The 121,414-nt window shown below is 37.2% G+C and overlaps 2 protein-coding genes across 2 annotated transcripts; both read right to left on the minus strand.

The window, feature by feature from the left end:
- Window positions 1-5,528: 5,528 nt before the first annotated feature.
- Window positions 5,529-29,185, minus strand: slc45a2 (solute carrier family 45 member 2). Its single transcript, XM_038274905.1, has 7 exons — window positions 28,482-29,185; window positions 25,140-25,316; window positions 12,316-12,740; window positions 10,660-10,803; window positions 7,451-7,574; window positions 6,668-6,873; window positions 5,529-6,120 (listed from the first exon to the last, which is right to left on the minus strand). The coding sequence occupies exons 1-7, from the start codon at window positions 28,951-28,953 to the stop codon at window positions 5,899-5,901; spliced, it is 1,770 nt and encodes a 589-aa protein (XP_038130833.1). The 5' UTR covers window positions 28,954-29,185; the 3' UTR covers window positions 5,529-5,898.
- A 13,162-nt stretch (window positions 29,186-42,347) lies between these two features.
- On the minus strand, window positions 42,348-87,594 carry amacr (alpha-methylacyl-CoA racemase). The gene is made up of 6 exons (XM_038275096.1): window positions 87,444-87,594; window positions 84,469-84,725; window positions 84,198-84,341; window positions 81,285-81,445; window positions 50,376-50,562; window positions 42,348-43,465 (listed from the first exon to the last, which is right to left on the minus strand). The coding sequence occupies exons 2-6, from the start codon at window positions 84,713-84,715 to the stop codon at window positions 43,056-43,058; spliced, it is 1,149 nt and encodes a 382-aa protein (XP_038131024.1). The 5' UTR covers window positions 84,716-84,725; window positions 87,444-87,594; the 3' UTR covers window positions 42,348-43,055.
- Window positions 87,595-121,414: the final 33,820 nt, after the last annotated feature.

Genomic DNA, 121,414 nt, shown 5'->3' on the forward strand with positions numbered 1-121,414 from the left:
ACATCTTCCTGGGCAAACACAGGGAGGCTCATCAATGCGGATCACCTCACTTCGGAGAACCCAGCGTCCAACCAAAGGGTCAATGAAATACACATTCAAACAAGCAGTATCCGCAGTAGTTATTTTTATTGCTGCTCGGAAACAGCTAAATCTTTTTTTAATCGCAGGACTCATGCACACATGATGTATCTGGAGTCAGTGATAAACCCAACATCTTGGTCTGCTGTAGCAAAAAATAACTAAACACGTGAGATGAACATGCAAACTCAATAAGTCTGCAAAGTTGTTGTCATTGGTGCAGACTTTCATTGAAATGGAAATAATCTGAATTATTAGATACAGCCAGTTCTTTGCATGTTTTATTATCACTGTTGCGTCACATGGCACATGTTACCTACTGTACCATGTCAATTATACTTGGCTTCAGTTTGTTTGAAGTTCACAAACCTGACTCTCATCCGTGTAAATTATACAGTGAGCTAAATAAACATCCAAACCTCCAACAATTAGGTGGAAATTCAGGTTTATTGGGCTGGTAGCTGCTGATACAGGAGTCCGGATGGAGACCCCTACCAAGAACTGTTTATCTCCTGAGGTGCAGCAGAGGAGAGCTTTTCCTAAGCTGGAAAAAAAGGGAGAAAGAAAAGCAGCAGGTGTTTGGTCTGCAGCATTAGACAAAAGGGGAGGTGGTTTTAAAACAAAGAAATATTTCTTAGGAAACTATGAAGCTTAAATGAGACAGACGAGTTTGTCCATCAACAGATGGATAGTGGAAGTTGGAGACTAGTCTTTAATGCCAATGGGGACCAGAGATGATTAAATACTACTCCCTGAGATCAAACATAGAGAGGAGAAGGAGAGATGTGGCTCAGAGAATGAACGGATTCTAGTCCAAACTGAGTGTTTGTAGCAATTTGAACAAATCACTGCTTTTTGGTCCCCTCTCCTCCATTGAATATCAACACAACCCTAAATCTGAACTGAAGTTTAACTCAGTCATTTTGTTCCTTCTCAGCAGGTAAAGGTGAAAACACTCCTCTAAAGGCAAACTCCACATACTCAGGCATTGATTATCCCACTATAAAGTGACAGTTGTTCACCAAAATTACATATTTAGGACATACGCAATTAGTTTTTTTCTCACAAATTTTTAAAAAGAAAAAAAATAGCTTTACGTCTGTGTAAAACTATAACCCTGTGTATTCTACCTCAATCATCTTACCACAGCTTAACTAGAGAAGTACTCACCTCTAACTCAGCTTGAAACACTCTATGAGTCACACATATTGTAAATCAGAGATGTTATAAAAAGAAACGCAGGCATAGAGCCTCATTACCTGGTAACGTACCACAAATAAAATCAAACTTCATATTTGCTTGGAAGGTACTGCCAGGTTGTGCAAATGTCAGACAGACGGATTGTCTTTCTAAAGATAAATGTGAGCGACAAAGGTATTTCAACTTTGGTTTGGGGATATCTGATGAAATGTCTGAAAGCTTGAATTCAGAACTCAAACCTATAAACCCAGAGGGAGACAACAGGTTAAGAGGTAAGTAGGTATTAAAAATGTGAATAAGGTTTCCTTGTTCTCTGAAAGACTTGTGACTTTACTCAGCAGTACAGGGAATGAATCATGATAAATACTATTTGCCGCAGAATGGTTACCAACCCGTAGGGAGTACATTTAATAAGAATCGGTTTCCTCCAAAGGTTGGCCTATATGCAGCTGATGTTAAGGCAAGACAGCTTAAGCTGAGGTAATAATTAGACCCAGCAGCGAGCTTGCATGATGAGAGGTTTGATTTTAGTCTCAAGGGGAAAAAATCAGGACCGGGAAATTTCCCCAAAATTCAAAGAATGACTGAATGAAAGCTTTTGGTAAGTTTCATGAAGGTTACTTGCAATCAAGATGAACAATCTGCAACAGCTGGATACTCTGCTCACATAAGCCCTATTAACGCTACCCCGCTGAAAACCGATCTGTGCCGAGTACCTGCCGAGCTCGGATCAGTTAACATTCAGGAAGTTTGGTTATAATTGTGATATTTTGCTGTTTGCTGAGAGTCAGGCAAAGAAGGCAGCCTTTGGTGAATTTACTTGACAGAGTCGGCTTTTGGGAAGTGGATACAACAAAAGAGAGTTTAATCAGGGCTCACAGACACAGGAAACAATGACAGACATTGATGTTAATCACACTGCTAAGCCGAATCATCACTGGAAATAGTTTGGCAAGGTTGGGAAGCCAGAATTTTTATAAATGTCTTAAATTTCATGATTACAGAGGCCGACTGTAAGGAGGTGACGCGGTCTGCTCATGCACTCTTTGTTATCTGAGAACCGAGCCTGAATTAAACCATGCCGAGCCCTGCTGATGAACTTTTACCAGTTTAGCACGGTTCAGTTGTGTCTGGTGCGATCCGGTTCAGTTTTTCATGCCATTTACACTCAACAGTTATTTTGTTTACTGAATTCGGACTGATCTTGGCACGGTTTCAAAAGGGTAGTGTAAATGAGGCTAAAGAAACCACTTTTTTTGTTTGCAGATTTTTCTATTTCAACACATCTTTAAAGGGTAATAAGTATGCCAAACCAAATATTTCAGAATATTGTCCTTTTAAAGATATCATGTCTCCGCTATGTTAGACATCCAAACTCTGTACATGTGAAATAGCAGATATTTCCATTGAACATAACAAAAAAGTCAGCCCAAGAATGAGTTTTATATCCACATAGCTCTCTGTCATCACTTTTCTGTTTTTCTTTGCTTTGTTGCAATTATATGATATGATATTTTAAAAATCCATTGTGCTCCCTTGAAACACAAAAGAAAACTTGGCATATCCTATTCTGTACAGTGTGTTTCACTTTTGAAACCCTGTCTGCCAAACCTTGATGCCTGTGATTCATCCACCGTCTGTGGAAGATGGATGCCGCCATAGTGTCTAAAAGCTGCAGTTTTTCTTTTGACAGAGTAGTAATCTTTACTGTCACTTGTGCTAGCTGCTTCGGCTCAAGAAATCAACAACAAAAAAAGAGGAACCTTGAAGCACTTCTCCTGTTAAAATGTTCTGCCCAAGGTGGCTCTCAATGGGTTCAAATCCAGATTAACAGTTTTTTTCCTTTGGATTAAAAAAAAAACTATTAATGTGACCTAGCTTCTTTACAATTGAAATAAAATTCAAATCAGTCAACAGGTTGAAAAAATGTAAAAAGGTCCCATAGTCAGTTCAAATGATATCTAATTAAATTAATTTAATTAAATTCCTGTATTTAGTCTTGAGTTCACACCTTCTATCAGTTGATATTTATTGGTGATATTTTAGGGGTTTTTCTGACATTTTTTATTTTCATCCTTAAGCTCAATCCAGATAATTTTAACAAATCATTATTTTCAAAGTTTAAGTAAACTCTTAACTTTTTAAGGGCTGAAATAAAAATATTTAACATTTAACAACTACCGTACCTCGGAATCGATGTAGCTTTATATCACAAACCTGTATTGTTTATTCTCAGGCCTTAATTACAGATAAACATGTAATAACTATATGTTATTGACAGTCCTTTCTAACTACAAAATTCAGCATAGATATATTCAAGTCTCACCAAAACAGCTGGCAAACAACACATTAAACTGAATTTAGACTTTCTAACATTTTCAGACAGTCTGATAATGCAGCAATCCATCTAACCCCATCCCAGTGAACACAGAATTAGCTTTAGGGCATAAATGTTAACCCCATTACTGATCAAGCTGCAGAGAAATAACTTTTCTGCCAGATTTAATTGTAATCACAGATTAATTTGCTGACACCCTCACCATGTATGACCCAGTCACAGAAAAGGCAGCATGTAAGAGGTACAGCAGAGCAGCGGACACAGAGCTGAGGATTGCATAATCTTTTAATCAGCAGTACATAAACAGGGCTGTTAAGTTTTAAAAGGGGAAGTTCAACTTTCTGCTCTTCGCTAATCACCAGCAAAGGAAAAAAGCATAATATTTTTGGATCCTCATCTGTCTGCAACATGACTTTGGGAGCAAACACCTCTGCTGAAAGTAAATTGATCGCCTCGCTTCCAACTAGAAAATTAAAGGAAGAAATTTAATAAAAACATTTCCACCACTCTGAACATTTATTTTTTATTCATCAATTTATGTTCTGTAAAAATAAATCATTTTGTAAGATTAAAAAGAACAAATTGAATTAACCAAACTATGATTTGTGCCCATTCAAATCTGTTTAAATCAATGTTTGATTATTGAAAAACACTAAGTGAAGCTACTTCAGGCTGCTTTGTTTTTATTGAATATTTTTGCATTTAAATAATAGCTATCAAAACAAATGTTCTCCAAATAATATGAATAACGAAGAGAGGTTTTCTTATTTATCAGTCAACAGAAAAGATAAACAAATAAATTAACAAAGAAAGGGGTTAACACTGCAGCTGCTGTTCTATTAACTACATGACTATCAGTGTAATTGAGTAAGGACTGTAAAAACAGAAACTCTTAATTGGTCACCGTAAGACCATCTGCTTTTCCTGCAGCTTGTCATTATAAAGTGTTCACAATCATCCTCTCATAGCTTCAATAAGACCATGCTTTCACCCATCAGTGAAAAAAAAACAAAGATAAACTGTGTATTATAGGTTGTCATACACCAAGGTGTTTGTTTGAAAGGTAGGCAATGTTAAACAGAGGCTGGTGTATTAATTTTTTTTAACATTCTTCTGAAATTTTCCTTTATTCTCATTAAATGGACATAAAAAGAAGGGAAGACAGCAAAGATCCCAATGTATATATGGGAGCATCTAAAAATGATGACCTTTCTATAGGGGAACCTCTTCCTTTATTACAGAGGCTAACATGGTCCTCCATGGTGGCAACAATAATATCACCCAACAATACTTATTGAAGGTTTAAAGCAAGTAAAATATGATTTGGACAGAAAGGAGCAAAATAACCCTTCAGTTGCCCTTAAATATTATCAGTTTGAATAAAAAATGTACAATATAATTTTAATTTATATTAAACTGAATACCCCCGCGATAGACTGGCCACCTGTTCAAGTTGAACCCCGCCTCGCTCGTAGACAGCTGAAGAAAGTCACAAGCGATTAATAGATAGCCCTGTTTAGTTACCTCTGTTTTTTTTTTTTTATCTATTTAGTAGATAATTAAATACCCAATCTTTATATTTTTCACAGTTCTCTACCAAAAAGGCAACTAATTATAATGAGAAATAGCCATTTCTCTTTATCTCCCAAGGTTCTTAAGAGCTACAGTAAAAGCAAAGAGGTTAAAAGTTCAGCTGTTTGTCCTGGAAGAATATAAAACATGTCGCATGCAGGCAATTCGGTGTTAGGCAGTGTCAGAATGCAAAATAGTACCTTTACTGTAATGGTTTGGTTCTACTTTTAAGAATCACATACTTTCTTGAAGCATGCCCCCTTATATGATAGTTGCACCCTAATTGCTTATGTGTAAAATGGAGGGAATAGAGAGGGAATGATATGATTGTGACGGCAAGTGAAAGGAACTCTTTGTATTTTGCAAAACAATGTCTTCAAGGCTGGCTCCTTTAGTGGTGTATACCATTTAGATCAAGTTAGCTCAGTGTATGAATTCAGACTAAAGGCAGCATGTCAAGCTTTCAGCTTCATTGTACATGGCATTAAAGAGAACAGACACATCAGTAAGAAACATTGACTCTTCACACATTTGCCAGCACAGTAAAAATGAAAAAGATGAACAAGAGATCTATTTATGTTGATTTCATTCATCATGTTGGGAAACAATCAAATATAATATATTATTCATAGAAGAAACAGACTAACGATATAAGAAAGAGGCTTTACTTTTTATTTATTAAAACAGCACCATTAATATTTAAAGCAGTATTATTCCACATATCTGATAAAGAGAGCAATAAAGATGCAGCCTATTAAAGACATAGCTGAGGCTGACAGGACAACCACAATTACACTTCCTGCTGCGTTGACCAAACCTCCGAGCCCCGCTCCCACAATGATCTGAGCCAGCTGGACCATACAGGTGAGTGCAGCGCAGTCCATGCCGGTGCCTCTGGGACTTTTATTGCTCCCTAGAAGCTTTTGTTGTTCCTGGAAGAACAGCAGGGAGAAATTTTCTGATTAGTGGGTAGAAGGTAGATAAAAATATAACTTTCTTTGTTTGGTATTAATCATAATCATGTACTGTTTTGGGTATTACAAAGTTTTCATTAAAGGTTAAAACATAATTATGTGTATATTCTACTGAAGTCAAGAGTTCATTTGTTAATGGTCATAAATATTCCTACTTTTGTAAGAAGCTAGTTTAAATGTTATAAATAAATTTGTCCTTGTTACCAGAGCTCCATTAGAAGACATTAGCTGATAAGTGGTTTACCCTGTCTTTAACTTATACACCTTTATGCACACAAAAAATAACAAAACAAGCAAAAAGAAACATTTATTGTAATTAAAGTTCTTTCTTTATATAAATCTCTCTGTAAATGAAGCTTACAAACTAGGAAGGAATAAAACACCAGAGGACGTACTGGAAATCCTGCACTATTAAAAAAAATTCTGTGGTTGAAGCAGAAAAGTTTGTGTCTTCTAATTTAAAATATCCCTGCTGATAAGACGTCAACTAGAGACATCCCCATACCTCCTCTTCTCGCTGGTATTCTGCTATCAGGTTGAATGGGATTGTGTAGAGCGTGCTGGACATGACGCCGAACACACTGCAGAGGATGAGCGTGGCAATGACATCCGGAAAGAGGCCAATTAGGCTGGTTCCCATGCCGAACACAAAGTACCCCATGAAATACAACCCTTTTAGTCCGATGTATGGAAGCAGGAAACGTTGCACGTCTGAAAAACACCCAACCACACGTGTCACAAATAGGTACTTTTAATAAGTAAACAGCTCAGGCACATGAGGTTTGTTGTTCAGAGGAAATGGTGGATTATGTGAAAAATCATTTTACTGCACAGAAATGCATTCAGTATCTATGCATTGTGAAATAAGGGTGACTAAGACTCTTTATTCTATCCATAAAAACAACCAATTTTCATTGTTACATGGCAATAACATCATTATATGGTTCTACCAGATTTCAGATCAAGGACATTATCTCCCCTTCCTTTTGTAGTTGTTATTTTACATGGATACTTCCTTCCTCACACCTACTTTTTGATTCTAATACACATAGTTCTCAGCTTGCCTCTGGGAAAGCATCAATGGTGCAGAGCCTGTTAATGAGAGGCTTCAACCTGCAAACCCCTTCTAAAGTACAGGAAAAGTCTGATTGCCCTCTACTATCTGTTTCAGTGCATGACCTAGTCTGTCTCTCATGTGTCTGGATGGTAATAGATGGTGATTTCATTAATTATGGTTCAGAAAAAAAAAACAGACTTTGGCACAAAGACACCCAGCGCATCCACTTACATGAATAAAGAGCAGAAGACACCGCATTAATACACAGTCCCCAGCAGCCAATTTCTACACCTCTCTCGTAGGTGGCATACGCTGTAGAGTTGTGTTCTGCATAAGGATTTCCTTTATAAACAATCTGAAAAAAAGGAATGGAATAATCTGTTTAGAATAATTGTCTAGATGCTCTCTGAGGAGAGAACTACTATCAATAAATAGCCTAATTTAAACCATTTTCCTTCTGCGATATGTTTGAGATGACTGCTTAATGTTATGTAAAATGGGTTACATATATATAAAAAAAGCTGAAATGTTGGAACTGTAACTACTGTATACAGTCATATGTTTACATCACTTTTTTTCATCACAATGTTTTTATCACTGCTGCTTACCTACAGTACACTTTAAAATAGGAAATTGTCTAGAGAGCTGTATTTAACGAAATTTATTTGTTGACACTTATGTGTACAAAATGACAAAATAAAATATGTTTGCGAATTGCTAATATCAGCTGCAACAAAGTCTGCCACTCTGGGTCCCTTAACCCCACGCTGCTCCCTGGGTGCTGCACAATTGCAGCCCACTGCTCCCCAAGGGGTTGGGTCAAATGCAGAGCTGAATTTCTCCAGTGTGAGATTCATAAAGTTAAATTATTATTATTATATAATTATTATAAGAAAAATGTAAATTAATAAAAAAAATTTAAGCAAGTCATGCTTATGCAAAAAATGAGATCCAAATTGGCCATAGAGCTCAGTGAACCTTACTCAGGAAAAAGCCCATCATTTCCCAACCTATTCTATCCGATGTTAGACATGCACTACATCAGATGGATCCACAAGTAGAAGTGGACACAGAGCATTTATTGTTCATATCATACGACATAATGCAACCAATCTATGCAACCAACACTACTTACTCTAAAATACAAGTGTGAGCTATGGAGGTAAGTCTGTATACCCAGAGGAAACTACCTTAGAATACACTTTTGAAAACCAAATAGAACGGTGCAAACTGACATCTAAATTAAACACCTTGAGCCAATAGAACAATTACACCACATTTTTTAATCTTTTTTTTCCTCCACTGTCTGAAGTTTATTACAATAGATTATCCACACATCACTACATTTCTAAAGTCCTGAGTCAGTGGGGGTTAAATTAGAAACAGCAGCCATTTAGATTTACAATGGCTGTAAATAAGCTGTGCTCAAATGCATTCACTTAATTTTGGACATCCTATGTATTTATTTATTTTCTTACTTTCTTTTTCACTTCATCTGCTCAATTAAACAAAGAATTAAACTGTGCATCTTTTGTTCGCAGTGAAAGCAGGCTCTGCGAGAGGCTGCCAAAAAAAATATAACAGCCTGGCTCTCCAGTGTCTTTCAGTTGTTGCAGAGGACAGTTTGGAAAAGAGCCAGGTGGTGGAGATCATTCATTATCTAATCAATCTGTCTAATGATGTGTCAACTGGTTGCTCAGTGTTTTTACAACTTTTTAACAAGCTGTTCTCTGACTATAGTTGTGGAGTGTTGGCTTCTCCCAAAATTAATCCTATTTAGAATGAGCTCTACAAACTAAATGGGGTATGAGATCATTAACATCACCCTTTAATCCACTGAAATCTGTGAGATTATTCACCCTATTTAAGATTTGCTGTGCCTCCTTTACTCTTTTGTCTTAAAAAAAAACAATCCCTCCATAAAATTTTGAATATAAAAGCTTTAAAAAAGTGTATCATTGCAATTTGACATAAAATGTTGTTTGGCATATTTAACACAGCAAGGTACCAGTCATTGCATATATCTACACAACTTAAAGAAACAACAAAGTTTTTAAACGTCCCGTTGATTAAGTAGTAGAGAGGGTTGTTTATTATTATCAGCTGCTTGGTTGTTTATGAATTTAACAGTAGTTGAAATAAAGGGGCAGTAATAAGATGGTCCCACTAATGAAGGTTTTGCTGATGAAGTCCATTTTTTATGCTCTTAAGTAGTTTAGCAGGCTGTGTGCAGACAGACCGTGGAACAAAACTGTAGATAAGCATGACAAGAAGGGAGAAGAATTGCAGTTATAAATATCTGCAGAGAAGTGCATTGATTTGGAAAAACACACTGTTCAGTTTAGTGATGCATGAAATAGGTTCAATTACTTATTATATTGAATATTAAATGTGTAAGAAAAGTTGACAACTGAGCGCATGATATCGCTTTAAATGTTTTGGCTAGAGAAAAAAATATCAAATGCAACTTTTTATTTTCTCTCTACTGTAAAGGTTAACTTTAAAACTATTTCAATAGCATCTGTGTATAAGTTTTTATGTCTTATGTCCACTTGTTTTGTCACACTCTAATTTTTCTTATGTTGAACAATACAGGAATTTGTATTTATTTAATTTTTGAAACAGAAATAAATTCCAAATTTTGGTGGTAATCAGTCTTTGAAATTCCATTTGTATATATAGATATAGGAAGATTTTTGGTAAATATTCTAATAAAATAAAAATTGTACTTTATTGATATTACATTGGAGACATTTACCTCTGCATTCAACCCATCTCCTTGGCGAGCAGTGGGCTGCCATTGTGCGGCACCCGGGGAGCAGTGCGGAGTTAAGGGTCTTGCTTAGGGAGCCAGAGTGGCAGTCTGTGGGAGTGGGGTTCGACCTGAGAACCTCAGGATTCTAAGCTCTATGCCCTAACCACTACGCCGCCACTCCCCAAACACAAAATATAAAAGCTATAAAAAAGAGTAACATTGTAATTTGACATAAACTGTTTTTTGGCATATTTAACACAGTGATGTATCTGTGATTGAATATATCTACACAACTTAAAGAAGCAAAATCTGAAGCTCTTAAACATTTGTTTTATTAAGTAGTAGAGAGGGTTGCTTATCATTGTCAGCTGTTTGGTTATTAATGAATTTAGCAGCTTTTAAAATAAAGGGGCAGCAATGAGATGTTTTGCTGAAGAAGTCCATTTATTTATGCTCTTAATTAGTTTAGCAGCCTGTGTGCAGACAGATCATTATACCCTAATTATTGATAATAATAATAAAAAAAGTAAAATGCATTTGGAATAACATTAACCAAAAATGTCCATGCTATGAACACTTTTTTGCTAACTGCCACACTTTTCCTGGACTTTCTTCATAAAGCGGTTTTGATTTTCTTTCTCCAAAATAGCTGCCTTAAAAAGTACAGATATTGACTCAAACTAACCTGTCCCATGAAATCAGTAAAGAAGAGCATGTTGCAGAGAAAGGCTGCCCATCCCAGCAGGTGACTGATGCACAGGCAACGATAGTGGCTTGGCATGTTGATGAAAGCTTTCATCAGGGACCTGAAAGTCATCTTCTTCTGCTCCTGCACAAACAATGATCCAAGATCAATACTAACCTCTTCCAAGTCTCTCAGCCACAACTGACTCCTTTTGGCAAGTTTTCAAGAAACAGAATAGTGTGTGATTTTAGAATCAATGCCAAGAACCAATATATAAAGGTTAGAGGGGTGAGATGTGTGGTCACTGGAAATGTTCTGCAACATCCTGTTATTTCAGGGTAGTTTGTTGCCTTTTAGTGCATTAGCTTGGATCAAAAACAGCTATAAAAAATATGAGATTTTTAAAGTGAAGTTTTTTTCTTTATCTCATAAATCATAACAATCTAGTGTTAAGATGTTTGTCAAAAACAGTTAACGTTAATATATATATAGGATTGATGTTCTTAGTAAAATAATTGGCAGCAAACTGCATGTTTCAGATCCAATAAGAAAGAGCACAAATAGATTTGGCAGATCATGTTCAAATTTCACCTGTTAAGGAATAACCAATGGATCATTATCTATATCTAAAAATAATACGTCGGCAGTGATTTCATGAATTTAGTGTTAATTACTAAAAAAATCAAAACTATATATTTCGTCATGACTGAGTCACTGAGTCCGGAAATGGCAATTTTTGCCCAAATATAGTAACACCTCACTCCTGACATATTCCACCAGTAATGTCACGGTGCGGCAAGACTGGTGTCATTCTCTCCGCTTTACAAGCAAAATCAATTGGAATTACTAGATATATCTGTAATCATTATTTAAGATTATGAGAAGACTTCACCATTGACATTCACGAGAGCTATAGTTAAACACTGACAGTGCCCACATGCATGGCAGTTGGATGTTGTAATACATCAGTTAAAAGGGAGTTTTTCCTCTCCACTGTCGCTACAAGCATGCTTGGTGTGAGGGATTGTATTTGAGTTATTGCAATCAACTGGTTTTCTTTAGATAGAAAACTTTGAATCAATTTGACTGTATTATTTGGTTGAACTGTAAAGTGCCTTGAGATGACTTGTGTTGTGAATTGGCGCTATATAAATAAACTGAATTGAATTGAAAAGTGAAAAAGAAATTTGTTATTTCAAGTTTCTGATTCATGATGCAGCACGGGTATTAATCTGTAACTGTCTGATTCGCATAGTGCACTGGTTGTCGCCATCATGGATAATAGTGCGTTGTGACAAACACCAGATACAGCATTGGGACTTGCTCAACAGCCAATACCGCACCATGAAGTTACAAACCAGTAGGTGGCAGTAGTGCACTTTGAATTATTCTTAATTAAAAACACTTATCATTTATTGAAAAGTATGTAATGATTTCATACTTAAAGTGCTTTCAGAAGTTTCTATTCTGAATGTGAACAGACTTTTCCTTTAAAGCAAAAACCAGAACAGACCAGTAATTATTTAAATCTTAGATGTTATCGACACACATGAAACACTTTTTGGGGACTCAGTTTTCTTAGCATATCAAATAAAATGGACTCTTAAAAAAGTAAAACTCAGTTGTGACCTTAGCTGGAACTAAGCAATCACCTACCTTGTTTGGCTGCTTGGCGCTTGATGTCACAGAATTAGCTTCTCCCAGAGCTGAGAAGGATCTCGGCCTTTCGCCCAGAGCTGAATAAGATCTCGGCCTTTCGCCCAAAGTTGAAAAGGATCTTGGCCTGAGGTCTGAGGCAGATATTTGGACAGCAGGAGAGGTTGGCTCTTTACCAAGGGCTCCGTAACCATTGCTATGGGAGCCCAGTAAACGGAGAGCACTTGGAGACGAGGAATCAGACACTGAAGGCTCCTTGGAAAGAGGTGTCTCTGGAATGCTAAACAGGTGCACGGTGAGGAAAAAGCCCCAGGTGATTGCAGAGAAGAAGAAGATGACTTGGTACTCGGAGCCCAACAGACGACCTAAGGCTGAGTGGCCCCAGTCCATAGCTCCAACCAAATAACCACACGCTCCACCCAGTCCTGAATACAGACAGATGGAGATAAGAAAAAGAAATGCTCTGCATGAGATGTGAGTTCGCTAAAAATAAAATCTCCAGCAGCACTAATACACACAAAAGAAACTCCTTCATGCAAATGATCACTAGTTATAGTCATGTCAGTTGGAGTGGCAGCAATTTTTGGCGCCAAGCAGAGAGTCGTGTACTCACCACGGCATACACAGGTCAAAAGCAAGGTTAAGTGCACCATTAACCTGGAGGAACATTTTAATGCTTGTGTTTTATTCTGATGCCTTCCAGCTGGCTTTATCTCATGCCTCTCACAAACCGTTAATCTAAATGTGGGATTTATATAACACTTTAGCTGCACCTCTACTGATTTCATTGCTTTTATCACTAGTTTGTTATGGGGAGCATGTTGTACTCTCCATTACTGCAGGCCTCATTTAAACTGTTTCACTACTTAATGATCATTGTATATCATAAAGGGTTTGTATCTGTATGTCTCTTTTTAGTGCATTAGCGTAAATGATGTCAAATGAATGATTCTTTATAATTCATAGTGTGCAGCTTCTTAAAGTGTATTCTTAAAATAAGTTATAGTACACATTCTTTCAGAGGAGTTTCAACACTGGTAATTTGTATTCCTGTTGGGCAACATCTTCAGTATTAAACAAGTAAGCATCTAAAGATCTTTCATCCAGGAACTTGTTTGCAATTCTCAGATTAACAACTTAAAGAAAAAGTGGCACATGACCTGAGTTCTTCTAAACAGGTTTTCTTTTCTGTGAAGTCTTTCTAGGTAGAGAAGGCAGTGAAGCTTTGTCATTCCCAACTTGAGCAGGACAGTTATCCTATTTCAAAACCTTTTTTTTCTTAAACTGATGTTTTTCTTTCAGGCTACTGAAACTGTAGTGGTTTATGTGCGTCAGTAGGAGGTAGGCCTGGGCAAAAATAATGGATCCAATGAAATAATTCTTTGTTGCAGGTGATTTAAAAAAATGTAAATTGTTGTTTTTGTTTTTATAACGCCGCATTTTTGGCTCCTCTGTGTTTCTGTAGATGCATTATTACTCTGGGGGTTGGGGGGTGAATCATAAATCGAAGGAAAAAAAAAATCTTTAGGCCATATCATCCAGCCCTAGAAGGAGGTGATAATATTAAACATTTTCTTAGAATAAAAAAAAAAGCATATGCTGAGCATTTCAAGAAAACAATGGCAGTCCTTTTTTTTCTTAAACTGTTTACCTAATTCCTGAAACATGCATTTTAACTCTGAAGAGTAAAGACAAAAAGAGGCACTACTTTTGTTGATTCTAATCAAAAAATCACATCTGGTATGTAATAGGTATTTTGTGCTATTGTTTTTTTGTTTGTTTGTTTTTGGTGTATACCACAAACAGGCTAAATACAATCTGCACTCTAGAAAATGTTTTCCAAAGTCTTATTGCTAAACTGCTCTCTGATGTTGACCTCTAATGGATTAATTCAACAAACTACTAATATGGACCCTTATTTCCTTCGCAAATGTTATTTTACCCTTGACTTACTTTTTTCTTAACACTACATACATAAACCCTTTTTAAAAATTGTATATATTAAAACCATGTTGTTTCAGAGATTGATTTCATAGACTACGGATACATAATCATAAAATGATCAAATCTCACATATTTCAACCCATTTCCATGTATCGTAGATCTGATCATTATCTTGGCTATTTTTTTCTGTAATGGGACAGGTTCAAAGGAAACTAAAATACATATCCAACAGATATTATTTACTGTCATAAATCCACATTTCTCTATCATAGAAAATTGCTTTAAATCACCAGCTGTCACAGTGGGTACAATTTCACATATGTCAGGTACAAAATGCCCCTTTGTGGAAGACTGCCACTTTTTACTGGAGATGGAAAAAAAAATACAGAGAAAACTAAGTATGAAATGTTCTTTATTTTTTGTGAATTTGCATAGCCATCATGCCATTTGACTTCTAACTGCTTCAGGGCATGAGATTAGACAGAGCTGAGGAAACTCCAGTAATACTTCAATTAGAAAACTTCTGAGTTGTAAGTTCTTGGAATAGAAAAAGTTTTTCCATGTGTAAAATCAGCATAAAGGGCAGATGAAGCTAGAACAACTTGCTGCAGTTTTGCTAATGAATGCACAGTTTTTCAATCAAAGCCTGGTGTCTCTTCACAGGCTCCAAGGCATTTGAAAGAACCATCATTATAGAAAGAAACTAATACCACCAAAGGGGAAAATGGCAAAGCTGTAAAATGACCTGGTATCTAATACATACAGGGTCTCAAAGCATCAGCTGTCCTTAAGCTTCATTGGAAATGAAAACATTTGGAGAGAAAGAAGTGCAGATTATGGTTAATTCTCTTAATAGAATATAGAATTAGAGGAAACGGTAATGAAAACAAAATAACATTTTTGTGTGGTTGCACTCAGTTTAATTTAAGATAGCATACAGTTGGATCATATAACCCCTTTCAACATTTTGCACTTTGGTCATTTTCTTTCTTTCTTTTCTTTCCTTTTTTTTTTTTTTTTTGCCTGAAATGGAACAATTTGTATCCATGAGGAGGTTGTTTTGTACTTTTAGAAAGTACATTTATAGCAACTAATTTTCTATATTCTGCTCAGCCTTTTACTCTCATGACTCTCATGACTCAGATGAATATTATCTACCAGCAAAAGGTTATTTTAAAGTTTACTTTAAAAAAAAGAACGTTGCTCAGAACACAAGCAAATGGAAATAGTTGAATAAACCAATATTTTACTGCTAGGTTATATAATACGTGACATTTAAGCCTTTTAGAGCCATTTTTGTAACAAAACATTTACTTTAACCTAAAATAAACTAGCATCATGCTGGCATACATGAGCTCTCTGATTATATAATAGAAAAATTTTGGATTTTTGTCAATTTGACGACAGATTAGTGTGTTTGTGGGTTTTTTCCCAGTTTTTTTTTTTTTATTCATTTATTGACAAACTAGTTTTGAGAAATTTTTATCAGAAAAAACGCAAATTTGTTTACTGCCAGTGTTGCAGCTGCTGGAATATAGCTACAAAAACAGACATTTGAGTTTAAAGAAAAAAAAAAAACCTTCAGGAATTTTTTTTTTTTTTTTTTTTTTTAGACGTCATCTAATTGTAATTAACAAGAATACATAAAGAGACTGCTATGAAAATAACACATATGGTATGTATTTTCTTAAATGTCACATCTGTCGCTACGTCAACGCTTTCATTATTTATTCTTCCTGCAGTCTTTCCTGTAGAGATGAAGTTAAATAAATGTCTGACAGCTAATTTAATGGGCATTTCAGAAGAAAACAGTTGAACTTTTATGGGTTGAACAGGAAGCCTTGATCGTGGTAATTAGCTATTGCGCTGTAAAGTCGACACCTTTTGTTGTTTTCTTAATGCATGTTGGTTTGCAGAGAGAAAATGCAGTTTTCTGAGGCAAAGCTGGAAAAAAAGACTTTTCACTTGATCACATACTTGCATCACTCAGACTGGATCACATACAATAGTTTACGATGATCAGATGTCTGATTTATTAAGTGCAGTTCTCTCTTTAGCCAGTTCAGGGAAGATAAAGCCATTTTTCTACATTTAAATAACTGCAGCTTCAAAATCAGCCACTTACGATTAACACTTTAGTTGCTTCTTCTTTACTGATCTCCTCCCAATTTTATGATCTCCCTCAATTTTCTGTATCATCAATACAAATTTCAATAGTTTCACTTTCAGGTGTTACTGTGAGCTTTTTCCCCCCCTAATCGCCCCACCATAGAGCATATTGGAAAAGGTAAAAAAAGCAGCAAAAAAAAAAGGGAAATATTTAAAACTGTCCAGAGGAAACTTCATAAAAAGCTATCAAAAAGCAATCCCAAGACTAAATGAAACTATGATTGAGTTCTGATTTATAATAAAACAGAAATAAGGATAAGAAATAAGTTAAATAACATGCTGGAGAATTCGTGCGAGGGATCTTTTTACAGGTAATGTCCATTTTATAATTTCTTTTTAAAGCTTTTCCCATAGCCAGTGTGCAGTACAAAAATCTGGGTCATTCAGTAAAACATGATTTATAATGCAACAGAAGCGAACAAGAAAAGATAAAAAAATATTTAAATATTCATTCTATGAATGGGAAATTTCTTTCTGGGATAAATCATTAAAAAGCAACTAGATAAAGTGAAAAATTCAAAAAAATGCCTGAGCAATTACAGGTGCTGGTCATAAAATTAGAATATCATGAAAAAGTAGATTGATTTCAGTAATTCCATTTAAAAAGTGAAACTTGTATATTATATTCATACATTACATACAAACTCATATATTTCAGATGTTTATTTTGTTTAATTTTGATGATTACAAATGACAACAAATGAAAATCTCAAATTCATCATATCAGAAAATTAGAATATTGTGAAAAGGTTCAAAATTGATGGCCCCTGGTGCAACACTCTAATCAGCTAATTAACTCAAACCACCTGCAAAAGCCTTTAAATGGTCTTTCAGTCTAGTTCTATAGGCTACACAATCATGGGGAAGACTGCTGACTTGACAGTTGTCCAAAAGACGACCATCGACACCTTGCACAAGGAGGGCAAGACACAAAAGGTCATCGCTAAAGAGGCTGGCTGTTCACAGAGCTCAGTGTCCAAGCACATTAATAGAGAGGCGAAGGGAAGGAAAAGATGTGGTCGAAAAAAGTGTACAAGCAAGAGAGATAACCGCACCCTGGAGAGGATTGTGAAACAAAACCCCTTCAAAAATGTGGGGGAGATTCACAAAGAGTGGACTGCAGCTGGAGTGAGTGCTTCAAGAACCACCACACACAGACGTATGAAAGACATGGGTTTCTGCTGTCGCATTCCTTGTGTCAAGCCACTCTTGAACCACAGACAGCGTCAGAAGCGTCTTGCCTGGGCTAAAGAGAAACAGGACTGGACTGCTGGTGAGTGGTCCAAAGTCATGTTCTCTGATGAAAGTAAATTTTGCATTTCCTTTGGAAATCAAGGTCCCAGAGTCTGGAGGAAAAGAAGAGAGGCACTTCATCCACGTTGCTTGAAGTCCAGTGTAAAGTTTCCACAGTCAGTGATGGTTTGGGGTGCCATGTCATCTGCTGGTGTTGGTCCATTGTGTTTTCTGAGGTCCAGGGTCAACGCAGCCACATACCAGGAAGTTTTAGAGCACTTCATGCTTCCTGCAGCTGACCAACTTTTTGGAGATGCAGATTTCATTTTCCAACAGGACTTGGCACCTGCACACAGTGCCAAAGCTACCAGTACCTGGTTGAAGGACCATGGTATTCCTGTTCTTAATTGGCCAGCAAACTCTCCTGACCTTAACCCCATAGATTTTCTATGGGGTTTTGTGAAGAAGAAGATGCAATACACCAGACCCAACAATTCAGAAGAGCTAAAAGCCACTATTAGAGCAACCTGGGCTATCATAACACCTGAGCAGTGCCACAGACTGATCGACTCCATGCCACGCCGCATTGCTGCAGTAATACAGGCCAAAGGAGGCCCAACTAAATACTGAGTGCTGTACATGCTCATACTTTTCATGTTCATACTTTTCAGTTGGCCAACATTTCTATAAATCCTTTGTTTTTATTGGTCTTCAGTAATATTCTAATTTTCTGATATGATGAATTTGAGATTTTCATTTGTTGTCATTTGTAATCATCAAAATTAAACAAAATAAACATCTGAAATATATGAGTTTGTATGTAATGTATGAATATAATATACAAGTTTCACTTTTTAAATGGAATTACTGAAATCAATCTATTTTTTCATGATATTCTAATTTTATGACCAGCACCTGTATAGTCAGAGTGGATCACCACCAGGACTTGGACCAAAGCTATTGCTCTTGTTTTTCAGCAAGGTAGGATTATAGAGGTGAACACTGTGGAAAATAAGGTAAATAAACCCTCGCTCATTCTATTTTTATCTTAAAATATGACAGTTTAATTACATAATGTGTTCTTGATCTGTCAAGTGAGTTGCTTAAGCGTATAAATTACTTTTTTGTTTAGAGGAAACGTGTTACATCGATTTAACACAGAAAAGCATTTTACCTTTTTAATATGTGTTCTATCAAGCTTGTAAATTAAATCACCAAACTTGGATTAAGAAGACCATATTAATGAGATCTGCTGCATTACTCTGCACACATGTTCTGATATTTTACCAAATGTAAGCAGAGAGGAAGCTTCTTTTTGTTGCCCACTTCAGGAGCTTTCTCCTGTTTAATTAGACGCACCTGTTTGCCATTACAGCCCCCCTCCTCTGTGTGTATTTAGCTGATGTGTTCCACTCCTTCCCTGTCAGCTCATATCCTCCTCTGACACCTTCCCTTTTTATGGTCCGCTTCATATTTTGCTCTGCCTCATTTATTTTTTCTTGTTAGAGTTGAACCGTATGTGTCAAAGAAGTATTTGAAAACTGATTTGCTGCACTACAGATATTTTTTGTCACACTTAAATGTCTCAGATAATCAAACTGGATTTGGAAAAGATAACCTCAGTAAACACAAAAAGTAATTTCAAAGATAGTTTTGTTTATTTAGCGAAGAAGGCTATCCAAATCCAAATTACCCTGGTCTAAAGATATTATAGATGTGAAGAGATGAGTAAACCTGTGTTCAACTATAAATCGACTATGATTATCTACATTCCTTTGGTTCAATGTCACCAGGCAAACATATAAGAACTTAAACAGAACCTGTTGGATGAGGTCAAATTGGGTCAAATTTCTCTAAAAGCAGCTTATAACACCTTTTCTAAGTGATGCAAGCATCAATGCTATCCTTTCACATCAGTTAGTCTGAAAACTGTATCCCACAATAATTTCTAAGGCATCTCCAAAAAATGTTATTCTCCTTGCTATCTTTCTGACTAAAAGTAACTTGTAAATGTTGAACTATTCATCAGATTATAAGGCTGAGTTTGGCATTCTCATCCTCAATGCTACTTGTCCATATGGGTCAATGTGTCATGAAAGGAGGAGCATTTTCACCAGCTGGACATGCCTTCCAACAAGCCAAGCCAAAGCATGAGGAAACAACCTCTGACCTTAGAGACCATAATTGGATGCTGGCTATGGAAGGTTCTGAACAGAGGCAGTTTCAAGCAGGCGGCGGTATATGCTGAAAGGGAATAGGGGAGCTGTGTTTTGTATCTTTAAAAAAGGCCTAGGTCAAACCGACTGCCTGAATGAAATTGGCAATGCATAAAACTCCCCCCAATATTATTCCTACTCTTGGAAGATTTAAATTCAAAGTAAAATTTAAATTCTAGAAACATGTGTTTCTTTTCCTGAGTGTAATTATAAGCAATATTTCCCAAATTAATTATGATGGTTAAAGATTTGATCTTCCCACTTAAAATATTTAGAGCTTATCATCAAATTGTTTAAACATCAAAAACATTCCAATGCTGGTCAACACTTATATAATAATAATATATAATGTCAACATAGATTTTTTTGTTGTTGTTTTCTAAGAAGATTATACATGTTTGTTATGACAGTATTAAAGGTATGCCAAACATAATATATATAATACTAATAATACCAATTAATAAGAAGAAAATCATGTAAGGATATAATTTAAAATTTTTAGTAAATTCTCATTTAGTAAATTAATTACAGTGATATTTTGTTAATTAGAACTAAAACTAATTTCAATTTAAAAATCAATTCTCTATGTGGAAAATGTTATCTAAATTAATTACAAACAGTGAAGTTTTAAAGTCTTTATTTCTGTAAATGATACTGATTTACTTAAAATACATCTAATGAAAAAACCAAATCATTATATTAGATCAGGAAACATGTTCAATCCAGAAATGTTGCCTAAATATGTTCAAAACCTGTTTAAGAGTTTTGTTTTGTAAAAACGTTTTGGGTTTAAAAACCAGCCTTGTCTAAGCAAGTTAGAAGTTTATAAGCATTCATCCAAAATATGGCTATGTTGAAAACTCTAAAAAAGTGAAGCATTTCTTCTCAAGCAAAGATGATAACCAAGAAGGAAAATGTATTTTAAGTAGCTATATTTAACTTCACACTTACTGTGTCTTGCGTATGTATTCGGTCCACCTTGCACTTTTCTACCTTTTGCCACATTTCAAGCTTTAAACATAAAGATATAAAATAATAATTTTAGGAATCCAGTTTGTGTGGGTTGTGTTTTTGGTTTTCTTCTCTCCCCCCACCACCAGGTGGTACCCTGTCCTCGTTGGTCCTCCTGCACACCTGCAGCTGGTTGGCTCATCAATGAGGAGTATTTGAGCGGCGGACTGTCACTACCTCGACCCCAGAGTGTTTGCCAGTTTGGGGTACTCTAGCCAAGCTGAGTTTAGCTGAGTCTTACTGAGTCTTTGTTTCGCTGAGTTCTAACGTTGTTTTTGTCTTTTGTCTTTCGGCAGGAAGTCATCCTACATACTGGATTTTTTGGCCTTCTCCCCCATGGAAGGATTTGTTTTAACTTCACACTGAGCAGGGGATTTATCTCCACAGGTCCCGTTCAAGTACTCCTGGAAATCTAAGTGGCAGTCCGCTCCATTGCTCCTCAGTAACCAACCTAACCAAAACCTGTCTGCCCTCCAACAAGCCCCTCTTTCTCTGGAAAAACCCACACTGACTGGATTCTGGGAAGAAAACTTTCTCTGCATAATTTGAGTCCCGTTTATCTCTGTTTTGCAAGACATCGTTCAAAGTTCCCACGGACCCTGAACTAACCTCTGTGAACTTCCCTTCTTACTTCCAGTTCCAGTTCACCAGCTCTCTGAGTTCACCTGAATCCTACCCATCTTGGACCTCTAATAACCTATTAATAATAACCTGTTAAACATTTACTCTGGTTTCTATGAGTGGTTTGCTGCATGTGGGTCAGATCCCTTAAAAACATCATGACAAGTAATTTGTGTGAAGAATCAGCAACAAGTTGGAAACAATCATGAGGTGGAACAAAATTGATTGGATATTTCAAACTTTATAACCAATAAAATGAAGAATTGCGTGTGGGAAATGATTCAGCCCTCAGCAGTTAATACTTTGTAGCGCAACTTTTTGCTGCGATTACAGCTGCAAGTTGCTTGGGGTATGTCTCTATCAGTTTTGCACATTGAGAGACTGAATTTTTTTTTCCCATTCTTACTTGCAAAACTACTGGAGCTCAGAGAGGTTGGATGGAGAGCGTTTGTGAAAAGCAGTTTTCATGTCTTTCCACAGATTCCCGATTGGATTCAGGTCTGGACTTTGACTTGGCCATTCTAACATCCGGATATATATTCATTTATGAACTATTCCATTGTGGATTTTGCTTTATGTTTTGGATCATCGTCTTGTTGAAGATAAATCTCTGTCCCAGTCTCAGGTCTTTTGCAGACTTCCCATCAATGTGAACAATCTTCCATGTCCCTGCTGAAGAAAAGCAAGCCCAAACCATGATGCTGCCACCACCACTTTTGACAGTGGAGACGGCGTGTTCAGGGTGATGAGCTGCTTTTACACCAAACATAACATTTTGCATTTTTGCCAAAAAGTTCGATTCTGGTTTCATCTGACCAGAGCACCTTCATCCATATGTTTGTGTGGCGCTAACATCGTGGTGTTTACAGTTCATAATCCGTTGACGTTCCTGTCTTCCCTGAAATGTCCAAATCAGCTTTTGATTCGCTGGTCATTGTTCCTGCAGTCCTACAATCTGGATATTCATTACATTAAAGGAAAAGACAACGTCATAGTTGATGCGTTATCTCGCGCTCCACTTTTTTAGCATGTGGTGTTTTTTTGTGCTTGTTTTGTCCCTGTTTCTTTTCTATGTGCCTTTAAGAAGCTTCTGAGTACACCAGTTGCTGGCCTAGAGAGCGAGCAGAGGAAGAAATCTGTACATTAAACGAATCCGAATACATTGTGGGTAAGAGAAATACGTTAAGGGTGGCCGGGTTTACTACACGGTTGGTGAATTTGGAGCAGGGTTCCATATAGAACCTGCTTTTTTTATGGGCGGGGGTGTGACAGCCCTGCTGTGCTGTCGGGTGAGCATATGTGTTAACTGCCTAAATTAACACTATCAATTAAGGTCTTCTAGGTGGGAGGCGCTTCCATTATGCGGCCACCTGGTTGATACTTAAGGAGCGCCGTTCCATTTAGAGCATGTGTGTTCCCTGCTTGAGAGGCGCGTCTCCTGGTTGAAGCAAGCACGCCGCAGACAGCAGTCCAGTTTGGACCAGGTTGGGGTCCCGACTTCCTGGTGTGGAGGGACCAGGCGTGATCGCCCCATCCGAGCTGCCGTCTGATGCCTACATTTAGTTCATTCTTTTGATTCTGCTAAATAAATGCCTTTTATAGGCTTAAAGTACTGCCTGTTTCCGTGTCCCCTCAGTTTTTGTTGCGACCAGTCAAGCCGGGTCGTAACAGTTTGTGTCTCAAGAATGAAGGGGCCGATTCATTTTGCGCGCCGCACTCTTCAGTTTTTTTTCTATTTGTTAAAAAAACAAATATCCAAAAACTTTCGTTCCATGTCATAATTGTGTCCCACTTCTTCTTGATTCTTCACAAAGAATTAAAATTCTTATCTTAATGTTTAAAACCTGAAATTTGACAAAAGGTCAAAAAGTTCAAGGGGGCTGAATACTTTTGCAAGGCACTTTATATATTTATGATACCACTCTAAAAAAAAAAAAAATAAATAAAAACAAACATGTTATTTAAATGTGTCTTGAATTCTTGATTCTTGATGAATTGATGAATTGATTCTAGGGTGTTTTTCCAAAACAAATTGATCATTATTTCTACATATTTTCTATTTCAGTTCCACTTCAAGCATTACAACAAGACTTTACAGACATTTTTCATGCTTATTCCCAACGCAATGTGTTTTATTGAGTATCTTAAAATAACTACATTTTGTGATAATTTCTCACTGCTGTAATGATGGAAACTAATTACTGTTTAACCCATCCCAGTATTGTGTCTCATTCGAAGCGACTTTGTCTGGAGCTTTTGGTAACACCCAGCTTGTGCCAGTAATCATTTATCTGCTTTGATTAATGTGGTCTTTAGAACCCCAGCTTTAAAGATAATTAAAAGATGTCTGCCCACTTCTGCACAAGGGCAATAATAGAAGTGTGGCACTCCTGAATATGGAAATGAAATCAAACTAAACATAAAAAAATCATCATTTTGCCCTTTCTTCCTCAAATCTTACATTCCAGCAGTGGCAACGCAGGGTCTCGAGAGTCATGTGCTTGGCCTGTGTTCCTCCCAGCTTATACCCATGACTCTAGCACATGACGAGCTCAGGGCCAGATTACTGCCTGACTCGCATGCTCACACCAGCCGGTGCCTGCTGGCAGCTGAACGCTTCACTGACGCTCACACCAAACACATCATTTTACCCCCTGGCATTTAGAGCATGGCTATTTTCTTGATCATGTTTTATTTTTCCCTTTTTTTTTTTTTTAGGTTTCTTTTGGAATGTTTTGGCGCTTCCCAGATTTAGTGTGAAAACAAGTCCAGGTTCTACAATGTATGCGAGAATGAATTATCCCACTTTAAGATTTGTGATCGTATCCAAATATTTATCTCTTATTTCAACCAAACTTCACTCTATTGTTCAATAGTTTATACAAAAATTTAACACAATTCATATAAGGATACTTCTTACTATTTGTTTAAACAATTCAAATTATTTCAGTTTTTACAGTATTATGCTTTTCCTTAATTCTTAACAAGTTTATTTAAATTTATGTAATTAATAATTAAATTGTTCTGAAGTGGAAGCAAAAAAAGAAAAAAGTCCTAAAAGATATATGGGCAGTAAATATAGACAAGCTACTTTGGTAGCGCAAAATAAAATTTGAATTTTTGCTTTAACAGTCAAAGATAGCAAATTCACAGACACTGTTTCCTTAAAAAAGCTGTTATATTGTCCTTCAACACAAAATGTACTTTACTCGATGTCAATTTAATCGCTTTAGCCATTTGCTTTCCATGAAATCAGCTGGACAGCTCACCCACAGTTTGACTTGCCATTTTATGTGTTTACATGTTAGCTCCATTTGTTGGAAAAAAAAAATCTTATAAATATTCATCAGTCACTTCTGCTCCACCTACTCAGTCACAGCACAGATCCAAAGCAAATTCTCCTGAATCGCTGCCATGAATGCTCAAACGGCTCAATTCACCACCGGAGTTGCATGAGTAATGCAGGAGGCTAAAATAACCCAAGAAGGTATCACAGAACACACTTCCATAACAGTGAAGGTAAAAAAGCAGATGCCACAACTTACCTTGTTGGATAATATGTAGGTAACATTGAAATCTCCAAAGTAGTGAGTGACAAAGTAAAGCTCTGTGTGTCTACATGAGGCATACCTGTAAACAGAGCATGATAGTGCAGACCCCTCTCCTTGTCAGAATGAGAGCACACGTCAAACAGGTAGGCCTTGATGGGCCCGTCGATGAAATCTGCAGCAAAGTCAAACAACACCACCCCGAACATCACCACGACGATGGCCCAAATGCTCCTTAATGACCTGTTGCTGACCAGTGCTGAAAGAAACACAGGAAGCAGCTCATCACTCAAAATTGAACAGTTTACTAAGTTGTTTAATGTTTGGTTATCTTTTTCACACAAAAACTTATATCAACAAAGTTCTAAGAGTTAAGGATTGGCATTTTTCTTTGTATTTATTGTGAAGACAACAAAATGACAATATTAAGCATCAAAATCTATATCATAGCCTTTATAATACTTATTAAGATCATAAATACCATATTTAAAGAATATAAAACACCTTCAGAAGCAAAATATAAAATATCACACACCCTTAGAGGAAAAGTTGAATATTAAACTTAAAGAAGAAAAATGGACGGCTTTTATAGAAGATATAAATTAGAAAATATGTACATGAGATGCAGTTGGGATCTGTCAATGAATGCAGTCTGAGTCTATAAAGGGAAATAATAGACTATAATATAATAGACTAAACTATAACTTTAACTAATTTGCTACAATACATTTCCGAAAAAATGTTGACTAAAAGAAAAGATGGACACTCAGTGGCTGCTAGTCTGTAGTATTTGATTGCAGCAGGTCCCAATGACTCCCCATAACAGTGTGTAAAACTAGGACAGAATGACAACACAAACAGCCCCAGTAGCCATGTAACAAGCATTGTCTGCTTCTTTTAGAACATGTACAACTGTGTCTAAAGCTATTTCCCCTGTTGTTGTGACTCTGCAGAACCTTCTGTTGTTCTCTGGTTAAACAGCTTTTGATAACACGTGTAAGGACTGGCTATAGTGTTTAATCTCAGCCAAGTTTAATATTTTCATCCTTTTGAACTCTCAGGTTTCCTCAGCACTGCTTATGACAAAGCAAACTCCGATGGCTTTTCACCTTTGAGACGCCTCGTTAAAAATGTTTGTCCAAATGTCTGAGTAAATGCAGCACGCATTTGCATTCTTGCATGTTTGCTGTGAAAAACTTTTTGGGAATCACAAAAGGGTGCATGACGGTTAATTAAACGTTAGCTAAACGTTTTATATAAGCAACCCCAGAGTACATTTCACATATAAAACTTTTTTTAAGTATATTTGGAACCATTTTGCAATAAAATGATTGATACAGACAAGATCCAACTACTTGTAAGCGCCATGAGAATACATCCACTGGTGAACCTTTAGCTGATAATTATGCTAAAGTTAGAATCTGCTGTTACAGTTAGATTAAAGAACATTTTCATCGCTGTTTTCTTTGTTTTTTTATTTTTTATTTAATTAAATCTAGGCTACATTTCATTATCTACTTTTAAAAATATCTGAACTAAATACAATGACCTGAGTATATCTAAACATAGGTTTTAAGATGTATGACACCTTCATTCTCTTTGTGAAAACATTTATGCTTATGAGAAGTTGGGAAAAACATACCGCATATTTTATGAACATATCTGGACTGGGAATTAATTCTGCACAAGATTTGGGAAATCTTTGGGCAAATTTCACAAAAAACAAGCAATAGGGAAACCTAATTTTTCAACATAACTTCCTAAAAAGAACCAGCTAACAACTGGCCTATTATTCTTACAGAAATCTGTATCTGATGTATAGTTACCAACCTCAAACTTTTTGTCATTTTAGCAAAGAGGGAACTCAGAGTGCTCAGTTAATTTGCTTGTCTTTGCTCTACACTCCCCATTAACTTCTTAATCCCTTAAAGTCACCTGTAAACCCAATCCAAGGCCTTAAAGAACAAGATGTGTTTAAAAAAAAGGAAAACTGGGTTTTTAAGATTACTCTGCGCAGATACAATTAAGAGAACAACATTGTGACTGAAAGGAATTTTGACCATGTTGTGAACTAAATCAATACAACACTCTAAGAGTGTCTGAAAGGCAACAAAAAATACATTTCTTTTTTAGAAAACAGATCAAAACAAATCTGAATTCCCACCCTTTTAATCAAAATACTTTTTAGTGAAAAAAATAAAGCTCATTAGTGTAAACAAATAAAGACTCAAGTTTCAAATGGTTCTCCAGTCTTTAAATAAATGGAAGAAGTAAGATTAAAACCCGAAAATAACAAACCAGCAAACCACATTTCAAATGTTTTTTTGTTTTTTTTCTCCCGCAACAGTAAGAACAAAACACACAGAAGTAAAACATGATGGTAGGCAATTAGAGAGGCATTTACTATAAGCCTGAGTGAAATGCTGGTTTAATTAGTTTATCCAAACAACATCAGTAAAGGTTCATATCAGGAACTGGATAATTTAATGGAAATTAATGAACGATGATATTTCATCACTTAGTTTATATGACTATAAAAGTTTTTCAAATCTACTCTATTCTATATTTGTATAACTCAATTATACATTTATGCTTGGGGATAATTAAGACATGTTTTGGGGAGGTTATAAATCTTGAAAAAAAGGGAAAAAAATAGGATAAGATAAATTGAAACTTATTTATATTTATCACTACCATTACTTAAAAAAAATAAAGTAGAACTAAACTGAGGAGCGATGTCTTAGATAGATAGGTATACAATGGCTTGTTTATGTATATAGGGTCAAAACAAGAAGGGTAGAAGTAGCAATGTGGGTTTATGACATGGGGATTGAAAAAGGTGAAGTGGTAAATTGACTCTGACCCCTTGTTTTTAACCCCTGAGGCAATTTTTCTCTGGTACTGAATCAATGTTTGAGCTGTAAAGGTAAACCCTCAATGATCTTGGAAAAAGCAGGAAAGAAGAGCTGTCAGACTCGGCAACTTGAGAAACTTTCTCAGAAAAAAAGCTCAAGTGGGCTGTCTTAAAATAAATAAAATCAATTTCTTTTTAAAGGAAAAGTAAGGTCACCAGTTCTATGAAACTGAACTGGAGCCTGACTGATTCTAATCAAAACAAAGTCTCTATCTCTATTCAAATTAGATGACATTCTCTCTACTCTGCCTCATAATATATCTGATTTAGGGGACATCGGCTCAGGTCACCTTACGGTTGTAAAACATCCACCTTCAATCACAACTTTAAAACAGAAGTGTATGTTTTTTTTGTTTTGTTTTTTGTTTAGACTTAAGCTAAAAAATCTCCCAGCAGGAAAGATAGGAGTTGGACTGGTTAAAAAATATCAGCTATGATTAACAGCAGGTGTTGGTGTGTTCTCTGTACTCAGGAGACAAATCAAATCCACCATACATCCGCATCCCTCACCTGAAATGAAAGCATCTCCATTCAGGAACATGCTCATCCCTATCAGCATCATGATGCCAAGGACCAGGATGTAAGGCCTCCGCCGTCCCCAGGGCGAGCGACAGTAGTCGCTGGCCGAGCCGATAATGGGTTGCAGCAGAAACCCAAGGATGGGGCTGATCAACCACACGAGGCTGTACAAACTGCGAGGTAGACCCACACTCAGCAGCACCGGTGTCACAAAAGCTGCTTCAACAGCATAGCAGAACTCCCGACCAAACATCACCAGGCTGTGGAGGATAAGACGACCTAGAGAGCGTCTGGGCGGCTCAACAACTCCAAATACATCACTGTCGCCACTGTTTATGTAGTCTTCTTTGGAACAGGGGTAGTCCGTTGTAGACTCTTGCACAGACGTGGTAATATGTTTACCCGGTTCTGAGAGCATACAGGGCTGGGGCCTTGCAGACTGGTCCTCTGATAACAAGGTCATGCTGAAGAGTAGTTACACAAAAAACAGATATAGAAAAATTGTTTAAAAGGATGAAAGAGCTTAGTTTCTCTCTGTCAGTCAGGCCGGTGAATGAAGAAAGTAGAATTCCAGATCTTTGTTGTAGTGCTTGGATAATCCTCTGCTCTATTGCATAGCTGAGCAATAAGTCCAAGATCCAGTCAGCATGACTTAACAAGTGGAAGGCTGTTTGGTGGACTAAGTGCAGAAAAGAGGACCTCAGAGAAGAAGGAGGGGAGAATGAAGTGGGTGTTCTTGTGCATTACAGCATCTCTCTTCCCCATTTTCAGTTTAATAGTAGTAAATTCAACAGTCATGTGAGTGTGTGTGTTTGAGTGTGCAGAAAATACTGGCTCTAGAAGTGAATGGCCTTAATTTGACTGCAACTCGAAGAAACCACCAATTTGTTATGGACACGTTTCACTCTAAGCTCTGTTTATTTTCTTGTTTAACTTTGACTGAAAAGATTAAAATGGGTCAAAATTTTTACAAATGAAGCCCAAAACACCAGAAATCCCCAAATAGAAATATAGCAATTTCCTGTATGGACCAATCCACCAAAGAACAGCATAAACCTGGAATAGCAACAGCAAAATGCTTCTAATGACAAAATATAAAAAATAGGGATATATTTGCAACCTGAATGAACATTACCACTATGTAGTGGCACTAAGTTTGGACTGGGTTCAGCCTCCAGGAAAAAAAGTGCTTTTTAAAACGGTCTCCATCCATCCTTCTTTTTTCTTCTGCTTTATCCGGGGCCAGGTCGCGGAGGCAGCAGTCTAAGCAGAGATTCCCAGACTTCCTGATCCACACACAACTCCTCCAGCTGCTCTAGGGGGGCCCCGAGGGGACGCCAGGCCAGCTTGGACACATAGTCCCTCAAGCTTGTCCTGGGCCTTCCACATGTCCTCCCGTAGGACATGCCTGGAACACCTCCGGAGGGAGGCGACCAGGAGGCATCTGGAACAGATGATCAACCACTGCAGCTGGCTCCTTCCGACGTGGAGGAGAAACGACTCTACTCTGAGCTCCTCACCCAATCTCGAAGGGTGTGCCCAGCCATCCTGCAAAGGAAACTCATTGTAACCAGCATTGTGGTACAAATTACGTACTTTAATTATTTGTTATTTAAACATCAATGCAGCAAGCAAAAAATGCTGTATTACCAAATATGTGTAAAACTCTTGATTTTGTCAAAATCTCTACATTTAAATAAATAAAAAATAATACAAATATATTTTAAAATTTAATTATCAATTTGAAAACATTTAGGGTTTTATCAAAAACTAATGTTTTGGCTTTAAACACTTGAATTTACAATTTCCTTTTAAAAGAGTTTGTGTAAAAGCAATGATTACAACAAATGATGAGTCTTTTACTCTACATAAATGATACTATAAAAAATATATGACCTATGCAAAGGAGGGACTGATCATACTAATAAAAGCTCTACAAAAAAGAGAAAAAACATGTTTAATCAGGGAATTCTGCATAGAAATTAAAGGACTGTAAAGGGGTGAAAGGAAATAGAGTTTCATTACTAATTACTAATAATGAATAATGGCTTTAAACTTATCTGTTTTTTCCCAACTTACAGGGTCAGTTAGCTGTGCTGAGGTGTCAGTGAACTTCTGAAAACAGTAGGAAAAGATAATTTAACAGACTGCCACTGTTACAGTGGAACCATGTAGACAAAAGCATAATCATTTGTGGCAAATATTAAGATTTAAACACAACTCAGGAGTAAGATACAAATAAAGTACACAAGAACACAGAGGATAATATATTTGCAAAAAGCAAATACATAAATTGCTAAATAAATGTATAAGACATTAAACATATGGTCGGATCTTTTGATTTTATGTAGGTAAAAGCTTTGCTGCAGAGTTTTGTTTCAGCTCAAGTTTATTGAGGGACTGTTGGGATGTTCTAGCACAGAGTGCATTACAGTAAACTAATCTACTAGAAATAAATGCATTAATCAATTTTTCCACATCAGGTTGTGACTGAGGGGATTTGATTTTTGATATGATTCTCAGGTGAGAAAATGCAGACAGTGACGTATTATGGATGTGATTCTAAAAGCAAAGGCCACAATCTAAAAACAAAGCTAGATTATTTACCGCACTTTGGATTCATGCAGTAAAGAATAGTGAAAGGAATAAATCATCCCTCCATTTCTCTCCTGGTTCATTTCTTCTTTCTGACTAATACAAATAAAGATGTCTGCAGAGAATACTGTAGACTTGTTTGCAACAGATCTTTAAGATGGAAAATTAATAACTGATACATCTGTCTCTGTCTAAAAGTGAGAGAAAGATTTCTTGCATATTGGCTTTTAGAGCAACTGCTGTTAATGTGATCAATGCATCGATGGTGTATTAAATCAAAGCCACAACAAAGCAGTTACATTTCCATTTTTAAATATCAAGTCATTTGTCATCAGATTAGGGGCTTCGATAAGCCTCATTTATTAAAGCCGTAAACTGATGTAGTCATGCAAATCGGATTGTTGATAAAGTATTTGAAAACACTTTTAATTGCATTTATCAAGCAGATGCTGATACCAAATCAAATTAGCCTTCATTAGATCAAAGGAAGAATAACTGATTCTTGGAGCAGAAAAACATGTTAAAAGAAATAATAAAAAATCTGTAACACAAATAATCTATTTGTCACAGAAGAAGATGCTGTAACATATACAGTTACTTGATGGCATTTACTTTATTAATTCTACCCTTTAAAGTATTAAATGTCATTTAAAGCAGAACTGTGGTGCTTGCCTGGAAGTGAAAAATCCGAATGCCTGTTGAAGACGTGACATTAAGGAGGACTACCTCCAATAATAAAAGAGCTGTCTTATTCCTGCAGGAGATCTTCAGTCAGTACTGAATCTGCGGTCAGACAAAAGCAATTTAAAGCCTGGAAGGTATTTAATGACAGTGTTGTGGAGGTGGGCGGATAAAGGTGAAAGCAAACTGAGATCAGTGAATTTATTATTCTGGGCAGTTATTGACTATCAAGGGTTAAAAAAATCCTCAGACTGTTGTTATTTTAGCAATAACTTCAGCTAAGGTGCACATCAGGAGGCCATCTGTTGGATATACCAATCAAATATTCCTTCGTCTCTCATACTGTATGTAAGAAATGGGCAATGTAAAAAAAAACATAAATAAGTAAAGAGTGAAACTCTGGGAATGCTACTTTAAAGATTATAAAAATTATGCAGTCTTCCAGGAAGTTGCTGCTTTACCTGATCTATTGGGAATGTTTTTATTTCTTAATAACTGAAAAGGTTTAAAGTTATTTCAATGCACTTGATAGAGCATTTTACTGTTATTATGCTATGGTCATAAACAAGATTTTACATTGTAACTAACCAAAGCCAGTAAAACTAGAGCTGCAGACAACAAATCACATATTTAGTCACACAAAAGCTAAAAAGGGAAAATAGTTGTTTTTAATTTATCTGTTAGATATTTTTTTGTGAAAATGCAAATCTATAATTTTTACCAAATTTATCAAATGGCTAATGTTTAAGGTTCTTCCATCTTTCACACCTTACAGTATATGACTTCTGTGTTTACATAAAGACCAGTGAGATTTATCAATTTACAAATGACTATCAGGAGTAGGAGCCAAAGTGAGGAGAAACACAGCTGCAAATATTTTGTGGGAGTGGAAAGTTTCAACACTGAAGAGTGTTGCTGACATTCAGGTTGTAAATGAAGTAACTTCATCTTGTCCTGCTTAGAACATCTAACCTTTTCTAGAACCGAATTCTCAGAGTATTTATAAAAATGTGAAAAGTCATGTTGTCCGGCTTCTGTTTTAACCCCTCCAGACCAAACCCAAACGGGGTTGGCCAATCACGTTTTAGTATTAAGGTGGGACATTACAATAGCTTCGTCTGGATTCCTGATTTCCTCTTTGAAAGTGAAACAGCAAGAGAGTAAAAGCTTCAACTGTTATACTTTCTCATACAGTCTGCAGTTTCTTAATTTGTTACTCTGATTGATTAAAACCCAACTTTAGCTGGTTTGCACTAGGTGCCGTAGGAACCTTCTGAGCCATTGAGCTCAGAAGGTTCTGATAAACGATCGTTTTTATCATATTTATCATATTTATCTATGGGCACTTTTTATTATTGTACCAAAACAGTAATGTGTATATCTATCTATCTATCTATCTATCTATCTATCTATCTATCTATCTATCTATCTATCTATCTATCTATCTATCTATCTATCTATCTATCTATCTATCTATCTATCTATCTATCTATCTATCTATCTATCTATATATATATATATATATATATATATATATATATATATATATATATATATATATATATATATATATATATATATATATATATACACGTATGTATATGTACTGAATGTATGTATATACAAAAAAAATCCTAAGTCTAGGCTGAAGAATGTAACACAGAGTTGCTGATTTCTGATGTTGTATTTTATGGGACAAGAGTAACCTACTAGAAAAACTCTTTCATTTCTCTTTTTTCGGTATTCTCCTCAGGGTATTTCAATGTCAGATGTCCTCTCTGACATTAACAAATGTTCTGACGGCTGGAAAACCTCAATTCTCTGACTCCCTGAAACCTGCCAGCAGGTGAGCCCCATTTATGCTGTCTTTTAGTTTGATGAAATCCTAAACCAGTGTCAAGAGGCACTGACTGATTGAAGGCTTATATTAACCAACAGATGGACCAGAAACTTTTTATATGGATGTGCCAACACCTACATTTAGCACAAGACAGAATTAAAAAAAGAAACACCTATAATGGGAGAAATCAAACAAATAACCTACAAACTAGGAGATGTTAATATGTTTTTTTTTTTGACATATGAAGTAACAGCAAACAGATGTTAAAGTTTAAAGAAACTCGGTTTACTTGCCAAATGCTTATGTTGCATAGAATACAAAGCCCGGGGGGAAGATTAGAGAGCTATTTCAAGGTTAACACACACACATTACAGAACATATATTTTGATGGAGCTCTAGGGATTCCATCTGTCAGAAATTCACAGACATTTTTTTCATCTCTGTTATTTATGCTGATCTTTTTATATCCAAATAAAGCCTGATCCAAAAATTGGTTGCTAAATTCTCAGCTGTGACTGAGCTCTATCATCTCTCAGACTTCTTGAAACTTTTTGCTACCCAGATTTTATGTTTGCCAGATATATTCTGGCAGCCAGAGGGCCTGGGTGAAATTACCTGAATTTATCGAAAGAAAAAAGTCAAGGAGAATTCCACGTTCTAATATTTCAAACAAACCCAGTTAAGGCAACTTTTTGAGCTCTAGTAGTTAAGACATCCTTTCTCTGGGAACCACAATATATGGCTTCATATTTTTTATATTGGAATAAGAAACTTCAGTGCATTTTACTATGAAGTAATTTGAAAACCCAAAAGAAGTATCCAAAAATTATGTGAAGGAAAGAAATCTGCTTCCATTTTTGTCCTAAGATTCATGAATCATTATTCTCAACCCACTGTAGCCTCCCTGTCCATGGTGAAGAAAAAAAATAAAAAATCCCATAACATGATCCTTATGTTTAATTACTGGAATGGTGTGCCACAGATTCTGCTTGGCACACCGGCCAAAGGTCTTTGTCTCATCTGATGAGATTGTCCTTCCCATGTGTTTCCTCTACATAGCTAACGGCAAAGTGAACTGCAAATATACCGTACCTTTTAGGGCTTTCTTTCAACAATAGCTTTCTTCTACACGCTATTGCATTCATAAAGGCTTATAGTTTATTGTTGAGTATAGCTGGAACATCTATGCTCAGAGTTATGCATGTATAATACTCCCCTTAAGTTAAAATGGCCAGCCAGGATGCTTCTGTAATCATAGATTGAACTGTTATTCTTGAGATGTCCAACATTAAATACTGAATTACAACTTTATTCCTTCATTCCTGACTTGTCTGGGGAATTCTAAAGACAACAGGTCATACTTAATTTTATTTAAGGGTTGCAGCATACAGGGGTGTGATTACTTCTTCGGTAAAAAAAAAAAAATGCAAAAATTAGTTTTCTCAGTCAGAGAAAGTTTGGATGTAACATTACAACTGTTTAATTACTGTTTAAAAATGGGTTTGAGTGGATTTTGATGGTGCTGGAAATTTAAAAAAAAACATGTATGAAGTGGACTCCAATGTATGTCTAGTACTGGAAAATCTTTCAGTTATTCTACTGTATGTTAGATGCAAAACAACCCCAGCCAGGTCACACAATGTGCAAGCAATATTAACTGTTTATGATGGCTGGGTTCAAAGTGCTGCTGTGTTTACAAAGCTCTCTTTGCTTCTCGTTGACTTTAATCCTCTGGTGCTCATAAAAATGTTTAACAAGTCACAATATCTAACTAATCATTCCTGTATCATTAATTAAAATAAAAGGGAAAGACATTCATCTGTCCCCACAGAAAAATGAAACACAAAAATGTCAAATTAACTGTGTATTAAGGGCAAATTTGCAATACATGAAGAAAATAAATTGAATTTTCACCTAACAAACATCCCTTTAATGACAAACATTGGTAATAAAAAGTTGCAGCAATAAAATCCATACTATCGCTATTTCGATTTACTCTTCATGAAAACATTTAGTCATTAATATCTGTCATTTAAAGCTTTACATTTTAATATTTAAGTCATCATATGAAGCACATGATTCTGACATAAATGTGTGTGGCAAATAACAAAAAGGTCTTTCCAACATTTCCAGGGAAAAGTGCAAAGACCTTTCAACCGGTGAATGAATCACAAGGGTTCCTCTGTAGTGGCTGGCTCCTCAAAGCTAATCAAGTGATGCGTGTGATCCCCGAGGGAGGGATAGAGATCCGGAGAAGGAGAGGAGGGAGCAGTCAGAGAGTTGCTTGAAGAAAAAACATACCGAAGGCAGGCTAGAAAGTCTTCATATGAAAGACTAGAAAGGCACAAGATATCACCTGCTTTCTCTGACATGCACACACAGCCGCGTCAAATGTTAGGGCCCACTGATAGCTCCCACATGCTCATTCATGTGCTGGCATCTGGTAGAACCAAATGTGTTTGTATTCCTCCTTCTGGAATGACTATTCAAGTGTGAGAAACTTACTTAGAATAAAAACAAGACAATATTACACATTTAACAATTTGGAGACACAAAATTCCACTTTTTAGTACACAGTTATTGTTTATATCTATACGTTGCAACTGATAACCTCAAGCCCAAAACATTTTGCTCCTTTAAAATGTCACATAAGATCAAAAATAAGAATTTTAAATTGTTATGAAAAACTTCTTACCTTAAATTCATCCAATAGGCAGCCATTGCTTAACAAGCTGCCATTTTTACAGAAAGCTGTATGGATGCATATGGTTGGGAGATAGAGTTGAAGGAGAGATGTGGCTCAATTCAATTCAGTTTATTTTTATTGTCCAAATTCACAACACATGTCATCTCAAGGCACTTTAAAGAGACAATTTAACCAGATGAAGAAGATACACATGCAACAGGGATAGTTCAAACCTTGAAAGGATTCTGATGCATGCCGTTTCAGGAATTTGGGCCAAAGAACTAAACCAAGACCAAATCTGGATCCATATCCTGAATTAAAACAGATTTGTTTCTTCCTCCAAGGCACTTCTAAACCAGAGACAATGTCTGAAACATCTAAGTAAGCTAAGTAAGTGACCAGGGCAGCATTGGACACCCCAGGTGTCACGCAAGTTGTATGACAAGTCACTTCACGTGATTTTAGCGAAATATTAGAACAGACATCATGTTTGGTTGTCATTTCTGTGCTTGGTAAGTAAACACCTGACTTTGTTTTTATTTTGTGGCATAGTTGGGATCTTAATTGGTCTCAAGTCAACCCATTTGTGTAAAAGTTTTCACATGGCACTCCCCAAACATTAAGACCAATGGAGTAAAGTGTTCTATGAGCAAAAAGTCTAAACAACAAAGAGGCTTCTTATTGCCAAATATTTCTTAGACTTGTAAAAATGAATTAAAGCTGCACTTGTGAGGCCAATATTTACTCAAAGAGATGTGTTACCACTTGTTGAATACAGACTGAAGTTATCTGCAGTAACAACTATTATTAAAGGCATAGTGTTGCACTAATTTGGCTTTTTGTTGAAAACACAAAAATAAGTACATAGTTTGCCAAAGTCTATAACAACCACACCAAATCATTACCGGTGATGCATAAATAAAAGTGGAAAGAGACATAATTAAAAGAAAATACAAGAACAAATGAAAATAACAGTAATTGCAGACATTTTCTTGCCAAGACAAAGCATTTCAAAGACCTTTCACCAAGCATTTTTATATGTCATTATGTGTTGCATAATGCTTTAATTACATCATTTAAAAACTAAATAGAAAAACCATTTATATTTAACAATGCTAGACATCCAATGACAGGAAAAATAAAGCAGCATGAAGAACGAGCAACATGACTTAATTTAATCGTTCCATGAAGGCTGCTTCTTAATTCATCCATGTTTCTGTTGCATATTGAAAAATAATTAATTCACCAGAATGTGAAATGCATAATAGATGTTGTTTTGAAATAATGCATGTAAAATAAGCAGATTTCTTTAAAATTGAAGGAAGCTTCAATGATGAAGCAGCAGTCAACATCGCAGAGATGATTGCACATGCTGACCTTTAAGCAAGCAAATCAAAAAATGATCTCTCTAAAAGAAAACAAAAAAAATCAGCTATTGTGTGCTCATTTAACTGAGGCCCAGTGTAAGGTCCATCTCATGCTTTAGTATTTATCACAGCAAACACACCATAATCCTTTGTGTTTGATCCCACATGATGCAAGTTAGATGTTGTGATTCATGAAAGAAATTCCTCACATAACTCGTATGTTTTGCCCTGGTGTTACAACAGAGTCTGTAAGAAACTATGTTTTTAGTCAAGGACAGGAAGGTAGAGAAAAGCAAATAATTGTAGTAATGTATAACGGAGTCTTTTATTGGGTGATGCTGCTCGGGTGGAAACTTTTTCTCCTCCTTATTACAAGGTGGCAGATAATGTGAGGAATGGCCCATGGCCACAAGGTACGCCATGATCATGGTTGGAATACCACCAGAACCTGAAAACTTGGCTCTTAATGAACCCAGGCACAAAATATCTAGCTTTTTTCTTCAGTAGAAGTCTGGTTTGTAAATCCAGACTTGTGCAATAACACAAGTTTTCCTCAGACATTATTAATCACTCCATTTCTTATCTAAACACAAATGTAACCTTTTCATCTCAGCAACAGAAGCCTCACATATTGCAGAAGAAAAATATGTCTGCCTATCTGGCTGTATCCTGCCCCCCACCGTTTGTTCATCTTATCAGATCGACTGCTGAAAACGTCAAAAGAGGGAAATTTTAGATACATGACACCCTTTTAATATTTTGATCTTGTCGTTAATATATGTCCTTCCTTGGGATGCCATCACCTTAAACACAAAGACTAACACCATTTTTTATTTTTTATTTATAAGGCTCGCAGCCTCAGCTCACAGCCGAGCCATAGCATCAGTGTAAAGTCGTGCCAGCAAATAGTTTGTTTCGCATCAAAGGCATCATTAAAGCTGGAACCCCCAATGTTTTCTCACATAACCTCCAACAAAACCGAAAATTATTAACTAGATCGAATCTGTTTAATGTTTTTAAGCTAACAGCATGCAAAGGGATCCAAGAGAGGCTGGAACAAAAGAGTCCTGTTAACATAGCAGACCAAAGTGGCACTGCTTTATAATCTATGCCCACTAATCTTCATACTGGGAGCAAAATATACATTTACATCATGTATATCTATATATTAACATGGGCGCTTTATAATGTTGATCATTTATATTTCTTTAGGACCTTAACTGGAAAGCAGTATATGGGCTTTTCCTATAATCCTCTTTCATTATACAAACGTGACTTTGCCACTCGCTTCAAATAAGATTATAAGCCATAGAAACCAATTGCTACATATTATATTTCATTCTTGAATAAAGATATTGACTCTGGGAATCAAGCTTACCATGAGACACACTGACACCTACAGCTAAACAAATTTTTTTCTGCAGCTGACCGTATCTGGTTATCTGTCACCCATCAGCTTAAATCCATTGGTCAAACCCATCTCACACCATCCTGCTGAGCCACTGCCCTGGAGAGCAAAAGAAAGGGTGAGGAAGAGTAAAGTGAGTCTCTAAGAAGCGGCATGTGAAACTACATATTTGCCATGCATAAAATTTGGACATTAAGAACTCAAAGCAAAAACTCTAAACTAAGGAGTTTCTAATGCTGCTTTCGATCAATCGAGGGAACAGAAAAGCTCAATAAGGAGAAAAAAAAACAAGCAAATTGTTTTAAAAAGTAATTTCTACACACTTGAATTTAATTTAGAGTAATATAGTGTTGCAATGTCTGAGTGAGGACTTGAAACCCATTTCAAAGATCATCCTCTGTGCATTTTTTTAACCCATTAAGAGCCGTGTTGTTTACCATCATATAGATTGCTTTTCCAGATCTGCAGTTTGTTGATATTACAAACACAATTAGTCAGCTGCTAAGAACAAAATAAATTGAAATTAAAACTTAGACGTAAACCCTGCAGTAGTTTATTAAATTCTGATGGGAGCTTTAAAAGTATAACCTTATATACAAATAATTGTGGAACTTTCCCTTCTTCATTCTTCATTCTTTATGATTCCTTATCTGATCATTATTTCTTGCTTATATTACTTCTTTAACCTTGTCTAAGTATTTATACCTGAACCTTAAGGCAGATTTTTCTGTCGCAATCTCTTAAGTCACATTCCTTTTTCTTCTTTATCTTTCGCAAGCTTTTGTGTTGGATCTTTGTTTCCTGACAATATCTCTAAAAACATGAAAATAACTGAGATTTTTCTAAAGCTAACATGACAGCTTTTATTCATCTTTGTAGAAAAAAAAAACAAAAAACAAAAACTAAAAAACTTGCATGCATTGAAAAATAAGCAGCAGACAATAAAACTGCCCGACAGCCATAATTTGACCTCTGACAGTCTGCCGGTTGGCTGCTTTCTACCAACCAGCTATCATTAGATGAAACCAAAAACATGAAATGTCCCTCACTCTATTCCTGAACGGTTTTTGCACTTGTTTATCAGCAGTATTCAAAAAGGTCATGCCTGGGTCAATCTCATATTTTAGATTTTTGGGCAAATAATTCAACAGCTGTTAAGTTTAATACCCCTGCTACATCATACCATCTTTTAGGCACACATACTGTGCACCGCTGAGCTGATCCGTAACAAACATTTGGCAGGAAAATCTTAAAAATCTGTGGAAGCGACAAAATAAGCAGGTTTTTTCACAGAATTATATACAATTCACTTAAGAGGATAAAGTAGTGAAATTATACCAGGATATACCATATTTATTCTCTAAACCACTGTTTATTGAATAACTATTACATGAGTAATGCAGTTTTTAGAGACATCTGACTGATGCAGTGGCTCACTTAGATAATGGATCCTAAAAGGTTAGACTTTCTATAAATAGAAAATGCTATATGTTTTTTTAAGGTCCTATATAAATCAGCTTGGTTATATGCAGGTAATACATTCAAATATTTCCTGAAATGTTGACTGAACCAAACCTACCGTTATCCAAGGTGTACGTCTTTCTAGTTTTTGTTATGATTTTCATGCTGATGACTGGCTTGATTTCTCATTTCATTCACCTGTCTAGCTCTGCCCTGTTCCTCATCACTGTTCATCTGATCCACCTGCTACTATTTAAACTACCTGGTCCCAGCAATCAGTGCCAGATTATTCTTGAGCCTTTGATGTAAAGAGTTTTTCTAGCATTACTAATATTATTGTGTTTGCCTGATCCTGACCTGTTTCTGTATTCTGACTTTTGATCCTGCCTGTCCCTTTCTGATCTGTTTGCCTGGCCTGTCTTTGGACTCCTGTTTTATTCTTCTGTGGACTGAACCTTGATCTGCCTCTTGACTTCACCCTGTGAAATATCCTGCCTTCCTTCGTCAGCTCGGATCTGATCTCCTGTTCGTTCTGCAGCATTCTATGCTTCCGCATCTGGAACTCTCGTGCAGCATCTGCTGCGTCTTGTCAGTCGACTGGCTGGAATCATCCTTGTTCTCTGGACATGGACTGAACTGTCAAACTAGGTTAGTTACTTGCACGTTCATAATCATCCTCCATCAGTATTATTGTGGTCACTAACATGTTGTTTCTCTCCTGTAGACGTTCCTGTCTTATACGCCCTAGCTGCTGCTACTGCAGATTTGCAACCTGTTTTTAAATAAATGCTTTAAGTTATCCCACTGTCTGTCTTGAATGAATACTGGGTCCCTCTGTTCTGAGTCATTACAGAAGTTTGCATACTGAAGTTTAAATTATTAAAATTTCATTCATTGCTTCAAAATACTTCACACAAAATGTTCATTTCCCACCTTTTTCACAACTGCTTGGATTAACTCTCAACTGTTGGCTGTCGCTGTTACACATTTGAATTTCCCCATTGTGGGTCAGTAGAAGGTGTTTTGTTTTTTTCCAATTCTGAAACAGTGAAAATGTGCATTAGACCAAAGCATCTGGAAGTTACTGCTGTCATAATGTTAATCACTCATACCCCATTATTGCCCATAGAAACATCTTTCTTAAGTGTTTCTTCATCCCAGCTGCTTAGCTCTGATCAAACAGTGCAACCAACATGGTTTCATTTTGTGTTGAATAATTTCTAACAGAAGGCCTTTTAGCACCTAAGTTAAAAAACATATACAACGCTACTCCAAACCCAAACAGATGCTCGGGTTCACATCGATACAAACAGTAAATCATAGTATTCTGTTATATTTTGTTAATAACCATTTAGAAAAAAGTGCATTCTCACATTTTATTCACATTATAGATCTTTATTTGCCATTTCTTGTTTTCTTTTCATTATATGATCTTTAATTTCTGGTCTTGAATAATAAATAAAAAGTAGATTTTTTGCATCTAAGCTTTAGTTTTAGTGAGAATCATTAAATCAAGCAATCATAATAACAGTCAATCATTGGAAACAAATGATTGTTTGGCAAACATGAGTGATGCAGAATATACAATCTAAATAACAGAACTTTCTAAACTAACAATTAATAATCAATTAAGTTTGAATCCAAATGACACTGGATGATAAATGTGCATAAAAGAGGACAATTTAAACCTTTAATGAAATGGAATGAAACATATTATCAGTTTTTATTATGTATGTCAAGTCATATTTAGTCATTATAAGGTTCAAATAAACCTATGAAAAGAAACTCTAATGTATACAAGTAAAACAAATAATCAAAATATTTCCTAGAAAGGTTTATTAGTCATAACAGATGCTACAGCTGATGCTACATTTTGTGTACAGATCAGAAAAATACAACAGTAGCTCCTTTAATGGGATGAATCATCCAAATGACAGCAAAAAATGCTGTAATATGGACCCTATTTCACAGCTGCTGTATCTGAATTGGTTTTAAAAAGACATTAAATCTGCAACACATCTGAAACCCAGACTTACTGCACAAGGCACAGAGACATCAGACTTTAGGATGAAAAACCTATAACCTCAGAGAGATAAAAAAAAAAAAAAAATGTTTCTATTTATTTGTACTGTCGCTGCTCTGCACTCTTTCAGGCTGGGCCCACAAATCTATTTTGTCATGTTTTGACCCTGAGCTAGGTAATATATCACCCATCACCATGGTTGGATTTCAGTGGAGGTTGTGCTTTCTACCAGGCTTTAAGACTGACTCATTCAGAAGGCAGGAGATGCAATAAAGAGTTAGGTATAGCTGTTGCATAAAGTATTCATGATCAACTGTAGAACCTAAAAGATATCTGCGTACCCTGTGGGAGCAAAGAATTCTCTCAACACTATCAAGTCAAGATAAACCACACAACATCCCCTTTTTAAATTTAGCTGGTCTCAAACACAGATTTATTTATTTTTTACTGCAATCTGTAAAAGCTTTTTTCAGTCTGCTCATCAGAGAGCAAAAATTTATTTTTTTACAGCTTTGCTTTGACAGCATTACACTGCACAATGCCGGCAGCTAACATCTTATCAATCTCTGCTGAAGTATAGCCGTATTCCAACAAGACATCAACTGTGTGTTCTCCAACTTCTGGGTTGGAAGCGAGACAGGGCTCAGCAGGAGTCCGAGACAGAACCGGAGCTGGCCGGGGGAACTCTTCCCCGCTGGAGTCCTTCATGAAAGAGCCTCTCTCTCGGTTGTGAGGGTGAGAGCTCACCTGGTCGAAAGACAACACGGGCGTAACGCACGCATCGGTTCCATCAAAAATCCTCGACCAGTCCGCCTGGGTCTTTGAAGCGAAGCGCTCTGTGAAGAGATGCCTGAGCTTCGGCCAGTCGTTAAAGCTCATCTGAGGAGGCAACTCTTCAGGGTCTAATTCTAAGCCTGAGGGAAGATAAAAAAATATACAAAACAAAATAGAAAAACTGATTTAACTCCATAAACAAAAGAAACAAAAATCCAACAGCAAAGTTATGTCAAATCAATCTGAGGGACCTTTGCAATGCATTACCATTTACTTTCTTTCAGACTTATCAATCAAATTCACTGATAAGACACTTATATTTTGTACTTTTTGTAACGTGTATTTGCAGTTTTTTAATTACCAAATATACCTCAAAAGTGCATAAAGCATGGCAGATTTTCTACTGTTCCAATCTGGATTATAAACCATAAACACATCCTCTTCCAGCTCTATGCTTCACAAAAAATAAACGAAAGATAGTCATGAGTAAAAAGGGATACAAACTTTTTCATACTCTTTCTTAATACATCTTCTACCCCTGTATTTTACAGTCCGCTTTCATGCTTGGGCATGTTGGCATTCGCTTTGAAAATTCTCGACTTTTAACCATTCTCTGGAAAGAGCAATGCATCATTTGTTTTTGTTCTTTTGTGATCTTTTTAAATCCATTACAAGACTTATAAGATCTTCTTTCAGACAGCTGTTATGATCTAACTATGGTGTTCACTCTAACAAGGTCAGGAAGTTTTAAACAGTAAAAACATCAAAGAAAATGTGGCAACTCGTAAAAACCCAGATAGAGGCTGTTGGTTTGGTTGTGCAAACAAAAGAAATTGCATATGCAATCAGTAGACTTTTTGAAGGTTATCTACTAAGATCGCTTTAGTTGCTAGCAGGTGCAAAACTGGTTCAAAGCAAAACCTTTAAAGAGGAAATTGCACATCCTGATGGAAGTTTGAGAGAGCAGAGTGGCAGTAAAATAACATATGAAGCAACAGAGTTGGATGCAGTGATGAGAATTATAATAAAAAAAGGACAATATTAGTAACAATCTTATTTATAATATACTTTCCATAAGGTGCATCTAGAAAGTATTGCCAGCATTTTACGGAAAATTCTGCCAAAATACCACATGTGTAATAAATACTCATATGAGCAGTTTTATTTAAAACAAGTATGTAAACTACTCTCCATGCACATTTTGGATGTTTTATGAGTGCAGATTTAATACTATTAGGTCCCAAATATATCACAACCATAATTGCATGCTCCTTTTCTGTGCTTGCTGTTTGCTTTTTATTAGTGTTGCGCCGATGCCATTTTTTGGCCTCAATACACGATACCTGGCTGTGCAGCATTGGTCGATGCCGATACCATCTGTTTTAAATTGATGCGTGTGTGTGTATATATGAAGAACTGCACACTACGTGGATGTAAAATAATTACTATCATACTTTGTCAAGCTGCTGCCTACCAGGGGCGTCTCTAGGTTTAAGACACAAGGGTGGCTCAGCCCCTAGAAGCATAGCGCGCGCCGAATTTTTTCAGTGCACCTGCTAAGGCGTTGTCTAAGACAAGGGTGTAACTTTGTGTTGAAAGTTGGTGGGGACGGCTCATAAGGAAAGGGAGCTACCTGCGCGACGCCTTTTTTTTTTTGTTGGAAAGGATAAAGCCAAAAAAATGCGAATAACATTTATCAATTTAATGCTTACAGTTGAAAACATAACTGTTACAATATTCACTTATATATTTTGTGCAAAAAATATCACATAAATCTAAACAGACAGTACAAATCAAATAAATATATCAATTTTGTAGAACATTTATTGACAGTCAATTTTGGGTCACTTTTTAAAATTAATTTACTTTTAAACCAGGACTCGGACAAGATCTTATGGGACCTTAAGCAGAATATGATTAAGCAACTCCGTCTTTCTGTCAAGAACATCCACTAGCAGGGTATCCAGGGGGGGATTTACCATTAGGCAATACTAGGCAGTTGCCCAGGGCCCCAAGTTCTGGGGGCCCCATAAAACTCTGTTTCCATGTATGGTTAATACAACTAATCCTTATTTGTGCACATTAATTATGTTTTTGATAAAAATCCTTTGGCTAAAATGCCATCAGAACGCTGATAAATAGAGAGAAAAAAGGGACAAGAAGAGAGGGACAAAACCTAGAACAGATAATGGATGTCTATTCTATTAACATTTCTCTATCTGTAGAATGGGTCTGTTTTATGGGTTTTCTTCTCAGGGGGCCCCCTGCCTGTCTTTGCCTAGGGCCCCAAATTTCCTAAATCCGCCCCTGAGGGTATCAATACTGATTTGATAGAATCTGGGAGAGCGGACTATGTTCAACCATCCATTTTCTTTAACCTTATCCCTCAGTGGGATCAGGAGGTGCTGGTGCATATCTCTAGCCACGTTCTGGGTGAGAGGTGGGATCACCCTGGACAGGTCACCAGTCTGTCGCAGTATGTTCAACCAGCTTAAAAGTAATCGGTAATCAGATTTATTATTTGCACTTTTACTAAGTGAACTTTCTAACTCCCTTAAATCTGAAATTCCAATTCCAAAATTGTTTAAATCTTTTATCTTTGGACCCCCTGCAGAGTGACGTCACACCTGCAAGATCCTATCCTTACCTTCCTGCTAGATTGCAAAAAGCAGCTTGCTCATGAGTTGTCAACTTAACACGCTAAATCTTAAATGTACGTGTACATATAAAAGAAAAAGGGGCGCAGTGCTTGCTACTGAATGGCAACACTATCAAAGTCAGGAAAAAGTTTTAAGTAAAGCCGGGATTAAAACAGTAGCTACAAGAAGCTTCAAATAAAAGGTGTTCTTTATGTTCAACCTAAACACCAACTCCGATAGACCATCAGTAGAGCAGGTGTTTAAATTTATCAATCACTGCTGCGAAAGCTTATAGCAGTGAAAGCTAATATACCACAGCCATCACTTAATAAACGCAAAATAAACAACCCTCTAAAAACGGAAAACTGTAATGGACTGAAAGTCCTGTTTTTTATGTGGGAAATTATTTGCGTGTGTTTTAGTATAATTCTGATATATTGGCGCTGTTGTCTGTTTCTATGGCAACGATACTGAATGTAGTGTAGCTTAGAGACCTGCATGGGTCGAGTTTTACCAACCCGCACCCGCCCGAACCCGTTAGGATGACTACCGAACCCGACCCGTCACCCGCGGATATCTTCAATTCAAATGTTATGGGGAGAGGGCGGAGGGGGGTGATGGGGAGAAAGCGAGAGGCAACAGATTCTTTTTTCTGAGTTTTTTTGTCGGGGTTTGTGGATGGTGAGCAGCGGGGAGATCTTTTTTTATTTTCTTTCTGAGGAGCGGCATGAATGGGGTTTTAATCAGATATACACAGCACCGAAAGCAAAATACGTGTACAAAATATTGGTGGGGACATGTCCACACCAGTTCTTAAGGAAGTTACGCCTATGATTGTTCAGATTAACTTGTCTTCTTTATGGCTTTTATTCGGTGCTTTACTGCATTTGTTTTGGGAAAATATGAGGAAAAAATAAATACAGAAAAAAAAAATATATTTTTTAAAATCGCAAAATAATTATAGGGTGGCTAATGCCAAAGAAAGGGTGGCTGAAGCCACCCTTAAATAGGTCTAACGACGCTTATGCTGCCTACCTTTGTGAAGCAAGAAAAAGAATGACACAAAGTGAATCAAATAGAAGTAGAAATAGACCTGTTTCTACTTGCTAATGTCTACTTTTGTCACTTTGAAGGGCTACCCACTACATGTGGGCATGTAACACATTAAACATTTGTGTGAAGAGTAGTTTATGAGTGTTAGTATGAAATAAAGCTGCTGGTATTTAGTAAAGCGGACTATTTATTGTGTGTGCACTTTTAGCAGTATCCTGGTGCTATATAAATGGTATTAATCTCTTTTCATAAAATTATACACACAAAACTACATTATATCAATGTTATATGCTTTTTGAGATTCTTGCAAGTTTAGAAAATTTGATTTACTGACCTATTCACAGCTTTTACTTAACACGTTCTTGATCCTTTTTTAGCAGCAATTACTTCATCAAGTCTTTTCCAATGTGATGCCACAAGCTTAGCACACCTATTTTCGCAGTAAAATATTCACCCATTTATCAGCTCAAGCTCAATCAGGTTGGATTAAATAGGTCTATTCACAGCCATGTTCTCTCTTTAGATATATTCAATCAGATTCAAGTCTGGACATTAATAGAGTGGTTCTGAAGCCACTCCTTTAGGCTCTTGTCTCTGTATTTTGGGTCATTATTACACTATGAGGTTAAAAACTCTGGAGCCGGTTTTTATTCTGGATTTTTCAGGATTCTGCCATTACTTATCACTGATGAAGGCCACTGTGCTTGTGGCACTGTGTCATTAAACCATTATGCTACAATGGGCGCAGACATTTTTGAGAATGGGTTTACATGTGACTTTTAGATGGTCAAATTATGGACAAAAAATAGCATCCAGTCTATTTCAGATTTGAACAATCGCTTTGCAGGTCTATCAGGAACTACAATTATTCCCAGTATTTTGCATGTTATGTTGATCAACATACACTCACCGGCCACTTTATTAGGTACCCCATGCTAGTAACGGGTTGGACCCCCTTTTGCCTTCAGAACTGCCTCAATTCTTCGTGGCATAGATTCAACAAGGTGCTGAAAGCATTCCTCAGGGAGTTTGGTCCATATTGACATGATGGCATCACACAGTTGCCGCAGATTTGTCGGCTGCACATCCATGATGCGAATCTCCCGTTCCACCACAATTGTCCAATTTCGATGAGCTTGTGCAAATTGTAGCCTCAGTTTCCTGTTCTTAGCTGAAAGGAGTGGCACTCAGTGTGGTCTTCTGCTGCTGTTGCCCATCTGCCTCAAAGTTCGACTGTGCATTCAGAGATGCTCTTCTGCCCACCTTGGTTGTAACGGGTGGTTATTTGAGTCACTGTTGCCCTTCTATCAGCTCGAACCAGTCTGGCCATTCTCCTCTGACCTCTGGCATCAACAAGGCATTTCCGCCCACAGAACTGCCGCGCACTGGATGTTTTTTCTTTTTCGGACCATTCTCTGTAAACCCTAAAGATGGTTGTGCGTGAAAATCCCAGTAGATCAGCAGTTTCTAAAATACTCAGACCAGCCGTTCTGGCACCAACAATCATGCCACGTTCAAAGTCACTCAAATCACCTTTCTTCCCCATACCGATGCTCGGTTTGAACTGCAGGAGATTGTCTTGACCATGTCTACATGCCTAAATGCACTGAGTTGCCGCCATGTGATTGGCTGCTTAGAAATTAAGTGTTAACGAGCAGTTGGACAGGTGTACCTAATAAAGTGGCCCGTGAGTGTATGTTCTGCATATTATAGCCGACAGAATAAAAAGTTTGTGCCTTCTGCTAATTTTATTTTAGACATGGAATCCACTTTGCAACTGGTTCGTAGATCAGCTTTGCAGAATCTATCAAATTTGCATGCATTTATATACAAGCAACCTTTAGAAGATCACAGCCTTAGTCTTAATCAAAGCCTTTAGGAGGTACACGAAATACACTTCTATTAGATTATTGTGTATTTGTCAGTCAATAATCTTACTAAAAAGCTTGACCTTTTCACATCTTAATTTTTGTTCCATAATAATAAGGTCACTACATAATTGCATTATTACTGTATCATAATCACAAGAGATGATGTCAAAGAATGTAGCCAACACTACTTATTTTAATAAACATGGGCAAAAAATATACCAACTGTAAACAATGGTTTTTTGCAAAGAAAGGTGTAAAGCCATCAACACTTTGGATCAAATGTGAGAAGATACTGCCATGAAAGCAGGCAATAAAATAGAATTCGAATTATGAAAGAGGTATGGAGCACTGTGTCTGATAAAAGAGCATTGGGAAATCCAAGAGTGTAAAGCAAGTGTCAGTGTGATCACCTTCTGTGTGTTAGAGGATAATTCTTTCAGCAGTTCAGAGCTTGCTCATCACCGCAGGCAGCAGGTGGGTAAAAAAGAATCCCCAAACACACTAAGATAAGAATCTTTGTGCAGTAACATGGTAACAAGAAAGGCATGAAAGAAGTAACTTCTTTTCAAGTCAACTTCAAGGAAAAGTGAAACTTAGCAAAAAAGTAAAAGGATGGACAAAATTACACACATTTTTTAGATTAAAAAGCTTCAAATAAAAAAAAATATATAATTCCCAAATATTACAAAATAAACTAGAATAAATTATGTTAATTTATATTGATATCAGGTAATGAGTGATGATTTAGAATCAATACAAAACATTCCAGTTTGATTTTTCTCATAAACAGAAACAATAAAAACAGATAAACATATAAAAAATGTTTTAAGGGAACAGAATGAATCATAATAAGGTCATGAGCTTTGAGTGAGCCTTTCTCCTAAGAAAGCTGTTTAAACTGTCTAGACAGTACATGTATGGAGCTACTTCTCATCTCAAAGAGAAGATTCAGATTGACAGCAGATTGACAGACCATCTCAAGAACACCAAGAAAAATATATAATAATATATATATAATATTCCATAATAACACTGCTGTTCTGGTTTATAATAAATAGTAATTCTGTTCGTTATATCCTTTAAACACCAATAAAAAATGACCACACTACTGAAACAATTTGCTGATGATGTGTGTATACTCAAACATCATAGAGGTCCTATGCCTTAAATGACAAAGTCAGCAGGAAATAACAAAAGACATTTTAAACCTGTTGCCTAGGAAACTCTAAAGAACTCATTCCTACTGAAGACCTGCGGTGCATTCTCAAAATTACAAGACAAGTGGATATTCTGCATAGCAGAGTCACAAATACAGTAAAAACACTGCATGTTGATTTTTCATTGTCATTAAAATGTATTTTATCAGTTAATATTCCAAAAAAAACAAGCTTAAAGACCATCTACAGCTTTAATGCAGCAGAGCAGCAATTATTTCATCTTTTTTATCTTTACTGTAGAATAAATCAAATTGAAATGTTTGAACAAACCTTTAAGCAGCTGATCATGGAACTCTGGTTCTATGGCACCCACAGCCATGTATTTTCCATCCAGGGTCTTGTAGGTATCATAGAAAGGGGCTCCGCTGTCCAGCATATTTTCTCCTCTGGGACGACTCCAGATACCAAGACTACGAGACTTCCATAAAAAGGAACCTGTAAATGCTGCTCCCTCCACCTAAGGACGACCACACAGAAAAGCATCAGTTATCTTATTGTTTACTTACAAATACAGTCATATAGGGATTAATGTTAAAATAATTTAGCACTATTCACATGACCTTTAAACAAGTACCAAACATTTACATAAAGATCTGATATCTGTAAAGTTATTCTTGATTTATTTATATAGATATAAATATTTTCAGCAGAATGAAAAATCATTTGAGCTTGAAAGGTTAAATCGTTGTCTCACTTTAATACCTGTTAATACCTTTGTCAGTACACCTCAGTCTGATGTTAAAAATGTTAATACAGTCTGTTCTCCAGACTAAGGAACACTGAAGACCCCTGCTCCTAACAAAAAAAAAGTAAAAAATTAATATTTATCTCCATCCACTTTTCCACATACTTTGACCAACTTCCTTATTCTGCTAAAGAGAATCATGAGGCTGGCCCCACCATGCTGATGCTACTTATCAGTAAACAAACTCAAACTAGCATTTATTTGTTAAACTGTGAGGTGTACATGTTTTCAAATGTTTGGGGCCTTTGGTGGTATGTCTCCATAAGCTTTGTAGATCTAACGATGGACAATTTTAGATATTCTAAATAAATAGCTGACACTAAGTAGCACTGCCAGACAAATGTCCATGATGTACAATTTAGTTAAAAATGCTCACCTGCAACTGAAATAAGTAACTCTAATTTAATGCTTTTTAATGATCCTTCAATGCTCTTAGAAATTATTTCAAGGGGCCTGGCTGGCCAAAGCAGACAAAATTATTTTCATCCACCCTTCTCAATGGCACCTGTTCGGAGCTAAATGGAAGTCTCTGTTCTACTTTGCTGTCCGTCTCACCTTCCGCTGCAGGAGCAGTCCTTGTCTGTTTGACAAATCTCAGAAGCTCTGTGTTGGATTCTCCTTAATGTTACTCATTTGCCATGCGTTCTTCATCTCAGGATGGTTTCCTACGCATAGATCCTCCCTCCATCAGCCCAGTTCGTCACTCCTTAAACTAAAAGCTCTTAACCACTTGGTGTTCCCCTGTCCGAAGAAAAACCATCGGCCCTGTTACTAAATTGTGTTTCTAGGCATAGCTCTCGATTCAGTGGCCATGATGGCATCCCTGCCCGCAGACAAGCTGTCTCAGATTCGTGAGATTTCTCAGTCTTATAGCTCTGCATCAATTATTTCCAAACGTCAGTTGCTTCTTTGCTTGGTCACCTTAATTTTGCTGTGCGCATCATGGTTGTTCCTTCATTTCCCGACTGCTTGACCTAGCTAACTCTGTTCCCTCTCTCTTAGATTAGGTTTCTCTGGACGAAGGTTGCCGTTCTGATCCTTCCTCCTGGGCTAGACTTCTTGTAAATGGAAGGGCAAATAATTTTCGATGACATCATTCAAACGCTGACACGCTCCAATTTTTCACGGATGCTGCCCCATCCGTAGGTTTTGGGGGGTTTCTTTCAGGACAGGTGTTTGCTGGTTCTGTGGGGCCGTCTGTTTGCCGTCTGTGGGGCCCGCTTTGGAGGAGAATGCGCAAATCCGCTTCTGCGACAACATGGCAGTCGTTGAAGCCATCTCTAAGGTCGCTCCTCCTCTCAATCTCTCATGCCATTCATTAGAGGCATAACTTGGCAAGCAGTCTCTTACAACTCCATCATCTCTGCTCGACACGTTCCTGGTCTTTCTAACCATGCTGCTGATGCTCTTTCTCGCTTTAAATTTCAGACCTTCCACATCTTCGTCCTTCTGCTGATCTCCTTCCGACCCCGTTCCTCCGCTAGAAGAACTCATCCTTAACTAACCCACTCTCTTCGTTCGTACTTACTTCCTCCGGTTTTTACATAAATCAGGTTTAGCTTCACTTCAACTAATTGTCGTTTCGATCCTTCCCGACATTTGTCTCTTTCGGATCTTCGTTTCCACATCGATCTTACAAATATCTTGAATCATTCTAAAGGAAAGGCCCTTGTTTTATTTCTATCTTACGTACAGATGGCCCCTTTTGCCCGTTTATCACCATGTTTAATCTGTTCAAAAGCGCCAAAAGTTTTTCCCTCATTTCAAAGCCACTTCGTCACGCGCAAGGGTTCTCCCGCGTCACCACGCTGGTTCCAAGACCATCTCAGAATACTATTAGAATCCTGTGGCTTTTCATCCAGTCATTATTCCAGCCACTCATTTAAAAAAAAAAAGGCACTCATTTCAAACAATAGGTCCCCCCATTTCAACAAATGAGGTTTTTTTTACTAGAAGAGTTCTGCCTTTTAAGACAGGAAAGTATAGCAGTTAAAGTTGCTACTTGAGAAAATACTGAACCATAGAGATAAAAATAGCCCTGTGATTCAAATTATAAATTGTATTTGGAATAAAAATGAGAGAACTAGGGGTGCTAAAAAACACATCCTCCAAAGACAGATATTTACATGGGAATGTGGCATATAATTAATTGACATATTACTGATCTTGCTGGATTTTATTCTGCTTTACTTCCATAAATTGCAGGATCTTTACTTTATTTTTGCCAGAAGATTTAAACTTTAAAAGCCTTGCCCTCATAATTTGCAAGTTAATTTATTTATAAAGTAAATGTAAACGCTGCTTAAGCTAATTCAAATGAAATTAAAAGTAAAATAAGTAGCCAACCTTATCACTGTCTGTAACCTACTAACACGGTAAGGAAAGCATCAGATGAGCTACCTGAGATACTAAGGTTACGTTTCCCCACTTTAAAACGAAACAAACATGGTGGTTCCGTGCCATGTTAATTTGTTTTTACAAAAGTTGCATGTTACGACTTTTTTCACTTTACAAAGCGCAGGCTATTTTAATTATTGTGATCAATTTGCGCCGTCAATCCCGGTGCATGCGCGCTTCATTTGCAGTCTGGACGCTGAGGGTAAACATCCTGCAGCTCTGACTGAAGCACTGAGAGGGACTCCTGCGGGAGCGGGGGGAGGCGCCCCACGGAGTAGGAATGATACATGCTTTCACGTAAGAGTCTCCAAAAGCCGCCATTGACACCGTAAAAAGTCGCCAGATTTGTCGCTAGTCGCTTTTTTGAAAAATAGTCGCTGGAGGGGTCTGAAAAGTCGCACCTGCGGCGCTGGCTCGCTCTGCCGTATTTTTTCTTCTTCTCCCGCTTCAGTCAAGTGGATGTGATGACAGCGGCGGCGGATGACGCATTAATCGCGCGACACAACTAATCGATGATGAAATCCGTTGCCAACGCTTTTAAAAGTGGATTTTTATCGATTTTATCGATTCGTTGTTGCAGCCCTAATATGTATATATATATATATATATATATATATATATATATATATATATATATATATATATATACATATATATATATATATGTGAGTGTGTGTGTGTGTGTAAATTGAGCTAGCTCTCACTGAATTGACATTATAATTAATCTACTGACTTTTGCAATCTTTAACTGGATCAAGTCTAGTCTAGTCTAAACAATGAGCTGGAGATGGAAAGCTTGTCTTGCTACTACAGAATATGAGCCTGATCAAACAGTAACAAATGACAACTCTGTCCTTTTTGAAGAAGTTGTGAAACAGAAAAATAAAAAGAAAACAAGAATTCGTCTCTACTGTTGAAAAGCTTTTCTTGATTTTCTAAACTAAAGTGGCAAAAACCTGCGTTTGCTTTGTGTGAACTGAAAGTAAGAAAAGAAAAAAAAAAAGAAAAAAAAATATTGAAAGGAAACTGAAAAAAGAAAAAAAAATATGAAAGCTACTTTAAACTTGAGAATGTAATGTGTTTTCAGACAGTGGTGCTGCTTTATGAAAAGAACATCCCTGTGGAGTAGAAGGGCCCTGCGACATTGGCCAAGCTTTAGAAGCATTCACTATTATTCTGTTCCAAAAGAAACAAGATTTGTGCATTAAATGTTGGCTCTGTGCAAGAGATGGCTAACCCTCGGAATACAGATCTTTTGTTTGATATTCATCATGAAAAAGATATGTCTGAATAAGTAAAAGGTTGCATTCAACAGTATGGGTATGAGAAGAATTCTGTTAACCTATTAATTCTGTTTGGATTTAAACCTTCCCCTCATCCAACATACAGATACCCTCACACCCTCCATTCAATTTCCTTTCATTTATATGGCCAGGACAGGCTTGAAAGCATCATTTGTAACTAATGATGAGATAATGAATGTTTGAATGTCTCCCTTTTCTCAACTTATTTCATGACTCGCTGCACTGCATTCTCTTTTAATTCCTCGTTCCTTGGTGCGCACACTGTAATATGTTCTTGATGGAGGCTCTGTCAAGGTTTTTACAATAAAACCCTCACCCGCAGACTAAATTCACCCTTTTACAAACAGAAGGTGCAAGCTAATTCATTCTCATTTCAATAATATTTAAAGTGATTCTGGAGAAAAAGCCACTGCACCCGAGTCCTCATAGTGTCCACCGGGTTAACCTCTCTCCTGGTTCAGTTTCTTGGGAAAAACATCAGGCTTTTAGCACCTAAATGAACGACTAAGTTGAAAGTCACGTACTGCCTACGTCTGCTAGCTGAACACAGGAGATATTTCCTAAGCATACGTTTGTTGAGAACAGTGATTTGTACAACAAAGTCACGTTTTCCATAAACCATATGGAGTCGACAATGTTGTATTCTGTTAGGATTATTTTAATTATTAATGTATGTGCTTGTTAAACCTTAATATGACCTGCCTGTTAATTGTCAAGACTAATGTTTTCACAAGCAGTTTATATAATTAGGACAGCTCTTCTGTCAGGATAAAAACAAATCATATTGATTATGTATGTTTCAAAGATTTGGGAACAAAAAGGGAGTATACAGAGTGGATTATTCTTAACATATAGCTCTGTTAGTGTACAATGGTTTTCCTTGATCTAAGAACCCTGAGTAACATTTTGATATGGCTGGAGCCAGTGATGTCTACTCATGTCTATGATGTAATGATGTAAGGATGTGGCAGGCTGTGTGTATAAAATGCTTCTTTGACCGGTATTCCTGACCGACTTTCCATACAAACAAGTTTGGTGGTTCTGACAAAATCGTTTGTCATGTCTCATTGTAATTTATTTCATAAACTTTATAAAATGTTATTAAAGCGTTTGTTCTGAGTGATATTCAATTCAATTCAATTCAGTTTATTTATATAGCGCCAAATTCACAACACATGTCATCTCAAGGCACTTTACAGTTCAACCAGATCATACAGTCAAATTGATACAAAGTTTTCTATCTAAGGAAAACCAGTTGATTGCATTGACTCATTGACTCAAATACAATCCCCCACACTAAGCATGCTTGTAGCGACAGTGGAGAGGAAAAACTCCCTTTTAACAGGAAGAAACCTCCAGCAGAACCAGGCTCAGTGTGAGCGGCCATCTGCCGAGGCCGACTGGGGTTCAAGGAGACAGAAGCAGAGATACAAAAAGCAGCTGTAAAAGGCGGCCCCGTCCAGGAAACACACAGCCAGGCAGACGAGCTCCAAGGCAGCTCCCATGCCAGAGGACGAAGAGAGCACATCCACTCAGTCACGGTCAGAGAAACAGGACCACACTGGAAAACAGGCCGATCTCCAACATCTATTAACAAGGGTGTTGATAGAAGCAGCACAGCTGATGTTTTTTTCCAGGATGACGTCACAGCCAAACAGGAACAGACGAGGCAAAGCTACTCTGAGGAAAAGCAGAGAGAGCAGAAGGTTAGAGATTGAACTAACAGATTCTGCAGAATAGGAGAACAGAGAGAGAATGAAGCAGAATGATGAAATGGGGGTCCCTATGTCCTCCAAAAGTCTAAGCCTATAGCCACCCTAACTATAAGCTTTATCAAAAATGAAAGTTTTAAGCCTAGCCTTAAAAGTAGACAGGGTGTCTGCCTCACGGACTAAAACTGGTAGTTGGTTCCACAGGAGAGGAGCCTGATAACTAAAAGATCTGCCTCCCATTCTACTTTTCGAAATTCTAGGAACCACTAGTAAACCTGCAGATTGAGAGCGAAGTGCTCTGTTAGGAACATAAGGAACAATCAGATCTCTGATATAAGATGGAGCTTGGCCATTTAAGGCTTTATATGTGAGAAGGAGGATTTTAAATTCTATTCTTGATTTAACAGGAAGCCAATGAAGAGAAGCCAGGATAGGAGAGATATGATCTCTCTTTTTCATTTTCATTAGAACTCTGGCTGCAGCATTTTGGATCAGCTGAAGGCTTTTAACTACAGTTTGTGGACTTCCTGATAGTAAAGAATTACAATAGTCCAGCCTTGAAGTAACAAATGCATGGACTAGTTTCTCAGCATCACCCCTGGACAGGATATTTCTAATTTTTGCAATGTTCCTCAGATGAAAGAAGGAAATTCTAGAAACCTCTTTGATATGGGATTTAAATGACAGGTCCTGATCAAAAATAACACCAAGATTTTTTACTTTATTATCTGAAATCAGTTTAATCCCATCCAAATGAAGTGACTGGCTAATCAGTTTCTTTTTCAGAGACTCTGGTCCAAAGACTATAACTTCTGTTTTGTCTGCATTCAGAAGCAGAAAATTAAGAGTCATCCAGGTTTTTATGTCTTCAAGACATGCCTGTAATCTATGTAATGGGTTAGCTTCATCTGGATTTATAGACAGATATAGCTGGGTATCATCAGCATAACAGTGGAAATTAATCCCATGCTGTCTAATAATTCTACCAATTGGGAGCATGTATAAAGTAAAGAGAATTGGTCCTAGCACTGATCCCTGTGGTACTCCACAGGTAACCTTTGAGCGTGTTGAAGATCTATCATTAACATGAACAAACTGAATTCGATCAGATAGATAAGATTTAAACCAGTCTAGTGCTGTTCCTTTAATTCCAACAAAATATTCAAGTCTTTCTAAAAGAATATTATGGTCAACTGTATCAAATGCAGCACTAAGATCCAACAGGACGAGCACAGATACAAGTCCATTATCTGAGGCCATGAGAATATCATTAGTGACTTTCAGCAGAGCTGTTTCAGTGCTATGATGAGCTCTAAAGCCAGACTGAAACTCTTCAAAAAGTTCATTATGGTGGAAGTGATCGCAAACTTGTTTGGCAACTACTTTCTCAAGAATTTTGGATAAGAAAGGAAGATTGGATATAGGTCTATAATTGACCAAGTCATCTGGGTCAAGAGACGGTTTCTTAAGCAGAGGTTTAATTACAGCAATCTTAAAAGCTTTAGGTACATATCCCTGTAACAGAGATAGATTAATCACATCTAAAATGGAGGAGGAGATCAAAGGGAATACCTCCTTAAATAACCTGGTTGGAACTGGATCTAACATACAAGTTGAAGGCTTAGATGAAGACAATAATTTTGCTAATTCAGAGAGTTCAACTGGATCAAAGCAGTCTAAACCCGGTTCAGATTCCATGACTACCTCAGGTACAATCGCGGATAGAGGAGTGCTTATGATCTTATTTTTAATAAGATCAATCTTATTTATAAAGAATCCCATAAAATCATTGCTGCTAAGAGCAGGTGGAATGGACGGTTCAACAGAGCTATGGCTCTGGGTGAGTTTGGCAACTGTATTAAAAAGAAATCTAGGATTATTCTTATTCTCCTCTATTAATGAGGAGAAGTATGCTGCTCTTGCTTTACAAAGGGTCCTCTTATACAGCAGTAAACCATTTTTCCAGACTAGGAAGGACTCTCGCAGGCCTGTGGAGCGATATTTTCTCTCCAGTTTCCTAGCATTTTGCTTCAAAGTACGCAGCTCTGCATTAAACCAAGGAGCAAGCTTTCTATTTTTAACGGTTTTCATTTTCAAAGGAGCTGCGTTGTCTAAGGCAATACGCAGAGAACTAGCAACCCCCTCAACAAAATCATCAACCTGTGAAGGGGAATAAGCTAAGCTTTTGTACTCTGCAGCACTGCTCAGTGACACAGAGCAGAGAGAAAGTGAAGCAGATTCTTTAAAATTTATAACTGCACTATCTGATAAAGATCTACTAAAATTGAACCTTCTTTTGGGGGAGGAGAACTCTGTTAAAGTAATCCTGAAGGTTATTAGAAAGTGGTCAGAGAGGACAGGGTTGTGAGGAAATACTGTTATTTCTTCACATTCTATGCCGTATGTCAGCACAAGATCCAAAGTATGAAGATGAGAATGCGTGGGACTATTCACATTTTGAACAAAGCCAATAGTGTCTAAGATAGCATTAAAGGCTGCTCTTAAGCTATCGCCTTCAATGTCAGCATGGATGTTAAAATCTCCCACTATGATGACCCTGTCAGTATTTAATACCAAATCAGAAAGGAACTCTGAAAACTCATCTAAAAATTCAGAGTAAGGACCTGGTGGACGATACAAAGTTACAAAAAGAAGAGGTTTTCTTGCCTTGAAATTTGGATCAGCGAAATTAAGGGTTAAATGTTCAAAAGAGTTGTAGGAATTAATTGTTTTGGGAGTAATCAGTAAGTCAGACTCGAAGATTGTTGCTACTCCTCCTCCTCGCCCAGAACTTCTGGGGATGTGAAAATTTAAATAGCTTGAAGGAGTTGCCTCATTTATGCTCACATAATCCTCTTGCTGCAGCCAGGTTTCTGTAAGGCAAAACAAGTCAATGTGATTATCACAAATCAAGTCATTAACTAGTAGACTTTTAGAGGAAAGCGATCTTATGTTAAACAGACCGCATTTAATTGTTTTAACTTTTTCCCCAATTGGAGTTATTTTGATTTTAATTAGATTATCATGATTTACTCCTTTGGGAATCTTTGCTAATTTATTAGATTTTGGTCGTGGGCAAGACACTGTCTGGATGGAGTAAAGAGTGGGTAACAGTAGAGAAGCTGCAGAGATGTGTGTTAAACTACAACTCTGCTTCCTGGTCTGCACCCTGGGTGGTCAGGGTTTTGGAGGACTAATAAATGTGGCCAGATTCCTAGAAAGAAGAGCTGCACCATCCAAAGTGGGATGGATGCCGTCTCTCCGAATCAGACCAGGCTTTCCCCAAAAGGATTGCCAATTATTAATGTAGCCCACGTTGTTTTCAGGGCACCACCTAGACAACCAGCGATTGAATGACGACATGCGGCTAAACATGTCATCACTGGTCAGATCAGGGAGGGGACCAGAGAAAATTACGGAGTCCGACATTTTTTTGGCAAACTTACACACCGAAGCAACACTAATTTTAGTGACCTCCGATCGGCGTAACCGGGTGTCATTACCACCAGCGTGAATAACAATCTTACTGTATTTAACCTTATCCTTAGCCAGTAGTTTCAGGTAGGATTTGATGTCGCCCGTTCTGGCCCCCGGCAAACATTTGACTATGGTCCCTGGTGTCTCTAATGCCACGTTTCTGACTATGGAGCTGCCAATCACCAGAGTGGGCTTCTCAGTGGGTGTGTCACTGAGTGGGGAAAACCGGTTAGAAACGTGAACGGGTTGGTGGTGACCAGTGGGCAGAGATCCACGACTACGCTTTCTGCGTACAGTTACCCAATCGCCTGGCTGCTCAGGCACTTTTGGAGGACAGCTACGTGGGGGGCCTACTTCAACAGCCTGAAGCCTGGATTCTAACTCTGACACCCCCGCCTCCAAAGCTACAAAAATACTACACTTATTACACATCCCATTATCACTAAAGGAGGCAGAGGAATAACTGAACATCTGACACAGAGAGCAGGAGAGAGGAGAGGAAGAAGGAAGAGTTGGAAAAGAGTCAAGGGAGGGAGAGAGAGAAGCCATAGCAATGCTAAGCTTGCGCTAGCCTAGGCTAGCTACTTCTTGCTATCAGAAATAAAACCGTGTGAAACTGACAAGTGCTCAGTAGAAAAGTGCAGCAGAAGGTGCTATGTTTTAAAGTAGTCAGTTAGAGTTACTTAGATACAGAGATATCACAGAGAAAATAACTTCAGATGGAGATCCTCTGAAGATATCTTCTCAGGAACGAATCCAGGAGAGAAAGTTTAAAGATGCAAATATAGAGCTTTCCTTTACAATTCAAACAGTTGAAGGGCAGACATTTATAAGGAGATTAATTTTGTCACAAACTGAATGGACCTTCGTGTTCAAACTTGTCATGCTTACCCTTTGCTGCTGAAAGCCTGATAAATGATGGAGATTCTTAATTGTGAATTATTGTAAACAACTTTGAATTTCAAAAAGAAACAAACCACTCAGGCCTTTATTATATTTTGTTTGAAATGCATACCCACAGGAAATCTTTGAGGAGTTCAAACAGCTTATATGTTCTTTAGTCTTTATAAAAAAAATGTCTTGTTTCTCTTTTTCTCTGGAATACATTTAGCTCGGTATTATGCATATTTAATGGGACTTTGATTTCTATACAGGTTAATAATAATTTCATAGGTAGTGACCAAAAAGCAGCATAAAAACATAACGTGTATTTATGTATCATTTTCACTATGTTATAACATAATAACAAGCTTATGCACAAAAGCTTGAGAAAAAAATTAACATTTGTTCAAAACAGTTTCAAATAATGACCCATTTACCTGGACATTACAAAAAAAGAATGTAAAGAAAATTAAACTATAGATACAAAAATAGATTGAAATGTAGTAAAAGCGCTTCCAAATGGTTTTATGCTGGTATTTAATTCAATTAATGGAGTTTAATGGAATTGATCTGATCATTTTAGTAACTCCAGGATTGATCATTTAGTTTGTGAAGAGTACTTGAATCCAACTTTAATTTACATTGTTCAAAGAAAGAAAGGGAACACGTAAACAACACAGCATTACTTCAATCAAATCAAACTTCTTTGAAAACTTAATGTCCACTTAGGCAGCAACACTGACTGAAAATCAGTTTTACATGCTGTTGTGCAAATTGAATAGACAACAGGTGGAAGTTATTAGCAATTGGCAAAACACAGTCAATAAAGGAGGGATTCTGCAGATGGGGTCCACAGACCACTTCTCAGTTCCTATACTTTCTGGCTGATGTTTTGGTCACTTTTGAATGTTGGTGGTGGTTTCAGACTAGTAATAGCATGAGATGCACTCTAGAACTCACACACGTGGCTCAGGTAGTGCAGCTCATCCAGGATGGCACATCAATGTGAGCTGGGGAAAGGAAGTTTGCTGTGTTTGTCAGCGTAGTATTGAAAGGCTTGAAGGTGCTACCAGGAGACTGGCCAGTACACCAGGAGACGTGGAGGAGGCCATAGGAGGATAACAACCCAGCAGCAGGAACACTACCTCCACTTTATGCAACAAAGAACAGCAGGAGCACTGCCAGAGCCTTGTAAGATGATGTCCAGCAGGCCACAAATGTGCAAGTGTCTGTGACTCCTCATTACAAACCAACTCCATGAGGATGGGTTGAGGGCCTGGCGTCCAAAAAGGGGGGTTGTGCTAACAGCCCATCACCATGCAGGATGCTTGTCATTTGCCAGAGATCATCAGGATTGGCAAATTTGCAAATGGCACCCTGTGCTCTCCGCAGATGAATGCAGGTTTACATTGAGCACAAGAGGCTGGAGACAGTGGGGAGTGATGAGCTGCCTGCAACATCCTTTAGCATGACCGGAGTGTGTCAGCAGTTCCTTCAAGAAGAAGGGATTGAAGCTATGGATTGGCCAACCAGTTCCCCAGATCTGAATCTGATTGAGCACATCTGGGACATGATGCCTTGATCCATCCACTAACGTCAAGTTGCAAAACAGACTGTCCAGGAGATGGCAGATACTTTAGTCAAGGTCTGGGAGGAGATCCAGAAAGGAGACTATCTGCCACCTCATCACGAGCATACCCAGGCATTGTAGGGAGGTCATAGAGGCACATGGAGGCCACACAATACTGAGCCTTCTTTTGACCCATTTTAAGGACATCAAATCAAAGTTGGATAAGCCTGCAGTGTGTTTCTCCACTTTAATTTTGTGTTTGACTCCAAATCCAGGCCTCCATTGCTTAATAAATTTGATTTCCATTTTCAACTTTTTACAGAACAGAGTAATTAATAAAAATATTTAATTGATTCAGATCTATAATGTGTTATTTTAGTGTACCCTTTATCTTTATGAGCAGTGTATGGCAAGGGTGGGCAATTCCAGTTCCTGGGGGCCGGTATCCTTCAACTTTTAGATGTGGCTTTGGTTAAACATACCTGAATCAAGTAATTAGTTGATTGAGAGGACTTGTGAGAAACTGACTGCATACTAAGGAGGTAACTCAGCCATTTGCTTCAGGTGTGTTTGATAAAGGACGGATGTAAAACTTTCAGGATACCGGCCCTCAGGAACTGGAATTGCCCAATGGCAGCTTGACACTTTCTACAGGGTGAGGGTCTTTCATGAGAGCACATCTCTCCTACAGCCTAAAGACAAGTGGAGGTCTAAAAAACATGAAAAAACATGAAGACTGAGCTATTGTAATATTGAGAATATTTCTATTTAGCTTTGCAGCGATAACATTTTTTGGCCCCGATACCAATACCTGATACCTGGCTGTACAGCATTGGTTGATAACAATACCATTCCGATACCATCTGTTTGAAACTGATGTGTGTGTGTATATATGAAGAACTGCATAGTACTTGGATTTAGAATAATTGGCATCATGTCTTTGTCAAGCTGCTGCCTACCTTTGTGAAGCAGGAAAAAGACTAATACAAAGTGAATCTAGTAGAACTTTTTATTGTCTTCATGGAATGGGTGAAAATAACTGAATAAACTTTTGGCTCTCAAAAGGGTATTGGTGCCCTATTTGTTGGTACTCGCCAATACGATACTGGTATCGGTATCAGGGCAACATTAGTTCTATTGTGATATGTTTTAATATCTAAAGTACATGGCTGTAAAAGCCATAAGCTCCACTGATTGATTAATTGGTTAATTGAAAATAGAGTACATACAAATTCAATCCAATGCTGAGGAGAAGTAAAGAACAAAATTAGCACTTCAAAAGAATAATTAAGGAAAGAAAATGTAAAGAATGGCAGTTAAGTCAGGAGAACAGCAAAGAACTAAACATTTTCATTTTCAACCATTTTACCTATTGCAGGTTTATTGGTCAAAGAGATGCAGCAATGCTGACAACAATCCTCCACTGCATCACTATCCCTGTCACGTGATCAAACAAACATTTGAAACACAAACACCAATGGCTCAGTGGTACTCAATCTTGTTAAGATTAAACACAAAAACATCACCATCCCATATGTTACTGGAGTCTTTTTCTTCAAACACAAAATACCAGTACATTTCAAACCAAACAAGACCCTTAGACAGAGGCTGGTGCATCCTAAGGACAAGACCCAAAACCTAAGAGGAGTGGAGTGGTGTATGCAGTTCAGTGCAGTGAGGAATGCTCTGATCTTAATATTGGAGAATCAAACAACCGCTCCACAGGCACATGGCTCAACACAGGAGAGCTACCTCCTCCGGACAAGACTCTGCTGTCCAACTACACCTTAAGGACAAAGGACAATCGTTTGAGGACCAGAATGTTCATATTTTGGACAAAGAAGACAGGTGGTTTGAAAGAGGTGTGAAGGAGAGAAAAAATATCTTAAACAGAGGAGGAGGACTCAGGTTTCAACTCTCAATCCTACAAAACAGCTTAAGAGTTGACTCCTTCCCACTATCACCTCAATCCTCATTGCCATGCAGGTGGTCAAAACATCATTCCTGCAAGCCAGGCCAATAATGACCCTAACGACTCCCCATTAAAGAGGCATGGGCCAGTTTCGGTTAACCTACAGGCCAACAACGACCTCAACAACTCCCCATTATGAGGGGTGGACCTGTTTCGGTTCAATTTGCATGTTTTCTAGGCCGTAACAAAGATTTTTTGTGGGGTAATCTATAATCCTACAGATTCACACTACTCCAGAAATTTTGAATTGAGAAAGCTTTCTGGATGGGAAGCAGAACCTCTTCAAACTTGAAAAAACTTTTTTTTTTTTTTTTTTTTACTTTTTTGGAATAATTTCACTTTATTTTACTTGAAAGTGTTTGGTTCAATTTATTGCCGTAGTTTTTAATTTATTAAGAAACTTTTTTTTTTTTTCCTGAATGTAATTGTTTATCATGACAAGTTTGATCCTCTTTCGTATACAGATACATTTCAAACTAAAAAATACAGTGGCAGTAAAATGGAAAATAAATTCAGATTGTTCACCATTTTGTTGGTTACTGGGTTCTTATGGGTGCACTAAAGTGACGAATTTTGAACATCTATATTTGAAATAACATGCTGGCAATTGTAGAAGCAATTTGTAAATAGGTCAACAATTAGACGTTTGTTGGATTTAAATTGAATTAAAGATATTCAACTTCTTATGTCTTTTGTTTAAAGTTATAAATTTACATGAACAACATACAACAGCAAGCAGTCCCAGACTTGCTAGTGATGGTTTATAATACAGCTCAAATAATGTCAGAAGAGAGACAAGTGATGCATCTTAATGCTTAACAGTGTTGGGCACGTTACTTTGAAAAAGTAATTAGTTATAGTTACTTCTCCCAAAAAGTAACTGAGTTACTAACTGAGTTACTCCACAATTAAAGTAACTAGTTACTAGTAAAAGTAACCATTGCGTTACTTTTGCGTTTCTCGCCCCCGTAACCCTCACCACCCAGCCCCCACCTTCTCACCGTGTTTTTCAAAACCCAGCTGGATAGAGCGGACGACAAATACAAGAACCTGCAGAGAGTTTTGCATTTATTGCAACTCAATGCAAATTACATCAGGGGGGAACGCCATGTGAATTTTTTTAACAGGGTATTCAGATCTGGTGAAATTAATAACTGGGGATATCTAATTCTGAAATCCTGTGTGTTTGGGTTGTTATAGATACTGCAACATCTATCTATCTATCTATCTATCTATCTATCTATCTATCTATCTATCTATCTATCTATCTATCTATCTATCTATCTATCTATCTATCTATCTATCCATCCATCCATCCTTCCATCCATCTATCCATCCTCCATATCTCTCCTTTTCTCCATATAGGCTATCATTTGATCGTTCACGCTCTCCATAGTTCTCCTGTGGCGCGAGCACAGGGCGACTGTTGCGCGCCTTTAGCGAGTATGCGCGTTTCCTGTCGCTTACGCGGTGACTCTTGCCGCCTGCGCTGTGCGGAGATGCAGGGGAAACCGTATGTGATGGGGAAACGCAGCTCGACGTAACACCGGTATTTCCATGTGGAAAACGCTGTTTTGCTGCTGGAGTCCTCCTCACTCTCCATCTCTCTGTGTGTGTGCGGTACGTTAACACCCACCAGCAGAAACACCCACCTACCCGACTGACAGACGGAATCTCACTATACATCAGCCATTCTCATCCTCCCCTCTCTCATGAAAAGGCGCGCACGAGTCCTATCATGAAAAAAGGTTAATTGTGCGACCTGAGTAACGGGCAGTAACGGGGTGTCTGCAATGTAACTGTGTTAAAGTTACAGTTAAAGTAATTAGTTAGATTACTCGTTACTAAAACAAGGTAACGGCGTTCAACGCCGTTAGTCCTATCACTGATGCTTAATGACAAAAAATATTTCCCTAGAACTGCAATCTTTACACATAGCACCTAGTAGATATCCATTTTACACATAAATGTAGACTTTGCTGACATAGTTTATTTGTTACCATCATAATTTTAGCAAAAAAAGAACTGGGAGAAACACAATAATCTCTAACTCTTTTTCAAACGTGCTACTGGAAGGCAGTTTATCCCTGACTGTTGCTAAAAAAAACTCCAAATATAGGAAAAGGCTGTCTGCTAAAAAGAATCACATGAGAACACAAACAAAAACTCTTACATAAACTATTGCACGTGTAATATAATGAGCAATATAGTTGTACTGTTCAAATGTATAGGAATACAAGAAGAGATCTTGCAAAATATACAAGAGGTAAAAAAGTGCATATGATAAATTATGTGTGGGTGGAGAAAATCAGTGGTACAAAAACAGCCTCAATTGCTTAAAATTTATCAAACAAATACAAATTAGATTAAAGGAAAGAGAGGAAAAAACAAGTAGAAGTGTTTAAGTTAATTAGGATATTTCACTTAGTGACAGGGATCAAGCTGAAAGACTTTTTAGAGTCTGAAGCCATCTGTAGAAAAAGGAAATTGCTTTGATTGAAAAAGAACTGTGGGAAGTAAGTCAAAATGACCCGGAGGGCAGAATCAGAAATCAACTTGGAACTTCCAAAATGTGGAGGTGGCTCATGTAAATTGACCTGACAGATTGCCAGTTAAAAATGTTTACGACCCTACAACCACTTCATCTAATTCAGTGTTAGTTACAGCCCACACAACTGGAAGGCTGAACGGAAAAGGAAAAGAAAAGATTTCTCCCTGATTTGTCACAGTTGACAGCTACAAAGAAGATGGTGTGTGCTTTGCTCCCTGTGATTATGAGCGGCTCATAGAAAGGCTCTAAGAGCCATCATAATAACATGATGCCTCCGCTAACAAAAGGACCTCGCCAGCCATTTCTGATACCTAACAATGAAAATCTGGCTATAGTGCAGTGAAGAAATGTGATTCACATGAGCTTGTCTAAATCCTGCAACACTGCAGAATGTTTCGTGATCATTTCCCAATTAAAACCTTTTTCCTGGCAAATAAAATCAGTATGCATAATAAAGCCGAAACCATATAGAAGCACAATTAACAGATAAGAGAACCTCCTAAACACATCCATGAAGCACAAACACACTACCTTGCAGTAAAGCAATTTACTGAGGACTTATTAAAAACCATGTCACCACTGATGTTTGAAGATTTCCTTCAAATAAACCTTTGACTGGTGTAAAAACTCTGCCAAGCCTGTATGCAAGTTGTAATGCCTCGCCATGGCGACCAGGGAGCAAACTAAATGACTCTTTATGACTAATAAAGGTTATTGAAAGGAGTTAAAAATAAACTTGGTGAGGGTTCTTCTCCATTTCAATGCATTCTTAGTCCAAGAAAGGTATCTGCTTGCAGCCTTTTATCTTCCTCCTTTTATTTTTTCCTTTTTTTTAATGCTGCTTTATGATTTCTTATCTCTTTTTTTGTCATGGGCTATGATGGAGAATGGCTTGTTTAGATTGTGCTTGATCTCATGCACACTGAGTACTGAGAAGTTCCAGTGCCCTGGTACAATGAATAGAACATGCTGTGAAGAAAAATAGAGTACAAAATATCATGGGTCACATGGCTAACCTGTAATGTATTCCCTGCTCCCTGGCTGTAACTGGCACTTTCTATTACATGATTTTGCTATATCAATGTGTAGCTAGCGTCTGGTAAGCAGCCTTAGTCCAGATAACAATAATACCCTCATTCACTCGGTATTTCTACCTGTGTCTAGTTTCCTCCTGAGAATCCCTCACAGCTATCTGTCCCTACTTATCAAAAGAAAGTCATTCTGTCTGGCCTTACAGAAGCCAAGAATATAGGAGGGAAAGATCCTACCAGAGTCCAATTTAAAAAAGGGACGATAACATTTCTACCAAGGGATAGCAGCGTCTTGAATTAGAAAAATATATGTCAACCTTTGGGTCACACCAGCGGAAAAATTGAATGGAGGAATTTCATTTTTTCTACGTAATTGTTCAGATGGGAAGATCAGAGGTTCGGTGAAATAAGTGTTTGTTTTATACAATGTTTACCTGAATTAATCAGATCTCTGTGGGGTTTTTTCTTTTGTTAAACAGGTGCCCTAAGATCTTATTGCAGATAAAAATTTGGTACTGATGATTTATCTTTCATGTAGGCAATCAATACACAACTAAACATAGGAACGACTGGTGGTAGAGACTAAAAACGTATACTGCAGGTCAACAAGAACTGTTGATAGTCCCAATCATCTGAGGCCCGTTTCACAAAGCAGGCCTAACAAACTCGGACTAAATTCCTCAACTCTGCACTGATCCAGGCTAAGGTTGAGCTTCCCTGATTTCAGATTTATAACATAGATTTAGAGAAGTCTACTAATGAAGATCCTCATAAAGTGCATTGCCTTTCAAAAATAAAAATCACCCTCGAAGTTGTTACATTACATCCACAATTATTTACACCATTTGGATTGTATGTGATTAACCCAAAACATAGCAAATAATTGTAAAGTGGAAGGAGAATTAAATTTTTTTTATTATTTTTTAATAAGAATCTATGAAGTTATGCATGCATTTGTTTTCAAATCTGTTTACTTCTAGTACCTCTTAATAAAATGTCTTGAGAAATCACCTAAACAGTAAATAGACTCCAGTGTTTAATTGCTTAGATAATTTGGCAATTAGTGACTCTTTAGTCAGTTGTTAGCTTTTCATAAATTAAACAGCTTTTTAAATGAGAGCAACCTTATTAAAACTGTCTGGGCATTTCTGTTGGAACCAGCTTTCTTTATTCAGATATTTGATAAATCACCAGTCTGAAATATCCATAAAAAGCTTACGAAGTTTTTGTATAATATTGCTTTCAAAGCCAATGTGCACATTACAATCCAAACTAATGACCTTTTTTAACTTAGGCTATGGTAGATATTGAAAAAAAACAACAGAAAAAAACCCCAAAAAAAAAAAAAAAAAAAAACTTCCAGTTGTACCTAATAAAGAAGTGGTGTCCAAAGACTGGCCCTGGAGCCCTTTGTGGCCCTCTGACTGATTTTGTGTGTAGAAGAGAATATAAAATATCTTAATTGTCCTGAAATAATAATAATAATAATAATAATACATTTTATTTAACAGCGCCTTTCTTGACACTCAAGGTCACTTTACAAATAATACAAAAAAAATAAATAAAAAGAGATGAAAATACAAAATACAGATACAGGAACATAAAAAACAAAAAAACAATCATGGATAGGGAAAAGAGCAGTATATCACAAATAAGCGAGCTGGAACAGATGGGTTTTGAGTCTGGCTTTGAATAAGGGGAGAGAGTCAATACTGCGGAGGTCGGGAGGAAGTGAGTTCCAGAGCTGGGGAGCAGAGCGGCTGAAGGCTCTGCTCCCCATGGTGACAAGTCGAGCTGGGGGTACAGTGAGGTGGATGGAGGAGGAGGATCTAAGGGAGCGGGAGGAGGTGGCAATGTGAAGGAGGTCTGACAGATATGGAGGAGCAAGGTTATGGATGGCTTTGAAAGTATAGAGAAGGAATGAGGAAATTCTGGTGTTTACAGCAGAAAAGTTTATAGAAAAAATTGTCACAGAAATGTGGACCTTAGAAAAATGTAAAAGAATAACACAAGTGAAGAGTTAAAAGATAAACAATAAAATACTGTACTGTAAAGTCTTTTAACAATATAAAACTGTGCACCTGGAGAATAAATTAACCAATATACAGCTATGGACATTTTTACAGTAATGGCTATTGTCATCCCAACATCCAGTCTAGAATTTAGCAACTTTTCAGCACAGGCAGTTAATCCACTTGTAGGTGAGGTTTAAAGTACAACACAAGGTTCACAAATTAAACTATTCTTAAATAAAAAGTTCTGACAAAACCTTTAAGCTTAATCTGTTATTTAACAAATGAAAAAGCAAGGTCACATTTATCCTTTATCTATTGCAATTTAAAAAGAAAAAACAAAACAAGAGAAGTATTTAGAGCAAAGACGTGGCATTTTAGATTTACATGATAAATAAGGCTTTGGCAAGTGTCCTAGGAGTGTCTCTGTTTGTGTTTGGGGATGGCCTCATCTCCTTGATTTAAACAGCCTCCAGGCTCTCTGAGATTCTGAGACTGATTTGCATGCACAGCTCCTTTAAGGTCTGCTTACAAATTTATCTTTGAGTTTGGGGACTCTAAGAACTGAGGCACAAACCCTTCAGCTTGATGCCTCTCTGGAGAGAGTTCATTCTGGATTTACTTGCTTCTTCTGCAGATGCTGTAATGTTTGTCAGAATTTCCCGGCTAAAACTAAATTCTCAAACCCATCACCCATTTCTAGTAGGAGTAAAGTTGCTCAGTTTGAAACTCAAAATGCTTGTTGAGCAAAGTGAGCGAAACACTTTGCAATCACAGTTTCATGAAGGTCAGAGTGACCAAGTCTGAAGAAAAGTGGAGGAGGTGAAGGACGACAAAAAAACTGGTGTTCATCTAGACGACAGATTGAACTGCAAATGTCCCAGAGGCAAGATGTTACACATCTACCGTATTTTCACGACTATAAGGCGCACTTAAACGTCTTTTTTTTCCCTCAAAATGTGCGGTGCGCCCTATGGTGCAGTGCGCCTTATGTGTGTTGTAACTGCGACTTTTGAGACCACCTCATTGAGGAGATGATGAAAGAGTGGCTGAATGGAAGGAGACCAGGTGTTTTTTTTCCCACTCATCACCATCGCTGTTAATATGTAACTCCATGCGTGCCCATCTCACAGCTGATGTGAAAAACATGGGGAAACAAATTAAGGCTGTGCTCGCTGTTCAACCGCTCGACATCGGTGTGAACCGGACCCAGCAGGTGCAGCAGAAGCAGCGAGTTTACATGCAAAGACGCGCGTATAGGCGCAGCAAAAGGTCCCGCAGCGCGTTTTGAGCTGCAGGTGCAGCACGTCGGGAGCGTTTAAGCATCTGACGCACCGCCAACGCGCTGCTGCTGCTCGAGATGGAAAAATTGAAGTTTTGCTGCTGGACGCGCCGCATCAACCAATCAGAGAAGATGATCTGGGAGCTGACAGCGAGACAGACACAGCGCTCTGATGACATATGATATTAACGCAAATGAAAAAGGCTGGATGGATGAGAAGATGATGAAAGGCAGGTGTAAGTGAGGAGACCAGGTGCTTTTTTCCACGCATCACCATCGCTGCGTGCCCATCTCACAGCCGATGTGAAAAAAAGGTGAATCAAATGGACGCTGTGCTCACCGTTATCCCGGGGGGTCTGACAAAGGAACTTCAACCGCTCGACATCGGTGTGAATCGGCCGTTCAAAGTAAGGCTGCGAGCGGCGTGGGAGCGGTGGATGACAGACGGAGACCACAGTTTCAGGATAAGTGGAAGGCAGCGCCGGGCAAGTTACGCCACCGTTTGCGGATGGATTGTTGATGCTTGGACTAATGTGTCTGCTGGCTCTATTGTTCAAGCTTTCGCAAAAGCCGGCATTATTTCTGAGGAGCTGCGCTGCACGGAAAGTGACTGACAGCGAAGAATGAGAAACTGGCATGTCTGATTTAGCGCAGCTGTTTAATTCAGAAACAGAGGATGATGACTTTGATGGGTTTGATTAATACTTTGTAATAAATACATGAATAAAGCACAAACATACTCAGTTTTGCTCCCGCTGTATTTTTCTCCCTGAAAACTTAATTCAACAGCAGCCTCTGGGCGGGTCTCCTCCTCTTCACCGCGGTGGCTGGCAGGTGTTTTTTCATCTAAATAATCTAAATCTTGCAGCTATATTTGCTGTGATCAGGGGGGATAAAGTAGTTTTAATATGTTTTTAAGTGAGAAAGGCCACCTGAAAACTTAATAATTGCAGTCAGTTCATCCAGATTATCTATTTCTGTCGGAGGCGCTCAGACCCCCACATACCAGCGGTGCACCGACAGCAGAAATCCCTTCAACAGCAGCCTCACCGGGGCTGCTGGCAGGTGTTTTTCATCTAAATAATTTACAGTGCAGGCACCAGGATACCGGCAATAAAAGCGAACATATTCCGTCGGCAGGTTTCAGGATTTTAAGTTAATTTAGGAGTAATCACAGCGCTGTGTCATCTGCGATGTGTCTGTCTCATGGCCAGCTCGCAGGTTTGATTAATACTTTGTAATAAATACATGAATAAAGCACAGTCATACTCAGTTTTGGGCCCGCTGTATTTTTAAATACGCAGTAGAGGTATTTAAAGGTAGTAGAGGACATGTACCTGTATATAAAAAATGCGCCCTATAGTCCGGTGCGCCTTATGTGTTTATAAATACAGAAATGGGACACATAACTGAGACTGCGCCTTTTAGTACGGTGCGCCTTATGGTCGTGAAAATACGGTATTAGTCTTTGAAGATTGCAACATTATTGGTAGCCATCTGTTACAATGGCAGCATGTGTACCAGTGAAAAAGAAGCTGATCAAATTGGTAAATAAAGGGCTGTGCTGCAGGCAGCTCCAGAACCACTGGAGATGTAAAAAGACTACTAAAAGCTACTCGACTCATTAAACACAGGAAGAATAGTCAGTTATAATAGATTATATACCTAAATGGTGCAGACAAATTGTGTCAGTGCATCTTCTTGTTTTGCTGCTAAGCGATGCAATTTCCAAGTGAAATATAGCCTGTGTCTGTGTGAGGTACCTTGGCTATATCTGGAAAACTAGCCAAACTGTCACCTCTAAACTCTGATCCACTTGAAAGGAGGGAACTAAAACCAACTAAAAAAGTGTAAATGTAAGAAGGACTGAAAACACTCAAACCTTCATTTAATTTTGTTAGGATTCTTTCTGATTTACATTTGACTTACAGTTATACAGTAAACAGTTTTGATGTGAGAATCCATTATGTCTTTATATATATATATATATATATATATATATATATATATATATATATATATATATATATATATATATATATATATATATATATATATAGTACATGAGAACAAGATAGAGCAAGATTAAAAGAATAATAAGGGGAAAAGTTTTGTCTTTTTTTTTTCATTTTAAGCTCATTTTAAGGTGGAATCACTTCAATGACAAGTTAACCAATGAAAATTGCTGCTGTAATATCTTACTTTTTTTAATAAGCCATGTAACTTGCTACATAATAATAACATGGCTACATCCAGTTACATGGCCACTAAGTACTTAACGGCTGCCCATAATCCTTTGTGGTTGACAGATAGTATAAGCATAAGCTACAGCAGGGGGTTAAACAAATGCACTATTTTGTGATATCGACTCTGTGACAAACATTTGAATGTACAGACATTTAGAAGAATTTCTGTATTTTTGTGAAGTTCTCTCAAACAAAGGATTGTTGGCAACCGATTAACTTCCAGCAGAGGATAGGAAGGTCAGAGTATGGCGTCAGGGTCCTGCCAAAAGTCTACTCCAACATGCAGCTTTACTTCATAAAGATGCCCATAAACTACTTCTCACATTCATTTATTTGTTACATGTCCAAATAGAGTACAGCAGGCCCCAATATATCACACAAGTGCTTTTCCCTTGTCTGTGCTCATGTAAATTAATTTCCATGCATGTGCAGCCTCCCTCCTCCTCGCATGTTGACCCGTCTCTGCTTGCTCCTGTCAACTATTGTCACTTTCCTTTTCAAGTAAATCCTGCTTAAGCAAGTTGTGGAACATTGCCAAGGTAACCAACAGTACACAGTCTTCCCGTTTCCAGTTAACGTTTGAGCTAGCAGAAACTATAGGACTATTTGAGCAGACCTTTAATGTAGTTTTCCTATAACCCTTTCGACGGATAGCCTACAGCCAATCATATTCGAGTATTCACCCAGACCATTAAATAAAACTATTCATATGAGTGTTTATTACACATGGGCTTTTGGCTGGATTCTGACTTAATAGTCAGGGATCCCTTTGATAACTGAACTGGCAATAGGAAGCATAGTGTTTCTTCCTCCTAGCTCCTTCCTTACTGCCAGCACTATTCAGATAGCACTTATTATGGCGATAGAACACTTTTCTGCCATGACTCAAATGTTCTTACGGATTTGAAGAATTTGGATTGAGCCTTAGCCTTAAAGCATCTGATATTGCAGTTATGCGACCAGGAGATTTGAGATAATTGGGGTAAATATGAAACAGTCAGTTTGTACAGATTTTAGTGCAAAGAGTATATTTGATAATTATTATTATTATTTTTTTTATCAGTGGTATAGAAAACATGGATTATTTTTGCAACCATACTTTAACCAAACATTTGCACACCAATATTTTCTTTTCTGTATTAAATATTTGAAAAAACTTAAAGGGACACTATGCAACATTTTTCAGTTAATTAATGTGTTCCATAACGTTATGGATGACTAAATGAGTCATTTCAGGTTGAACAAAGGTATTCTCGGCCGCCCTGGTGGTCTGTGGGGGCAATACTGCACTTGCAACTGCAGGAGCACCGACCCGCACCCACAGGCTCAGAAGTCTCGTGAGAGTCAGTCTTGCTTTACGGCGAGAACTGCTACACGCCCCCAGTTAAAAGCATTCTCGTTGCTAGCACAGTGGCAATTTGTGCAGTTATGCTACGTTCACGCAGCAAAAGCAACAAAATCGCGTCTGCTGCTTCCTTTTTGCTGCTTGTACCAGTTAGTTCTGACGCGTGGCTGAAGCAGCTTTGCTGCTCTGGCTGCGGGGTGCAAAAGTGTGTCTGAGGCGCGTTGGGCGGAGCTTCACTATCCTTTCTCTGCCTTGCAGCTATATTTGCTGTGATCAGTGGGAATAAAGTAGTTTTAATATGTGTTGAAGTGAGAAAATACACCTGAAAACGTAATCAGTGCAGTCAGTTCATTCAGATTATTATCCTGCCTTCAATATTTTTTCTGTCGGAGCCGCTCAGACCCCCACATACCAGGGATGCGCCGACAGTATGGATCCCTTCATCAGCAGCGGTTCACCGCGGCAGCTGGTAGGTGTTTTTCATCTAAATAATCCAAACTGCATATTCTGCCGGCAGATTTCTGCATTTTAAGTTAATTTAGGCGTCAATAAACTGTTTAAGAGGAGTGATCATCAGCTCTGTGTCTCTCTCCCTGCGTTAAACGCACCCGACGCGCTGCTTCAGCTGCTCAGACGTGCTGCGCCTGGTGCTCAAAACGCGCCGCTGGACCTTTTGCTGCGCCTTGACGCGCGTCAACCATTGACTTTGCATGTAAACTCGCTGCTTCTGTCGCGCCAGCTACGTCCAGTGTGAACGCAGCGCTAGTCATTCGCTGCTAAGCTCAAAACAACCGCGCCTGGCTTGACGGAGAAACCAGGAGAACAGCTGTGCATATTTACGACAGTGCACTTTTACTTTCGCCCTCTGGGGGGAGCCTCACTGGAAAATCAACACCGGTTGCATAGTGTACCTTTAAAGTCAATAAACATTAACATTCTTGTAAGCATACACAAGCGCACACACAAATACACACCAATCTACTCACATCTCTTGCAGCACAATGTAAAAAAATTTATATTTATATAAAATTATATATATATATATATATATATATATATATATATATATATATATATATATATATATATATATATATATATATATATATATATATATATATATATATAATTATATATAACTATTCCTATCAAATTTATTATATAATATATTGGATAGGAAACAGAGTTATGAGAATTGGATAAAGAGGCAACAGGCTATAAAAGCTGTTTACATTGAAAACAAAGTTCTGATCCCTTAAGTAAACTTTACCTACATCTAACAATGCCCCACTTATCCCATCTTAGGTTTAACTTGGTGCTTGAGGAACACAAAAAGCCAGGAGAAAGGATATAATGAATCAAAATAATAAGCCGCTACAGAGTTTTCTCCCAAAACTCCACATTTTACTGCTCATGAGATGAAAATAGATTAGAAATGTCACTCCGTAACTAGATTCTTTAAAAAATATATCATATCTGACAGAGCAGTGATTTACACTGATTTAATCTTACCCTGTCATCTGAATCCCTGAAGTTTTCTCTTGTCTATTTCACACAGAATTACAGCACACCAGCACTGAAGGCTTAACAAAGGGCGCCTCGTCTGAAAATAACTACAAAGAGATGGAAACCAGATGAATGGACAAGATCCCTGATCATTTATGTCAAATTCAAAACGGTGCAACCTCTATGGCTGCAGTCCATTGTGCTGGCCTCTTCAGCTGCATTCAGAGAAAGAATCGGAGTTCTTTAAAGGCTAGATAATAAAAAAGCTGGCACAGCCTTGCACTTCCTTACCACCACAATACCACAATACAGGGCAAACAAAACTCTTAAATGTGCTTCTATTAGCAACCAACATGGAAATGTAATTTAATCTAGTTTTACAGTTCTGTAAACCGTCTATTCTGGGTAAGGTTTTCTAACATCTTAAAGTCAAAATTGAGCTATAATTAGTTAAACTGTATTAGAAATTAGTTTCCTTCTTTAGCTATATTTTTCCATCATTGGTTTCATAAGAGCGGTGAATATAATTATTTACTTTCAAATAAGACTGAAGGCATGAGACGTAACCTATACAAATGCACACCAACATTTTAATAAGTTTGATTTTTAAATAGATGAAATCGTTTTGATAAGAAATTTTAAAAAGCATCACATTTGCAACAGTTTCTGTTTGGAGCAAAGAAAAGGCCAGTGCTCCCCCTGTTGATGAGCAGCAGCTGGCTGAAATACGGCTCCCAAAAGTGAACCAAGGCAAAACAAAACAAAAAAACAATGTCATGTAATGCTCAGATGGGCAGTGGGTAGCACTGCTGCCTTGTAGCGAGAAGGTTCTGGGTTCGATTCCCCCTGGGCCGGTGTCTTTCTTCATGGAGTTTGCATTTTCTCCCTGAGCGTGTATGGGTTCTCTCCGGGTACTCCGGCTTCCTCCCACAATCCAAAAACATGACTGTTGGATTCTCTAAAGTCCCCTTAGGTGTGAGTGTGAGCTTGAATGGTTGTTTGTCCTGTTTTTCTCTGTGTTGCCGTGCAATGGACTCGCGACCTGTCCAGGATGCACCCCGCCTCTCGCCCGCAGACAGCTGGAGATGGACACCAGCACCCCTCGCGGCCCCACTTGGAATAAGCTTGTAAGAAAGTGGATGGATGTAATTTCAACTAAAAGAGGGCAAATAATCACTCATATTATAGCACAGCCCTTTTATGATTGCGATAATCAAAATAAACATACTATATAGATTATAGTCCTCTGCAGTGGAGTTGTATCACAAATCAACATTGATCCTGTTCAAGTCTGAATTCAGTAAAGGTCAGAGCCTGGACAAATCCCGTTCAAAAATACCACATCTTTTTGTTATTCAAAGTCAATAACAATGTCCCAAAATGAGTAACAGAATATTTTTACTGTTTTATAAAAGTCTGGTTTCTACTTTCTTCAGCAAATCGGAATGTACCACCATGACCACCCAAAACATTCACATCAGTTTGTTGAACTTGTCAGAACTTTGGCAAATCCCAGCCCCCCAAAGGTAAAGATGCAGTCACAGTTTGAAGAAGACGAAATACAAAGCACTCTGTCTTACAGAAAGCAAAACTTTGTATTCCAGCTGTGCACAATACAGCCCTCTTGCAAGGATGACTGTCCAAGGCCTCATTTATGTGTGAACCACTGGATTCCTGCAAGTGTTTCTCTCCTGCAACATTTCAGTAAAGGTGTTTTATTTTGCTGTTTATTTGCTCGTTATCCCCCGATGCAGCTGTCCAGCAGTTTCGGCCTCCTGCTGTCTCTCTCTCAATGTCCACATTTTCCTTCTTTCAATACATCACACTAAACACAAACAAAGCAAACCTCTAGAACTTTGTAACAGATTTGAGTTGGCAATATGCAAGTGTGGACACCCCAGCGACGGCTGAAATTTGCATTCAGAAAACAAGAGCTAAAATCCTGCTGTGATCACTTTGTTGGCAGAATAAAGTCCAAATGGTGCATTTAAATATTTTAACTGCATCAATGACACACTGGTAAGAGCCTCAACTTATTAAAAAAACAAAACTAGGAATATATTTATCACTTAAAATTGATGAAAAACACAAATAGACAAAGGGTAGAATTTATGGAATCAGATAGGGATTTGCATAAATACTTAAATGACTCATAAATTAATTCTACTTCACACAGAAGGAGGGTGTGTTTGTTCCAAATGAGCTTCCTTTAAATACATCAATAAGTTAGATATAATGGATGATAAAAGTAATTTTCCTTCTATTAGTCTTTGATTATAGATGTTTTGCTTTAAAACTTGAACACTATCCTACCAATGCTGATTAGGGATTTACCCCGGAGGAGAGCGCAGATCTTGGTCCCCATTATTGATACAAAGTGGATCCCATTGATCCTGTTAGTGATGTTTAAGGACAGTTTTTCAAGGGGAATTTTAAATGATGATGGATTTGACAACTGACGTTCCAGGATAAAAATCAGATCCTCTTTTCGACTATGAGATCCTAAAGATCTTTTTCTACTAAACTGACTATCTAAATCTGGGCCATTTATATCAATGACATCCCTAGACTCTTCTCCAGTCGGACTGCTGATGTGGTCAAAGATCTCCACCCAAAATACAGGTGGAGTCCTGAATTGTGAACACAGTAAAATCAGACTTAAAATATTTAATCTGATGGGATTTTTTTGGGGTTTTTTTGTGGTGACGGTTTCAAATGAATAGACTGCTGCTCACAACTGAACATAATTTTCCTGAGAAAAAGGAAAGGTAGAAGAGCTTTGATTGTGATTGCATTGATCTTTTCAAAGAAATAACTTGTGGCAGTTTTGAGGGGGATTAAATTCTGAAACGGGATAAAAATCATGTCTAACAATGTAGAGATAATTATCAATTGAAGCCTTAATCCTCTAAGATGCGTCCCACTTCCACTTACCAATGAATGATAAACAATCCCGGGCACTTTTGGTTGCTTTGATCTGCATCAGAATGAAAGGTCTGAAAAATGTTTTAACTTTACAGGTTTAAGTCTCCTAAAGATGCTTGGATGAGAGCTGCAGAGGAGTAGATGACAGAAAGAGAAATGTCTGGCAACCTCAAACCACAAATGTCCAAATTTAGTTCAGAGACCATCAAAAAAAAAAAAAAAATCCCAAATCTGTAGTAGAGACTATTTCATGGTAGATTTCTGTCTAATTTGGACCTGATCCCAAAAGCAGAAATGTAATAGGAGAAAAACCTCTGAAAGTTTTGCAGTGAAAACACATTTCAAGTCTGAGGCCAAGGTTCTCCACAACAGGCTGGATTGTCACCTTGGGATTAGAGGTCCTCTTTTGGCTTATACAGGGAAGACATCTTGACATTTTGTTCTTAATGACGGTAATGTGGCTGAAGATGCTGCAGTGGCTCTATATAATTGATAGATCTTGCACTGACAGCATCACTTTAAATAAATCTACAGTTTGCAAAACCCCGTTACTAAACTCTCTACAACCTTTAGCATTTTAGCAGATTCTTTTATGTCAGACGTGCTCGTCAACTGCAGTGAAACTACATCCAACAGGCTGATACTTGAATTATTGTCCAAAGTAAGAAACTTAAAATATATTAGCAGACAAATGACAGTTTGTTTATGTAGCACCAATTATGAATAAACAAAAAAAAATTCTGGATACTCCCGCCTGAAGTGAGCTTCATAGCAGGACTTTAGAGACAATGGTGAGGAGCTCATTATCCAAGCGGGGAAGCTTCATTTTTGTTAGCTGTTCAGGACACCTCTTCTTCTCTTCCCTTCAGAGGCTTTTTTTGACAGTTCTTGCCAATCTGCTTTTTAAAAAGTAATGATATGAGCCTGCAGTTTGCTGCTTCACAGCCATGGCATTGTAGCTTGCCAACTGTAGTTTCAAAGCAGAATCATTTTAAGAGTCATTAGTGGTGCTCTTTTAGTTTCAACACCAGCACTGGCTGTACTAGTGGTTCTTGCAATTGGAAATATACATCTGCAACATCAGCTTGTTGGACAGCAAAAACTAGAGGAAAGGAGTGTGATTTAACTCTACCTTTCTTATCTGAAGGGAGAACTCAACTAAATTAAAACTGTGCCATTAAATGAAATCAGTAATCAGTCTCCTGTCTGTAATGTAGCTCTTGTCATGAAAAACGACTCCTGTCAGGAGACGTTTGCTTAAAGGTATAGTGAAGGATCTTCTATTTCTGGGTGGATCATCTAAATAAGTGGTCCTGCTAACTGTCAATTATTCAGGTGATATGTTTTCGTAAGGCATTCCTACGTGCTCTTCCTGTTAGCTATCTTTTTCTGCGCATGAGCACTTTCAGGCGTAGATGTGGGGCTACGGTTTCAGCCAGTAATTGAAGCTCACCTTTCTCACCGCGGTTCTTTTAAAAATGGCCGAGGGTCACACGAGAAAAAGTGTCTACGAAATGTATCAAAGAAAAGAAAAGCCTCATCTTTCTAGGAATGCGATTAAGGGATTTAGGGTATGGAGGACCAATCCTGCCATAATTACAAAATAAATACAGAAATAAATATATGCTCCAAAAATAAATAAGCATAAATGCAGAAATAATTTGCATGGAAGAAATAAATAGGGTACAAAAATACAAAGGAAGAATAAATCACAAAAAAATATTATAACATGCACATAATTAAATACTTAAAGAAATAGGTCATAATAAATAAGGTAATTATTAAGAAGCTAATTAAAAGAGATATGTTTATGTCTCACTGTATAATTTCATTTCTACTTACATTTATTTGTTTATTGTATTTTTGGGGGGCAATTAATTATATGCTTATTTATTTTTGGAGCATTTATTTATTTCTATTTTTTTTATTATGGCAGGATTGGTCCTCCATATTAGGGTGGATGTTCGAACACAGTAAGCTTATATGAGGGACATGCAAACAGTAACTTTTAAACAGAGCATGCACGAGTAGAAATAGATTTGTGCATGCTCTCGCACGCCTTTAAAAAGCGTTCTCTCCTGGGAGCAGGTACAGGGCTGTACATGTGCATTTTTTTTTAAGTGGATAGCGTGCGTCTTAAAAATAATCTGCGAAAATTCTCCACAATACCTTAAAAAAAAAAAGAAAAAAAAAAGAAGTCCATTCATTGCAGGGTTTCTTACCATGCTGGCATCAATGATCTGCCCTTTCCCCGACTTTGTCCGCTCCAGCAGTGCTAAGACAATCCCCAGAGCACATGTAAGGCCACCACCAGCAAAGTCTGCTATAAGATTTAGAGGAGCGTAGGGTTTCTCTCCACTGCGACCCAGTCGGGATAAAAGGCCTGGGAGGACAGCAAACAAATTGTTTAGACAAAGACAAAATAAACAATCATTTAGATTCAAAGCAAATTGAAAACACTCACTGAAGAGCCTCTGCACACAAGACTAATAAGCACAGAAGTGCACAAAACTCCTCTTCTTACATTTAAATTAATTTAGTTGGAGCACTTTACTCTGTTACATGATAACAGGACTTTGTGTGGGAATTGTTATTGTTGTACTGCTATCACAGACATAACAAAGGATATAATAAAGGACCTTGAAGAACAACAACAATTTGAATGTGTTAACTAACAAAGAACATCAACCATAAGAAAGCACAATATAATAAACCGTTAAAAAGCAACAAGGTTTCTATGATATGTTCAAGCCTAATCTTTATCTACTTTATCCTTAAAATATCTGCTGAAGTTTCCCTTTCGCTGTTTCTACTCTAAGTGTGAACCCACTGCTTGAACGTGAAGACATGAGTGGATTTAATGAATGTTATTTGAGGTCATATGATCAATATTGAGAGATCCAAAATACAGCCCTTTAGTTCAATATGTACCCTCAAAATGACATTTCAGATGTGGTTGAAATCACTCAGTGTGCTATAAAGTACAGCCTGGGCTGATGGACAGTTTTTCATTTAAAAGGCATTCTTGACAGCCTTTTCGGTGGAAATATTGCAGGTTATTTCAGTCCATAAAAAGCTTGACTGGGCGGTTCAATGAGGCCGTGCTGCGGTCACTTAAGATCCAGGTTTAATTGATGAAAAAAAAAATGCAGAGCTTTTAGAACAGCAGCAAAAACGGATCCAAAGCCTATAATTATATAGTGAACTGTACAGCAAGAGGTATTAAAGCGTGAATTCCGGCTTTAATCAAACTCTGTCTAAATGTATCCAACCGGCTTATTATCTGTGCCCTCATTTAATGATTTAAAACTCCACAAATCTCACTAATGGTAGACAGCCAAATCTCCCTGCTATTTATCACATTGAATTATTTAAAATGATTTTGAAGTAGAAGGTGTTTGTTTAGCTTAATCCAGTCTCAGTTATTTGGAATCATTGCATTACATTCTTCTTTTAAGTGCCTCTGTTTTAGCAATTCACTAAAATGAGCGAACCAAAGTGTTTATGTGAAGCTGAGTCAGCATGACAGCAGACATCGACTAGGAGTTTATGTTTCAAGGTAACAAGTTGGGGGGTTTTTTTGTTCATCTTTGCATTGTTTGAACCTCCCTCTGGGCTGAAATGATGGTTATTGTTAAGTTTTTCAACAATACTTTGACGCCACCTCACGCTTTCTCTGGTAAACAGATTTAAAACTACCGAAATATTATGTTTTTCAGGCAAAGTCAACAACGGGCCAGAAAAAAAGAAATTTAGAACTGAAGTAAAAACATTACCCTCCATACCTTTTGGCTGATCCTTTTAATAAAGACCTTCTAGCATGATTTGATTTAAAATAAGTAATTATGTTCATGCAGCAGCTTAATCTCACACAGGAAATTCAACCTGACTCTAACCTGAAACAAGACTACCTTATTCAGTGTGGGGAAAAAAGGGACCCCAATGACGCAACTATTTAGTACAGTCCTGTATTGCTTAAGATTTTACAAACTGAGATTATATAGAGAGAGGGATCTTTGATCATTGTTCTTCTATTAATGATCTTGTACAGATCATTAATAGTCTTAGCTTCCCCGCTCTATGTCGTCTTCCTAGCTCAACGTGAATCTACAGGATTTAAGTCAGAGGAATAAAACCCAGATTGCTATACCTTTCAGTTCCGTTCCTTTGCCTCCATGCATCCCTAAAAAAACCACAGCTTCTACATCCACCAACAAGTTCCACTCCAAGTTCTTTAAAGCCCGAAGAGACGATGCATGAGAGTACCGGCTACAAGCGGACCAGAGAAAATAAAAGTTGTTTCCTGTTTTATTTTGACGGTAAATGACGGAGAGCGGGTGGTGATGTTGAGTAGTCAAAGAGAATGTGAAACCGTTCTCATTAATTAACATAACAACAAAAATCCTCCAGCTGGATGACTTGAGCATACCTGAGCGGAGCGTAAAAAAACAGTGAGGAATCAACACAAGCTGCAAAAATATTGCAATAACGGTGTGTGCAATACTTATAAAGGGCCGTTTATGGCAGCAAAATTGTTGGATAGGTTTCCAAATGATATTTTAATATAATATTTAGCCAGTTAAACATTGTTTTCTTCATTTTCTCATCTTTGAGAAAATGAAGAAAAAAGAAGAAATATTGCAAATTCTATCATCGTCACAATATTAATCTAGATTATCGCCATCACAAGATGCTGGATTTTTAACACTTAGTACACAAATATAAAATTACAGGGAAATACAGTGTTATAGTTAATAAAAGATACATTTATTTGGAGGTTTTTTACTTCTCTTTTTTTCAAAGGCAACAATAAATGTGGTGGTCCCTAATGCTACAGCGCCTTCCTATGATGTACAAATAATCTGAAACCAACTCAAATATTGGATAACTTTATTTAGTATTTAATATCTATTTAATAAAAGTTACACCTAGTCATGAAAGCATGTAGCAAAGTAAATTTAAACAGTAGATATGTGGAGAACAAAAGAGATGTCGGAACTACAAAACAAGAAGATGGTGGGATATAAGACTTTAAATGGCTACACTAAAAGATATTTGAAGGGAATCAAAAAAGTTGTTCTATTTCTTCAAAGTTCTATTTAAAGAAGAACTTTGAAGAAACAACTAGTTTTTACCTGACATGGCGAGGTAGTTGATGTCATGTCCAGCTGCTGCAGCGTAACGCCCATTCTGGCCATATCCCGTCAACCGAGCATAGATCAGAGCAGGATTTTCTTTAAGTAACTCATATGGGCCAAGGCCAAGTTTTTCCATAACACCTGCACAGGAAGAAGATCTATTTAATGCTGATCCTTTGTTCTACTGTTTTAAGCTACATTTAAGAAAAATAAGTGATCATGTATAATGTTGTTTTTTTCCTCCCCTTTTTACAGACAAAGTTCTGACCTTTACGATAGGGCTCCAGTACAACATCAGATTGAACACAGAGGTTCCTAAGCAAAGCCACGCCTTCTGCCGTTTTCAGGTTGATAGCGACTGAACGTTTCCCTCGTGCTTGAGTGTCCATAGTTGTGAAAACTTTGGTTCGGTCCACACGGATCACCTTGGCTCCAAAGTCTGCCAGGATCATGCCACAGAACGGTGCCGGAGCCAGACCTGCCAGCTCAATGACTTTCACCCCCGCCAATGCCATGGCTTAGTGACTGCAAATTCAATTTAGACACATTTAGACTCAACTTAATGCAGGGAAACGCATGAGCTGTAGTGTTATTAGAAATTTTACAGCAGGAAACAATAATACAAAGTTTTATTCTCAATGATCCCATCACTCTTCTAACCTTTTTCAAGCTATTTTGAGTTCTTCTCCAAAGATTTATCAAATATTGTATACAGTACACAGTAACTACCTCACTGAAAAAAACCAACTAAGAAAAATCATCTGCTGGGTATTTATTTAGCCTGAAAATTTTGCTTTTCTCTCTAAATAATATCTTAATCCTATTAGATCAAATTCAGAGAGCCTTTGTCCCCAGGGATAAAAAAAATACATTTTTATAGTGTCAACATGACATATTATCTCGGATTTTGTGTAATGAAGGGTTTAATTAGTAGCAAATTATAGCATCTTAATTTGCATATCAAATATCAACCAAGCTTTGGCAGCAATTGCAATCTAGATCTATGCAACACTAATAAAGGCAACATTCTGTCTATGGGCTCCAGAAACTCACCACCCGTATGATGGTTTTCATCAATTGAAAATCTTTTGCATATTTTTAGACAGCAAGGAGACATTTATTCGGATTAATTGCCCTGTTCCTGCATCTGCTCAGCAGTTTCTGTATCTTATCCGATTTAAGATTTACAGTCCCAGTTCAAGTCTGCATGAACGAATGAAGGATGCCATTAACGCTGAATTATTCAAACATTGTTCTACATCCTTTATTTTAGGGACAAAGGGGTTTAGATTTATCATGGATATTCTCTGATCTAAAACATATAAGCTTATTAATAAGGGCCTAAATTGTATACATAAGGTAAAGTTTTTATAATTCTTTTTTAAGACATTGAGTTAGTCAGGCCTTGTGTATACGTTTTCATTCAGAACTGACAAAAGTCCTTCCAGAAATGTAATGTTTGCCTGCACACAAAAAAAAAAACGGAAAAAAAAAACTTTACCTTAGCATTGCAAATAGCGCTTATCTACTCATGAGCATAGACATTAACATATTTCACTGGTGTTTTGACTTACAAACTGGAATGTATTTAGATTAAGTTTGGTACCATTCCCAGATTAGCCCTCCAAAATCAAAGGTTAAAAAAAAAATAAAAAAAATATATAAAATCAGCCACCAGTTCTTGCTTTAATTTGGCTGTATCTGCTTTTCCATGCAGGGGGTTTCTATATAATCTCCATTACTTTACATTGTAAACTAGCTTTACCTTGTAAATTATTAATAACAACAATGTGTTCTGTGTTGCAAAGACACTGCAGAAACTTTTTGTCTAAAGAACATTTAGCTTCATGCAGAGGATTTATCTTAGTTGATTATTTTTGGATGCATTGTTTTACATTTTAAACATTATGCTGCAAGAAAACCTTAAGTGAAGTGAAGCATTTTTAGGAACAAAATAATACTGTCCATCCAGAGGCGTAGCCAAAAAATGTTTATAAGGGTGGCCATGCAATAACCAATGTACACTGAGGGGTGGCTGAAAGTAGATAGGCATCAAAACCTCACGGTCAATCTTCACTGTTCCAACAGGAAAATTATCAAGCAAGAGATCCATATTTTCAAAATAATGGACAAACTATACTTTCCTACAGCCGTTGCCAACAAATAGACAAATATATTCAAACATCCATGCTTTCTAGATAAAAAGTATAGTGGATAAAACTTACCTAGTTTGATCAATAATTATTCTGCATAAAATTTATATTTACATGCACTAATATCTACATAAATTGATTATTTAAAAAGTTTTTATTAAAATAGTTATTTATCTATGATTTCAATGAAGACTCCAGATAACTTGCAGAGACACATCATTTTCTCTCTATCCCATAAAACACAAAATCTATTTCTGCTTGAATTCTGTACTCATCATCTTTAATGTCAGTATATTGATGTGCATAATTAACCACAGTGTTTTTGTTATTAACTAATTCTTAACATATGGAACATTAAAATACTTTTAATATTCCACTTGAGATTATTACTGTTGCCACCATCTGTATTACAGAGATGGTAGGGAATGGTAGGGGTGGCCAATGATTGGCTAAGGGTGGCCATGGCCCCCCATCTAGCTCCGCCCCTGTGTCCATCACACCACAGGGGGTATTACTGCATGAGCCAAATGGAAAATAAAATATTTTTAAATTCATATTTTATTTATACTGAGTTAGTGATTTATTTTTATGTGATCATAAGGACAGCTTATTCATACATGTATACTTAGGAAATTTCCATTTGAAAGCAACTACTACCAGGAGGCTTTCAGACTTAGAACTTTAGACTTTGGACATTTCAAAAGTCTGCTTTAATCCTAGTGCAATCTTCACCATGAACAGTCGAAACTTGCTGCAAAACAATCATAAACACTAAAGGAAAAATACTGATATAGTGATTTTTGGCCGATTCATATATTAGGCTTTTATAGCTTTTTCATTGTATTTGACCCCTTTTTGATGTTTAATTCCCTCTTTGACAGCTGCTGTTTTATTGGTCTGGTGTTATATTCTAATGTCTAATGTATCAGTGCGGCTCAATCCGCGGACCAAAGCTCAAAGTTAGCGGCTCAAAGATTCAAGTGATGAATAAAGTTGTTTAACCTTAAATTCACATGTAAAAAAAAAAAAAAAAAAAAAGGATGGCGTCCTATAGGGACCAAACCCCCGGTTTTAGTCCTCGTCCTCCTACCTGCACAGGTCTTCTGTGTAGTTATTTAGAAGTATGGAGGGAAGAAAGACAGACAGACAGACAGATAGAGGACAGGAGCTCGCTGCCTGCTGTGCTAAAAGTAAACAATGGACTTCCTGGTGATGTCATTACGTTCTGTCCCCTTGGCCTTATGGGAAATGAAGTTCTCTATACTCGTCAGCGCCTATTTTATGGACAGACAAATTAAAAAGAGTGTTATTGTATTAATCTGTTGATAATCAGTAATTTAAATCAGGGGTCCTCAATGTTTTCCCGGCCAAGGACCCCAAAATTGATGGCGAGATGGAGCGGGGACCCCCTAATTATATGTATTGTATGAAATAGTATATTATCAAATTGGTCCTATAGTCACTCTTATACAGACGGAGTAATGTAAGGAAAGTAATTTCTCCCCGGGATTATTAAAGTATTTCTGATTCTGATTCCTGGTTGATAGAAGAGGTGTTGTGAATGAAAGGGTGCCCAGCTGAAAGAGCTCCTGTGTGTCGTTGAATGTGTGACTGAGAGACATCTTCTGCCTTCATTTGTCCCTGTTGAATTCATGTTAATGTGTATTTAAAGACATTTCAATTAGTGAAAAAAATTGCAGGGGGAAATATAAAAAAAAAAAAAAAAAGTCTAATCAACCAAAACTTTCAAAACCCCCATGCAGTACCTCCATGGACCCCCCAGGGGTTGCGGAACCCCTGTTGAAGACCTCTGATTTAAACAGACAAGCTCAAAACTTAGCATAATTTAAATTTTGGTTTTATCTTTAAACATCTTTGCAAATATTAAATAGTCTTCATTACAAACTAACCTACCGTAGACTCAATCAGATTTAGGCGTTTCTGTGAACAACTATTGCCAAAGCATCTGTGATTTATGTGTTTGGTCGATGTCCTGTTAATAGGTAAACTTCATCCATATCAAAGTATTTTTTTTTTTCCTCTAACATTTTTTCTCCATGAACTACCCTGCATTTATCTCAGTCCATCTTCTCATCTACTCTGACCTGTCCTCAGTGGTGTCAAAAGTACCCACATTTGTTACATAAGTAGAAGTATAGATAATGCAGTTTAAAAACTCTCTGGTAAAAGTTGAAGTATCAACTTGACCTCTTTACTCAAGTAAAAGTGAAAAAGTATGTGCTCCAAAAACTACTTAACGTAAAAAGTATAAAGTAACGTTAAAAAAAAAAAACGCCAGATGTCACTATATGAACTGAAAGCTCAATTATTCCACTATTTCGGAAAAATTCTTTGAGATAGGGCCAAGGATGAGGGAGGTCTTATGGTCACCATCTCCATCTCCCGATACGCTCTCGCCTGTTTCCGAGCTTTTAGACATTTCCACATCTTTTTCTGAATCCAACATTGTAGCATGGCATAGACAATTTGTGTTTGCAGTTTAAAGAACACCTGCTTGCTTCTGATGATTTCCTTTAGCAAACCAATGAGCGTTTGCGTTATATGACTCATCCAATTATACTAGTTTTCACTAGATGTGGATGGCGCCAAGGATCTGCATTGGATGGTGCACATGATGTGAAATAAATATTTATAAACATTAAACCGAACCCAAGAGTAACGAGTAATGTTTGTTTTAAAAATGTAAAGAATAGAAAGTACAGATACTTGTGTGAAAATGTAATGAGTAGAAGTCAGAAATAGGAAGAAAAATAAGTAATGTTGTAAAGTATAGATACCTAAAACTGTATTTAAGTACAGTAACGAAGTATTTGTACTTTGTTACTTAACACGTCTGCTTGTCTTACATAAATAACAACTCCATATTATGTTGTTAAAAAGAAAGATTTCAATGGCACATGACTGAGGGGGTGTCCAAAAGTTGTGGTCCTCCTTATTTATTTAAAATATTATAAGAAAATCCAGCAGTAAAATAAATAATTTTTGTGTTCTCTCAGTCCAACCCATCCTGGTCTGATTACTGAAAAATGCATGTTAAAGTGCCCTCCCTGGAGCCAAAATGATTGTTTAGGGTCCGTATACAGGGGTGAGGAGGTGCTTTATCTGTCCATTTTTTTCAGCCTCAGTCTATGCACACCACTGACCTAATGTGACTATATTTCCAAAATCCAAAACTTTTTATTGATGTGTACGTAGATACAGCTATCTTTTTCTTTTTTTAAATAAGCTGTTATTATTTAGTGAGGATGATTTTTTTTATAAAAATATAATAATTTATGTGTTAGGATAATTTCCCTTTTAATAAATTTTACAATAAAAATTACATTAAAACTATAAATTATATTCTTCAGTGCATCTTTATGGCAGTTTAAAAGCTTGCATAATTTTTTTTTTTTTTTTTTTTTTTTTTAGGGAGGGGCAATATCAGTGTATTTACCCATTTTTTGTTAACTGTTACAAAACATTACTCCTGATCTTTCTGGTTTGATTGCTTTTTCTGAATGGTGCAGTTTGTTCTGTGATGGCAAATGACATACCTCTGAGGCCTGAGGTGCAGAGACAAGATCAGTCAGGATCAGAGCTGGTCAAATCACATAAGCATGATTACAAAATCAGCAGGACGCATGCTCCTCTCTCTGAAGCAGTTTGCCAGCATTTGCATCAGTATTCACATCACAATCCCCATACACTTCTAACTGTGCAGCAATAAGAGGCTGAGCGAACTTATCACAACATGGTGTGGACGTTGTAATGTTTTATAAAGCTTTGTGCAGGCAAGTAAGATTAGTAACTAATCACAATGGCTAAACATCTAGCCACCCATAAGGGATGTGGAAGAATGAGAATGCCATCTCTGAGCCAGTCATACATGTCATGCACCTCAGGTAAATCAGCATTGTACATTCATTCAGTAACTTTACATTCATTTAGGACACTTGTGTCAATCAAAGTGATGTTACATACTAGAGTTACAGGTTTATAAAAAATAAATTAATTAATTTTAAAAAGCTATGTTTTAGCGCTGCATGGTGGCACAGTTTCTAGCACTAATGTCTCTGAGGTTCTGGGTTGAATTCCCCGCCCAGGGTCTTTCTGCGTGTAGGCACCGACCCCACTGCTAGCCTGAAGGGAGAAGATGGGTGGATGGATGGATGGATGGATGGATGGATGGATGGATGGATGGATGGATGGATGGATGGATGGATGGATGGATGGATGGATGGATGGATGGATGGATGGATGGATGGATGGATGGATGGATGGATGGATAAACAATTATGACTAACATATAGCAAGAAGACAGCCATTTACACCTTCCATCAGAGAATTAGTAAGCCACCAGAGGTCTTTGCTAAACATACTGACTGCTCCCATAATGCCTCATCCAAGCACATTATTACAATGTCAACAGCAACCAAGAAATGTTGTCGGAGAAGTTGCTCCAGAACTAAGTAGGCAAGCGTAATTCACTAAAGGATTTAAGGGAACTGCACAGCGTGTGCACTGATGATGGAGTTGGCACATCAGAGCTAATATGTACAGAGAAATCCAACATATGGACTGTAACATACCAGACTGAGGACCTGGTATTCTACCGGACACAAGTTACATGTACTGTATTAAAATATTGTCAGCATGAAACCAATCATCCCTAGAGCTTGGTTCCATGTCAAAATCACTGCTGCTTAGACCACTTTGATGCAGAGCGTGCTGCTCACAAGACCAGATGGGGACTGACAGACAACTAGGAACTTACAGGTAGAGGTAGTTTCCATCTTAAAGTCCTAAAGGAAAAACAGAACTTGTTGGACAGAAACAGAGTCAGACCCAAGAGGTTTGAATCTAGAGGAGGTATCCAAGGAGACAACGAGAAATGGTAGTCAAAACCAGGTCAGTGCTCAGAAATGAGAAAGCTCAGAGTAATCTGGTGGAGAGCAAGGAAAAGGCGTGGAATCCATGAGGCAAATGCAAGGTCAGGATCAGGATATCAGGCATGGAAGGAATGCAAGACATCTACTCACTGTGGGATTTATAAATAATCTGACAATAGTGAGGGGTTAGTGGAAGAGTTATATAGAGAGGAATGCAGATGGAAAACATGAACGCTGATGACAAAGGGGAGAGGTGCAAAGGTAGAAAGAATGAAAGATAATGATGCCAGAAGCAGAGCTGAATGTAAACAAACCAGCTTCTTTGCCAGAATCCTGACATGAAAGTTAAGTCCCCAAAAAAGTACTATTACTAAGCAGCCTTTTTTTCAGAGGAAAGTAAAATTTGGATTTAATTTTAAAATCAAATTCAAAGAGTCTAACAGAATAGCGGAGAGTAATACAATCAATATTTAATGAAGTCCAGAGTTAGGCATCTTTTAGTGATTGATCACATTATTAAGTCCATAGTCAACAAATTAATCTACCATTGAAACTTAGATAATTTGCTTTGCCTAAAAGCTGCATGAAGATATTTCCTGGAAGGACTTAGCAAGTGCCCACGTTGCAAAAGATACCACAAACTGATTCAGTCTGCAGAATGTCACTGTGTGCTAGTGAATGGAAATATCTTTCAAAACAATGGTTATTTTCTTTTGGAAATATTTTTTATTCATATTCAAGTCATTTGAGAAACATAAGGTATTTTTTGTATTATCTATAAATATGATAGTAACAAATCCCTGCAGGTACGTGGCACACTCATGCTGTCATGATTGGCTAATGGACTTAACCCACATGCAGAACACCAAACTGGAGACAGAGGAAAATTTAACAACGTTTATTAAGGACAACACACAGTGTTAAGGAGGACTGGTTCTGGTGCAGGTCCGGGACTGGTTTCACTGATATCTGAAGAGATGAGAGTTTGGTTAGCCAGGCAGTTAGATGGATAGACGAGTGAGTAGAATTCTGATTGTACCTTGAAAAGGTTCTGACAGATCCTTGAGAGAGGGGAACCGGTTGGGTCCAGAGACTGTGGAAGTAGCAGAGAACTCGGCAGCAGCAGCGTCTAGCTTCTGGCTAGAGAGTCTCAGACTTGGGTTTAGTTTCCTAGCTCTTCCCTGAGAGCTGAAGGGGGAATCCAGACTGTGATCTCCAGGTTTAGCTTCCTTGGGCAGACAGGCAGAAAACAGAAGAGGATCCTCGGCGCCCTCTGGTGGGCAAAGCCTCAGGATCCCAACACATGCTAAGCAGCTTTAGCTCTGCATTGTTTGCCACCCAGTTGCCAGGTTTTCTAATGCTAATGCTAATTCTCAAAATCTATAAATCAATTAGATATATACTATTTTCCTTTAAATTATGAAGTTTTTCTGAATAACTCTAGACATTCTTCAGATGTGTTATTTTTGAAAAGTCAATGATCTCTCAGCATTAATTGTCAAAGTTATAAACACAAATGATTGATATTCACTCGGTATGTAAATAATCTATTTATTTAGAGATTCTCCATTACGTAAATGAGGGACAATATCTAAACTATTTCTTTTAAAAGTATTAATAGATTTACCTGAATGTATATAGCTTTTTTAATAGGATCCACACATGCATAGCGTGAACATGCAAGCAGAAAGTCCTCAGGCTGGGAATCAAACCCAAAACCTTCTTGCTGTAAGGTGGCAGTGCTACCCACCCAGAGTTTACTGCACCAAAAAGGTAACTTTTTTCAGTGTAGATCAATATTCAGATTAATTTTTTATAGATGCATGTTATATTAAAGACTTTCCATTGACTTCCATTCATATTGCATTTATTTCTTTTGCTTAATACAGATCCTTAACCTAATAATTACCAAACCTAACCTAAACTCAATTGACACCTTAATCCTAAACTGGTCTCCACAATTACCTGTAAGTCAGCGGTCCCCAACCACAGGGCCGCGGACCGGCACCGGTCCGTCGGTCATTTGGTACCGGGCCGCACAGAAAAAAGTATATACATATATATATATATATATATACATATATATATATATATATATATACATATAATTTATCGACGATCAGAGTTTTAATTTGAAAAATATAAAAAATTGCGGTATTCTCTCCCAATTGCATCAGTCGGTGCATCTGTGCCTCTTGACACAGGTTAATTCAGTTCAAGACTCTTCCTATCTATAACATCCTATCTTTGTGAAGCGGGATTTTCTACGGTTACAGCGACCAAAACAAAGCTAGACTGGACGTCAGGAGCACACTTCGTGTGTCATTGTTTCCGGCTTGTTCAGCTCAAGGCTCCCACTAATTCAACTTAATGGTGAGTTTTATTTTCATGCTGTTTGTATTTGATTTTATGCCAGTCGTATCATTTTACTTGACCGGGGACCCCCCGGCCAGTCCGTGAAAATATTTTCTGACATATACTGTAGCGGTCCGTGGTGCAAAAAAGTTTGGGGACCGCTGCTGTAAGTCCCCAAAATGTAGTTTATCCCTGTGAAATTGACCCGTCCATGTAACACGTACATGGCGACCTACACATTTCCACTAATTTGGGTTGGCCTCTCCTTGGCAGCTCTATGCTTCAGCAGGCAATATAATCACCCTAATAGGAAACCAGGGTGTTATAAGCGGCGTAAAAGCCAGTAAGTCATATACTGTATAACACACTTGTTCAAAGAGGACAAAAATCTAACATGAAAATGAAACGTTTTTGCACTTTATCCCAAATCAGCTTCTTTTTTTTTTACAGCTTGCAATTTAATCAAATAGATTACTTTATAATGGTTAACAAGCTCAAAGGATTATATCCTGTAATAAGAGTGACAAGAGACAAAGGATGACACAAAGACAGAAGAGAGGATGACAGGAGAAAAGAGAGAAAGATTATTTAGGGCTGGTGGGAAACATAAATGAGAGGAAAACAGGAAAGGAAATAAAGAGGACAGAAAGCGTGTGGCAGGATATTAATGTCTGATTAAAGCCTAATTTATACATGGTAGAAATGTTGTCCCTATGAAGAAGTTGGATCCAGAAGACACCAGAAGAAATAACTTTAGTTCTTGTCTTTAGACAGTTAGTGCCTACTTTATCTTCTGTGTATTGGAAAAGTTTAAATGTTGTTGACATTGTAACACATAGCAGATAGTTTGCTAAATGGACCTTTAAATTGACCCCTCCATGTGGTCCGTTATGCTCCACTTATCTGGAACAAGCTTCCAGAAAACTGTAAAAGTGCGGAAAGCCTGAGTTCCTTTAAATCAAGACTAAAAAGACATTTGTTTAGGATTGCCTTCGACGGTTCTAGTTAAACAGTTCAACTGAAACATCATTAATTTCTTTTTTATTTTCTTTAGGCCAACTGTTTTAATGTTCTTTTTTCCATACTTGCTTTGATTCTGTTTTATTTTCCTATATTTTAATCACGTAAAGCACTTTGCATTGTCTTTGTACTGAATTGTGCTATACAAATAAATTTGCCTTGCCTTGCCTTGCATAAAACTATTAATTTCATTTGGAGGACCATAGTTACAGTTTAGAACTTGAAAGTATAAGCACTGTGCATTTATAACTTACCATATTATCTGTTTATACATAGCTTATGTACAGCTATTAAATGAATCTAATTTTCAAAGAAAAATTTGATTTTGGATTTTTTTTTTAGTATTTCCTTTACAGTTTTGGAACTTACTTTGAGCTTCAATTCCAAGGTACGTTGGCGGATCATAACTACTACTATTACTTATAATAGAATTGATCAATATAAGGGCTCAGCCTTACAACAAAGGTTGCAAAGCAACATGCAAAAGAGAGAGATGTCATTTCTAAGAATCACCAGCTGTCTCCTTAAAAACGGACATGGTATTTTCACTCCCAAGGTTTAGATCAGACCACTCTTATTCCTGAAAAGAAAATTCTCACAGATTTTTTACACACTATAGAAAAATTATTTTTTCAGCTGAAAAACTATTATGAGTTTAATCCTAAAAAACTTTTGTGTTTTTGCTGTGAAATTTGGGAAAAACCAACTTTTGAAAATAGCTTTTTGAGTTAGAGGCTCAATGTTCAAATTTTAACATTCAAAATAAGATTCTAATGAAGCTTGTAACTTTACTCTCATTTAAGTTTAATATTACTAAAACTTTTAGTTAAGTCGCCAGTAATCACTCCAACACTCTTCAGTTAACATACTGAAAAACACTAACCGATTAAGACCATTTAAAGAGATAAACAATAGATTGTGAAATATGACCCGTATCAAAACCAAAGCCTGATTTGCCTGCAGAGGGGCTGAAGAGCTCTGACTATAATCCCATATATATACATCACTTTCATTGATATGCATTATGCATTTTACAAAAAAAAGGGGGAAATGCAAATACAGTAAAGTATAGGGAAAAGAGAACAAGAGCTAAGCTCTATTTCACAGCATTCGAGACTGATGCACCAGTTAGATACATACTCTCTGAGCTCTTCATGCGGCATCACTCACTGCTTATCATTAATGCTTTTCTTAAAACTCCCTGGTGGCAGAAAAAGGTGTACGTGCTTGTGTGTGTAGATATATCACTAACAATGCAAGCCATGATCTGTTGCCAGAGCAATAGATAGGTTGCAGGCTCTAACCAACCAAAAGGCAGATGGTCCTCTGGGAGACTATTTTTCAAATTTCACAAGATATAAAACACTTGTGATGTTAGCTCTTATCCCCTTGGTTGTGTTTTCTGCTTTTCTCACCTGTTGTGGCTTCTGTTGCATGCCTTGCATAAGAAGCCTTGTCAATAAAATCGATTAGTGCGCTGCCAAAAGGACAGCCAACTCTGATGTGGACAGAGTGCAAAAAGACTTGTTTGAACGAGGGTATATAATATAGTCCATGCATGAAAACATGTATGCACTGAATGATAATTGCTCTTCTCTTGGATAATGTGTACCTTTTCTTGTGCAGTGAGTTAAATAAAGAGGCTATCCTTGCAAAGCCAAACCTCAATAAATTCTCAACAAAAGAAGTAGTTTTTGTGATCTATACTGATGTAAATTAACTAGCATATTTTTTAAATTCAACAAACATTTTTTATGTAATTCTTTATTTACTAATTTTATTGATTTTGTTTAGTAATTTATTTTATTTTGATCATATACCTTAGACAGTTGGAGACCTTTGAATGTCTCGGGCTCCAACATCCTCCATGTCTACTTTGGGTATTCAGGGCAGGTCTGTGGTTCATGCTACCTGCTATTGATCATAGAGAAACCTTGTCTACACAAGCACTGTCACACATAGAGTTGCTCACACGTTTTCATTATATTAAAATAGAATTGTCTAGAGCTTCAGTTACTATTAAATACATCTTATGTCAAGTGGTACAGTGTACTTTGTGTTCAAATTGTTTATATGTATGCACTCATACTGCTGTGTCTAATTTTTTTTATCTCTTTCTGCAGGTGTACAAGCAAATATTTAGGATGTTATCATCTATTTCTGTTATCTTCATAGCTGTTTCTCGTTTTGACTGGAAAACTTTTTCTTGTTGTCCTTCCATATTTTCCTGTATTATTGTAGGCTATAATAGATTTATAGGGATGTAATGAATTGCGTATGTGTAATTCATTTTCAATAACAGAAACAGAGAACCACTTCTCTCTCTGCGTGCAAGCATTGGCTGCAGAGCTGCGTTTGACTCCCTGCCTGTAGGTCCATTTCCTTCCACATTTACAAGTATTGCATCAGAGAAGCTTGACGGAAACGGAAGAATTAGAAAAAACTCCCGCAAATTCACAAGAAAGTTTTTATGCTTGCTTGAGGTGTTTTTTTTGTTGCTTTTTTTGCAAAAAAGGGTAAATGTGCAAACCGGAAATTGAAACCTTTTTTTCAAATAATCTTTGATGTAGCAAACTTTTACCTCACATAACTGATAAGCTGTTGCTGGATGTTCCTGTCATGCTCATAAACATGGCTGGCAGCAAAACCGCCATTATTAGATAACATGTTAACTTAAAACAACTTGCCCAACACATTCATTAAAACTTTCCTCCAGTACAGATCTATTATCAGGGCTAGATTGTAGCCTCTGTTTCCTGTTTAATATAGCCATGGATTACAACATATTATTGATGATATATGATGATTACGCTTTGTGTTACTTATTTAATTTGCTTTAAACCAAATGGAAAAACAGGAAATTCACATTTTTCAGTTGGATGGAAACAAGGCCACTGCCAAATATTGCAGTGGATAATTGCAAGAAAGTAATTATAGGAAAACATTTTATGTAACTTAAGAATAAAGCAGTTTATCTTTGCAAACATTTTTTGAAACAAGAAAAATATTTTTGGTCATAGATGGGGCTGGTTCAGAGCCCAGGGCATGCCCAGAACAAGCTGGAGGGACTATTTGCCTGAGGTGTTCTGGCTGGCCCCAGAACACCTCAGGCTTCCACTGGAGGAGCTTCAGGGGGTGTCTGGGGATAGTGAAGTCTGGTGGGTCTTTTCGACCAATGCAGTTTGCAGCCTGTCCTGGTTCCGCAACATGTTTTTGACATGTTTCAACATGTTTTCAACAAAACAAATGAGGCTGCAGTCTGGGACACCAGAAAAGCTGGTTTATTACTGTTCCAGAACAAGAGCTCATGCAATGGAAAAGGCCCAGTATGAGGTTGAACAGGTCTGGAAGAAATTTTGCAAAAAGTCTGATTGCAACATTTGACATAACCCCTGCTAAACATCCCCAAGGTCCAGTGCCCTGCACATTTATGTGTATCTCTGTTTCCATTGCTAAATTAAATGTTTGTAGTCCTTCTCAGTATGCAGTAAAGTTCTCCAGAGTCTTGATAATGACCTTGCAATATGACACAGGTGTGTTGAAGGAGACTAAGTGGACTTGAAGGACCGAATTGAGGAACCTTGAGCTAAAGCATTTCTTTCATCTGTGCAGTATTTTGTTCATATATACTTCTGAAACTGGAAGCTGCTCAACTAAAGCAGGAATGTTTTCTTGGATTTGCTAGAAATTATTTTATAGAAGCTGATCCCTTTTTTTAGACAATAAAAAACTGTTCTTTTCTACTAAAAACCTTTGTAAAGATCTTGGAATTCTGGCTAGGAAGTCTTCTCAATGATCAACTTCTGAATACATTTCCCACCATTTTTGCTTGGTATAAAGTAATCTCTCTTGTTTTTGTCATTTTTGTTTTTGCAGGAGGAAAAGGTTGACAGATTTCTTCCAATGAAAGGTATTAGATATTCTCTCATATTTTTGCACAAACTTGCAGGAATGTATCTCACTTTTTCCTGATAAAATGTTTTTATCTTTTATAAAACTTATAATTGAGAAAAAATATAAAGGCTACCTTCCACTCCATAACTAAAATAAGTTTTTTGAAATTAAGAAAATGTCTTTGGAAAATAGATCTTTTTATATATGGGATATACATAACTATTAAATACATTTCTTTTAAATTAATAACCAGTACATTTCCTACTATAAAGGCTTAAATGAACCCTTATCGATAGTTTTTAATCCCTTTACAAGCTAAATATCTGTTCAGAGTAACTCAGTGTGCTTTGACATAAAGTGTAATTTTGTGTGTCTTAGAAGAGAAAAGAAAAGTTGGTTTCATTGTTGTAAAAGATTAAATGTCATGATCCTTGGTTGTTTGAGTTTTTGAGTTTCTTTCTGTCTGTTATTTATTTTATTTTTATTTTTATTTTTTCATTTTTTATATTCTCTTAGTGTTGCCAGTTTAGTTCATTCCTTTACTCTGTTCCATATAGTTTGTGTCTCAGCCCTGCTTTCATTGCTCTCCTGGTGCCTGTATAAGTACACTATGATGTCATTATTAAAACCTCTAAATTCATCGAACTTCAAAGCTTGAATTTGCAGTTTTGTCCTGTAACAATCTCCACAAACATCAGATTAAAAAGACCATTTGAATCTAAACCCCCTAAATAAGACTTTACTTTAACTGATCTGTCAGGCTGTACAAATTAAATAGTGCATTACACAAATGGGCGCTTAAACCTGTTCAGACCTTCCCATTTTAAGAAGCTGAGATTAGAGCGACTCTGAATTTGAAACTTTGAATAGTAGACAGTTTTCTTGATTGAGGGCAATTTTCTCAATGTTTTTCTTCCAATTGAATTAAATATTCTATCAGCAACAAATAATTTCATACAATACCTTCTTGCTCCAGTGGAATATAATATTTTTTCCTCCTTGACAGCAGAGCAGAAAAAGGTTTGGAACCAAACTGGGTTGAATGTTCTCAGTTCCTATTTAGTGGCAGCAATACAAACATTAATTGCTGCCATTTTTCACTAATCATAGTTTATCAGAGCTGCAAAATCTTGCTGGGAGCACTCTCAGTTTTACTGCAACAGAGGAGCAGGAGGTGAAGTTCAGAAGGAAAATACAGGTGCTGGTCATAAAATTAGAATATCATGAAAAAGTAGATTGATTTCAGTAATTCCATTTAAAAAGTGAAACTTGTATATTATATTCATACATTACATACAAACTCATATATTTCAGATGTTTATTTTGTTTAATTTTGATGATTACAAATGACAACAAATGAAAATCTCAAATTCATCATATCAGAAAATTAGAATATTGTGAAAAGGTTCAAAATTGATGGCCCCTGGTGCCACACTCTAATCAGCTAATTAACTCAAACCACCTGCAAAAGCCTTTAAATGGTCTTTCAGTCTAGTTCTATAGGCTACACAATCATGGGGAAGACTGCTGACTTGACAGTTGTCCAAAAGACGACCATCGACACCTTGCACAAGGAGGGCAAGACACAAAAGGTCATCGCTAAAGAGGCTGGCTGTTCACAGAGCTCAGTGTCCAAGCACATTAATAGAGAGGCGAAGGGAAGGAAAAGATGTGGTCGAAAAAAGTGTACAAGCAAGAGAGATAACCGCACCCTGGAGAGGATTGTGAAACAAAACCCATTCAAAAATGTGGGGGAGATTCACAAAGAGTGGACTGCAGCTGGAGTGAGTGCTTCAAGAACCACCACACACAGACGTATGAAAGACATGGGTTTCTGCTGTCCCATTCCTTGTGTCAAGCCACTCTTGAACCACAGACAGCGTCAGAAGCGTCTTGCCTGGGCTAAAGAGAAACAGGACTGGACTGCTGGTGAGTGGTCCAAAGTCATGTTCTCTGATGAAAGTAAATTTTGCATTTCCTTTGGAAATCAAGGTCCCAGAGTCTGGAGGAAAAGAAGAGAGGCACTTCATCCACGTTGCTTGAAGTCCAGTGTAAAGTTTCCACAGTCAGTGATGGTTTGGGGTGCCATGTCATCTCCTGGTGTTGGTCCATTGTGTTTTCTGAGGTCCAGGGTCAACGCAGCCACATACCAGGAAGTTTAAGAGCACTTCATGCTTCCTGCAGCTGACCAACTTTTTGGAGATGCAGATTTCATTTTCCAACAGGACTTGGCACCTGCACACAGTGCCAAAGCTACCAGTACCTGGTTGAAGGACCATGGTATCCCTGTTCTTAATTGGCCAGCAAACTCTCCTGACCTTAACCCCATAGAAAATCTATGGGGTATTGTGAAGAAGAAGATGCAATACACCAGACCCAACAATTCAGAAGAGCTAAAAGCCACTATTAGAGCAACCTGGGCTATCATAACACCTGAGCAGTGCCACAGACTGATCGACTCCATGCCACGCCGCATTGCTGCAGTAATACAGGCCAAAGGAGGCCCAACTAAATACTGAGTGCTGTACATGCTCATACTTTTCATGTTCATACTTTTCAGTTGGCCAACATTTCTATAAATCCTTTGTTTTTATTGGTCTTCAGTAATATTCTAATTTTCTGATATGATGAATTTGAGATTTTCATTTGTTGTCATTTGTAATCATCAAAATTAAACAAAATAAACATCTGAAATATATGAGTTTGTATGTAATGTATGAATATAATATACAAGTTTCACTTTTTAAATGGAATTACTGAAATCAATCTATTTTTTCATGATATTCTAATTTTATGACCAGCACCTGTAAATGCACAGATCTATGTTGCCCTCTGTTGGTCACAATAGATTTTTAAAAACTTATTTTGCATGTGTCCGATTTTATTCTAGAGGAGACCTGGAGGTATATTATTGTTCTTAACAAAAGGAAGGTATTAAAGAAACCCCTATGCTGCAGCAAGCCACAGCAAATTATCTAACTCTAAGATGTTAAATGCTGAAAGGTGGCTTGGTTTAACAAGAAATGTGCAGCTTACCTCAGAAAGAGACATAGGAAAAATGTTTAGTTTTTTTGTTTGCCCTTTTCTTATATGAATTATTTTCTTATTTTTATTTATTTCCCCCTAAATATAATCTTAAAAGATTTAAACACAATTTAACTGTACTGATTGCAGTGTCTTTCCATTTAACATGAACTTAATGCACAATGGCACAACATTTAAATAGATAACAATATAGAAGTTGACAGATTTTTTAAAAACCATTTGTTTTAAAAAAAAACTTCTTAATGTTAACTACAACAAGTTTAAACAAATCTCTTTAAAAGCATCTTATCTTATCCCATTATAAATCTGTGAAGACCTCATAACTTTACTGGAGAATAGAGTTCTACTAGGACCCACTCAGAGATTAAACCCAGGTTGTTGGCTTGGCAGGTTGGAGTGTTAACCACTGAGCTACGGTCCAAGTAGATGAGAAAGACCTAAGTGCACACATTCAGGTCAAAAGTTTTATTTTTGTTTTTCCCAAAAACTCAGTTGATTCACACAAAGAAAATCTCAGAAGATCCACAATAGAAGTCAAAATACAAAATAGAAATATTTTTTTATTTTCTATTAGAAGACAAAATAGAACCAAGTATGCAGTCCGCCATGGACATGGCTGGAATTGAGGATGCTGTGTACCTTAAAGACAGGTCCTCCATAAATGATGTGAGGGGGAGGCGGGGCATTAAGAGGAGGGGCATGAGGTGAAGACATGACAGGGCTGGAAACTGGATTGAAACTTTTGCAGAAGACTGGAGTATGAAGACTGTGTATAACATACACGACAGTCAGGTACTCCAGGATGCAGGGTTGTCCCTTTCCAAGCTCCTCAGGGTGGCCTCCAGGTCCTGGTTCAGCCTTTCTCCTTCTGACCACTGGACTGGGGGTGGAAGCCCCCAGGAGTATGCATAACACCCGCCAATCTCATGCATGAACTGAGGCCTGTGATGAAAGACTGCAGACACATGGGGCCAGGGATTTCTCAGGATGGGTAGAGGGCAAAGCCAGCCTTGAGGAGGCTAGCGAGGGTTCTAGCTCTGGGTGCACACAGGACAGACCATCACAAAGGCTTTTACCCCCTTTTTCCACCACCTGAACCATCTGTGAAGGAATGCAAAGGTTCTCCTGGATCCTGGGTTAACAGCAAAGTTGGACAACTGGCCCCACTGGAAAACCTTGGCCCGTACCCGGCTGGGTATGAACAGGAGACATGGAGGGCCTGTTCCAGGATCAGGCCCTTGACATTGAACCTGCTTGACAGTTCAATACCCCAGCAGACCGGGGCAACTATGCAGGAGCACAGTACACACCTCCTTCCTTTTCCTGTTGGGGGAATTGCCTGGACAATGCAACTAGTTTTGTGTTCTTTGAGCCTGGGCGATAGGAGAGTGTGAAGTCAAAGCAGCTGAGAACAAGGCCCACTGTAGCCTTGTTCAATAAAAGGCTGAGATAGGTCAGGCAGGATCAGCACAGGCGCTGTGGAAAATCAGTCCTTGAGATTCCTGAGCCTCAAGTGTCCAAAGGAATGGTGTGCCAGTCTTCCTAGTGAGAGCAGAGATAGGAGCAGCCACTGAGAAGAAGTTACAAATAAACTTACAAAAACTAAAAGTTTGTAGTCCAGGGAGTGCTGCACCCCTTTAACAGACGTTGGTGTAAGCAATCCCTCACTGCTCTTGCTTTGCTGGGATCCATCTGGACCTGCCCATGTCAAAGAGACCTCAGGGACCTGGAACTCAAACTTTTGAGTCTTCATGTAAAGGTGTTTTTTCTGTAGGACACTTCGCACATGGTGACGAAGTTCCTGTAAAGACTGGAAAAATCAAAATGTTTTCTAAAAAGACAAAAACAAAACACACTGAAAGGCAGGACTTGGTATTTGTGGTGCCTGGATGGAGTATTAAAGGCAGTCTTAAGGCAAATAAAATGCTTTATTTTTGAGGTTATAAAGTAAAAAAATTGAAATATTTGACATGACCCAGCCCTGTTTTATTAAAGGTTTGTTTTATAGATTTAATTCTACTCTAATCAAATTAGTTAAAACATAAAGCTCCAGTATGAAAGGGGTACTTTTTTTTTTTTATTAAACCATAACATGTCTCACCCGCACTTAATTCAGAATAACGTATTAAAGATAGAAGAAATTGGTGGACAGCTTTTCTCTTCTTTATGCAGTGCTGTGAAAATGTTCAACAGCAATCAACACACTTCAGAGATAAAGAGAAAAATGCAACTCTGCCAAATGTGATGAGAAGTTCAAATTCCTGGGATAAACTCTTTAAGTCAGAATTCCTGGGCTGAGTTCTGTGTGTCAGTCCCTGAACTGCTCTCCCAGTTTTGCCTTTTTTTCTTTTTTGTTTAACTCTACCATTAAAAATAAGTTCTGGTTCCCGCATTGTCATTGATCTGCCATGACTTGCTAAGATATTTGTACATCAGCACAGGGATAGATAAAAGGAACTGGATAACTTGGGCTCCATGGCTTTATTCTGTGTATGGTTTTGAAGCGGCTGCTCAGTAGTGCAGTGGGTAGCACTGCTGCCTGGCAGCAAGAAGGTTCGGGTTTCAAATTCCTGCCCAGGTTCTTTCTGCATGGAGTTTGCACGTTCTCCTTGTGCATGTGTGAGTTTCTTTCTGGGTACTTTGGCTTCCTCCCACTGTCCAAAAACAATATTTATGTTAATTGGCTTCACATCCTTAGAGGTGAGCATGCGCTTACTGTAAATGGTTGTTTGTCCTGCTTGTCTCTGTGTTGCCCTGTGATGGACTGGCGACCTGTCCAGGGTGTACCCTGCCTCTCACCCGTAGACAGCTGGAGATGGGCACCAGCACCCCTCGCATCCCCATGTGGGATAAGCGTGAAAGAAAATCGATGGATGGTTTTGAAGTTAAGTGATTAAAGCTTCACATTAGTAAGAGGGTGGTCTTTGCTAGTCTTTTTCTCTGGTTATTTCTTGATCATTGTAGAAATGTAAAAGTTTGGGCAAGGAATGGTTAGTGTTAATTACTGTACAAATTGTATACAATAGCTTATCAATATTTAGTTCTGAATTACATTCTGTTTAATATATATGTAATTAACTTGTCATCTATTAACATTTAAAAATCTGAAAATTAACTCAATTAAACAATGCTGTTATGCCTGTGTAATTGTTTCTGCTACTACAATTTAGGTATAAATTTGGGTTGATGTGTCTTCATACTTATTTGTGGGTTTTTGACTTTAAAAAACTTCAGATGGTGATAGATGGCTTGACTTTGTTAATTCCTTGTATTGGGATCAATACAATATATTTTAAAAATCCTTTAAAGAGATACTTAAGCTGATCTGTCAAGATCCTGATTTTGATTTATTTTTATTATTTAATAAAGAAAGTAAATTATATAATATTTAATTTGTGGCATGGGTCAGACTGTGCTTTTGCTGTGCTTTACTTTTAGCAGTTTACAAATAAGAAAGAACTAAAACTTCATTATTTTATTCATTATTTTTTTACATACATATTTTTTTCTTTATGAGGAATGCAAGGCAAAGAAAGGATTGTTTAAAAAGCCAGTTAACCACTTCAAAAAGTCATACACCTCTTTAGGGCGTATATGTTAACATGTAAACCCAGCCTAATTTAATGTCCTACCTAAAAAAAAAAAACCCAAAAATGTAATGTCTGATGAACCTTAATACACTCAAGTATGTTGTTCGTGTATGACCTTTATTTCAACTTGGCTCACACAGCATTGAATGGCCCCAGAAAACCTGCTTCTGGATGTCTGCATTTCCAATTAGATGTTCAAAGGTCTTTTTGGGGTGGGGTGGACTGATTCTTTCCTACAGGCTATAAAAGAAACAAACATTATCAAAGTTGTTATCTGAAATGTTACTAGCATATTAAGGATATTATTAGCAACAATAACAAGAGGAGCTCATTATAACATGCTTACAGTCTAGCACAACTCAAGGTCATTCTCCTCACCAGTTAATAATCACAATTGTACCAACTTTATTCCAAATTTTTCACACCCTTGCACTTTTACATTGTTCTTCATTATTTTTTGCTTGATCATTTATAAACTATTGAGATAAATAATCATAGAACTAGCTTAATTTTGTGAACGAAACAACAGGATGTTTTTGCTGGTGGATATATTTCTATTTGGTGTTAACATGTTTCATGGTCATAGTGTGGCAGGTATAATAAATCTTTATTGTAGACAACTTACATTTGTTTACTTTAAATGAAAACCTAAAAATAGATATTCAGGATACTTTATATTACCTAAGATAAAACAAAAAATATATATTAATTCAAACAATAATGCTGTACTTTATAAAATACTTGCTAAATAATCTGTACTTTTGCATTAATTACTTGATCACTGCATTATAGACTTTGGACAACTAAGTAGCATTCAGTCCTTTTTCACATTAACCATGATTACACATAATTTCTGGTTGAGAAGTGGTTTAAAACAAGGAATGTGACAGCCACATCACTAAAACGTCTGTGTGGGTTCCTGTTTGACTTTGAAACGGTCTTTTACAATTCAAACACAGCTACATTTATCTCTGCTGATTCCACACCTTATTTTTCCTAACACAATATTTTCTTCCACTAAACTTTTCTTTTCATGTTTAGACTTCTGTGAACAGCCAGTATTAGTAATTACCTTTTAAGGTTTACCAAGTTTATAAATTAAGTCATCTGCATAATTGGGTAACATATCTGCATCAAAAGATCTTTTTTCCCCCTAGATTTCTATTTTCTAATTAGCACATTCAAACACAATTGTTGGGATCTGGAGATTGTCCACCTTCTCCAGCAGAGTGCGCTGTGGATCCTCCTGGGCTGGAGCCCTCCAGCACAGCTGACGTTCATTAGCTCATCAGGAGACCGGCCTTTATAAACAGCTGCCAGACCTTCCTTCGATGCCGCAGTGTTAGCCAAGTTTGGTTAGCGAACCTGAGCCTCTGAAGTTACTAAACGTTATCTTCTTAGAGAAACCTAATTCTAATTGCCTCTGTCCTCCTAGGAAACCAGTCTCTCGAGAAAAGCTCTGGATGAGCTTAACCTGAAACCTGCCTGCTTGCCCTAGAGAGCCAAACCTGAAGAACTCACTCTGGAATCCACTAGCTGCTCTTAGGAAAGAGCTAATCACTCCAACCAAGGTCTGTTCACTGGAAGTCAGAAGCTAGACGCTGCAGCTGCTCAAGCACTCTGCTGATCCAACAGTCTCTGGACCCAACCGGTTCCCTCTCTCAGAGCTAGCCTGGACCTCTTCAAGGTATCCACTGAAATATCTGATAACCCATTTAACTCCTCTGCAACCAAGCTAACCAACTATCCGTCTCTGCGGACGCCAGAGAATCCTGCCCGGACCAGAAACTGAATCTTGTTCTTGACATTTGTGTGAAACTTAAATAAACTCTGTTAAATCTTTTACCAAGTCTCCATTGGTGTTCTGCATGTGGGTTTATCTCTAAACCGATCATGACAATAATATATGATGTACATGTTAGAAAAAAAAATTATGTACCTAACTCCTTCAACTCAGTTTTTTTTTTTTTTTTTTTTGTATTTTGTTTGTGATTAGCATAAATCTCTGACACAATTATTTTTGTCTGACCTGACCTGGCACTGATGGTCTTTAGTGACATCCAGTTGTTGGCTTTCAACAGCTCAACATGGAAATAGGCACATGCCCAAACACTTAGTGAGGTCATTAGTCTATAAATACACATTTCTTGCCCGCAAGTGCCAAGCATTGAACAACCTAAGCTTTGATGTGTAAGCACTTCATTCCGGTTTCTGCTCCTTCACTGTCATCCTGTTTCGGGTGGACTTAAAGTTCAATTTTGACATTTCATTAAGCCTATGCTACACTGCATAAATTGTTACTGCTGCTGAAGTTTAATAAATTACTGTCTGAGTGTTAAAAATGACACTCAGTGCTTAAGGTGATGGTTTAAAGCCAGTGTGCTAATAAAGAAAAAATGCAATTACTTCTGCAACATATCTTCTGTCAACATGGACTTTGGAAGGCCTGATAAAAAAGGTAAATCATCACAACCAGCGGCACTAATATTAGCCTTGGCTACTTAGAGCTGCTTATTTCCACCGTAAGCACGTGAATTTTATGTCATCTAAAAATGTTAAGCATCTAATTTGATTTTAGTGCGCACTATATATTGATAGAGACTCTACAATCCTTCAATAAGAAAGGCATTAACCAACCCATTGCACCGATTTACATAACATATATGTTATCAAGATTAGTTCCCATAATATTATCCTATTATTAAGGAATAGTTCTGGGCTCAACCTGCTGTGCTTTAGTCTGCAATGGTTGAACTTATTTATCCTTATTCTTGTACTTTTCTATTCTTATTTTCTATTCTTTTTACACTTAGTATACTTCCTGTTTCTATCTTTCCCACATTGCTTGATAGTTTCTCTGTTTCTGCTTAGCTAAATTTTTATTAATTAGTCCTTCTCCCTTTTTTCCCTGGCTTCTTTTTGCCAGAGCTGCTCCACCTCTACTCCAGTTTCTCTTCTTGTTTGTCATTACTCTACCCCTATGTTTGTATTCAAACCCTCTGGTTGTTTTATCAGCTGTGTTTACTTCATCCTCAGTTTTCTTGTCAGTTCCTTCTTTGCTGCTTTTCCTTTCACAGGGTTGTTGGTTCTATTTATTTATTTTTTAAAGATTTTCATTGATCTGTGTTTTGCCATGCCTGCCAAGTCCTGCCTCCAACCAAATACGACAACAGTATAATGAAGCGGTCTCAAACTCAAATTGTCGAGATCCATTGTCCTGCTTTTTAGATTTTTAGATGTTTCCTACCCCAAAAGTTGCAGGCCGCCCATCACAGACTGAAGTTGGAGATCACTGTTTTAATATTGTGAAGTGCAAGACTTCATCAGGTTTCCTGAAATGTTTGCATCATCAGTAAATGTGTAGAGAAAGTAAGGTTTATTAAAAAAACAACTATGTTCAACAAGACAAAGCTGTGCCTAAAAATGTCCGTTTGATTTATAGAGCCATTGGACAGGCCTTTGTGCTTTAAAATAACTTTAAGAAAGACAATTCCAGGATGTCAGATGGCCTCCGTTTCAAACTTTAACAGTGACTGCAACCAGTAGTGAAGGCAAAGGAAGGGAAATATAGCGATGGATCCTAAAGGAATCAAAGTTTTTAGCTAAAATATACTGTAGACCTTCAAACACATAATTTCAGAGTCAGCCTTTGTTATTTGGATTATATAAAACCATTGGTCAACACAGAAGGTTGGAACGGAAATAAGAGAAAGAATCATTTATCTAAGTAAATATAACTAACCTTGTATATATTAAGCTTTTTTAAATGGAGAAAACATTATTTATTTATAAATGTTTTTTAATAATATATAGACTTAAAGAAATAAGTTTAAGTCCAGCCAGTTACACTGAATAACAAATTATGAGCATTTATACAAGAGCTTTCACAGAAAGAGGAAATATCAGTGAGACCATAAAGGAGGGAAAGAATGAGTTGATGTAAAAGCAACAGAAAGGTTAATAGTTAACCTTAGAATCCCTAATCAGTAACTGAACATCAGCAGCAGGTGTTTGGATGAACTTCATAAGAAAAGCCAATAAATATTTTGATTCTGTTCGCCTACCCCAGAGTCATTGACAGTTACAAACAATTTCATGTTTATTTGTATTATAGACACACTGAGGAAAGGAAGTCATGCTGGTTTCCTCTCTATGTGACTGAAAGTGAACCGTACAGCTGCAGGCTTCAGATTCTTGAGATGTGGGGATTTCGGTAGCTGTTCACACAAAAGCTTTAACCCCAAATGGAAAAACTACAATGGCAGATGATGGGAGTTTATTACTGGGAGCATACATCTGCCGTTCATTTGTAACCTTTCTAAATAACTCCGTTTTTACCCCTTGTACAGTTTATCATACATTTTCTGGCCAGACAGCCTCTTTTATAGGAGAATATTTTATCACCAACAATGGCATCATTGATATAAAAAAGATACAACTATAAACATGGGAAGAAAATGTATTTCATTATCTATTAAATTTTGTTTTAATTGTTTATCAGATTTTTTGGGCCTAGCCAAACTTGAGAGTCTCTGTTAAAAAAGTAACCAAGGGCATTCAGATGGACATCATGGTTTTGTTGTGAAATAAGAATCACCTGAAAGCTCAACCATTGTTAATGCATTCCACCCGTAACCCTTTTGTGGTAGAAAGGCTTGACAGAAGCCACCTCTTATGAAAAGATACATGGTTGCCAGCTGGAACAGTACCTTAGAGATGGTCAACCAAGGTGAAGGAAAAACTTTCATGTCTGATGAAACCAGAAGAAAAGTGTTTCTGGAGAGAAACCTGGACTTCTCATTACCTCGCTAACACTGAGAAGAGTACAGCTGACAGTATGCTGCTGTTGTTGATTTCATTAAGGGGCCTGGCCAGAGTCTGGACTTTAATCAAGCTAAAAAAATCTATGAATTGAATCTAAGGATGGCTGTATTCTGATATTGCTAATCCAACCACTGTGAGCTTGAGCAGAATGGTAGAACATAGAACAAAAGATAGGATACCCAGGAAAATTTTATTTGCTGCCAATGGTGCTTCAGTGAAAATTTAGGCCATATGGGAAGATTTATGAAACTCTTGATAAAAAAAGCTATCACAACTCCCATCATTCACTGAAGATGTGTTTGGAGATGGTTAGTATGGAGTACTTTGTATGAATCTTTACAAAAAGAAATCAGTTCCGAAGAAACGTCATTAGGTACCAAAATTTGTACAAAATAAATAAATAAATAAATAAATAAATAAAGGGCTTTGGGTTATGACGGTAATGTATATCTGACATTAGGACTCAACAAGAAAACTGCTCTCCAGTGTCTTTGCATTACATTATGAAACAAATAAAATCTGCAACATGGATCAAAACATCCTTTGTATGCACCGAGCAGAGGACATAACCTGTGTTTTTTTATTAAGTATATTTATTTAGAGCCTAGTTCTAATTTATGCTTAAAATTTGGGGAAATGTGTAGTGAATTAGCACTTGATGTAAAAACAAACAGAGCTGAACAATTACATTCCATCAGTCCTGCTGTTCAGTTTATTATATTATTAAATGCTCTAAATAAATAATCAAAATCTTTTTTTTCTGTTTTTTTTATAGCCTGTAGGAGCTAACGGTGTGTAAACACACCTGACATACCTTTCAGCATATTCAAATGCAACTACAGATATCCAGGAGGAGGCTCTTTGGGGTCTTTCAATGTTGTGTTTGCCAATTTTAGATGAAGATCAGCTCAGATAATGGCTCCTGTGTCCAAACAGCATATGGTTATTAATGGCTGAACAATTACCTAGTTGGATTTCCAGACTAAGGATAAAGGGTATGGCTCCAGTTGCAGGCAAACGAAAAAATCATTACAGCTTCCAAATAATGTACATCAGTGTTGGTTTCAACTCTTGAAGGATATTGTCTCCTTTGTTTACTTTGGGTGGAGTGTTTTGTCATCCAGTTAACTGTTTCCTGCCTTGTATCCTTAAAGTGTATGGGAAAATGTTCAGAAGCGAGATAAACTAATGTGCTAATGCCAAGATGAAAACACATCCAAAATGTTTAAGCCAAGAGCCTGCAAGCCAAAGACAATAGCAGTGAACAGAAAACCATATCAAAACTGTACAAAACTGATGGGACAGGAATCCCCATCCAAGCTTTCCCTAAACTTCCCAGATAATTTGTTGGACAGACGCAGCTGGTTATCAAAGATAAAAAAGGTTAACTTAAATATTGAAGAGGTTCAGCTTCATTCATAGAAAGACTTCAATATTTTCATGTTATTTCCGAGACATTGTGAATCTGTTCTGCGTCAGGCTGATAATAAATGGAGCTGGGATGTTTTTTTCTTTTGTCACAATAGCACTGCAGAACAGGGTTTATCCGCCTAGTCTCTCCTGCCAGCAGATAAAGGCAGAGTTTTGACTCTTTCTCTTTATGAAGTCAGAGCACAGTCATCAACTTTAAATAAACTTTGTGTGAAAAGGGACTGATCTCAGCTAAAAAATGTGTTTAAAAATAGGAAAATTTGAAATCTTTCTGGTCTTTCTTTCAATTTAAAGCAGGAACAAAACTTTATGGATCTTAAAATGTTGATGAAATATACATCACTAATGACACACTAGTTTGAAGATCATACTTTGCCTTTTAAAACACAACTGCATAAAAAAACATTTTTAAATATCTTTGTAAACTTATATTTGTAGCATATGTTGCAGGGGTTACCATTCGACCTCAACAAATACCCATTACTTATTGTGAAAGGTTGTACGTGTATTTGTTGATCACTAATGATGAAGTCTTTCCACTTTAGGATAGTGCTTTTCTTCTTTAGACTTTTCTTAAAAATCGTAAATCTAAAATCTAAAAATGCAGGCTAACAATGGATTCATTTTAAAATGTGACATATACTGTACTCTAAGCAGATATTTTAGTTTATTTTACTAGCTGCCTTAAAACACATATACATTTTCAATAAAGTAATGTCTTTTGAATCTGTATCTGTTCATAAGTCTTGAAATTTATGAATTTGTCCCTTTTCAAACAACACTATTTTTTTGTGTCCTGCTTCATCTAGACACAAAACACTATGAGCTCATTAAAACATCCAAATTTACACAAATTGTTCAGTGTGCTGTATAATTATACTAAATTGGGGTCACTTTGTGTCATTGTCTAAGGAGGAAAGAATGCCTGAAAAGGCAGAATAAATACTCCCATATTAACCCCTGGGGAAAACAGAACAGAACTTGCCTATTCATTGATTTTACATATTGCACTTAAACTTCTCTCAAATACATTACAAAATCAAAACAGCACAGGGAAACTACAAAGTAATATTTTTCTGCATGCAAACTGTTACGTATTGTATCCGAGAAGGTTAATGTCATTAATCACTGCAGCTTGTATGAATATATATTTTTTAAAAGCCTTCTACAGGACTGAACACTTCCAACCCTGGTATTGTGCGTTGAAGTGTAACTGTCCTTTGGGCTTAAATTAACACGTTCATTCCCGATGGCAACCATGCCTGTGTACGCATCTCGGTTTTGGTGTAGGAAACAAAAGCAACAAAGCACCAAGACAACGCTGTTCAATTGTGTGAAAGCAAATCGAAACAAGTTTTGTTTTACTATTTATTTGTTTCACCATATACACTATATTGCCAAAAGTATTTGCTCACCCATCCAAATTATTGGAATCAGGTGTTCCAATCACTTCCATGGCCACAGGTGTATAAATTCAAGCACCTAGGCATGCAGACTGTTTTTACAAACATTTGTGAAAGAATGGGTCGCTCTCAGGAGCTCAGTGAATTCCAGCGTGGAACTGTGATAGGATGCCACCTGTGCAACAAATCCAGTCGTGAAATTTCCTCGCTCCTAAATATTCCACAGTCAACTGTCAGCTGTATTATAAGAAAATGGAAGTGTTTGGGAACGACAGCAACTCAGCCACGAAGTGGTAGGCCACGTAAACTGACGGAGCGGGGTCAGCGGATGCTGACGCGCATAGTGCGAAGAGGTCGCCAACTTTCTGCAGAGTCAATCACTACAGACCTCCAAACTTCATGTGGCCTTCAGATTAGCTCAAGAACAGTGCGCAGAGAGCTTCATGGAATGGGTTTCCATGGTCGAGCAGCTGCATCCAAGCCATACATCACCAAGTGCAATGCAAAGCGTCGGATGCGGTGGTGTAAAGCACGCCGCCACTGGACTCTAGAGCAGTGGAGACGCGTTCTCTGGAGTGACGAATCGCGCTTCTCCATCTGGCAATCTGATGGACGGGTCTGGGTTTGGCGGTTGCCAGGAGAACGGTACTTGTCTGACTGCATTGTGCCAAGTGTAAAGTTTGGTGGAGGGGGGATTATGGTGTGGGGTTGTTTTTCAGGAGCTGGGCTTGGCCCCTTAGTTCCAGTGAAAGGAACTCTGAATGCTTCAGCATACCAAGACATTTTGGACAATTCCATGCTCCCAACTTTGTGGGAACAGTTTGGAGCTGGCCCCTTCCTCTTCCAACATGACTGTGCACCAGTGCACAAAGCAAGGTCCATAAAGACATGGATGACAGAGTCTGGTGTGGATGAACTTGACTGGCCTGCACAGAGTCCTGACCTCAACCCGATAGAACACCTTTGGGATGAATTAGAGCGGAGACTGAGAGCCAGGCCTTCTCGTCCAACATCAGTGTGCGACCTCACAAATGCGCTTCTGGAAGAATGGTCAAAAATTCCCATAAACACACTCCTAAACCTTGTGGACAGCCTTCCCAGAAGAGTTGAAGCTGTTCTAGCTGCAAAGGGTGGACCGACGTCATATTGAACCCTATGGATTAGGAACGGGATGTCACTTAAGCTCATATGTGAGTCAAGGCAGGTGAGCAAATACTTTTGGCAATATAGTGTATATTTAATCTGCTTTGTTTTTCATATTTTCAGCAGTTCCTTGTTTTTTAATTTGTTTTGCAGGTATTCCCATGTTCTGTTGTTAATTTGCTATTTGGGTTTCACCATGTTGGTAATTTATCTGTGCTTATGATTGTCATTTATCCTGCAAGTTCAACAACTTGAACTTGTTTATTCTGCCAGAAATATTAACAGTGAGCACAGAAAGTCCCATTGATGACAGCAAATTCCCAGCAGATTAAATCATCATGCAACCAGTAACCTTGTTATTTTCTTCCCGTAGACACAAGACTTTAAGATAAATTGTATCGTAATACTCTGCTTAACCCTGGGTAATCACAAGCTAAAATCATTTACCCTCATTTACTCTGTATGTTCAAGCAAGTCAGGCAGTTGTTTAAACTCAAATTGTTAAATAGAGAAGACAACTTATGCAACAGTAAAACTGTGTGGTTATACCAGCACAGACTTAAATGCTGGATGTTAGCATCCAATGAACAAAATAAAAATATATAGATGAGTATAATAACATTTGAGACAGCAGAAAGAAGGTCATGGCTTTAAACCCCAACCTGAGGTGTTTCTCCAAGGATTTCACCTGCACTCTCAGTCTCTTGGCCATTGATGGAGACAGACATTATGTCACCCTGTAACCCTACAAGGATAAGCAAGTTAGTTGATTAACTCATTTCAGCAGTGCTGAGCAGCAAAAGTTTAATCATTGGCAGCACTGGACTGGCCATTGGGCATATGGGATCGATACCTATTTGTGGACCAGCCCAAGGCTGCCAATATTTTATAAAAAATGTATTCATCATTAGATTTTGTATATAATAATTGATATTAAACAATTTATCAATTTACCATATTATAATAAACAAAGCATTTACAAAAATGTCCAGAAAAGGGTTTCTTTTGCATAAATAAGTTAATTTGTATCTGATTTATTTTGGTCTTTGCAAAACCAGAATTTGTCCACAATATTAAGTTTGTCCGGTTCAAAATAGTTCTTTTAAAATCACAATTTCAAGGATATTATCAGTTACTCAGTAGTTAAGTAGCCTATTTACCAATTTTATTTTTAAAATCTCAGTGTCTTTTGCTATACATGTATATTTATTTTTCAAGCCTCTGAACTTGTACATATCTCACTTGGTATTCGGCTCTTCACCTCATTAAAATATAACTTATCATGGTTGGCTGCCACATCAAAAAAAAACATGGCCATTTTTTTTGGACCGGCCCTGATTTTGGGCCAGAGAACCTTGTTTTACATAAAGGAGAATATTACTCCTTATTCAAATATTTTCCTTTTCCTGAGGGAAATGCTGAAAATATTATAATGAGCTGAATGGAAAGATGGGTCGGGATCATTGGCTACACACCAACAACACATTTTCATATGTATCTTTATATATACCCTGACTGCATGTTTCATCATAATAATGTGGAATGTTAGATTTTTTGCAATACATGCCATTTTACAGGAGAGAAAGATTAGTTTGTACTAAAGTATTTTGATGGTTCCTATTGATAACAGAACATTTATATTTAAACCAACATTAAATTGCATGAGGGTAAGATTTTTTTTAAAAGGTTTTTACCTAAAACCTTGAAACCTTTTCTTTCCACCTCAGAATTACACTGTACATTAATTTATGATTTTGGCTAAGGTATAGTAAATGCGAATTGTTTATAAAGGGTAACATTCAGATTATGTTCTACATTCTGTAACCATTACAGCCTGTTTGGGGCTCATTACTGGGTGCATGTTTATTTTGACTGTATAAGGAAATGAAGCTTAAAATAAACGAATCCATCCTTTTTTTTGGAAACTGCAGAAAAAATGTTTTCTACTTGTGATCCAACATTTCTACCCCTTGCAATACAGTAATACCAGTCATTAGATATTTTTTTTTTTTAGGAAATATGACAACAAAATCATAAACAATCTTCTAAGTAACACAATTTGATATAAAACAGTAGTTTGTTGGTGAGTCGGATATAAAAGACATAATAGCAGTACCTCTTTAATGTTTCTGTTGCTAGCTGGCTCTTAAAAAACAGAATCTGCTCAAAGGATATGGTTAACCACAAAATACAACTTTCAGGGGAGTGTCTAAAGCAACGTTCACCTCATGCTGTGTCTCACACCATAAATTACAGCGACAAACTTTTAACTTGAACGTCACTGAAGAGACAAGAGATCTGCTCCTATTTCTGGATGTTAAGCAGAAGCCTGATGATCCTCTACTGTACTGGTTAGAATACCTCAGTGCACTGTGTGTTCCTCATAACCAGCAAGGGAGCAGCAGAGCTGGATTTCTTTCAGATCAAAGAAGCTGTTTGGTGGAAGCAGAGCCATCTGTTGATAAAGCCTTCTTGCTCTCAGAACCTCCTAAAGGAAGGGGTAGAGGCAGAGGCGTGCACAGACATTTTGGGGGGCAGGTGCTCAGGAGGGGGGGAGGGCACTTTTTAGCGCACGTGTAACACTTAATTATAAAAAAAAATTAACGCATGTTGAATGAAATTTGACTTTTATTTGTAACATTCTCTAAACGTGAGTTTTCAATGGAAAAAAGTCACATCACCAACAGAACAGACTAAAGCATACTTCTTTCATCTGGCTCATCTCCCTGTTTTCCCTCACCCATCTGTTCTCCCTCATCCTGGTCTTTTTCTGTCTCTGTGTCTTCCCTGAACTCTTCCTCATCTCCTGTCCTGGTAGATGTTGATGGTATAGAGCTTCCCTGCTGTGACTGGCTACAATATATTAATAATAACCATCATGACAATAATAATGATAATAATAATAATAAAAAAAAAATAATAATAATAATAATAATAGCTTTAACAAATATGCCACATTAGTTTAAATAATGGGCTATTAGGGCAACATGACTGGAAGTCTTGTCACGTGGATATGACTTATGGTAGCCTACAAAATAATAGCTATTTTAATACCTGCTGCACAAACCACTTAAAAATAAAATGTGAACAGCTTTTAAGATTTTTCAATATGATTAACCCTCCTTTCTTGGTATTGTGCTGCAATTACTAAATAAATATACAATTAAGACAATAAAGAGACCAAAATGTGTTAATTTATGTTGCCTAACAAAACCTATACAACAGAAAATGTTTGTCTAAACACATAGATTTCTACAGAAGAGGATTAGGGCCACTGAAAAAAACATTATTAACTGATTTTTAAATTCTATTTCAGTTTAACATGGGAAAAAAGTCAGAATTCTGACTTTTTTATTGTCAGAATTCTGAGATTAAAGTCAGAATACTGAGCAAAAAGTCAGAATTCTCAGCAAAAAGTCAGAATTATGAGAAAAAAGTTAGAATTATGAGATTAAAGTCAGCATTCTGACTTTTTTCCCATACTAAACTGAAATAAAATTTAAAAATCAGTTAACTTTTTTTTTTTTTTCAGTGGCCCTAATACTCTTCCGTATTTGCAATTGCAAACTCTACCAAAATTATTTGTAGCCTATGTGGTCGTCCTCACGTTATCTGTCATTGACTTGGGCTACAGTGTAAAACTTTCAGAATCAGAATCAGGTTTATTGCCATTGTTAGGGAAGGAGTTCACAAACTAGGATTTTTTATGGTACAATCGTGCAACATGAAACATATAATATGGAATAGGTAAATAAAATTATAAAAATATCTAAAAACTGTGGGTATACGTCATGCAATAAAATAGACTAATGTATACACTTAAGATAAAAAATATGGATACAAAATATAAAAAGTAAAATAGCATCTTACAAGGAGACAACTAGTTTATCTGGTGACCAGTCGGCAAAATGCGTGTTTGGTGCTGCTGAATGAGACATTTTAATGCACAACAAAATGATTCTGCTTGATCTGTATATTACCTGGCTAATGGGGCACGGGAGAAGCAGCCTGTCAGCGACCGTTCCTGCTATCTGAAAACTGCTATGATGCTGCGCATCTGGCATGCCCTGCGGGCGACCGAGCGAGTTCACGTGACAAAGGAAGAGAGAGAGGCTGGTCGTTTGTGCGCAAGTAGGTCGGTCATTTCGGGGCATTGTTTCAGTCGTTTTTAATGGCTCAGGTTTTCAAAAGATCATTTCAAAACCGACCTCAGTAAAATCTTAATAATATTAATAATAAAAATAAAATAAAAAAACGAGTTTCAAAAGGGCATTTTCTTTGATAGAGGGCAAACTTCCTAGTGCTTTAGCACCACCTAGTGTCTATATGTGCACGCCCCTGGGTAGAGGGCAGATGTTGAAGCAGGTGGAGGCACCAGAATCTAGTAAAGAAAGCTTTGCGTTTCCAAAAAGCCCCATTAGAGCTTTTCTTTTACTGATGAAGGTCTGGAGATTGCAAAGAAGATTTTGTTTAACTTCCAGTTGATAAAATATCCCAAACTGAAATGCCTTTCTGGCCATAATCAACTTGCAAACTGCATTTCTGACTCATTGAATAACTTATTTATTTCATATACAATAATAGTGCAAAACCTTCATTCATTACTGAGCCACCAACAAAAAATGATATCAGGTCAATTGTTAATAGAGTAGACTCATAGTAATTGCAAACCAACATCCTAGTGGTTCCCTTTACATTAAGCTTGACAAACTAATACGATTAATTGAAGATGGTTGAATTATTATTTCCTACATTTGGAAAGTATATACATTTTTTTAGGTGCACAAATAAATTGTTTTGTTCAATTTTGAAATTAATTAGATTTTTGTGCAAAAAGAAAAAGAAATATAGAGATTTTGTTTAAATCTCCATTAATTTTAAAAAGCATTCTTCTAAAAGTTTCTAAGTGCAACTGTATTTTAAATTCAGTTGGTGAAATGTGTAAAAAGATAAACTTTAGATATAGGATTTAGTGTAGCGTACTGTAGTCTCATTGCTAACCAAATACTACATCACTTTTACATCTTAAATTTTACTTTTTATCACTGCTGCTTACCTTTATCAAGGCTGCACTTTAAAAGATGAAATTGTCTAGAGAGCTGTAATTAACGAGATTTCTTTTTGTATACACTTGTGTGTACAAAATGACAAAATAAAATCTAAGTCTAAATACTAATGCCTTTATGGACAATATTCTATTTAGAATGCCTTTCTACTTCACTAAAACATTTAAGAATATTTCAATATTTATAAAACCTGAAACTATGTGCTATATTTGTCTAAACTGGCAATATCTTGCTAGTTGCTGTTGAATATTTCACTGTATGCTGTAGATTTTAGTAGAAGATAAAGATTTCTTTCTGTCAGTGGAAATTATACATGTCAGAGTTATTCAAGATTATCTTCTATTGGTCAGGTTGTGTAGAGGTTTTTAGAGGACCAAAATGCAGAGACAGAAGCTGAGGTGGTTTCTTGCAGATTTAATCAGTAGTAGCAACAGAAGCATAAATCCAGAAATAACTTATTAAGGAACATAGGAACCAGATCAAAGGGGAACACATAGGTTAGGGAAGGAATTAAGGAATGAGGAGAATCTAGCCAACAGTCAGTGCAGATGAGGAGTATAAATGCCAAACAGAACAATGAATGGAGTGATCTACTAATTGTGAGCAATTACGGACAGAAGTATCTAGAAGGGGGTTCAGGAAACATCAAGACACTATTGCTGATGCTGAATGATTATCTAGGCTGATTTGATGTGCATGTGTGTGTGATGTGTATTTTTTCATTGGCTGTTTTTAGAACAGCCATTTCCTTCCCATTTATGAGCAATCTAGAACAGTATAAGTGCACATAATAAATGCCATGATCACAGTTTGGGCTGTTGCAATTACTATAAATTGCATCGTGTTGTTTTTCCATTGCCCACACATGTCAAAATTTTTCGTCACAAGACATTCAAAAACTTTTATTTTTTTCAGGATTCTTAGTGGTTTTCAAAAATGTCCTCAGGATTCCTTGCATGTTTTAGACTGTTCCCTGTCTCCAAACACTTGACTTAAAGGTGATCAACAAAGATTAAAGATGCCATCATTTGATGCAGGTGTGCCACCACAGAGACACTTCTAAAACATTAGGAAAGTGGGTCCCGATGATACCACTGATCTAAAAGACTAAATAGTTCATGCTTTGCAGATTAGGGAAAAGGGTACATGGTTTTCTTCTACAAATGAAAAATGAAAAAAGTGTTGTGCACACTGCAAAAACAATCTAGTAATAAGTAAAAAGGGCTTATATTAAGTGCATTTCCCCTTATTTCGAGCAGGAAGATAAGATAATTTGCCAATGGCATGAGTGTTTTACTCTTAGAATAAGATAAATAGATAATATGCACTTGAAATAAGACAATTAAATAGTTTTTTCTTATTTTAAATGTAAATTGCCTTGTTTTATTGGCAAAGTGTCTCACTTACTTCCACAATTCTTGAAAAAAATGCACTTATTTTAAGAAAAATTGACTTTTTAAGATTTATATTTTTTGCTGTCCACTCATGTATTCAACTCCCTTTTTCTGATACTTTCAAAAGATATTTCACTGGAGTCTAAAGAAACTACCTAACTAGTAAACTATAATTAAAATGGGGTAATAATTCTGGAAGGATGCAAAATCCAGTTTTTCTAGAGTAACAGCTGAGATATCTCTGAAACCAGAGCATAACCTTTTTTTTTAAGCCAAAATTCTCTCAATTCACCAAATACCAGCATAATGTTAGGAAGAATTTCACATTGAACCTTTAAAGAGAAGCAAGATATAAGTGATTTTTTTTTTTTTTAACCACCTCATTTAGAATGATACGAACCATTTATGGCAAACGAAAACATGAGGAGGATGCTTCTCTATTCCGATGAGACCAACAGTGAATATTTTTGGCCCCTAAGCAAAATACTATGTGTAGACAGACCACAACTAGACAACATACAATTAGGGGAAAGGTCCTACAAAAAGTCAGTACAGGTTATGGATCTGATCTAAGAAACTGTGAAAGCTGTTTTATGATACAGAAAATTGTTGATGAAGTTTTTATTTATTATACACAATGTCAGCATGGATCAAACCATTTCCCAGTTATGATGTTTCGGAAACATTTTCCCTTTCGGGGGAAGCACGAAGGATGGTTTGCATTATTGCATAAAGATGGTAAACTAAGAAAATGCTTACTTACTGGGTCTCTGGAGTCTTGCTGTTTAGTAGTGAGCTTCCTGTCAAAGAAAGGATCTTTGATGGTGGCTGGTCCAACCCATGTTAATGCACACCTGAGAACATCTCTCAATCAATATAAGGAGGGCAGGATCATCTGTCTTCACAAGATGATTACCTCTGATAGTATTCCAGCCAAAGACCTAAAGCAGGAATATCCTTCTTGATGTCTTCTTGTGAACCTCTTTTAATGTGGACACTGTTGT

Source organism: Cyprinodon tularosa, unplaced genomic scaffold, assembly GCF_016077235.1.
Source record: "Cyprinodon tularosa strain WSP-4 unplaced genomic scaffold, ASM1607723v1 ctg94, whole genome shotgun sequence".
Taxonomy (NCBI): domain Eukaryota; kingdom Metazoa; phylum Chordata; class Actinopteri; order Cyprinodontiformes; family Cyprinodontidae; genus Cyprinodon; species Cyprinodon tularosa.

Coding starts and splice junctions, on each gene's coding strand:
- slc45a2 (XM_038274905.1), bottom strand. CDS start 28,953: ATGACCTTGTTATCAGAGGACCAGTCTGCAAGGCCCCAGCCCTGTATG. Junction 10,804..12,315: donor GCGCCAAGCAGCCAAACAAG/GTAGGTGATTGC, acceptor TTGTTTGTGCAG/GAGCAGAAGAAGATGACTTT. Junction 7,575..10,659: donor TTACTGATTTCATGGGACAG/GTTAGTTTGAGT, acceptor CCTTTTTTTCAG/ATTGTTTATAAAGGAAATCC.
- amacr (XM_038275096.1), bottom strand. CDS start 84,715: ATGGCATTGGCGGGGGTGAAAGTCATTGAGCTGGCAGGTCTGGCTCCG. Junction 81,446..84,197: donor CAACTACCTCGCCATGTCAG/GTAAAAACTAGT, acceptor CTGTCCTCCCAG/GCCTTTTATCCCGACTGGGT. Junction 50,563..81,284: donor AGATCATTGATGCCAGCATG/GTAAGAAACCCT, acceptor GGTCGTCCTTAG/GTGGAGGGAGCAGCATTTAC.